Consider the following 104,730-nt stretch of genomic DNA (forward strand, 5'->3'; position numbering starts at 1 on the left):
TTATAATATAGCTTATATTAAAGGGATTTTTAGCTCTATAAAGTATAATTTTTAAGTTAATATTAATATACTAAATCTTAATATCCGTATTAACTTAGCTATTTATAGTATTTATATTATTACCTAGCTAAATTTTATATTATTAAAAAGTGCTTTATTAATTCTTAAATATATTTACGTTAATTATAATAGTTATAATATTAAGCTAACTAAGGGTACCTAGCTTAAGAAAAGTAGACTTATTAATAAGTATTTTTAACTTACTAATTACTAACTATATACTAAGAAATTCCCATTAAAATAATATTTTAACTAGCTAACTTCTTAATTAGTTATCTAACTAGCTATTTAAATAATAATTTATATATTAATAAGTTTATTTAATGAAGTTATTTAATAAATCTATTTAGTTTAAATAAAAAGTAGCTTTAAGTAATATTAAAAGTAATAAGAATAAAAAAAATCTTTATAAACTTTAAAAAATAATAAATATTAGCCTATTTAGTCCTTTTTTTAAAAACCTCTACGTTATTATTAAAGTTTAGAACCTTTATAATTAAAAAAGGCTGCTTTTAACTATTATAGCCGATTATTATAATTAACTATTATAACTAATTTCTATTATTAACCTTTTTAATTAGTATTATTATATAAATATATTACTTAGCTTATTATTAATAAGTAGTTAAAAAGGGTAGCTTACTTATCCTGAATTATATAGTAGTTTTCGTATTAAAATTATTATATTACGTTAAGCGCGTACTTAGGGTATATTACGTATATTATATAGTTAAAAGATATACCGTATTATATAATTTTTTTTAAAGCGTAATCCCGTTAAAATTAATCTTTTATACTTATAAAGTTAGAAAAAAACTACTATATAAGAGTTAATAAATTTAATATTATAAAATAGAATAAATATAAAGCTTAAGGCTAAATTATTTAATATATTTTTTAATATAATTAGTTTAATAAGCCTAGGCTTATATAAAGCGCTAGTATTTAATAATATAAGTTTCGTAAATATAGTTATAAATAATAAATTATTACTAAGGCTTAAGAAAAGAATAAGTAGTTATTATATTATTATTTAAACCCTTAGTATAATTAATATAATTATAGCCCTAGCTTTAAAGCCTCTATATACCCTTTATATTATAAATTTACTAAAATAATTAAAAATATTATTAAAACTATAAGCTAACGAGTTAGGATTTAGGCTCGTAATATACGTATTATTATTTAAAAATAGTTCTTAAAGTCCTTATTTACCTAGCGAAATATTTATAATACTAAGGCTCGTATAAGCTAAAAAAAACTAGCTAAATACTTACTAATTATAATATTAATTAAACTATTTAATAAGCGAGATATTTTATATATAGTAAAATAGGTAAACGACGAGCTAAACCGCCTTATTAACCTTATTTAAACCTTTTTTTACTATCTCTAAATATAAAAACGATTCTCTAAAATAATTAGCTTTAATAATATTTATAATATTAATCGTTTTAAGCTCCCTTTTTTTTAAGTTACTAAGTAGACCTACTTTAAATCTATTTATAACGCTACATTTAGCTTTATTAATAATAAAAAACTAAAGGGTTTCCGGTTTTTTTAGTAAATATTTACTAATTTATAAACTAATACTTAGTTCGTTACCTTATTATTATTATTATAAACTATAATAAATAAATAAAAGCTATACTAAATAAGTAGTTTTTAAACGTTTAGTAATAACTTTATATTTATTATATTAACTTTAATATTATACTTAGGGCTAAATAGAAGTAGGTTAAAGACCGTAGTTATAGTAATAATAATAATAAGTTTAATAATAAAAAATATTAGTTATTAATATAAGTAATAGTTATACTAAGTAATAAGGATAAGGCTTATATTAATATACTTATTAATAAGCCCCCTCTTTATATATATTATAAGGTTTTTATAATATAAAAGCTTATTATTTTTATTAAAACTAAGTATATTTTTAAAAAAGCCTAGACTAAGTTTTATAGAAAGTTTAATAATTAACGCCTAATCCTCTAATATTTTTACGTAATATACTTATTTTTAAGAATATAATAAGCTTATTATTTTATTTAAAAATACTAAAACTTTAATACTTGTATTATTTCTAATACTAAGTTAAGTAATAATAATATTAAAAGTTATTTTTTAAATAGTTTTAGTTATTTATATTAGCTTATTAACGTTATATAAAATATAATTAGTAATTAAGAACTACGCTTTTACTAAGCTTATATAAAGGACGAGGTATTTATAAATTAAGAGTATATAAGTACTCGTTTTAAGTACTTAAATAAACTTTAAACAATAATTTTTTTAAAATATTTTATTTTAATCAAGACGTAAAACCGGCTTATAAAAAAAGTAATACTATTTAATAAGAGGTTATTTTTAAAACCCCTCGGATTTTATAATTTAAATTATATTATTTTAATTAAGCTAAGTATTTTATATTATTATAAGATCTATTTTAAAATATTAAATTTAGCTATTTTTAATAAATCAAAAGTATACTCTTAGTAGTGTTTTTAAAAAACGTCTTTTTTAAATTTATATTATTAAATCCTTAACTTTAAAATTATTATATCCCTTTATAATAAGCTAAAGAATATAGTATAGCTTATTTTATTATAACTAGTTTTATTTAAAAAAAAAAGCCGGTTAGTTAATTAAACCCGTATTATTTATAATAACTAAGGTATTAATAATAAAAAGCGAGGCCGTTTATTTAAAAATAAGAATAAGTTAATATTAACTAAGCTTATAAAAAAAATAAGTTAGTTAAATTAAAACTAAATATTAAGCTTATTTTAATAATAAATAAAGAGCTAATTTAGCGTTTTTAATAAAAAGAGGATAATAAAGAATTATATAAATAAATAACTAATATAGCTTAGTATTTAAAAAAATAGAACTAATAAAAAATAGTTTATAATAATAATAAATTATTATAATTACGTTAAAAGAGGTAGTTAAATAAACGTTATTATAATTTACTTTTTATATTTTTTAAATATATAATAAAAAAAAGCCTTATTTATTTAAAATTTATAAAAGCTTAGATTATTAACTTATTTAAAATTTATAAATCTTAAATAAGTAATATAATAGTTCTAAATAAGTACGTAAGTTATAATAGTATTCTTATTTTTAAAAATTCTAAACTAGAGCTTAGGTTAGAGAGAATAATAAAAATAGTTATATTAATATAATTATTTTTACTACTTTTATAAGGAAGTACTATTTTTTTAAACTAATTAAAAAGTAAAATAATAACGCTTATATAAGAGCGACGCCCGTATATTAATTTATAATACTTATATATTAATTCTTATTATATAAACGGGATTATTTATAATTCTTTTTATATTAAATCCTTTTTTTTAAAATTTAAGGAGCTATTCTTTTATATTAACTAAGAGTTTTTACTTAATATGTTTTTTAAAAAAGTTAAGTATATTTTTTATAATAGGGTCCGTTTTACCCTTTTTTATTATATTTTTATAAATTTAAGAAAGTATAGTAAAGTATTTAATACTATTCTTTTTAAAAATATAAAATTAATAAATAAGTATTTCCTTTTTTTTTTTTTTACTAAGGTTTTAATAAGAAATAAAGTAATATTATACTTAGATTGCTTACTATTTTTAAGTTATTTTAAGTACTATCTTATTTATTCTTTATTATTTCAATAAATGAAATAGTTATTATTATAATAAACTATTTATAAAAGTTATTTATAAAGGACTTTTTTATTTATAATATTAGCTCGTTTTTTTAAAATAAGTTAGTATTAAATACGTTTAGGTTATTAATAATTTCTAATTATATATCTTATTTTATTATAATTATAGTATTTAAAGTCCTTTTTTTAACGAGGTTTTTTATATTTAGTAATATTAAGATTTATAGGTCCTCTATATTATTTATAGGACGTATTTTATTATTATTAATTTCTTAAGTTATTTTAATAATTACTTAGTAATTTATTATAGTTTTAGTATTTTTAATTAAATTAAATTTAAAAGCGCTGTATTTCTCCCTTTTTTTACGTCGTTTATATAATTAAGTATTAATTTTAATAATAAGCTTAATATAATATAAAAAATCCATTAATATTTTTACTTTACTAAGTTCGTCCTTAACTTTATTTTTTAATCCTTAATAAAATAAGAAAATATAGGTTTTTTTAATAAAATCGAATTATATTATAAGTTTTTTAAACTTAGTAATATAGTATAAAATAAACTTAGTTTATTAAAAATTAGCTAGGTCTCTTTTAGTTTATCGTTTTTTATTAAGGTTTTAAAATAAAGATTTAAAAGTATTTTAAAATCTTATTATATTAATAAAAATATTTACGGTTTTTTTTTTATAATATAGTAAATAACCGTTATTATTAAGGATTTTCTTTTTAAAAAAGTTCGAACTACTCTAGGGCTTATTTTTTAAAAACAAGTTATTATGTAAATATTTCGTTTAATTTTATTAAAAAATTAGTAATATAAAACGTTTAATAAGTTTTAATCTAAATTAAAAATCCTTTAAAATGTTTAGTAGTTCTATTAAAGATAATAAGTATATTAAACTTAAGTTTTTTTTATTTATTTATAAGAGTTTTAATAATACTAATAATAGCTTAGAGAGTTCTAATTTTTTATTTTAAATCGTTTACTTTTCTTTTTTTAATTCCTAAGTTAATTATAGCTTCGTTAATTATATTTTAAAAAGTAATAATATATTTATTATTTTTAATTAAAATTACAACTATCTAAGTAGAGTTATTATTAAAAAGCTTTGCGAGTCTTTTATTTTACTTATTATTTTATTTAATAATACGTCGTATTTTTTTATAATTTACTTTTTTGAAAATTATATTATTATTAAAGTTATAAATAACGTTAAGTATTTTATTATCCTCGGCCTTAGTTAGTTTATTAATTAAGTTAATAAGTTTTTTAGAGTTAAATAAAAAAGTACTTAAAGTTTTAAAAAATATCGTCGTTTTTTATTATTATCTAGTAAGTTTTATAAAGTTAACTTATTAAATAAGAGTAATTAAAATATTATAACTAGCTAATTATAATAAGTATATTAATAAAAACTAAGGCTACGAGTACTAAGTAAATAGTATTATAATTATAAATAGCTTCTCTAAAATTATATTTATAAATTATAAAATAAATAAAGCTTTAGTAATTAATTATAACCTTATTAAAAGGGGTTTTTAATAAGAATAACTAAAGATAATCATAAGATTTAATACTAAGTTAATTATTAAAAAAGTTATAAAAAGTCTATTTTTAAACCTAGCTTAAGTTTATATTATATATAAGTCCGCTTATAAATATATTTTTTATTAATAATTACTTTTATTTATTAAGTAATTACTTAATAAATACTAATAAGCGATTACCTAAAGTAATTATAATAATTACTTTATTACGTAATTACTACTTTTTATTTATATATAACTTATTTATAATTCTTTTATTTTATAAAAGTTATTTTATATTCTTATATTTTTATATATATAATATACTATAGCTATTATAAGTTTATAGGGCGGGTCTTAGTTTTAGTTATATATATTAAGTTATAATAATTATCATTAAAATTTAAAAAGAGAATAAGTAGCTATTATATTATTATTTAAACCTTAAGTACAATCAATATAATTATAGCCCTAGTTTTAAAGCTTTTATATACTTTTTATTTATTTTTATATTCTGTTTTTATTAACTACTCGGGCAGTTCTTAATATTAACTATATAATATTAATATATAATATTAGTAAATATTTATACTATTTTAGTAAACTTTATATACTTTTTATATTATAAACTTATTAAAGTAGTTAAGGATATTATTAAAATTATAAGTTAATAAGTTAGGATTTAGGCTCGTAATATACGTATTATTATTTAAAAATAGTTTTAAAATCTTTATTTACTTAGTAAAATATTTATAACGCTAAGGCTTATATAAATTAAGAGAAACTAGCTAAATAATTATTAATTATAATATTAATTAACTATTAATAATAATAATATAATAAGACTATATATATATATATATATATATTATGTATTATAATAATAAATTTATATATTATTATATAATATTAATATTTTAATTATAAATAACTAGTAAATTAAATTAAATATATAATTATATAATAAGCTTATAATTTATTAAAATAAGTTAATAATTTATTATTTTATTATTTATTAATTAATTTATATTTATAAATATTATAGAAATTAGAAAGATAGAAATATTTAAAAAGTATTTAAGACATATTAAGGAAAAATTTAAAACATATTAAAGAAATATTTAGGAAATCTTTTAGAGACTTTTTAGAAATTTTTAAGAAATTTTTAAAAAACTTTTAGGAAATTTTTTAGGAAACTTTTAGGAAATATTTATGAGTAATATATTATTTACTTAGTATTTATAGCCTTAACCTCTATTTATATATTTATTATAAATATTTATTCATAATACTATAGTATTTTTAATTTATATAGTACTATTTTAAAGAAGTAAATAAAATACTTCTATTTTAATAAACTCTTTATTTATAAACTTCCCTAGACTAATTATTCCCTATTATCCCTTAACTTTTAATTATACTTTTTATTTATTTATATCCTTAATAAAAATCTAAGTAAAAATAGCGGGGTTTATTTAAGAATTCGTTTTATTATTATTAGAATTATTAGCGGGAATAGGCTAAACCGGCTTATTTTTAACTACTTTACTATTCTAGCTTATTTATTTAGAGGTTTTAAAATTTTTTAAAAATAATTAATATTAAGTATAACGATATATAAGTATTAATAAAGTAACGTATTAAAAATATTTTCGTTTAGTACGAGTTTAGAATAATAATACTTATAAAATACTAAGTAAATCGGCTCGTATATATCGGGGGGAGGGTAAGTTATAAAATCCGGTTAAAAAGAGTATTAATTAAAAAATAAGTTATATTTATTATAATTAATAACGTCTTATAATTTATAAACTTTATAACTCTCTTCGGGGCCGAGCTTAATATTTATTTTTATTCAAGTAACGTCCTATTAAAAATAATTAGTTTTATAAATTAGAAATATTTTAGAAATATTTCTATTTATAATAGTATCTTTTTTAAAAGAAATAGTAAATAACGCCTTATTATTTATAATAGCCTTAGGCTTTTAAGAGGTATTTAGGGGCGTATTCTAGCCCTTTATAAATAATATTATTTTAGTATAATATTTTATAAAAAACTATTAATAAAGCTAAAAATATTAATATAAAATAAGAAGTAACTTATAAGTAACCTCGAGGTTAATAATAATAAAGAGGGATCCCTTATAAAAAATCGTAAAATTAATATAATAACCCTTTTTAAAGTACTTCTTAAGTATACTAAGAAACGACTAATAATAACTATTAAAATAAAAGCTATTAACCTCTAAATAATAGTAATAAAGTTCTCTTAGTAATAAGATTACTTAACCTTATTATTATAAAAATAAGTAAATAAATTACGTATTTAATTATAATAATAAAGATAAAACTTATATTATTAGTTTTAAATATAAGGAGATTCTTAAGCTAGCCCCTTTTATTATTAATATAAAACTTAAAGCTATTACTATTATAATAATAAAAAGGTATTATAAAATTAATTTAAAAATATTTCTAATTAATTATTAATAAATTTTAAATATAATAATAAGTTTTATAATAAAAATTTCTAATCAAAGTCGTAATAAAGGGTAGAAATTTAAAAAAAAAGGATATAAAAGTTTAAAAAAAAGAACGCGACTTAATTAGAATAAAAAAAAAGTATAAGTCGGAATTATTTTTTATAGAGCGGACTTTAATTAAGTAATAGTACCCTAATTGGCTATAATTTATTTCTAAAATATTTCTAGCCTAAGTACCCTAAAAAAAAAAACGAAGTCTAATTAGTTAAATTTAGCTAGGATTTATTAATATCTAAGTACTTATTATTATATATAGGACTCTTACCTTAACTAGGGGGGGTTATTATTAGTTTATATATAGACTCGACATCAGTGTCATTGCTGCTGGGTGGCAGGGGAGCTCCCGGCTCATGCTGGCACCGAGGGGGCTTGATGTCATTTCATCTTCTCCATGTGCATGGAGAGCACGAACCGCCTTGCTGTCTAACTTATTTCTACCGTCTCTTGCGCACTCTGATGTGCCCCTCAGACTCTGGCACGATTCGTGCGCTTGTGCTCATACCAGAACCAAAGTGTGTCGTCTGCCCTGGCAGACAGGCTGAGGATGAACGTGCAGTGAATGTTGCGAGCCTAGTGAAGTTGGAAACAACGCTCGATGGGTATTCGCACAACTCACAAGTACACTTACTTCGTACCGGTACTCCCAGCCCTCGACCTGGCCTGCTTCTGAGCATTTGCGCAAACAAGATAGTAGCCGGGTTGATCGAGACCCTGGCTTTGGCGTCTTGGGGCTAGCTCCCGGGGGCCCGCGTCCCGGTTCAAAGTGACAGAACTGGGGCAGAGCTGGGAGGAGCTGAGAGATGGCGCGGGGTGGCACCGTGGGAATGAGCCCATGGGCACAGAGCGAGATATGGGCTGTTCCGACTTCTTTTTGTTTCTGTGCCACTTGTTTCGGTGTCCCTGACGACTAGACTGGTCGAGACTTGGAGCGTCCTATGTTGGCACGCAAATCAGGAACCAGCACGAGGTTGGTGTCTCAGAGACGAAGTGTCGTTCAACAACAGATGTTCTATTCCTGGGAACTAGCCTCTAGGTATTGCAGATTTGCGGGCACCGGGGAAAGGTTTCTGCAGGCATGGGGCGCTGCAATCTGCACGCTGCTTGAGCTTCTGTGGTGAACGGATACCTGGTACCATCCTGCAAGTCGTCAATATTTTCTGATCTGCGGAGCCTATGTCTCGACATCTACGGCTTAGCATTGATAATGTCTGCCGTATCAGGTGGCTAGAAATACCCATCTCTCGCCCACCCGTCACGTTCATCAATCAGACCCAAGCCTATTTTAGCCGCCAAGCTTGTCCTGGTTCGTCGCAGCAAGCAGAGTGTAGAGAAGGGGGCCTGCAAGTCCGCAGGTCCGCAGTGATTCCGTGGGATACAAGGATGATTATGCAGCGGGTTTATCCCCCCTCTAACCCCATCTCCAGAGTCCAGGGTTCAAGGACATGCAAACCACTGCAAGCCTGCAAGGACTACAAGCGAGGTATTGCTAACCATTACCCAATGATCTAATGGCCTTGCAAGACGCCTCAAAGATGTCTGGTGTTGCGCTCTGGTCTGAGAGAATCTATTAAAGCAATAAGATGGGCACATGGATGTCGAGCCCTCGTCCATAACAATGACATGCCGCTAACATGGCCACATGCCAGGACAGTTGGAGAGATCACGCTTTCTAAGCTGACAGCTGAGTCGTCATCCTGGACAACTCCACCGGAGGCAATTTGCTTCCCTTGATTGTCCCACGTGGGAGGGGCCAGATACCGCTCCCGACACTATGGCCTCAATCTCCTCTCTCCGTCTCGATCTACACTGCACCTTTCCCATGTGCCTCAAAGGGAGGCAATGATGGCCAGGAATAATTAGCCCCTATCCCGGCAGATGCTGATTTAGCCCCCAAAAGAACGTGCACAATAGACTCCAGGGACGAGAAACCCAAGACACCAAGGTCTAGATCAACAACACCGGAGTGAACGAGATTGTTCATTCTCGACATAATCTCACAGGAACAGGTCTCCAAAGCCAAGCACGTAAGCACATAGACAACCAAACGTGCTGCGTATTGTCTGCAACCGAGTCTGACAACACACCCTACAGTCTCAATAGTCAGTCAAATCAACCATATTATTAGCCTTTCCACCCCGTTAGCCCGCATCTGTTAAACACACTTTACAATCCCTCCCCAGGACGCTAGGCGCCTCCGGGCTAGGGAAAAAATGCGACAAGCAGTCAGTCGAAAGCTTCGTGGTAGCACTTACCGGCTTGCACGGCAAGGTCCTTGGTTCTTCCCAGCTTAAGCCAAGCATCAAGTTTGGGCGAAACGCAAGATGACTCCACGCAATTCCCTCCCCTCCCCTCCCCCCGTCCAACGTTCGCGCGCGGTGATCAAGCCAAAGGAGCCTCACAAACGGTGACAGAAACTTCAGAACCCTTCACAATCGACCTCAATTGGGGCCTAAGCCTTGGCAACCATGGGCTTCGATTAGATGGCATCGGAACGGAATGCCGCTTTCTGGACTTGGCTTGGCTCATGCGCCAGCCGCGCCTTTCCTCTTCAGCCTTTGCTAATGACAGTATCCCCGAGTTGCCCCCTTGCCTTGCGGCTTGGCAACCTTAGACATAGGCATTGCTGCGAGCATTCAGGAAGGGATGCGTCGCACCGTCGCCAAATCTTTCTTCTTGGCAGGCAGACAACGGCATCTCTATCGCCGCTCCGGGCCCTTCTCACTCTAGGACTACTGCGTCAATGAGGCGAGGTATCGCCATCACGAGTGGGCATTTGAGGCTTGGCGCGCGCCCTCAGCCATCAGCCATCGAGATTGCCAAATGTCCCATTTTTTGCCCCTAGAACGTCCCAAGTTTGATTTGGAAAGATGTTCACGCCTCAGGGTTTCACGGGCTCGGGCTGTAACGTGGTTGTTGACTCGCAGAGAAACAGATTAGGAAACATGTGCCTATGCTATACAAAAGAAGCTACTGGAACTTCTTCTTGCGCATCAGACATGCAATGTAAACTTTCGGGCGGAACCCGAGTGTCGCGTAGTTCATCCTTCATAGTCCCATCCGAAGAGAGTCGAATCGCTGGGCAGACTCAAGGTCATCGTCAAGGTTTAGGGCAGAGATATTACCATGGCGAGAAGGTCCAGCCCCATCCTTTCCACATGATCGTACCATAACGACACCTCTCTGCTTCCTTTTTCTCTGATTATCAACAAGCCACAGAGAGGCTCTACGAATCGGTACCGTGGCCTGCCCTACGAGCTGAACCACCACTCCTCCTCCAACCCAACCCCAGATTTTAGGGCTCTCTGTTGGAAACCGTCCCTGCAGGGGGGGGGGGGGGGGGCTTTTCAAAGAGACCGAACCGGATGAGAAGCCATACCCCTCCACGCCCTCTAACCTTTCCCTCCCTGGGTGTTCTAACTATGGTGAGCTCAGTCAAACTTGGCTCTAGCAACTCCCTGCCGCTGGCGGAACGTTTCTGGGAGCATCCCGGGGCCCTTGGCAAGCCCTCGAAACTCAAGCCGCCTCGCTGGCGGGGCCGCATTTCTCGTCCGTCAAAGCTGGTAGCTCACAGACTCAAAGTCCACACTTTTTACTCACAGAAAAATCAAGGTTCAGCCAGACCCCGGGTCTGGCCGCGGATCATCTCCCCTCCTGCTTCTTTGGATATCATGCTCTTGGCTGTGTCGGACAGCTCGGACGCCCGCTGTCGTCTTGGAGCGGGGGACCCTGCCTTCTTTTCTTCCCCTGCCCCTCCACGAATACCTATCTCGTCGTTCTTCAGACTCCATTGTCACTCGGCCCTCGGGGCGGCCCCCGACCATTGATAAATGACAGTAACGTTAACGGCTTCCCTCAACGTGGTCAATTATCCAAACCTCGGAAGAGGCTGCGGACGGTTCGTGATCATAAGCGAAGACAGATTGCAGTCCTAGCCTCATGGATATCCAAGCTACCCTGGCGAATCAGAGATGCTACCGCTGGACAGCCCTGACGACATAGCGTAGCAGTCTGGATAATTCGCATCGTAATATCCCAAGGGGGCTGGGCTGTGATAATGCTCTCGACCTGGCCATGAGATTCAGATCATTGAGATGCGGTGATAATTATTTCCGTACAACTTGTTCAGTATGGACTAATCTGAGTCGTCGCTGGACTAATCTGGCCCGTAACCACAACGTGACCACGGCTCCCAGACTTGGCATGAGGGGACACCTCTCTTTTTGTCCTCTGTCAAACCTCAGTTGACTCGAGTCGACTCAGAGACGTTTCGTTCGTACCTCTTCAAAAAACGAGCTGGCAAATCACAGCCGTTGGTGTCACAAGATTTCCAACACTAGCGAGTCAAGAAGCTCACAAAGGGCCATGCTTTCCCCCAAGAGAAGAGGGATCGATGATCGTGTTTCCGTAGCCCGTGGGTAGGTGGTTGGTCGAACGCCTAGACACCATGCTGGCGCCGGACGACAGGTCGCCCGTCGTATCCTCTCCCACGTTATCCGTAAAGCAAAGGCAGACGTCGTATTCTCTCTCTGTTTCCTCGGCAGGGAAAAGAACACGACCTGTGCTTCCAATGGGGAAGCCTGACTTGGGAAGTTCAGGCTTTGGCGAGTGCTCACAACGATCAACCCAACCTCCTTGTGGAAACCCATACCTCAAGCAGAAAATGCCGTGACCTCCATAAGTCCCGTCCATAACGTCGTACGCCCGTTCCCCATCCCGAATCACCCCGCGAAAGTGAAGCTCGGGCTATCACCCGGCCGGTGATGCTGTGGGAGCCCGGTATCCCTCCGCGTCTACCTTCCCGCAGTTCCCGGTTGTGGATCTTTTTTGGTTCTTCTTCGTCCGCGGCTGTCTCGTCTCTGTCTACGATCCCGCTGCCGAGTGCCCAATCCCGATTCGCAGTGTCCTCTTCTCGATCTTTGCCCCCCTGATTATCGATCAAAGAGGAGAATCCGAGCGTCTACGCAGGAGACAACGTAAGACAGGAGGGGTCCTGGCCATGATCCGTTGCCGAGAAGTTTCCGATCTGTCAAAACCTCTCCCCGTGATGAAGGGTGGGACCCATATGCTCCGCAATGCGGGCGCAGGGCGGACTCGGTAGTTGAGATTAGATCGAACTTGAGGCTCCGTCACCGCGTGTCCGCCGATCTGGGGAACTCGACTGCGTTCCAACGGTCACGGTAATAAAGGAAAAAATCGTCTTTTTTTTTTCCCCTTGCAGAAGTAAACCCACAACCCGGTGTCTTGGGTTCGGCCCGTCTTTGATACTTTTGATGTTGGTATCTTTCGGGCGGTTCTCTGATCTCTCGATAGGCACCAGTTAGTTCAGCGGAACTCTGGAGGTTCCATCTGAAGTTCGAATGATCACTCCTGGCAGCTTCCAGGCATACTATCTTGCCCCTTGCGTTTCTTGGTGGAAACATTGCTGGCAAAATCAGTTCCAGAATGACTACCATTCTAGCCACGCTGTCAACCTCGAGGCCGACGTGATATCAAAGTCTACCGGTGCTGCCGACTGATTCCAGAAATAACATCCTCTCCGGTCTGCAATAGATTCCTATAGTACCACAGGCTGACAGCATCACGCCCTCTCTCCTTGGAATCGTTCTCGCAAAAGTTGCACATCCGGCAGCGTGGACGTCTAATTCCGTAATTCCGTAGTCTATCTCTGGCTTAACTTCCCCAGGATGACCCGGTGACGAAAGCCACCTCCGCATCGCCCGCCCTCCCCGCATCACCACCTCCAGGCTCCCCGTGCTCGCAATGACCAATTCGCGTCGGCAGTTCTTTCATTGGCCGTTTAAGCTTTCCTCGGACGCCAGTTGTGTCGCCGACGTAATTTCGAGTTGCGAGAGAGTGGTGATTTTCCAGCAGTCCTTCCAAGGTTTGGTGATGTCAGGTCTTTGGGTTTCGGAACGGGCTTGTAAGACGGATTTATGTACGAGATGGTTGATCGGGTTTGCGGTTTGCCTGGCGCAAATAACGTACATGGAGTACGAAGACAAGATATTTATGTCGTGCCATCCGTGACGTCCAACCCTGGCGTGAGTCGTTCATCAGAGGCCCAAGTCGTGATCTTGCTGCTCGAATTCGCGGTAAATTTGTAAAAGGTTGATAACGCCTAGGTATCTCGACGGTGCCTATTCTAGCTTTGTCCGTCAAAGCCCCAGCCAACTATGGACTCCCCAATAGACGCGTTAGACCCGAATGACACCAGTCACACTTACACCGAAGTTGCCGGACTCTTCTTCCGAAAGTACTGGCCGATCCTGCTCCCTCTCGCTGTGTTAGTCAACGTCTTCCGCACCCGCTACCTATCTCCGCTCCGTCGATATCCCGGGCCGTTCATCGCCTCAACGACCCGTTTGTGGAAAGTCCTATCTACCGCATCGCGACGTACACACCTCGACCACATAGCTCTCCACAGGAAATATGGCCCGGTCGTGCGTATTGCGCCGAACGAGGTCTCCATCGCCTCGCCCGAGGCAGCGCGACACGTTCTGAGCGCCGGCAAGCGGTTCTACAAGACGGCGTTCTACGGCGTCTTTCCACCACCGGAGAATCCTGACATCTTCACGGAGGTCAACGAGGACGCTCACGCGAGGAAGAAGAAGGTCGCCAACGTTCCGTATAGCATGGCGGCGATGCAGCAGCTAAGCCCCTTCATTGACGATACCGTCGACCTGCTGGTTACTAAACTCGCCGGGTTCACGTCGCGGCCTATGGAGTACAAGGCTGACAAGTATGTTGATCTCGGGGCGTGGTTGCACTACTTTGCATTTGACGTGCTTGGAGAGGTGGCTTTCTCCCGAAGCTTCGGTTTCCTGGCGGAGGGCAAAGACGTGGAGGATGCCATCGCCACTATTGACCGCTCACAGGCGTACAATGGGATTGTTGGTCAGGTTCCGTGGGTTGACTTGCTTTTGCGGCGGAACCCTTTGTGGAAGCTATTCCCAACGTTGAATACGAAGAATGCGCCCATCACTCGAATTGCCTTGAGTGAGATGGAGAGAAGACGGCCTTTTGATAAGGAGAGCGAGGGCAAGCTGAGGAATGATGACGGGAGGCAAGATCTCCTAGCGAGTTTGATCAAGGGACACTTGAAGGACACTGAGAAATTTACCGAAGGTGACGTCTTTGCTGTTGCCCACGGCGCGATGTAAGTTTGATCAACGCATGAGAGTAGCCGATGCCTTGGACTAACGAACTTATTTATAATAGCTTCGCTGGATCAGACTCGACAGCTTCGACCATGCAATCACTCTTCTGGCACATCCTTTCGGCGCCACAAATTCACACAAGAATGGTTGCTGAAATCGAAGATGCCGTCAAATCCGGGTCGATGCCTCCAACTGGCAACATCTCATGGAAAGAAGCCCAGGAGCTGCCGTACTTTCAAGCATGCCTGAAAGAGGCTATGCGCGTGCGGCCAGCAGTAGGACTCAACATCAGCCGCGTGGTTCCACCAGAAGGAGCCGAACTCGACGGCCGATTCTTCCCCGGTGGGACGCAGGTGGCTGTCAACGGCTGGGTCTTGCACCGCGATAAGCGCACTTTCGGCGAAGATGCGGATGATTATCGCCCTGAGCGGTGGCTGGTAGATGTTGAAGAAGCAAAGAAGATGGAGCGATACATGTTCCAAGTGAGTAGACCAAGCTATTCTGGCGCTATTGAAGCTAACGATGATGTCCAGTTCGGTGGTGGAAGCCATGTTTGTATCGGCCGGAACCTAGCTCTGTTAGAAATCAACAAGGTCGTGCCGCGTCTCTTCAGAGACTTCAAGTTCGAGTTGGCGCATCCTGGCCGGCCGTTGAGAGCAAGTGCTACGTTCTTTGTTGTACAAGATGGCCTGGAGGTATTGATTGAGCGACGGGAATTGGCCTAGACACCTGTCCATGGTGCGAACATGCCAGTGTACATGAGCAGATGACTATGCAGTAAGACTTTCATAGCACTGCGACTGAATGAAGTTGATAATGTGTATTAACCCGACTGTGCTATTTAAATACTGAGAGTCTTTGGGAACATTGTCGATACTACTAGGCCGAACCTGACCACCTCACTGGAAGCGTCCGTAGGAGAATGGCTCAGACAAGTGACAACGAAGGCCGTCGTTGAATTCTAATCTCCCCCGACTTCCGCCCCGGGGGAGTGGTCGCCGCCTCGTCTCTGCATACAACGTCGGACAAAGCCCGACGCTTAGCTGCCAAATCGGAGCGAAACATGCCACTCGCGTGTCTTCATTGTGGGCTGGGATGATGCGAGACCAGGCTAAATCACCGGATTGGCTACGGAGAAAATCCTTATTCTGCAAGCTCTTAATCGACAATCCAGTGTGCCAGTCAAACACGACCGACTGCGGAATCGGGGTGTTGCTGCGGGGTGTCAGATGCGGTATCACCATCGCGGCGCGATATGGCGTCACGCCGGGCTCGGCCCCGACCCCACCGAGGCTGTCGTTATCTCCAACCCGGAGCCGTGGGCGGCCAACTATCGGGGAACTTGGGTGTTTTGATAAAAGTGCTTGCATGACCCGGTTTCTGCAGCTCTGATGTGCAGGTGAAGCGTTTTGTAACTTTGAACTCTATTTGAGAACTCGAAACGACGAAATGGGGAGCACAAGCCAGCCACAGCAGCTTCAAGTTGCCATCATCGGCGCAGGTATCGCCGGTTTGACAGCTGCGATCGCGTTGAAAGAACACCCAGGTATCAACGTTCAGATATATGATAAGGCGACAGAGCTTCGAGAAGTCGGTGCTTCTATTGCTCTGGGCCCGAATGGCCTGCGTACGTTGGAGAAGCTGGGTGTTCACAATGCTCTCGACGATTCGATTGCTTTCCGCAACAAGTCGGGTTTTCCAATGATCTACCGGTGAGTGCGTCAATGATACATGGCGTGAGGAACGAACCTGACCATAGAATTAGCCATTACAAGACCGGCGAGATCGTCTCGGTAGATGAGCACCACGGAAGCGTGGAGGCCCGCCATAAGACGGCAAGATTCCACCGTCCGCATCTGCAGCAGGCTTTGCTCAAGCACATCGACCCTGCCCACATTCACCTCAAAAAGGCCTTCAAAAACATCGAGAATGAAGAGTCAACAGGCAGGCTGAGGATCACATTTGTTGATGGCACCGCCGTCACGGCAGACATCCTCCTCGGCGCGGACGGCATCCACTCTGGAGTGCGGAGCTTCTACGTCCCGTCATCTCGGTCAAAGTGGACCGGTTGGACAGCATTCCGTGCGGTGTATCCCGTCTCCCATCTGTCTCACATCACCGATATTCCAGACGAGGCGGAGCACTGGTGGGGGATCGATCGGACGTGGTTCATGTCGAAGCTTGGCAAAGATCTGTTCTGCATCGTCGCGTCTCACCAAAGCGACCCTGACGCCCCGGATGCCCTGTATAAAGATACGGTGTGGAATACTGGCAGCGACATCAACTTGCTCAAGAAGCACTACAGCGAGTGGCACCGTCTGGTGCGCGAAATCATCGAGGCGACGCCTGCGGATTCATTGAAGGTGTATCCCAACGCTTCTGCCCACGGGCTAGAGAGCTGGGTTCTGGGCCAGGATAGAGTGACATTTGCTGGCGATGCGGCGCATGCCCATGGTGGAGCTTTCGCTGCGGGTGGGAGTCTCGCGATTGACGACGCCTGGGCTTTTGCGGCATCGATCCAGCACGTGTTTCCACCTTCAGCCACGGAGCTTCCGTCAGCAGCAGACATTGCGAAAGCGCTGAAGTTGTATGAGAAGACCCGAAAATCACATACGGATAGAGTGCTTGATACAGTCCATTCGACGAATAAGAAGAAGGTCGAAAGGCTGGCTGTGGTGGAGAACGATGATGGCTTGCGGGCGAGGATGAAGAATCGAGTCGAGCCTGTTTGGATCCATGAACATGATGTCGAATCGGTATTCAGGCAGGTTTTGGCGCAGGAAAAAAGCCTTGAAGTTTCAGGAGCGACATCGAATCCGTCAGAAGTACAGATAGAAAGCCGCCTTTAGATGCTGAACATGGTGCCCCGAAGTTGAGAAATCTTGGTGGCTTTCGTGAGAGAATCTCCCAAGAAATCCCCTAGAAGTGGCAGCAATGATGGTGGTGTATCCGCCCTCGGCCATACTATGTGGATGCTTTCGAAATGCTATAGCAACGAGTAGGTCATCTATTTGACAAAGATCTGATCATCTGCCGTGTATCACACTTCGTCAGCACTGCTCGAATCACGCCTGAATACTCATGGGGGATAATTGCAGTTTCCCAAGCCCCGTGCTGATATTACAATCGTAGAAAGCTGCACTGAACGGGAGACAATGGTTTCGAGTAGATGGAGCGGTCCTTTGTAACCCTAGTCAAGATGCTCTTTGGTGTTGTTTGGTGTTGGTTGGTGTTGGTTTGCGAGCAGCGGCAGGGAAGGGAGCTGTAGCCTGTAGGTACGTCCCTGCGCCAGTCCCATTAGATCCCGCTGGTGGTCTGTGCTGACTCACACTTCTCGGCTCCACTCTGATAGCGGTGATTGGCCAATATCGCGGCCGTTTTCTAAGTATTCCGGGCTAAGCGCCGGTCCCTAGTTGTCCCTGCTTCTCGTCCAATTATTGAGCTCGTACAGGTCCACTCTGCGCTCCTTCCCGTCTTGCAGTGTGATGCAAGTACCTTCGTACCTTCGCATCTCTCCCTTCCTCACTGAGACCTGCGAGCTGCGAGCTGCGACATCCCAGCGATCCTCATCCTCAGCCGCTCTTCCTCCTCCTCCCAAGGACGACGCCGGGGGGCTGCATTCCAGTACGAAGCGTTTGCTTCTTTCTCCCCTCTTTCGACCCTTGTTGTGTGGCTGCTGCGCCCGTTCTCTCGCTCGCGACCTTCCTTCCTCACCGACCGTTTACCCCGCCGAGCGGTTGCGACCAACGCGCAGAATGCCTTCTTAGTACTTCAACCTCTTCCCCGACGTGCAAATACCAACATGGCACAACATTGCGTCTACTCAATGCTTCTTTGATAACTGGCAATACGAAGCGATAGGCTATGAGGCCGGATCTATGCCGTCTACTCACTATCCACATTAGCAGGTATGCTCTTGAAGCTTAGACATGGACTTGGATTCTGACCTCCCTCTCCGCTCAAAGCTCCTCGATCCGACCATGGCACCGCACACGAAGACCGCCCAGTCAGCTCCGAGAACCCCGAAGAAACCTACCCAAATCGACCGAGTCAGAGATGTCATTGACAAGCTCAATCGAGAATACAATCTCGCCATCGAGATACCCGATGTGACACTTACACCGTCGTCAACCCGGCAGCGCGCCAAACAAGACACCGCTTTTGCCCGCAGCGAAAAGATTGTCCGTGGCATCCGATTCCATTGCTTCCAAAGCAACTTGCTGGACAGGATTCTCGATTCCTTTCACATGGAAGCTAGAGCTGCCAGTGAGAAGTGGATTCGGTTTGATGATGCCGAACCTGGAGGGGCTCCCAAGGCTGAATCACCCGGCCAATTATTACAGTTGCAGGTACTTCTCGACGACATATTGGATACGGCCTATGCTCAGGTCAAGGCACCCAAATTGACTCGGAATCACACCGGACCAGCAGTCTTCGCCTCGACTGAATCAAGCAAGTCAAAGAGGAGATCCGAAATAGACAGCAAAGCCGAATCACCCAAGAGAGCCAGGGGAAGTCCCCTACGGGGAGAGGAGAGAGAAGGTGTGATTTCCAATGCTCTGGACAAAGTTCCAAGTCGTTCTCGATCAGCAATACCCGAAGCTATGCCGGCTCAGTTCATTAAGGAGGCCCCGAGGATGAACAAATCTTTCGATACATCCCTCTATACTTCGACTTCGATGCGCCAAAGCGTGTACGGGACTGTTTCCCGCACGACATCTGCGATCACTAGTCGGACGTCACTCTTTTCCAAGGCCGACGATCGACTACCGGGCAGCCAAGAGACAGTCCCAGTTCCACTTGAGGAAGAAGAGATGCGCCGCGAGTTTCTGGATCAAGCACCAACTTCCTCACAGTCGCAGGACCTTTTCCCGGCATCTTCCGGTCATCTCGATGCACTGAACATCTCCTTCACAGAACACGAAGTAGAATCCGCAAAGAAGAGGTCTAGAACACCAGCAGATCTCAGTCGCGAACCACTCGGCAGCCCTTCTAAGAAACCAACCGTCTATTCAGAGATGGTTGGTCTTCAAAATCCATCCTTGTGCGAGCCCGTCTCCACTCCCCTCAAACGATCTGAGCCGGTTGATCTCCGATCCCGTCTTGACGCTTCGTGGCGTAAGTTTTTCCACTAATGGACGTTGAGGCCGCCGCATGACTATTGATACGGTTGTGAATAGATGAAGTGCTGACCTTCTTGCCAGCCAGATTTCCTCGGTGGCTCAACCGCGCGCCGTTTGCTGTCGCATGGGAAATGACGCGCATCGCAGTGCACTGTGGAGTCGACCTTGGAGAAGTGATGATGGACTATGACGAATCGTGGATCAACTATAGCCAACTGTGGAAGGCTCTCTTAGCCCACCCCGATTTCGCTGGCAAATCGTTTCCTGAGCGTCCCAGTACCGACGCCTGGGCTGCTGCCATGTCTGGCTTTAACACAGTCCGAGGACAGCACGTAGTCTTTTCGGCTCGTTTTGATCAAGTTCCTCGGGCGAAGAAAAAGGGCCCCATGTTCTCACTGTCAATGCAGCCCATCGCCTTAGATCAGGGCTGTCGTCTGCACCGCCATTTCGGTTCTGATCGGTTTCTCGAAATCTTGATCCCAAATCCCAAAGGGTGGCATGAACCCATCAAAGAGCCTGAAGTGTCACAAGAGGTCGTCCATTGGTTCTCCTCAAAGCGGCATTACCTCGCAGGCAGGCAGTGGCGGGCATTCTTCTCCAGAGATGCCGGATACAAGACGCCACAGAAAAACCTGAACATGGGCCCTGAGCCAAAGCCCGTCTATCAAGACAGAATCAGTCTCTTCGCCGAGAACGGCAACAACTTCCATGTAGCTCTCCCTCTTGGGAAATCTTCTCATGACAACCCTCGGGAGTTTAGGGTCAAGCTCAGCACTGGAGAGATGCTTGCCTGGCTTCTTCAATTTGAGCACAACAAGGAACAGCCATTTCTCAAGTTGTTCTCCCGTATCCAGCTTGGTGAGAGAGGGGACATACAAGTCTGCAGTCTGGAACGTCTACTGATCCGCTTCACAGGATTGAGCAAAACGACGCCAGTGGTCGTTCTCGAGCCCGACCAAATACATCACCGGTCAAAGGACATGCGCTCGCCCACCGACATGGTCATGAACGACGGAATCGGCCTCATGTCTCGCGCACTTGCCCGGAAAGTCAGAGATGTTCTCGGACTAAGTGATGTTCCGTCTGCTGTTCAGGGTCGCTTTGGTTCTGCCAAGGGTATGTGGATGATCGACGTCCTTGGTGACGACGATAGCCTGTGGATAGAGACGTGGCCATCTCAACGGAAGTGGAATTGTGACTATGTTGATCCAGAGCATCGCACGCTCGAAATTAGTGCTCATTCAATGGAGCCACGATCTGCTAGCCTCAACATCCAGTTCCTTCCAGTCCTCGAAGATCGAGCCAGAGACAGAGAAGCGATGAAAATAACCATTAGCAAAATCCTCGAAGACGAACTTTGTCGTGCGCTAGAGGAGCAAAAGCACGCGATGAAATATCCCTTGGAGTTCCGCAAATGGATCGTTGAAAACTCTTCCACGAGAAAGCAGCGCCTGACCTTTGGACGGGTGCCTTTCTTGGCTGGTCTTCCGGAGTCACCAGAAGAACGCATGAGCTTCCTTCTGGATGGTGGATTCGAGCCAATGAAGCAGAAATACCTTCAAGAGATTGCCTGGACGCTAAGGCGAAACAAGTGCGAAAATCTATTGAAGAAGATGAGCATCAAGGTGCCCAACTCAGCGTACTTCCTCATGGTGATGGACATGTGGAACATACTCGAAGAGGACGAAGTGCACGTGTGCTTTTCGTCGAAATTCCAGACCGAGACCTTTTCGGACTCCATGCTCCATGGTTGCGACGTTCTCGTGGCTCGTTCTCCAGTGCACTTTGTGAGCGATGTTCAGAGGGTGAGGGCTGTATTCAAACCGGAGCTACATGCTCTCAAAGATGTCATTGTTTTCTCAGCTAAAGGAAACGTCCCTCTAGCGGACAAACTGTCAGGTGGTGACTATGACGGCGACAAGGCATGGGTCTGCTGGGAGCAAGCAATTGTGTCAAACTTTGAAAATGCAGAGGTATCGCCAAGCCCCGACTTGTCAAGCTACTTGAGGAAAGACAAAACAACTTTTGGGGACCTTGTTGAAGAGCAGGGCGAAAAAGCTATATCGGAAATGATCAACCGCAGCATTGCCTTCAGCATGAAGCCTAGCTTCTTGGGTATTGCAACCGCCTACAAGGAGAGACTTTGCTATCACCTGAACTGCGTGAACAACACTTACGCCCTCTGGTTGAGCGCCCTCCTTGGCAACCTTGTTGACCAGGCCAAACAGGGCTTTGACTTTACGGCGGAAGATTGGCATAGGTTCTGCCGAGAGCGGCTCGACAGTCACCGATTTAACGGGTTGCCAGAGCCCGCTTACAAGTCTGAGAGTTGGTCGCATTCTGGTACACCAGTCCACATAATTGATATTTTAAGGTTCGTGGTGGCGAAGCCAGCCATTGAAAAGGAGCTGGCAAAGTTCCACAAGTCAATGTCCACGAGGTCGAACGAATTTGGGTATGAGCTGCGATCTCTTCGCTCGACCAAAGCTAGCGAAGACGAGCTTATAGCGGAACTGTGGGATCCTGACCTTGCCAAGCTTCACGAAGAATTTGGGAAACTTGCAACGGAGAACTTGGCGTTGAAGAAGATTTTGCGAAATCTCAAGACCGACTTGGAAGGTGCTGAGAAGAGTTGGAGCAAAAAGGTTGGCTCGAGCAAAGACAAGGATAACACGAACCGCGCCATACTCGAAGTATATGAAGAATGGCGCTCGATTCGACCCCGTCCAGATGGTGCGCTTGAGCCACTGACCGACGCTATACTGAGGCAGACGTACGCGAGCGAGGACCACACCACCTGGGCTTTACTGCGTGGCAGTACAACATTCAAGATGTTTTACAACCGCAAAACAACGTTTGCTTGGCGGATGGCGGGCATTCAACTGCAGTTCATCAAGGCAATGGCTACAGCAGGGCCTGACAGAGTCCTTGTCCCTGTGGTCCCGAGCATGTATGCGGCCCTCAAGCCGGACGGCAAGTTCATCACCCAGGCCACCTCAAAATTGAGGGATGAAGGGTCCGAGTATCCAGGTCTCGACTCTGACGGCGAGAATGACTGGGATGGGTCAGAGGGCGAGGAATGACGACCTCCCGTTGCACCTACGATGTCTTTTCACAAGGACAATCCACGGTCCGACCACCTAGATGCTCAACTTTCTGACTACAGTTCTGCTTCTTCCCAAAGCATGACTTGGGATCAGAAAGACTTGGAGCTTGGAACGAAAGAACTCAACGGAGCTATGATATGGAACGAAAGAAATGCGATTTGGAATTGGCTTCGAAGCGGTTCTGCGGATACCCTTTGTACTTACGTTGGAGCTTTTCGTACACTTACCGCATCGCGCCTGAAAGCACGCGAGGACATGTACGGCCGTTGTTTTTCCTGATCGTGGCGAGTCCCTACCTTTGTGTCCTGATGCCTTTCTCGTGACCAACGCCCCGTTGACCCCAACGTGGTGAGTATTGTGGAAGGATGCTTGAAGAGGCCATACATGATACACAGAGCAACTTTAATGAATGGAACCTAAGGTAGACACCAGTGGTAAGCTTTTTTGTCAGTATTCATATTGCCCTTGATATTTCTGCCACACACCGAAGTTTTCTCCTCCTGAAAACTTTGCCCAGAACACAGAATCGAATCCCTCAAGCATATCCTTCTTCACCAAGGCTTTCAGCTCACTCGCAATGTCATTATCACTCCCGTTCAAACGAGAGGGCCAGGACCCGGAGATCAGGCCCCTGAGGTCAGTCACTGCCTCGTCTGATGATCATACGTTACTAACTGGTACATCAAGTAAGAGAAGCATTAACATGGCATCGTCGACGCGCTCTAATCAATCACCCGCGCCACCGGCATTGGTTCGAGCAAATATCGCCCCCGATGCGCCCTTTCCCTCCGGCAAGAGAAGTAGTAATTTGCATCGATCGGCAGCCCGCCACACGCGCAGCTCAGATGCATCGTACTCTGTGCGCGCGGACGATATCATCTGCAAAGATCCCTCGCAGTGTCCCTACGGTCCCGATGCGGGTCTTCATTCTGTCTTCAGACATGATCATCCCCACGGCAAGAAGAAGGCTAAGTGTGCAGACAAGACTTTCGAGCTGTTGCAGGATATGGAGCGAGCTTCGGCTGAGCGGGAGGCCAAGGCCGAGGGTCAGACGCGGCCCGGCTCTACTTCTGACCGGCGTGAGCCGGTCATAGTTTGGATGGATGGGGATACAGGACTGAAGATGGAGCCTCCCAAGGAAGCAGTGAGGGCCCACCAATCGTACTGTAGGATCAAAGTTGACGGGGTGGAGACGGGCTCCCCAATTACTGTTGGTCCTTTCCATCGGTCTGTCCTTGAGACCATGATACAGGACCTTCCCGTTGCGCCAGGACAGGCCCAGAGGGGCACCCCTGGGACTCGGGTAAGCCATGGCCCGCCTCCTCCTCCTCCTCCTCCTCAGCAGGAGAATCAAAGTCCGGAACCTTTCCTCGCGGCTGGCGGCCGGACTCTCCCGCGCAACCCGGTTACCGAGCAGACCGAAGCCGAGAAGCGTAAGGTAATGGGGGAGGTATTGTTCCAGATGACAGATTACTATCGCCAGAAGGAATCTAATTCGAAACAGCCAGTCGTAGATATGCAGCGCGAGGGAGCTGCGTTCGCGTTGAACAGTCAAGAGCATTTCCGACAGGCAGCGGAGACTGCTCGTCAGCGATTACAGCAGCAGAAGCTCCTCGCGAAGAAGGCGCAAGAAGAAGAGGAGTTGAAGAAGGAGGCGCTGAGACGGAAAGAGCTGCAGCGACAAGAGTTTGAGCAGCAGCAACAGCAGCAGCAACAGCAGCAACAGCAGCAACAGCGAGAGTACCAGCTTAAGCTGGAGCACGACGAAGCGCGAGCGCGCAGACGGATTCGAATGGAAGAGCGCATCACCAGGCACCTGGAGCGAGAGGTCCAGATGAAGCAGCAGCAACAGTACGAGCTTGAGCAGAAGCAGAGGCAGGAAGAACTGCAACGGCAAGAGGACTTTGCCAAGCAGAGACAGCTGGAGAAGCATCAGTTCGAGATGAAGCAGCGTCAGGAGTTCCAGGTCAAGCAGGAGCAGCAGCAAGAGCAAGAAGAGCACAAGCTCAAGCTAAAGCAACAGCAGCAAGATTACGTCGAGTTGCTGTTGAAGAACGCGCAAGAATGCAACCACGGGAACGAGAAGTGGCAAGAGGAGGAGAGGCAGAAGCTGCAGCAGAAGCAGGCAGAGCTGCACCGTCAGGAAGAGCAAGCCAAGCAGAGGCAGAGAGAAGAGTACCAGCGCCAGATGAAGCAACTAGAGGAGTATCAACTTCAACAAAAGCAGCAGCAGCAGCAGCAGCAGCAGGAACAAGACCTCGAGCGCAGGAAGAAAGCATCACAAGAACTTCGGCTCAAGCAGCAGCAGCGCCATGAAGCTCTGCTCAAGAGCAAGCAGGAGCTCGAAGCGCTGCAGAGTGGAGTCAGACAGCGTGAGGCCGAGCTCATGCAGAAGCAGCGACAAGAGTACGAGTTCAAGGAGAGACAGAAGCGAGAGGAGCAGAAGCGGGTCCAGCTGAAGCGGCAGGCAGAGTACGAAGCCAAGAAGCAGCAGATTGAGGCTTCTGACGTCTCATCTAAGCCTGTTTACAACCCTGAGCAGGGGTATGCCGATATGATTGAGATGATCAAGAACTGGCAGCTCTCGGCGACGAAGGGCATCCATTCCATCTCGGAGGAGTTGGGTCGTATCTCTGCTACCGCGGCCAGAGCGGAGGAGCAAATCGACCGGGACGCCGTTTCAGTGGAGATTCGTCACGAGCCCGAGACTGTGGCCAAGTCGGATGAGGTGTCAAAGGCACCAGAGGTTGAGGACGATCGTGAGATTCCTCCATTCTCGCTGAGCTCTCCCCTATCTCCTGTGATTGACCCTGTAAGTACAAATCGCATCGGTTCGCCAAGTCATTAATCCCTCGCTAACACCAGATAATCACAGCACAATTGGTCCAGCCCAAGTCAAGGCATAGTGTATAGGCTCAAGAAGGAAGACGATGTCCAGGCCTTTGACTTTGTCAGCCATGAGGATGCGCTAGACCCCACGGAAGAGTTCGTCATCACGGAGCCTATGAACTGCTGCAAGAATGGCAAGAACTGCAAGAATTGCGACTGCCAGAAGCCCCCACAGGCTGGCATTGCTAGGGCGTTGCCTTTGGAGTTTTTTGATGATGATTTCCTCCTCATTTGAGGGGTTTAAATTGTTGAGTGACGGATGAAGATGCGGCGTCTAGGCGTTTCCATGTTTCTTGCCCCGGCCGATGAGAAAGAGAAATGCAGTCCTCAGGGCAGATATACGGGGCACAGTTTTTGAGGTAGTCATTCTATAGTTTCCTTTCCCGTCAATCTACCGGTTGAAGTAATTGTTACTGCTGTGACATAAGTAGATATGTGAGTGAGTTGAGGCTGCCATTGTCATTCTGCCGACAGGTGCTCAAAGTTGCATACTTGGACACAGGGATTTGGCGGGCTGACACTGGGGATCTGGGATCTTTCTTTTGCCATGGATAGTGTTATTGTATTGTTTTTCGGGGGTTTATCAGTTTTCTACGTGTTTTTGCTATCATGAAATGTGATGTTGCTGTTGGGTGACGATGATGCGCTCTACATCATGGACTCGTCGGAGTCATGGGCCATGGCATGGCATTCGAGCTGTTAAAGAAACGCCCCTGAATCTCAAGAAACCTAACGCCGTGCCCTGAAGTCGGGAAGATGAGGAAATGTTCAATCGCTCTGCATGTCTGCAGGCAACCCAGAATCATCAAGCCTCCTTGGCCGGGTCCTGGAAGAAGATGACCTGAACTGTAACATCATCCCTGACGTTCCTAGCCAACGGCGGGTATGCGAGCGTGACGCCGGTGAAGAGGGACCTGCGCGTACCGCCCAGCGCGTTCTTGATCAGATGCACAGCCGCGTTGTCGAGATCTTCGACGACAAAGTGCTCCGGCTTGGCGTACCAGTTCGCCCAGCCCGCAGACATGTCGAACTCGCTCTTGACGCCCGGAGTCACGGCGAGCTTGTCTCGAGGCGTCTTCTCGCCGGCCTTCTTGGCCGTGATCCAGCGCGACACGCATTCCACCGCGTGTTCGGACGAAATGTGGTCCCATAGGCCGTCGGAAGCAAGGATGACAAAGTCGGGGCCCTTGATCTCCGTCACAGTGGTCACGACGGGGGCGGCGGTCATGTACGGCGGCGTGAGGTACTTGGGCCGCACACCGGTGCCGAAAAAGTCGTTCTGGGCTTCCTTGATGGCGTCCGCAGTCCACTTCCAGCGGTGGTCGCCAAATGCACGGGTGATGGCGATGCCGAAGAGGCGGCCGCTCTTGGTGTCGATCATATCCGCCTCCTCGCCCGGGTGCTCCTTGGCGATGCGGTCAAACTCATCCTTGTTGTGGCCCGTCTGGTCCTTGGAGAGGGCGCGCGCCGAGTACGAGGTCGCGCCGGGAGCGATGGAGCCCAGGACGGCGCGGGAGTCGCCGGTACAGGCGACGCGAAGGGTCGAAGTGGCTGGGTCGAAGATGGAGAGGAGGGCACATGAGCCTGCGATGGCGGGGGCGATGGCGGCGATGACCTTGGAGTCGGCGGGCTCGACGGCGCCGGTTTTCAGGCCGGCTATGGCCTTTTGGGCATTGGATGTGATGAGGTCGTCGAGGTTGGTGAAGGCCTTGACGATGGCTGTTTCGACTGCTGCGTCTTCGGTGCCACGGCTGAGTTGGGCGATGGAGGAAGACACGGCGGGGATGAGGGCGCTCTTGAGCAGTGACGAGGTTGCCCATCCACTGTTTCGGTTAGTACTAGAAGAATCTGAGAGGCGAAGATGACATTGAGACTCACGCATGACCATCATAGACGCCGTTGTACAATGTCTCTGATTTTCCAATACCCGGTCCAAGGGAGAATGTCATGACGTCCTCGACAGGGTGGTTGCTCGCGACTCTCGCGGCGTGGACATGAGTGTGCTTGCCCTCAGCAGTGAAAGATCCCACAAAGACATCCTCACGAAGCTTCGCATCCGCAGTCTCGAAGCTGCCGCCATCAACCGGTGTCTTGGCTAGGGCATCCAAGTCAACGGGTCCGGACCCCAGGCTGGGAAGAGTGCCAGGCTTCAGGCTCGAAGGGATGCTGGTGGGCTTGCCGTTGCCATTTCCGCGATCTCGCACCACATCGGCGATGAACCAGCCGGCGGCGACGCTAGCAGCTCCGAGTGCGTACTTTGGTAAGTTGGAGGAGGAACTTGGTGACGGGCCGGTGCTACTCGAGTTTGGACGCGTCCAACGCGGAGCCGAAGAGCGGATGGTACGCGCGGGGGCGTGGAACCGTAGGTAGGCCCCGGCATTGGGGCGGTATGCACGCTGCAGCATCATGGACCTTTTGAATGCTTGGTTGGTGTGGGTGGTTTAGCTTGGCGATCCCTCAATCATCTGGGTGCGGTTGCGGCTCTCCTTTTGTAGGTGGATGGAAGAATGATGTTGATGAATCAGGGAAACAGGAGCCGCTCTAGTTGTTTTGAGACGAGCTTTTGAGTAATGAAGTGAACAAGAGTGTGAGAGTGAAAGTGAACGTGAAAGTGAGAGTGAGAATGAGATTGAGAGATGAGTGAGACTTTGATGAGGTGAGACGGAGTAAGCTGCGGTGAATCGCCGTTGCTGTGGCAGGTGGTCGCGTGCGTACTTTCTTCCATCCCCTGGCTCTTTCCCATTCTCGATTCGCCCATTTTCCCTCTGCGGCACGGACCACACGGCACCAACAGCACCAACAACGAGCAAATTGCACCTGAGACTCAGCCTCACTGCCTCATTGAACAAAACCAGGAACTCGGGAGGGGGGAAACGGAGTGACGGGTCGAAGGATTCATACATCTTACACAGCTTCTTATTTCCGCTTAGTCTGGCCATCTGTGTGACTCACAAACGGAGTGAACCCGATCCATGGTTGGTTGGTGTGATGTAGGCTGTGAAGCATCACGAGAGCAACCTCCCAGGATGCTGATAGGCAGCCAACCGCCCCATGTAATTTTACTCAATAGTAATCACTTCTTTGAGCCTCTAATATCATTTTGAGACTTGTTTTCATGCAATTTTCTCCTGCTGTTGGCTCGGAATATAATATCTGAACGTGGTCCCTTGATGTGTATTGTCCTCCTCTAATACCGATGCACATAATTGAACTTTCCCCCATTCCCACAACGTCAGCAACCATATTTGATACGATGGCAATACCCAGAAACTCGAATGTGTCCGGATCGGAATTTACCGACCTGAAACTCTCTGGCAACTCCAAGCCGTGTAGGATCCAATCTTCATCTTTTCCACTCGGGGATTTGACTCCAATACAGATTCGGCGGGTCCGCGCGGCCACGTAAGTCCGTAAACGAATTTAGTCGAGCAACAAAATTCAGCGCAAATATTGCTCTAATCGACCTCTGTAGGTTGTGCGAAGTCTTAGGGTGGTTTCTTTGTAGGTCGACCAATTCAGATCTGGTGCTAGCCTCCCCAGCCGTTACCATGAGGTCTTGGATGGAGTCCACCATATGACCGATATAGAAAGCCTCTTGACGCTGCTCTCTACTCGCAAATTTGTCCTGTACGTTATGGTATCTTGGTCGTGAGTTTGTCGCATCAGGAAGAAACAGTCGACTCGCAGGTTATCGTTTCGAGAACCTGGTCGATAAGCTCATGTATTGCTTGAGATTGGAATCAGATGCGCTTTGTCTGGCATCTTGTGCTACTGGGCAATCGTGTATCAGACGGAATCTGAAGCTCAGTATATGTTGAAGAAGAGCCCTGCAATTGAGAATACATGTAAAAGGTATCTCTACACGTTGTTCTACTGATGAACTCAGCTCGTCTTCTTCCTCTTCTCTTGAACAACATAGAGTCAGGAAGTCGATAAATAATTATATGGTCTTTTTACCAAAAAGAAAAAAAAAGGAATGGAAAGGAAAGGAAAAGAAAAGCCCAGTCACGATAAAGATTCACTGACCCTTGTGACTTCTGCTCTACACCCATCTTAAATTCCGTACATGAAGTTGAGGAGTTCAAATATGTATCTTCTGAAGTCCTAATCTGTATCAATGTTCTCTTCCATCATGACATATCCAGCGGTGCTAATCTGGTTGATGTGATCGTACTGCATTCTCTTGGCGACGAGTATGTTATCGGTCTGGATCTCATGTTCGGGCGCCACAGACTCCACAGGTGTGAAAACTTGTGGCTTTTCGTTCTCACAAAGATATTCTGCTTCTCCCCAGCCCTATGACGGAGTGATAGTACGGGTGCGATGAAATCGGGTAGTCGTGGAGCGAAATTTAGACGCCCTTGTTTAAATCGTCTGCCGCTTGGCGAGATGACGATGATACACTTTCGATCTACACAAGTCAGATCGAGCTTTGTGGCAGAGCTGAATAATTGAAATACCCTTCGGATTGCGGAATGTTTAGCGACATTTTGACGTGCCTGACGTTGAGCTTGAAGAGGTCATGGAAACCGAAGTACTGTTAGCTACCTAGGTAAGCATGGAGAGGTTTGCGGAGAAGTTATGATAGTCTTGCGCTGTCACAAGTTGGGGTGAAAGGGGTAGTGTTCTGTCTAAGATGCACCCTTAAAAGTTGTCTATGGCTTGAGGGCATCGACCGGTAAGCTCTGTGCCTCGATATTTCTGTGGGTGCCCAAGTTTTTAGTGACGAAGTGCTCAGATATTCAGTATACTCCTGTTTCTGTTGGTGACCTACAGGCAACCATTTTCAAGTCGCCTCGCCAAGCTCGGTTTCTTTCCCTCCCTGTCGGCGCATTTGCTGATGCTCTACACCTGGCGGTGAGGCGTACCGTCTGAAAGATCCAACTCCAGAGTCCAGCGTGATTCGCATAGGCAGAAGCGCCAAGCGCCAGCCAGCATGAGTCTGGTTCGTAATTATTGGCCGAATCTGCAAGCTGAACATGCTCAGTCTGCTTAGTCCTGGCTATCAACCTGCTAAGCAACACAGCCACCCGGCTTGACAAGCCAGAGTGTAGAAAAGTAGACCGCAAGAAAATCAGATTATCATGTACAACTCGCACAGCACGCACAAAACATGTTTGAACAAGGCTGAATCTAAAAAGTTGTTTTTACACTTGATATTAAATAAAATTAGACGTCCTTCACCGTAGTAAGGGAAAATTATGCCTGACAAGTGCCAAGTAAATCGCTCGCTATGTCGCCGAAGGCTGTCGAAATGCGGTTGGGATTCGTGTCGGGTCATTTGTGATTCTCGAACCTCCTATTCTCCGAGCCTATGGGTTTTCCGCCGGAAATTGGTCCAAGATCGGATAGTACGCCCGATCTGCTCGTTGTAGCCATACGTGACAGCGTGTACTAAGCCAATATACTGTGAAGACGCTAGCAGACCAATGAGCCAATTTGGCGAAGTGCCGCCCTGTATCTCAATCAATCGATTCACAATCCCAGGTGTCCAGAGAATGAGATAGCCGATCGGGTAACCGTTCAATAACAGCATACGCCGCAGGTTTGGTGGTGGTGGGAGCTTTGGCGGGTCGGTACACACGTCCGGTTCTCCCAAGCCTGCGGTATGATCTCCTCCAATAGCTGCGTTGTGTGATGATGCAAAGTTCAGGTCGTCGGTCTGATCGTTTCGGTCGTTGATCGGTGCTGTTGACGATGAATCGCTAGCCAAGCCTCGATTGTCCTCCTGGTCGTGTGAAACGGTGAACGACGTCGTTTTCATGATATACTGCTCCGTGGGAGGCTTCTGATCTTCGTTGGACGGTACAGTTTGTGTGCGGCGGCTCCTGCCTGTGGTGATAGCTTCGATAGAATTTTCCGAAAAACGGAAGCGGCCGAATAATCGTTTCAGTTTGATGTAAATGGCTGTATAGATGCCGACTGTCAAGAAGAATATCAAGAGGCGCCACCCAAAGGACAATGCCCAACGGTAAACGGGATACTTCTTCTGAATCCAGCACCAATTCCCACCCACTGGGCCATATATATGCAATCCAAGGGCAGTGAAGCCTAGTTCGAGCGTCAAAATGCGCAATTTTCTGAACATGGAGCAGTGAATGACCTACTAGTGATAATGCCCGGTATCCATGCACAGAGACATACAACAAGGATTCGTCGTAGTGAAGAATCTTGCAGCAGATGATTCTTGTTTACAGTGAGTAGGACCGTTATCGAGATGAACAAGATATTGAAATCCGTCGTTTGAACTGTAAGCTGGCCCACCCACGCATTCATGGTACATCCTCCGGCAGGAAGTGCTTGGTCAAGAGGGCCATCCCTCAGTAATATGATACCAGTTACAGTATTGTTCACCATGTCGACAAAGTCTAATGACATACTGTTAGACACAACTTGATCCATTGCTTCTTGTTGTTCAACATACCGGATAGTAGAAGATTAACAATGAGCGCATGGCGGACATGCCGGCGTCTCGGAGGAGAAATAAAATGCAAAATTAGGACGGCAAACGTAAAAAGGGCGGACAAGACAGATCCGATGAAGGTAGGTATTGCGACTGCCAAGTCCACCTTTGCTGAAGCCATGTCGCAGCAAAATCAACTGGACAATGGGATTCGGGAACGTTCGGTAGTTTTAGGTAATGATACCAGGCCCGAAAGCCGTTGGCGACTTGGAGGATTCCAGTCCTGATTAGTTGAAAATAAATGTTAAACAAAAATCTACAAATATGAGCGAAAAGAGCAACTAACGCTTGTGCAAGAATTCGAGATTTGTGACATGGCTTTGCTAAGACTGTCTCATTCTGCACGAGTACACGTCTCCAGATCTTGGTGCGTGCCTCGATCTGCGAGTATTATTCGACAGAAGGAAGACTTCTGGCTTATAATACTGGCGAAATAATAGCTGCCGATTCGTTAGCATTGATCAGGCACAACGTTGGATGAGCGCAATCAATCTTTACCTAATCTCGGTCACTGCATCACCATACCGTTTCACCGTTCACATTAGATTCGATGTGGGAGGTATGCGCATTTTGGGCGTTCTCGTATCGTGGCTTAGTGCCCGTTGCTCATGGGGCGACAGTCCGTTAAAAGATAACGCGCCCACCGGGTAAGGGATAGAAAGAAGAAAAGATAGCGCGTGAGTAGAACCAGTGAGGAATTGATATGGCAGCGTCAGATGGCCGTCAGATGAAAGGAAAACGCCACTAGTTCATCTCCCCTGTATGTGTCCATTGGCTATCTCCCAGACAATGTCCCCCTCAGTCAATCAAAATGCACAATGCTATCAGTATGTCGCAATGCCCAATGCTCTTTCGTGGCCTCGGGGATTTAGCGTCTAATAAGCTTCGGGATCCCCTGCCATTTTCTGTAGATCCGAGGCCTGATTGCGAGGCAAGATGGAAGTCCCCTGCGTGGCGTTGCAATGCTTGATGGATGCTGCGCTGCTGATGCAAAGCCACTCCTTCCGGTGGACTGGTGTCTGAGACGCCCGAAACAGGGGCGCACTCTATTGACCGTTTGTCTACCCCAGATCCATGCCGGTACTCACAGGTCATGTCTGCCAGCCTCTGTGTACTACCGTACCGTGCGTACTACGTTGGTGTGGGTGGCTAATCGCGCTTCAAGGGGGTTCACGGCAATACGGAACCCGCGAGTCAGTCATGATGGAACGAATCCTTGATTCCTTCCCACCTAGGCTCGCTCTCGTATGATAACGCTGGCGAGTACTGAGAACACGGCGCCCATGCGTCCACGGTTAGTGTCGTTTCTAATCCTTAGCCGTATCAGCTCTTCGCAAAAGAGCTGCCTTTAACGAACCATACGTTGATTGCACGTTGCTCAAGGATCCGGCCGCGGGGGACGGCCCGGACCCGAAATTCAGTGTTGTGTTGTCGACGGGTCCGTGGAAGCTGAAGCGCGGTGCCATGATTAGAACACAGTCATCGCTATTCCATATAAGAGATGCTTTTCAGAGATTCTGAAGGCGGTGCCGGTCAGTTTGCCATCTGGCATGTGTGGCTGGGGTTCTGCTATGATGGCTTCCAAGCATGCAACACTTCGACATAAATCATTGCCAATTCAAATAATACTATAACCAATAGTGAACGACGGATGATACGGTTTTTGGATAGTTGAGGTTACCACGATAGGAACTTTCTTTTGCCATAAGAATGATAATCAATTGTCAAGAAATTAGGAATATCTCCGTGCTTTAGATATTCTGTAGTCTGACGCCGAAATATGGGGCTACGGCCAGCCCATGTTCCACATCCAGCACGTGGATGGAAGTTTAAGAGCATCTGCACAACCTCAACAGTCCCCGCAAAGTTGTAGTCAGCGACTCGGAAGCTCTGGCTGGCTAAGTGGCAGTGGACTATCCGTACTTCAGTTTTGGTCTGAAGTCAGATGAAAGAACATGAGAAGTTAGGTAAGCAATTGGTATGGCCGCCAGCCTTGTTTGATTGCTGCAATTTTCTCTCTGAACACAGGGTCCCGATTCTCATCGCACATGCTTCTAGTTAATAGCTTATGTGAGTAGTCGCGCCGCTTGCTGTTGCGCCTCGAGGATGTCCGCTGGCTTTACGCCTTTGTTCGACAGCAATCTGACGGGACTGGGTCAGAAGGGCGCGGGTGCTCACTGGCCAGGTCAAAGCCCGCCCCCACAATCCCCAGAGTGCCTGGTTGATTATATAAGGTTAGTATGAGGGAATACTGGGCTTGACAACGATGCCAATGACGCATACTTTTATACCCGATAGACGATCTTTAATAGCATTCGACAAGTGAGTTAGGGTGACTTAGACTACTTTACTTATGTCATACTTCACCACATTGATACTAATTCTCAGTCAAAGGAACTGACCAATATCGCAACGCAACATGACTGCGATATCCGCTCCCCCACCTGTTCACTCAGCCCTAGATGCCATCGGCAACACACCATGCGTACGACTGCGTAGTGTTGTTCCGGAAGGTAGCGCCGACGTGTATCTGAAGCTTGAGTCTCTCAACCCCACGGGCTCCTACAAAGATCGCCTGGCCAGAGCCATAGTTGAAGAGGCAGAGCGCCGAGGAGACTTGAAGCCAGGCTCGACTATAGTCGAAGCCACCGGCGGTAGCACGGGGTCTTCTCTGGCCTTTGTATGCACCTTGAAGGGGTACGGGTTCCATGCCGTCTGCTCGGATGTCTTCGCCAAAGAGAAATTGCGCACGATGGCTGCTTTCGGGGCTTTTGTCGATATCGTCCACAGTCCCACCGGAAAGATTACGCCAGATTTGTTTCCGTCTATGGTCAAGAACAAGGACTGTATGGCGGGTTACAAGACTCTTGGAGACGAGTTGGCCCCGCAGTTTCCGCAAGGAATTGATGCCTTCTGCGGTGCCATTGGCGGCGCTGGCATGGTGATGGGAGTTGCAAAGGTGCTTAAAGGTGTGCGTGCCGATACAAAGATTATCACGCTTGAGCCTGCATCATCGCCCGTTGTTGCCAAGGGACACGGAGGTGTCCATGGAATTGAAGGTATCAGCCCCGGATTTGTTCCCCCATTGCTTGACGACACCTTATACGACGAAGCACGAGCGTATCCGGAGGATGAGGCGCGGGCCATGTGCCGTAGACTCGCAAAGGAAGAGGGACTTTTGACGGGAACTTCAACAGGACTTAATGTTGTTGGAGCTCTATCCTTGGCTAAGGAACTTGGCCCTGGCAAAGTGGTTGTCACGGTGGCTTGTGATACGGGTCTTAAGTACACGAGCGGCACTCTGTATGAATAGTTCCACCGCAGAGTTGAAAGACGCAACTCAATGAGATGGAAAGTCAACTCTACAGTATCCTTGCTTGAGGCATTCTGGTTGGTGTTCAAAGTGCATGTTATGTTGTCAATTAGTTTGAACGGCACTATCAATCAGCTGGCTATTGCAATGTCTAATTCCTTAAAGGAAACGGCTCTAAGCGCATTGTTGAAATTGAAATATCATGTGTTGTTGAGATTACAAGTCCTCAATCTTTCATGATATTCCCCACGCGCACGTCATGGGTTGACTCATCATCTTTCAGCTTTGCATGTGATCGACAGTCAAACCATACCTGAGAAACATACTTAGAAGTGTGCTCTGTTCATTGGAAGATCATCGGGCTTGCTTTCCCCCGCCCAAAAATGCCAGCTCGACCGACGCGCTTTTGAAGTAAAAACGTTCAAGGTGGAAGGTAGGAGGAGGCTCCTATTTTAAATGCAACCATTGCTCAGATCCCAAGCCCAATCCTGGCCTCAGAACTGTCACAAGAAACACCTCAATGGTCACTCGTTGATGAGCAGATTTCTAAGATTGGCGCGAAACCCCCGCTTTTAGCGTGCCGTAGCTTGATCCCTGAATGCCAATAATGCCCGCAATGTTTCGATGGGTCTTGGTTCGTCACTGCGGGAGTCGTTCCCACAACCATCTTGAAGCCAGCAAATGTATTCAACGGTCAGCTTGTGGGAACAGCATCACTGCCTTCTAATGACCATTGTAGGTTGAGCTTACGGCTCAGTGAACGTTGCAGAAGATGGAGATTCTCCAGCAGCTTCCAAGCTTACAGTGGGAGTACAACATTTTGCCAAGGGGCTCGGGAATATACTCGCGCGTTCCGCGGAGAGTTTTGTTGGGGATGCTGAGAAGCAGACTGGAGGTCAACGCTTCGCGCGTAACGCTCCACTCGCTGTAGCTACACCCGGCGGGGGATAACGCGCCCTATCGTATCGTTTCTTTTCGAGATGACCTCTTCCCTGTGCCCCCTTCGCTCCCCTAAGTCCCCTCTCAACCTCTCCACCCAGGCTTTCCACCAATCCAAGAATCCTGGGGTCGCATCCGGTTAGCCGAGAGCTGCGGGAAGCTTTGCCAATGCAGCAGTGTTAACCCACCGGCTCTTGGCCCTGAAGTTGACTCAGATATGCGCACATAGGCGTGTCTAACCGCCGGTTATGGCTTATGGCGCTGCTGAAGCAGCTTCAGGCCGGACCGTGTTGGACAGGGGAGCTATTATTGCTCGACCGATTCCCGAGGTGGTGACGCGGGAACCCTGAAGCTTCAAAACCCCTCACCCCTCATTCTTTCGTGTGCTGAAGCTGTCTGACAGCTTGCCTTGCCGTTCTTCAAGATCTGTTGTTCGTTCAACCTAGGGACTGACGAATACCTGCTGTCCGCTGGCAACTGGATCCTAAGCTTACATTCGAGGCGTTGAGAAAGTCAATTGGTGATTCCAGCCTGCAGACTAACATCTCTTGCCGAGCGCCAAAATCCGCCTTCATCACCAAGGTACCTTCGGACCAGACATCTCAAATCAACAAATATGAAAGCCAACGCAATGGCTGTTGCCAGGACCGCTGCCTTGCGAGGCCTTGGACGAACGTCTCTCTCTTCACACTTCACCCATAAGCAGCTCCCGGTTGTATCCCGAGCATGCATGTCCTCCGTCGCGGAAGCTGTCGGCGTGGCACCCGCTCCCCCGCCTCCTACACCGGTCAACGATGCCGAGCTGAAGGCCGCACAGCGTGCCATTGAGGCCAAGAAGATTCTGCAAAAGGCCGCCAGCGCAACCACTGTTAGACATGACTGGACAAGAGAGGAGATCTCTGCCATCTACTACCAACCCCTGATGGAGTTGGCTTTCCAAGCTGTACGTTTCTCGAGACCATCATCGTCATCTCGTGAATTGCTAACGAAATATCATTCACCAGGGCTCCATCCATCGCCGCTTCCACAACCCTTCCGAAGTCCAGCTCTGCACGCTCATGAACATCAAGACCGGTGGCTGCACCGAGGACTGCTCCTACTGCGCCCAGTCAACCCGATACCAAGATGGCACCGGCCTCAAGGCTAAGAAGGTCGAGAGCGTCGAGTCTGTACTCGCCGCGGCCCGCACCGCAAAGGAGAACGGTAGCACGCGCTTTTGCATGGGCGCCGCATGGCGCGATATGCGCGGCCGCAAGAACAGCTTAAAGAACATCAAGGCCATGGTCACGGGCGTGCGGGCAATGGATATGGAGGTCTGCGTCACCCTCGGCATGATTGACTCGGAACAGGCCAAGGAGCTCAAGGAGGCCGGGCTGACTGCCTACAACCACAACGTCGACACCAGCCGCGAGTTCTACCCGTCCGTCATCTCGACCCGCAGCTACGACGAGCGCCTCAAGACCCTGAGCCACGTCCGCGACGCCGGTATCAACGTGTGTTCGGGTGGCATTCTCGGACTCGGAGAGTCATCCGACGACCGCGTTGGTCTGCTGCACACCGTCTCCACGCTCCCTTCCCACCCCGAGAGTTTCCCCGTCAACGCTCTTGTGCCGATCAAGGGTACGCCGCTGGGTGACCGCACGCCCATCCAGTTCTCGAGCATGCTGCGGACCATTGCGACCGCCCGCCTTCTTATGCCGGCGACCATTATCCGTATTGCTGCCGGAAGGAAGACCATGTCGGAGGAGAAGCAGGCCATGTGCTTCATGGCTGGAGCCAACGCGATCTTCACAGGCGAAAAGATGTTGACGACGGACTGCAACAGCTGGGATGAGGATAATGCCATGTTTGGCCGCTGGGGTCTTACACCGATGAAGAGCCACCACAAGTCGCCGGCTCCGATGGCCGAGATTGAGATCTGACGATAAAAGCAACAAGAATAAAGAATTTACACCATCATGGACTTGATGTGGGGGATTTTGAAACCCGTTCCTCAGGACTCCAGGACCTTTGACGAGATGTCCATACTCTCTAGCTAATTGCTCCATGACTTATTACCCCCTTTCCGTCGTTCGACTCAAAAGCTTCCGTATGCGCGTTCTTCCCACCTAGAACTCTGTCTTGAAGAGTTTCATTTGCCTGATGACCTGACCATATCTGTAGAATACTAAAGGGATTGGAATCATGACGAAAGCAATGAAGCCGAGGAGTGAGTTTCCCCATCCGAGCCCAAGACTCTGATACAACCGGTCACCAGCCAGGGGCAAGAATGCGCCCAACAATGACCTGGTGACTGTGCTGGCTGCCATGGCTGATGCAGCGTATGTCGTAAATGCGTCAACCAGATAAGTCGAGATCGACATCTTCAAGATACACACGTCAATACCGATGACACAGTTGCATAGGTAGGTGCGGGCTCTTACCAGGACTATAACAATCCCGCATCCTAGGATGGCTGTTCCTATGATAGGTAGCATCCATTGAAGCTGTTTATCTGCAGTCCAACCATACCAAAACAGTCCTATGGGGACTAGGATAGCACCCATAAGCATGGGCGGCAGTCGGTATTCCGGCTGAAAATGCCCGCCATTTGTGAGTGACAACTTCAGCACAAGCCTGTCTGACACTAGACCAGAAAATAGAAGTCCGATCACTGAGCCTACACCGATGCCGATGTACGCCAACCCCGCTGACCCTTGAGAGAATCCGTACTGCTGCTTGAAAACCTGGGGGAAGGTTGTGAAAAGCAGGTAGAGGTAGCCGTAGAGGATGGCCATATAAACTGAAAGGCAGAAGACAATGGGCGAGAGAAACATCATCTTCGCCGGTCGAAGAATGGAGAACATGAAGAGGTCTTTTGGCTTACGGTGGGTTGCTAGAACAGATTCAAGGTGTGGGTTTCTGGTCTGCAGGCGAAGTCGTCGTGCCTTTCGTTCCAGAAGGGTCAGGGCGTATGATTCGGGCATGCAGAATGCTGTGCCGAGGGCAGCTACTCCAGCCTTCAAAGTCATGTTAGCTGCGATTAAAGAACACAAAGCGGCTATGCCCAAAGTATCAACCCACAGCAACAGACACCACTCGAAAAGACCATCGCCAGCCTATCGTTTCTGGTAAATAGCCTCCTGCAATGGGCCCAATGGTTGGGCCCACCATCGGCCCAAGAGTCCAGACCATCATGGCAAGTCCTCTCTTTTCTCTCGGAACTGTGTCTGCCAGCGACGCAGCCCCAAGAGTCAACGGGGCAGATCCGCCTATGCCAGCAAAGATGCGAAACGCAATCATGCTACCCGAGTTGGGTGCCACGGAGCATGCAACGTTGAAAATGAGAAATAGGAGACTACCAGCGTTGTATAGAACATAACGACCGTACATCTCTGAAAGCGGTGCGATGAATAACGGGCCACAGCAGTAGCCGATCAGAAATCCTGATATCATGAACGCCCCAACGTGTGTGTCTGTGACGTTGAAATCTGACTTGATGGAAGCAATTCCCGGTGCCGCGATCGATGATGCTAGGGGGCTGCAATAACAATTTGTGTCAGTATTGATGCAGTCTTGTTGTGTGATTCTGCCTTCTTAGGTTGAAAAATGAGCCATACCTGAGTGTTGAGATGTACCCAAGCGTCGTGATGAATAGAGCCTTCTTGCACTTTGACCAGTTCATCGGATTTTCTGGATCGTCTGGTCCATCCCAGTCAACCAAGTAAGAATTCACCATTGCAGTATCGCTGTCGTCTATGGCGTCACTGTGAACCATGATGGTGCCCTGTCCGGGCGGAATCATATGTTCGCCCATAGTTGCTTTCTTAGACTCATGTGTATCAGACTCACGAACGAATGGGGGAACCTATCCGATTTTCGAAAGAACCGAGATACGACCTGATCTCCCTAGCTGACTTGGCATAACGTTACGAATTTGGCTGACGGCGTTCTCGGCTCGTCCTTGAGGCCTGGTTGTGCCGAAGCACATCGTCGGAGTCTCGGACCTTTTAAAGATTTCCGGAGTGACGCCGGCTCTGGAGTGAAGAGCTCGGTTGTGGTGATGTCCGTTCGCCGAATCCCACCCTTTAAGCATATTCGCTTCTTTGATTGCGGGGATAATTCAAATGCCGTATTCCCCATACTAAGACTCCAATCGGATGATGGATGTTGGAAACTGGTGACTAGTTGTCCGGGCCGTTGCCGCTGTGGATACTAGCGGAACATATACCAAGTATAAAATGACTGTCTTGAAAGTCGAGCAGAAGATGCTGGCCATCTCTGATATCAGGCACATTGTTGTTCATTATTCAAACCTAAATCACCTTATCCCAACTTTAAAGGAGTCACCATGTCGATCAAACTTGAGAAGGTCCCTCCCCACCGTTTGTCGGAGCTATGCGATCCTACATCTTTGAAACTTAAGAAGCTGCTGAATCGAAATCACAATGAGCACGCCATTCTTCGCGACCCTCGACTGATCCTACACAACCATATGCCGCATGTGAGTATTCCTCGTGCGTGATGCTCGGCCACTATTCACTCATGTCTCGGTAATTACTTAATCATTAGGACGGAGGCTGATATAACCACGTCACATATAGCAGGCTCTTAGATCGTCTTATCTTCTAGGCATAACAGACTCCCAGTATTAGTATCCCTATTACAGGGTAGTTAGTTCGAACCGTAGTTAATAAAGAGATTAATTAAACTATATAAATATCTACGTAATAAGTATAAAAAAGAGGTTCTAACTATAAGTTAGGCTAGTTATAATAATTATAAATAAGGCCCTTAATTAGCCCCTATATAGTCGGCTATATATTATAATTAAATTAGATTTTTAATCTAATATTAATTTTCTCTTTTTTTTTATTAATTTACTTATTATTTATTTTGATATTCTGCCTTTGCTAGCTGCTCGGGCGATTCTCAATATCGATTACACGGTATTAATACACGGTATTAGTGGATACTCACACTGTCTCGCTAGACTATTTTTTTTAGATTTTCTAACTTTTTAACTTTCCCTCTTGCAAAGTTCACAACCACGGATCATTGACAATTTACTTATTATAATTAGAAATATAATTCGACCTTAGGTCCGTTTATTAAGTTATTTTTTTTTACCCCTTTTCTCTATTTTTTTTATATAACCTATTCTTTTATTTATATATTAACTTTTTTACTATTTATTAATTATTTTAACCTCTTATTAAATACTATTTTTATAAAAGCGTTAGCGAGGTTATTATTATTATTAATCTAACGGATCTTAAGTATTTTGCACTTTTTATATAATTATCTAAGGGCTATAATATCGATTATAAACCTCTTTTTTTTTTTTATCCTTAATTTAATAAAATATTTATATAGCGAATAAAAATTAGTATAAATAACCGTTAAAATTAGTAAAAAGCTAAGTTAATTAGTAATCCTCCTTAGCGTTATTAAAATTATATAAATAAAGTTAATACCGTTAATTATATTATAAACTTCTAATATAAGTATATTTCTTATTACTTATTTATTTTTAGTTAACGAATAGTAAATTATATTATTATATATAATAAATTCGCTTTTATTTATACTCTTATTAGTTACGATTATAATATACCCTAATTATAAAATAAAATTATTATTATTTATAAATAACTTATTAATAAAAACATAGAGCTTATTAATTATAAAGTTAATTAAGTAATAAACGAGGCCTTTATTAAGATTCGTTTATTATTACTTAAGTTACTTATTAAATACTTTAACGTTTTATTTAGTTAGATCTATAGCCTATACTACTTTAATATAATTAAAAGTCGCTTTAGGCTAATATATACTCGTAATATATACCCCTTACGTAAGCTTAGCTTTATACTACTTCTTAACGTTAATTATATTTAAATTAACGAGGTTAATCTTTTTATTTTACCCCTTTTATTAAAAAATAACGGTTTCCTTTTTAATTATAAGAATTTCGTTATTAAATACTAGGGGGGTATTTATTATAAGGACCTCTTTTAGTTTTATTATAAAGCCCGCTTTTTAAAGCTTTTTATCCTCCCTCTTTATAAAATTAATATTAAATAGGCTTAATATATTATTAGTTTATATTCTAACGATCCTAAATTAATTACTTTTATATTTAAAAACTATTAAATACGGGTTATATATAAATATAACTATTAATAATTAATTAATATAAAAATCGTAGTATATAGCTTATTAATAAGTACCTAATTCTACGAGCTTATATAATAACTTAAGTACTTTAATAATCGTACTTTTTAAGTACTTACTAACTATTTCTCTTAGTAAATAGGCTAGGATTTTCTTTATAAGCCCTATAGCTAATTAAGTATAGGCCTAGGTAATATTATAACTCTAAATCTTATATCCCTTTTTCTATAATAATACTATTAATACTATTATTAACTATTAACTATAATACTATATAATAAGTAATTATATAAGTAGCGTTACTTTTTTAATATTACTATACCCCTAAATTATATATTTAAACTTCTTATATAGCTAGGGTATTCCTTTTTTTTTAATTTTTATAAACTATTTATAATTTAAATATATAAAAGTTTAAATACTTCTCTAAGTTATAAAAAATAAATTAATAAACCCCTCGATTATAAAAAGTATTTATTTTAATAAGATCTAATCCCTTATACGGCTTTTTAATAATTATAATTACGCTTTTTTTACGTAGTTTAATTGCTAGCTTAAAATTAGTTTTCTTTTTTATTATATAAAAAGTATTAATTACCTCGTTACTAATAATAAATTACTATATTAGGGCTTATTATTATAATCTTTTACGACGTCTTATTAGTAATATTAATACCCTTTTAGTAATTTCCTCTTCTTTATTATTTATTAATATTATTATAATAATTTCATTAAAAATAATTTCTTATACTTTTGTTATAAGTTATATAGTTTCCCCTAGCTCTTTTTCTTTTTATAAATTAAAAATTACCTCGTTAAGATTTATATAATACGGTTTAACTATTATAATTAATATTTTAAGTAATTAGTTACGATCTCTCGTAATTATATAAGAGCACTTATTAATAAAAATTAACTTATATAACCTAGCTTATTATTAAATAATTTCGTATTATATTTATATATCTAAATTTAGTAATATATCTAAATTAACCCCTATATTAGGCCTATTATATATAATAATTACCTCGTTAACTTACTTTTTTATACTTACTTTACGTAATACTTATATTACTTTTTTAATTACTTAGGCTCGTTAACTTATATTTAGTAATAATAACGAAGCTAAGGTCGTTTTTAAATATACTCTAAATATTAATAGCGTTAGTATAAGCCCGTTAAGCCCTATTATATCGTTATAGTATTTAAGTACTATTTAGAAGTATTTATTATTAATAAAATCCGGATTTTCTTTTTTAATAATTCTAAATACCCTTTTTAATTATTAATATACCCTTTTTACCTTTTTAATACTATAATACGCTTTAATAAGTACGACTTTTAGCTATATATTATAAGCCGTTATATTTTCTTTAAATTTTATTAATTTAAAACTAATACTAACGTTAGTTCTAATACTATTTAGCGGTCCTTAATATATATTAATCTATCTCTTTTATAAAACTACCTATACTATTTTTTTTTATAAATCCTAAAAAAGTTACTTTATTTAAAAAGATATAGCTATATTAATTATATATAAAACTAGCCGACTATTTAAATAAAAAATATTAATAACGATTTCCTAATTAAAATTAAGCTTATTACGTAATTTAAATTTAAATTTACGTAAGCTCTATATATTTATTTAATATTAATAATATACTTTTATTAACTACTCTAGCGCCCCTATTTCGATATTATTATTATTTAAATACTTTAAGAAGTTATATAACCTCGTAATTAACGAGTACCTAAATCTCTAATATAATTATCTAAGCTTACTTTCCATTAAGTAATTAATTAACTTCGTATTATTAATAAGCTTTATAAACGTATATCCCTATCGTTATTTAATGATTTTAAAATACTTATTACTAGAGATTCTATTTTTTATATTATTAAATATAATACTTAATTAATCTATATTTTTTAAATATAAAAGAAATAGGGTATTAATAAGTAAAATATAAAAAGTTATCGTTTTAAAATACGTCTCTATTTTTATTATACTTAGGGTAATAATTTCCTTACCTAGGCCGAAACTAATTTTTATAATACTTATTATTAATACATTAAGCGTTATTAGTACGATTTTTTATAGTACTTAGAATTACCCTTTTTCTCTTATTAATTATTATAATACCCTAATATTTAAAATAATTTTATAAAAATTATTTAAGCCGTACTTTTCGCTTATATAAAATACCTATACGAGCTTAGTATTTAAATAATCTAAGTAATATAAAAAGGACCCCTCTAGCTATTCCTAGATTTCTTTAATATTATATTTTTTTTTTAAATATTAAAAAAAGTAGTATTTTCTCTTTAAGTATTAATAAAATAGGCTTTAGCCTTATTAAATTCGCCCTTTTAGCTACCTCTATATTTATTATCTAAGGGACTTTCTCTTATTATTTATAAATAAAGCCTACTTATTCAGAGCTTTTACTACTTTTTATTTATTTAGCTTTATATATTTTTTAAAAGTTAATAGGGTAAAAAAAGAGTAATTAACCTCGTTAATTTTATTATAATCTAATTTATTAGTATAAGGAGTAAAATCTTTTTTATTTTTTAAATCTTTTATAGGGGCGGATACTTTAAGCTATTACTTTAACTATTTTTATTAAGTTCCGTACCCCCAGATCTACCCTTATATATAATAAAGAATTAGCTAAACTAACAAGGGCTTATTTTACTATTTACTACCCTTAACTTTTTATACTATTTATATAATTTAATACGCTCTTTTTTAAAATAGTTACTTAATTAATATTTATCTTTTTTATAAATATAATATTACTTTTTTTATTACCCTATTCTTAAGTTAAATCTTTATTTATTTAATAAATCTAGGCCTTTTTACTAACGATTACCGTATCTAGTCTTTTTTTTTTATACGTTTAATTAACTTAATATTATTAATAAGGGCCGTTATATACTTAAAAATAGGTTTAATATAATATTCTTATTTTAATATTAAAACTAAATCTTAGCTTCGAATAAAGCGTCTCGTAATTTTTAAGTACTTAGTATAAAGTTATTTTTATTTTTAATATATACTAAATTATAATATAAAAATATCTAATTTTTTGCTTATTAGTTTCCTTATTTAGCTAGGTTTTTATTAACTTATTAATTCGATTAATAAGCTTTTTAAAAATCTTTACTTATAATTTACCCTCTATTATCTTAGTTATAAATATAAAAGAAATCGCTTATAACTTAAATAAGAGCTCTAAGTTCTTATTATAAGTTTTAAAATAGTTTTAAATTACGTTAATAATACTAAAAAAGTCGTTTTAATCGAGATTACGTACTACTTCGTAATAATAATTAGAGGCTTTATTTATAAATATAATATTAATTACCGAATAATATTAATATTCCCTAATCTTAACCTTTTTATAATAATTATAAAATATCGTTAAGGTTTTTTATAAGACCTTATACTTCCCCCTAGAGTATAATTTCTCTTTTAAAAAGATTTTTTTAAAGTTTATAAATTACCTCGTATTTATTACTATATTTTCGGTATTTATATATAATCCCTACGTTACTACGTATTATTAATAACTTCGGGTCGTTTACCTCTTTTTTTATTAACTAATCGTTACTAAATTTCGTATTAATAATAATAATAAACTATAAATTAAAATAAATAAAATCGTTAATTATCGTACTTTTAATACTATATTTTACTTCTATATATCTTTCTATAATAATAGATTATTATTAATAATTATAAAAAAAAGGTTTACGTCGTTTACCTTTTTTTTTAAATTTATTAAAGTAATTATACGCCTTATTAACTTATACTTAGTTTTACAATACGAATTCCTCTTTTATAATCGTTATTATTAAAATTTCGTATAGTTTTCGTAACTATAATTACGTTAATAATACCCCTTACTTATAAAAAAGCTTATTAATTATTTTTATAATTCCTAAGCTTATACTTACGAACTATTTATTTAGTTAGTAACTAAAGTTATTTATAATTTTATAAAATAGGGGTTATTTTTATAGCCCCTTTTTTTATAAACCTTAGTTAAATAGATTAATACCGCGTTAATTCACTTATTATTAAGCTAATTCGTAATTTTATATATTTATATCCCCTAATAATCCGGGTTAATATTTATTTATTTATAAAAGATTAGGATTTTATTTAAAATTAGGTTTTATCTTTTTTTATTTTATTTTAATTTACTAAGGGTCGTACTCTAGTTTATACTTATATTAGTAATTATTAATATATTTAATTTTAATAAGGATATATTTAATCCGTATACTAGCCGTAGTAAATTTATACTTTTAGTACTTAACGAATTTATTAAAGTTTAAGAGATTCTTACTTCTTTTTATTATCTCGTTACTACTCTCGTTTTTATTATTTTTAGTAATTATTATTACCTTTTTAAATTATTAATTATTATACTTATTAAGATCCTCCTTTTTAATTAGTATAAAAAAATAAGTTTTAATAATTCCTTTTTTTAATAATAGCGGTAGACGTTTATATTACTATAAGAAAATATAATAATTAGTCTTAAGATCTTTATTAATTACTAATTTCTATTATTTTATATATTTTTAGCTTCTTAAGCCTCGTACTTTACGTAATCTCTAAATAACTTCCTTTTTTAACCTATCCCTTTTAAAATAGTATTTTATAAAAATAATTAAAAATAAACGCTAAGTAGCTCGTTAAAAAAGCTATATAAGTTATTAAATATAGTTAATAAAATTAAGCCCTCTTTTTTATAAGCTTATAAACGTTAAGGACTTATTAAAAATACTTACTTATTACTTATACTTAGTAAGGCTAGATACTTTAAAAATCTTTTTTTTATAGCTTCTTAATACCCTATTTTATATTTTTTAAATAGTCTTTTTTATAACTTAATTATAATTAAGTAATTATCGTTTATTAGTAATCCCTTATATTACTTAGTTAATTTTTTAAAATTAGTAATCTCGTATTAAGAGCTAGTATAAAAAGGAGCTTTTTAATAACTTTTTAGAGAATTCTTTTTTTTTTTTAATCCTTATTTCTTTAACCTTTTTTTAAATTAATAATAACTTTAATAAGAGGTTATAAAACTATTTTAAAATAGCCGCTTTTTTTTTAAGTTAATCTCTAAGATCCGTAATATTTTTAACTTAATATTATTAAAACCTCTAAATCCCCTCCTCTTTTATTAAACCGTCCCTTATATTATATTTTTAAATAATACTTAGGGAGTAGTTAAGAGGGCTACGAAAAAATTATTTAGATTATAAGCTTAAAATCGTATTTATAAAATCCTCGTAATAATAGACTTTTTAATATATTATAAATCTCTTAGCTTAATAACTCTTATAAAGTTATTTTTATTACTAAATAAAAATATTTATATTTAAAAATCCCTTTTTTTAATTACGTAATACTCTTTTATACTATATTATTAAGCTCGTTTATTATACTAATTAATTAAATAAGTAGTTATTATATAAGTATATTTTTTTACTAATTTAACTAATTAATTTCTAAGTATAAGCCGATTACGAAAAGGTTATTTAATAAAAAAAGCTACTTAGGATAATAATAAAAGACTAATTACTTAAATAGTTCTATTAATTAATATAATTTAATATAATAAACGTTAACTTCTTATAAATAATAAGGGATTATAATTACTTAATTCCGTATAATATTTAAAAATCGCCTCTTTTTTCGTCTACTTTTATAAAGTTAATTAGTATAAATCTCTTATCCTATATAATATTAAAAAGTCGTCTCTTCTATATAGTAAAATACTTTACTAATTTATAATAATAAAACTTAATTGCTAATTAGTATTAGTATTCTTATTATAAAGTAGTTAGTTCGAACTATAGTTAATAAAGAGATTAATTAAATTATATAAATATTTACGTAATAAGTATAAAAAAGAGGTTCTAACCGTAGGTTAGGCTAGCTATGATAATCGTAAATAGGGCCCCCAATTAGCCCCTGCGCAGTCGGCCGTATACCACGGTCGAATTAGACTTCCAATCTAACACCCAGTTATAGCATATTTTCGACGTCGAATCCCCTCATCTAGTCGAATCTGACGACAAACGAATCACGCATGAAGAGGTCACCACATTTAACTGGAGGAAGTTTCTTAGGCAGAAGCCATACACTGCGGCCTATGCCATATTCTTTGACGGTGAAGTTGCGAAATACGGCGGCGACTGGAAAAAGGTTGTAGAAGACTATGTCTGGGCTGGACATGAACCGATTATCAATGGGTTCTCTGGAGGGCGTAAGTCTTCCGTTCTCTAGGCTTTGTCTCATCACGCCCGGTGATACATCTGGTTTTAACTAACTTTTCATCATCGCAGTCGGTCACCCTTTCATTCATCTTGCATACGCATACGAGTTTGATGACGAAAAGGTCGCCACGGAAGCCTTGAGTATGGGTTGCACGGAGTACGATCCGACTCACGAGATTCTGGATAACCCTCCACCAGACACGTCAACTTACAAGACCAAAAGCATCAAGGAAGTTTTGGGTCGTATCCGTGCCGACAAGAGATTCGATGGCTACGTCAATTCCCCGGGGTTCGTGAACCTCTTCACACTTCTCGGCAGATTCAAATTTGAAGTAATCGAACACTGGCACGCGTGGGTCGTCGAGGATCCAGACTCACAGCTCGGGGACTGCGCCAAGATGGCAGCGGGGCTGTTCATGGAAACGCGCAATAATGAGGAGGGCATGTTCGATTTCTTCGTGGCTCACATTTTGACTTTTGCACATGCTTTGCGTATTCTTCTGCCGCTCTGGTCGCATGAGCAGAAGGTTTCGGTGATGAGACAATACGGCCTCTATGCGATGATGGTTTACATCGCACAGCTTCGACCGGGCCTCGACTGGGATGAAGAAGGTCTGTCAAAGGGTGGCGAGACACCTGCATGGGACACAATTTTCAACAACTCATTGAACAGCAAGTGGATGACTGACGTGCACTTCCCGAAGGTCGTCAGAGGTATGAAGGTGGTCGAAGAGACTTGGGGGGCTTCAGGCGGACTGTATCAACGAGCTGCCGACGTGTTTGTGAATGAGTTTAACGGATGGGGAGGATATGGGGTCGGTGTCGAGGCTGCCTTTGGGCTTACTGGTGTTGCTTAGCTGTGTTTCCCCCCCAGGCTCTGCGTCCTTTGGTCGGCAGTTGAGCAAGCAAGTCGTAGCTAGTGGTCAAATAACAATAGGAGCGTGAACAGTATTGCGGTGATAAGACTGAGTGTTTCAAGTGAGAGGTGAGTGAGTTAAGTGAAGTGAAGTGAGAGAAGTGAGATGAACGATTGAGGAAGAGTGAGATGAGGTAAGCTCAATCAACATGAGGAGGTGCGCCCGTTGAAGTTTAATTTCAAGTGAGCAAGCCCGACTGCCGGACCTTGTCCCTCTCTGTCTCTTAGCATTGCACCGCCCGTCTCGAATAGCGCGAAACAAGGCACATCAATCAACAATGTACGTACTTGGTTTAGGGGACCAGGTATGTCAAGCGCGCAGTCGAGTGCCGTCATCTGACGCTGTCGCTGTCGCTGTCGCTCTCGACGTCCTCTTGGCACATCAACAACGATCACGACCATCCTGTTCCTAATGCATCCTGTGTACATCGACATATTTCCATCGACAACCTCTCCAAGTCTCTAGAAATCCTCGCATGAGTTCCAGCAGCTCCCTCGAGCGGTGGCTTGCGCGCTTCTCGGGTCGCTTGCGTCGCTATTTACCACCTCTAAACTTCATCACCATTCATTATGCCTACTTCATCCTCGTCTGTCTCATCACGTCCGTCATCTTCTGGGGCTCATCCGATCCTGCGTTCTCGGTCAGCTACACCGATAGCCTCTTCCTCGTTGTGTCTGCCATGACCGAGGCGGGCCTCAATACCGTCAACCTCAGCCAACTGACGGCCTGGCAACAAACACTCCCGTTTTTCCTACTGCTCTTGGGCAGTACCATTTGGGTCTCCATCTGGACCGTCTTGGCCCGCAAACATGTATTTGAGAAGCGCTTCGATGAAATAGTCCGAGCAGAGCGCGCGCGTAAACTCAGTCGTCAGGGCAGTACCATATCGCTAGGTTTGCCGCGACTACCTCTCGACTTGCCCAGGCTGCAGATGGCATTCTCCTTTGGTAAATCGCAGTCAGCACCGCCTCCTCCAGGCCAGTCTCTCAGAGCTACAAAGACTGCCGAGTCGGAGAAGGGCGAAACTCGGGCAGACAACAAACGAGCGGACGATGCAGAAGCCTCGCCCAAAGACCGCCACCGGCCTACACTCGAGGATGCACCTGAGGATGTGCCCGGAAGCACCCAGGAGGTGACGGACTCGCAGGCACCGGGCCACATTACCTTTGACGATGCACCGCACCCCAATGTCGCCGACAACCAAGCCACCTCGACGGGAGTCTCTCTTCCTGGCAACCCGAATGGACCGGCGCGTCCACTGAGAAGGCCCTACAATGCTTCAGTAGATCTGACTACTGCCGACGCGGACGCTCGCAACTTCTTGAAACATCGTACAGCTAGTCGCCACGGTCAGTTCCATGACCTAAGCAGCGATGAACGCGATCATCTCGGCGGCTGCGAATACCGTGCCCTCAAGGTCCTAGCCATGTTGGTGCCAACCTACTTCTTCCTGTGGCAGGTTCTGGCATCCCTTGCCCTTGGAGCCTGGATGAACAACTACATGCCCGATACGGCAAGGGCTAACGGTATCAATCCGTGGTGGCTCGGTATCTTCAACGCCGTTTCTGCCTTCAATAATTCGGGCATGTCGCTCCTGGACGCCAACATGATTCCTTTCCAACAGGCGCCGTACGTTCTCATCACAATGGGTCTCCTAATACTGGCAGGCAATACCGCGTACCCTCTCTTCCTTCGTCTCATCATTTGGTCCTCTCTCCGCATCCTGAACCTGACCACGCGAGAAGACGCTTTCATCGACCTAAAAGCTACCCTAGCGTTTATTTTGAAATACCCTCGCCGAGTTTACACCAATCTCTTCCCTTCTCGACCCTCTTGGTGGCTTTTGTTTATGTTGATCTCACTCAACTCTGTGGACTGGGTGGCCTTTGAGGTTCTCAACATTGGAAATTCTGTCATCGAGAAGATACCCACAGGCTACCGGGTGCTCAATGGTCTCTTTCAAGCACTTGGTAAGCCTTCAAATTGTTCTTCTTTTGGATCATCACCATTTCAAGCAGGAGGAGGCTAATATACCGGCTAGCTGTGCGGTCCGGAGGTTTCTACGTCGTCCCTATCTCAGGCCTCTTCATCGGCTTACAGCTACTCTACGTTATAATGATGTACATCTCGGTCTACCCCGTCGTCATCACCATGCGCCATTCCAACATTTACGAGGAGCGATCACTCGGCATATACAGCGACGACATAGACACCGCATCCGAGATCGACCCTGAGGTGGCCGATCCCTTGCTCCCTACAGGCAGTCGACCTCCGACACTGACACGCACTACTAGCATTGGCGCGGCTTCCGCCCGACCTTCTGTCTTGGCACGTCGACTGAGCCGTTCGGGCCCGGTCATCGAAGCTCGTCGCGTGTTCAAGAGCACCTTCATGAGCTTTCACGGTGTTGGTGTTGTGCCACCGAAAGGACCGGGACTTAGGCAGAGCGCCGCCGAGCAGGGCGAGAGTCGCGTCAGTTTCATCAGCCACCAGATTCGTGGACAGCTTGCCCATGATCTGTGGTGGTTGGTTCTCGCTGTTTTGATCATCACCATCATCGAGACGTCAAAATTCATCCAAGATCCCGTGACGTTTTCGGTCTTTAACATCATATTCGAGGTCGTCTCAGCATACGGTACGGTCGGAATATCAGTCGGCATACCAACTGATGCGTACAGCTTCTGCGGCGCCTGGCACGTCGGAAGCAAGCTCGTTCTGTGCCTGGTGATGTTACGTGGCAGGCATCGAGGGCTGCCAGTTGCGCTGGACCACGCGGTGCGACTTCCAGGACGGCAGCTCCATCGGTATGAAGAGGAGGACCATCAGATACGGAGGAGCAGGACAATCGAGCTGGAACGGTAGAATTACATGTAGATTGCCTCAAGGCACGTTTATTAGACATTTTGAAAAGAATCATTCCATTGCCAATAGCTCAAAGATTGATGCTGTCTACACGTAAAAGTGCTCTGAATGGGATCTATAATGTTAACGCTACCAGGTGAAGATGCAGTATAAAATGATAGACTGATCAGGAACACGAGAACTCGCTTCAAGTAATGCAACCAACGAAGAGCATACGATGCGATGATTCAAACATAGACCGAATGCGCCAACCACTCTAACGCACTGGGTGAGATGCGATGTAATGCAATGCGATAATAGGGAACAAGAGACGTGAACACCGAATAAATAGAAAAAGCAAAGTGGCAGAGATTGAGAGGAAAGATATTTTAACGTCATCTCGAAGTTGCCACGGTGATTTGAAGTTTGGCCTATTCTATCATGCGGGCAAAGAAACGCTGCGGCGAAAGAATCGGTCGTACGTCGATTTTCCGAGCTTGGCGATGGGCACGCTTATACCGTGAATCACCTACACAACGTCAGTATATGGACTCCAAAAAGATATTCAGCTGTCGAGAACTCTCGAAAAGTAGTATCACTCACAATGCTGCAGATGATCAAGAACCAGATGGTGACAAGCATGGTTTCGCCCAGCTGCTTCGCGTCCGCTCGCTGGCCGTCGTCATCCGTCAGAGTCTCCAGGAACTCGAGGCCGACGTAAAGATAAAAGATGGCAGAAACACCAATGGGACCAAAGTACCCAACAAAAAGCGCCTGTCGTGAACCCCGGATCTGGCGGATGTACCGGTGCAAGCCGAGTATGACGGGAAGACGTCTCAGCAGCAAGACAAGAATACCGAGTGCGACCAAACGACCGGGACTAATCAGCTCAGAGTTCCAGAAGCTCTCCCACGGACACACAGCTCCCAGCCACATGAAGATGGCCATGTTGAGCATCATGTCGACGGCGGGCTGCACGGGATCCTCGACCGTCTCCAGACGGAACCAGTCGTTCCAGGTGAAGACGTTGCCTGCGATGAAGCACGCTAGTACGTCGTCGCTGCCAACCATACCGCACGTGCCGAGGATGAAGATGGCCATGCCGATGGGGAAGAGGAGGAAGCATTCCCGCTCCACGTACTTGCGTCGCTCGGCCCAGTGGAGCAATCTCTGCGCGAGCAGGCCGACGACCCATCCATAGAAGACGCTCATGAGCACGACGTAGACGCACGTCTGGCCGAAGAAGAGGCTCAGCGCGGCACCGAAACCGCCCTCGCTCGAGGCTGGGTTACCGTCGCTTTCGGTGTACTTGATGAGGTAGAGCGCGAGGAAGAGAAAGGGGTAGCCAAGGCCATCATTCGCTCCCGACTCGGCAACGATGATCTGCTGCAGGTCCTCGGGGACGTTCTCCTCGGCAAACCGGCCCTTGACAATCGTGGTGGAGAGAACCGGATCGGTCGGGGTGATGCAGGCCGCGATGGCGAGAGCGTGGACGAGGGGCAGGTCCGGGACGAGGAGCCAGACGACGGCACTGGTGCAGGTCCACATGCCGATCATGCCGGGGCCGAGGAGGAGGCAGAGGGACTTCCACTCTGTGCGAAGGTAGCGGCTCGGCAGCTGGACGCCGGCGAGGACGAGCTGGACGCCGAGGACCAGGCGGCTGAAGTCGAGGGTCACGGAGGCGACGGCATCTTCGGAGACGGCGTATTCGCCGGGCTTGAGGAGCTTGGCGACGTGGGTGAAGGTTACGCCTCCGAGGAGGGAGACGACTTTTAGCAGTAGGGTTGGTTGGCCAGTGCGATTTGCCTTGTTGCAGCTGTGCCTAAACAGAGGCAGAAGAAGCAGAAGAAGAAAGAACCACAGGTAAGGGGAAGCTATGGTTCACTTACGGGCTTCAGAGAGATACAGGTTCTCTTTGATGAGATACGAAAAGGTGCCGAATAAGACGAGCCATCCGCCGAGCACGCTAATCACCACGTTGAAATTCGTGATTGAAAGGTCCATGATGCCGCTCAATGTGCTGCAAGCAAGCAGCCCCGACTGGGTGCCTCGCCTTTGGGTCTCGACGCCTTGGGGTGAAGAAGGGGTTGAGTATGCTTCGGCTGCGACATGAAATGGAAAGGCCTCACGTTACGGGACCTGGCGGGATGCCGCTGCGATTACCAACTCGAGCTCGACCACGGAAATGCGCCCTGAACCAACTACACCAATACTCACAAAAGTAAGAAGGAGAGCATACGACAAGGGCAAATTGACTTGGATGTATGAAGAATCAAAATTGGAAATGTAGACCCGTTTGAATGGACATTCACGGCTATCGGATCGGATATCAATACTCGTTCATCACGTTAGATCGGGCAGCCGTTGTTTTCTCCCGCGAGCGCCCGCAAGACAGGACGAAGGAGGCCACCGATGGGAGCCCGCTCATCTATTTCGTTACTAGTCCCGATCTTCTGCTCTCATTTTACCACCTTACCTGTCACAGACTCACCCATCAGGTAGGATGAGGCATTTCAAGGCCACGGAGGCTTAGCCTTTAGCCCATGTCGGTAGCGCCCGCTAAAGCCAAGTTATCCTGACCCCCTTCTCGCAAACATGTGCCCCCTTGCCACTGGCCATCCATGATCAGGCCTGTTCGTGGTCCCCTACATTTTCAAGGGCTCATGCAGGGTTCTCTCGACTTTCAGAGCTACCGCGAAGAGCGCCTGACCGTCTTTTCTGACAATCCCATCTCGAATCTGCTTGAGACGGCCGCGGCTATTTGAGACTGCGGGGCAGAGTCATGCGCTCCATGTGCCGCCAGTATCTTGTTTTCCAGGATCTATCGATGCCTTTGGGACCTTGTTCTCGTCCACTCAAGCGCTGTAAGCCAGTGCCGTCATTGCCGTTGAAGAACTCCAGCAGCGAACTACCCCAGCTTCTCTCTCCGCATTCCCCGCTGCAAGATTCAATCCGAACCACTGGTGAACGTCTTAAGCAGTAGACGGATACCTTGGTTCAGCAAGACATAGTATCATGTCTCGAAATTCCGAGAGCTCATCGACTCACAACGGAACTGGTAGAACAAACGATGTTCTGCAGGCTTGTAGTGTTGAACACTGCCGGCATAGTGCTTACCCACGAATGAGCTCAGTAAGCTCATCTGAGAAGCCTTTAACTAGTCGCAACGAGGAAATCAACAATTCACTCCGCGAGAAACAATTTTGCCTCGCAACCTCATCGGATGATCCAAGTTATAAACATTAGTCATGGAGGGCCGCCCGCCTCTGAACGCCAACCAACGCTGTGCAAGACTTTAGACTGTCGCATTCTTATTTTATACAGCTCTCATCGCGCTTCATTTATGTATGCGTCCCGATTCGGCCTTGTTGCGTCTTGCCCTCTAGGCAGACCTAGCCGTATTAGTCGCGATAATGACCCAAAGGCAGTGAGATGAGATATTGGCCGTGTCTCCCATAGTATGTATGCACGAGGAGGGGTCGACTTCTTATTCAGTTTCATTGAACCATATATTCCATTGTGGCAAACGACGACCACATGATAACAGTTGGTAGCAGGATCTCGTCAAACTTCGCCGATTAAAAGAATTTCTTCAAACGTCATTGCTTTCGAAACCGAGCCTACATGACAGTAGTCTAACATGTCTACTCACTTTAGTATGTAGTTTCAGTCGGCTTGCATTCATTGAACATTACCAATATTCAGAAGTGAAGTTTCTCTCTCGAAAACAGCCTTCAACATCTTGGCAGAGCAGATGCAGGTGCTGCTGAAACCCAGATCTTACACCCTGTGACCCTTCATATTGCAGTATGAAGAAGACAACACCAAGGACGACACATTTTCCAGAGACCATGACTAACAATATTGCAGGCCGACCATCGGAGGATGTTTGATAAGTACGCCGAAGATGAGATGCATCGGCGGCGAAACGTCTCTCACATACCACTCCACCACAGATCTTGATGAGACGAGGTCTGACGCCCACTGGCAGCGGCTCGAATTTGACGACAGAGCGCACTGGTAGGATTGCGGGGACTTACAACGGCCCGAAGATCAACAGCACGATTGATTTCACACTCGAAAGATATCGTTGGGAAATGTGAGCTTTGGTATAAGATTTGGGCGGAGACCCTGAAAAGACGCGCTCTTCGCACGAGCCTTTCATCTTTTCTCATTGGTTTATTGTTTGTTGATAACTCATATCACGAATCTCATTCTAACTCAAGCGCTATCAGATAGCTACCACAGCCATCAATCATGGGTTCGATGGGAGAATATTCTGTGCCACAGGAGGCGGAGGCGGTGTTCCAACACGGCATTCTGAACAATCCCTTGATGAAGGACCTTCCCGGTGACCTCAAATCTCTCAGTCAACATGTCAAGTTTGAGGGTTCAAGCAAGCCAAGCGTTCCGATCAATTGGCGATTTGCCGAAAGCATCTCGGCTTTGAAAGCATTGGAGGCAACCATGCTTAACCGGCTAATTCTCAAGAAGTACAACAAGGAGCCGACGGATGTCACCATTAACACGTAAGCCATTTCATTTTAGTGACCTAAGTCTGCCCTGATCCCGTAGAAGGCCCTTGCAGAGGGAACTCACACAGTCTCTAGTGACCATGCAAGCTTGTTCTACTTTTCGCCTCTCATTGCCCAGCTCATCGGTAAGGATGGCAAGTTTACGCCCATGGCGCTTATGAACTTTGTGCCCGAGGCCATGAAGATGTTCCCAGAAACGGACAAGCACAGGACCGCCGCCAGCTTGCATCGAGCTTTGGTGACAAACATCCATAAGACAAAGGATGGACGGTATTACCAGCTTCACGGTGAGATACTCCTTCGCTGAACGAACTCAACCATAGGTCCTTTGGGCTCTCGCATCTGACGGAATTTTGTAGGCGGCATAAACCCCGACCCCATCCTCAAAGCTCTGGGCTTGCCTGAAAATGGCCCAGCGGATGACACTTACGAATCGGTCTTCGAGAGAACCCAAAATGTCATCGCCGAGATGGACTCCAAAGACCTGGACGCTTTACTCAACGACAAAGCGCAACAGTCTGGCACAATCGCTTGGTCGTCTGACGAATACTTTGCAAGCGAGCACGGCAAAGCAAACAGCAACGTCGGACTCTACGAGATCGCAAAAGTCCAAGGCTCCACACAGCCCGCATCTTGGTGGTCCGAAAACTCGAGCCTACCCTCGTCGGCCAAGAGACCCCTCGCCGGCCTCAAAATCGTGGATCTGACCCGAATTATCGCTGCCCCGGTCATTTCGCGCGATCTGGCGGAGATGGGCGCGAGCGTCATGCGCGTCACCTCAGATAAGATCACGGACATGTCTTCTCTGCACCAGGATCTCAACTGGGGCAAGTGGAATTGCCACTTGGATCTCACTAAGGACGAAGACAAGGAGAAGCTGAGGGCGTTGATCAGGGATGCTGATGTCGTTGTTGATGGGTACCGCCCTGGCGCCATGGAGAAGCACGGTTTCGGTCGCAAGGAGATTCTGGAGCTGGTGAAGGATCGCCAGCGAGGAATCATTCACGTCCGTGAGAATTGTTACGGATGGCATGGACCCTGGCAGGGGCGTGGTGGATGGCAGCAAATCAGTGACGCCGTGAGTGACATACTGCACAGGATCACTTTTGGAGACTTTACTGACAAGTAATCAAGTGCTGTGGTGTCTCGTTAGAGTATGGAAAGGCAATGGGTCTCGATGAGGCGGTTACTCCGGTGTTCCCGAACTCAGACTACTGGTATGTTAAGCACAGAAGAACTAATCCACTGATCTGGGATTATTAGAAATATACTAAAATGCGAGATAGTGCTGGAGTCTGCGGAAGCACTGCTGTTCTTGATGCTCTCATGAAGCGCGCCGAAGACGGAGGAAGCTATGGCGTCGACGTGAGTCTCGATCTACCGATGAAAATAATTCAACTTCAAGATGCTTTCCAGCTAACCCCATGTACACAAACAGGTCGCCCTCAACTACTATTCCCAATGGCTCGTCCGTTCATGCGGGACATATCCTGAACCTATCTGGAGAGAAGTCTGGGAGCGTCATGGATCACCCGTGTTCCGGCATTTCCACACAATGGCCCACAATGTCCCGGTCATGTCCAATCTGCTTCAGGAGTACGACGCGCAGGTTCTCTTCAACCCTCAGTTCTTCGAGATGCGAGTGTCAAAAGCGGTTGATGGAACTTTCTGGGTTGTCAAGCCTGTTCTGCAGTATGGCAACAACGCGGTTGAAATGAGGTACAATGTAGGCACGAGAGGTAATGGTGTTGACCAGCCTGTCTGGCCCGAAGATTTGTCTACGGAAGTGGTTGGAAAGTAAGTTTCTGATAGAACTGACCTACGCATTGGGCATTATGAATACAGCAACTATCGAACCAACAAAACCAACGTTTCTTGCTACAGGTATTAAATCATTGTAGGCACCTTGAAACATGTTCAACAACCGTCTAAGTATCTTCATAACCAAAATCGTTAGCTCTCAGTCTAATGCCTCTCGTAATCTAGCTTGGTTCACAGCTTCGGCAAGCTCTGCGGGCATCACTCCAGCCGGATCTCGTAATTGTGTAAATGAATCCCCATCCTTTGGCCCAAGAACTCCGGCATCCTTCACAAAGCCACGGTGTGAATCAAAGAAGAAGATAGTCGCATGTAAAGCATCTGGTGCAACTTCTGAGACGTGGAACTCGGCGGCCGGAACTGTGTACGTTGACCCCCTAGCATGAGTCTCTGAATGAATCTTTCTAGCTCGGAAGAGCTTCCCCGTGTTCTGCACAGTAGAAGATGCCTGATGTGTCTTGTACACAGTATCCGCCCCCTTGCCGTCGTTCCACGCAAGTGCATACCCTGCGTGCGTGGCTTCTTCTGGCTCCTCGACAGGATCAACTTGATAGGAGTGATCCACGCCCTGCCCTGCCAAGACCCAGCTCTGCGCAAACGGCTGGTGAGAGTGTAAGTGAAAATCGGGGTTCCCGCGCTTGCCGTCCGGCATCCAGACGTGCAGGCGAATGAGCTCGTCGATGCTGCCGTCCTTGACCAAGCTGCACAATGGGACTGAGAGAAAGCCTTGTGCGCTGCGAGAAGCGGTGAACAGTGTTCGGGAAGATGTTGATGTGAGGGCGTCGCGGATGATGGCCCAGCATTGGCTGATGTCGTCTGCTGTTGCGGGCTGGTTTTGGCGTGCTGTTTCGCGGAGCAATGACACTGCTACTGCGACGAGTGCAATATGGACGGCTGCCCCGGCCATTCCTGTGACATTTTGCTGGATGATGACTTGCCAGTCCTGAAAAGAAAGACTGGCCGATTTCGTTTTGGTCTCACTGCCTTCGTTGCCTGGAGACAGCAGCTGTTTGATTGTGTCAATTTCATCAGAAGCAGCCTTAGTAGCCTGTGCGACCCCTGTCAACGATCTGAAGACTGTCTCATATGAAATATCCATTTTGTCTCGTTGATGAATGGCCCTGCTGATGCAACTCTTGGTTCCTACTAATATCTGAATGATGCTGAACGAGGGAAATACAGCGATGCGTGATTGAAGCCATTTAACTCTTATTAGTTGGAAACATCAAGCTCTATATAGGAGTCAATTTGATAGATGAAGTACGGCTATCCGCAAGGCACATTGCATGCTGAATATTGATCCTTTTGACGAATCACAAGCGACCGGTGGTGACACACCGTCAGCACAGCCCCGACGCATCCAGGCAACACCGGGCTGCGAAGTGGAAAATGTGGAATAATGTGCGAAAAGAAAAGTCATGTTCATATTATATGGATATCTCTAATACTACAATTCGAAAAACCTTCAGTGCCTCGCACCCTCGCCGTTGACAACCTTGTCAACATTACGATGAGTGCCTCTAATGGGCGCACCGTTGTTCTCCGTCAGACTCTGGCAGGTCGTGACGTCAATGCCGTTGGCGTACTTGTTCTTCTTCTCCCTTGCAAAGCCGTTGTGTGTACCATTGAAAGTCAGGTTAGCAATGCCATCGTATCCCTTGATACCGGTGCTCTTCTCCAGGCGCTCAGCAATCTCAGGATCGACCTCCCTGAAGATGGCAATCTGCTTCTTCAAAGGCTCCGGGTTCTTGCACAGCTCCATCTTGCCCGTGACGTTGTTGATGAAGCGCTCACGTGCGTCCTCGTCCCAGACCTTCTGCCACAGGGCGCGCGGCGCAACAAAGTCCTCTGGTCTGATCTCGGAGAGGAAGGTGATGGCCTGGCCGGTAAAGTGACCATGCGTCTTGTCCAGGTCCACGGTACGGGCCTTGAACTGAACGGGATCGATGGAGCTGAGGTAGTTGGGGCGCGCACCCTGGTTGAAAAACGCCATGGCACCATCACGCTGGAAGTTGGCCATCTTGTGGGCGGTCTTTGGTGCGTTAACGGGAAGTTGCTGGTAGTTTACGCCGATACGGTGACGATGGGTATCAGGGTAGGAGAACAGACGGGACTGAAGGACCGGGTCGGCGGAGGGCTCGATGCCGGGGGGCATGTGCGAGGGGTTGAAAGCAACCTGCTCGACCTCGGCGAAGTAGTTCTGAGGGTTCTCGTTCAGGGTGAACTCGCCCACCTTGCGGAGGGGGTATTTGCCCTGAGGCCACACGTGCGTAAGGTCAAAGACGTTGATCATGTCGTTTTCCCATGCATCCTCTGCCTCCTTGGGTGTCATGGTCTGAATCTCAACTGACCACTTGGGGTAGTCGCCGTTCTGGATGGCCTCGAAGAGATCCTTGCCGGAGTAGTCGGCTGACTTGGTGAGAGAGTCCTCTTGTGTGATGAATTTGGTGCCCTGCTGGGACTTCATGTGAATCTGAGCGTAAACCCATGATCCGTCCTTGTTGACGAGCTTCATCGTGTGACCAGCGTAGCCGTGCATGAAGCGGTAGCCATCAGGAATGCCACGGTCACCCATCAAGATCATGACTTGGTGAATTGACTCGGGGTTCTCGCTCAAGTAGTTCCAGAACTATGGAAGCATTTTAGCAGGGTTCACATGTGTACGATCATAAGGATTGAACATACCATGAACGAGTCATCCATGTGGTTGAGATGCGTCTGAGGATCACGCTTCTGTGTGTGAATGAACATGGGGAACTTGGCAGGGTCTCGCAAGAAGAAAACGGGCGTGTTGTTCGCCACCATGTCCCAGTTGCCATCCTCTGTTCTGAATTTGACGGAGAATCCTCTAGGGTCGCGAGCAAGATCCGGCGAACCAGACTCGCCGCCAACAGTCGAGAAGCGCACGGTGATAGGGCACTTCTTGCCCTTGGTACCGAAGATATCGGCCTGCGTAAGCTCGGGGATCGGATCCGTACACTCGAAGAAGCCATGAGCACCGCTGCCCTTGGCATGCACGACACGCTCCGGAATGCGCTCGCGGTCGAAGTGAGAAAGGAGGTTGATCAGGTGGAAATCCTGCAGCAACAACGGACCGTTCTCACCGCATCGCTGTGTCTCGTAGGGGTGAGGCATCGGGACGCCATTGCTGGTGCTGTAGATAGCCTCCTTGGAAGTCATCTGTCTATCCTTCTCGTATGTGCTGAACTGGCCTGCCACATGGGCTGCGAATGATGTGTCGGTGGAACCCATATTGAATGTCTTTTGGGCAGTTTCAATGGGATGCTTGATGATTCTTTGAACAGTCTCCATGAGATTAAGAAGGTGTTGAGAGAGGTCTTATACCAGAGAGAGATATGGTGAGCTGTGCCGCCACCCGCCGGTGCTTGGGCACTTTATGTGGAGGGGCTCGAACGGGCATGCACACAGAAAAGTTGCCATCAAAACTCAATGCCATGACGCAGCTTTGTAGGAACAATACCGTCACTCATGTTGGACGAATCACAAACTGCAGATTACTACATCGAAGCAGTCTGAAGACGGGGAGTAGTGTTTGTCACTCCATGTCTGGTTGTAGCGGCATGGGGAACGACGGAACTAGGCCATACCCGCATTAGCACCCGCTCTCTAATGAGCGGGTCACAGGAATCGATGACGCTTGGTACGGAGCCTCCTTGGCCTCTCGACTTTTCGATTTTTCATCGTTTCGCCTTTTTCGACTCTGGGCTACGGTCCTAATTCGGGGATAACTCCGTGATAACGAAGACCAGGCAGTCGATGGATATCACGTCCAATGCTCCGATATCCTGGCGCTGAAGCCGATTGGCTTTTGGGAAATTTCAAACGGGTATGGGAGTAATTCGAAGGAGCCACGGAATTCAGATCAAAAGACAAGATGTGACGAAGACCAGAACTGCGGGGGCCAAAGGGCGCGGTAGACTAAGACGATTTAGACCATCAAGCAAATACCGGCACTTGTTTGAAGCAATCCAAGATGCAGCCGCTACCAAGACTCCGGAGATCTAGCTCCGGAGGAGGCTAGACGCCACTGCCAGATTCCCATCTTTCATTAATCGAAATCGTTCAAATCCGATATTTGGTAGTTAGCTCACAGGTGCCAGGTAGCAGTGTGCTAGGGGAATCCCAGATTCGGGGCCAAACCACCGATCCGCATGAACCCAATCGATGATGTATGCGAACAGCCCGCTGATGTCATGAAGCAGAAGGCCGAGCCAAGACCGATGACAGGCGCTCCACCCCCGCCGTGACCTTGGCTGGCGAACGCAGAGCTAGGGCACTTTTTTGAAGGCTTTGGTGATGAAGCAAAAGGTCTAGAACGTGGTGAAGTCGGCGATGCGGCACGCGATGAATCTGAAGGTACCTTTTGTAGAAAAACCGTTGAATAATCACTTTCAATCCTTTTGTCCGTTTTATGTACACCTGTCCCAGCGATACCCGAGTTTGAAATCCGCAATACCCACGCAATTAGACTCACCAACGATGATCTTCTACGGCGCATTCTTTGAAGTGCACCAACCATTCTAAATGCTAAATGACGCCGCATATGAGTTCAAATGAAGAAGACTTTTGCGGGAGGAAACCCTTGATCCTAACTTTTCATCGGCCTTGGCGTGGAGTCGTAGACAAATCGAGCGAATGAGTTTCATTCTCACTCATCCTTCATGACGACCGAGGAGTGATTTCTGCGAATTTTGGGCACTCAATCATGTCTCAATTTGATTCACTGATCCCTTCACTCGCCTCATCCTCGACCCGCGTACTGTTAACCGGGGGGTAATGAGCCAGTAGAAGAATGCCCACGGCGACAACGGCGAGAGCCTGTAACGCGATTAGAGAACAAGCATCAGAGATGTAAAGACTCATTTGTAAGCACTCACGGCGTTCACGAAGAAGGTGAGATTCGGCTTGCCCATCTCAGACAGCGTGGCAAATATGAAGCCGAAGATACCCTGCGTCGTGAGAGTCGCTGCACTCTCAACTAGGGTAATGGCACTCAGGGCGTCTTGTCGCATATGCGGCGGGCACATTTCCGTGATGACGCCCTTTGCGGCAGGGGCCGATCCGGATGCGAATGGTAGCAGGAAAGCGGCTACGAATGAACGAAATTAGCATCTTGCTCTAGCCTCTGGAGTTCGGGGTAAAGTGGGCAGCAAAATTGAGATACTCACCGGCATAGACATGCCAGCCCTCCGTTGCCCAAGCCGCGAGGGACGTGACAATGCCATCCACCACCAAGCTCCACCTCAGGAAGAACAGGTCAAAAGTGCTATCCTCGTCCTCCTCTTCAGGCGGCGCCTTTGTTGGCTCGGAAGCGTTCATCAAGCCGGGTGCCGGGTCCATGTCCTCGGGGTGAGTGGGGATGACACTCCGTTCCTCCTGGGTGAGCGTCTTTTGAAGAGCTCCGGCATGGGATGACGAGGCAAACCATCTGCGTCCGCTGTCGATTATTTCCGGAAAGATGAACATCAAGAAGATGCCGCGGATCCACGAGTTGCCGGACATGAGGATACCGTTCTCCGTTGTGCCAAAGTTGAAGCGGGAGGTGGCGTACATCTGGATGAGGATGGGCGCATAACCCGTGGCGAACTGGGGCACAGTTAGCAATGTGTTCATGGATGGTTGCCGCCGATTTCAATGACAGAGGTAGTAGACTAACCACGCCGAAGAAGATGCCCAGGGCCAGAAAGACGAGACCATGGTTTTTCACAATCTTGCTAGATTCAAGACGGTACTTGGACGGCATGAGCACCTTGATAGGAGCCAGGAAGCCAGAAGCGCCGGGCGTTGTCTTGCCGTCCGTCTGCTCCGTCTCTTCTGGGGGTGCCGGCCAGAAGATGGCCCCGTAGGTCGTTGCAAAGGCAAAGCAGCCGATGGCAACGATGAAAGGACTGGTGATGCCGAACACATCACCCAAAACACCGCCGACTGATCACTCATTAGCAGGCGAGGGTAGGAAAGGTAGAATGTCGACCTACGCAAGTACCCTATGGCGGTGCCGATCATGACTGCACCCTGCAGCCGACCAAACACGCCCGTATGCTTTCTTCTTTCGACAACCTCCGCAATTGCCGTGTTCAAAACCAGCCTTTAGTTACAATTGCATTAGCGCCGCGGTCCCAGCGCATCTCACTGTCCTTGCTGTACCTAGGTAGGTAGGTAGGTAGGTGAAGTACTTACATGTATCCCCTCGGCCCACCAAAGATGCCAATAAGCTGCGTGTACTGCATCATGTCGATTCCCTTTTGCGCGCCCTGCGACACGGCGAGGACCTGGCACGAGACGCGGATGCCGAGCAGGCCGGTCTGGCTGATAAGGGCCCAGCGGGTACCCCAGCGCTTGATGAGGTCGCCGCAGATGAAGAGGTTAAGAATGCCGCACACGGAGGTGGTCATGCCGAGGATGGAGACCTGGGTGGCCGTGTTTGCGTCAATCTCACGGCGGTGACACATTTCCGAGGCGGGGCCGTCGTAGGGCACGTGAGACTTGTAAAAGGTTTCGCATGCCATTACACGGAAGACGTAGATAATGCTGTAGACTACATGTCAGTTTCCGTTACTGTGGTACACATCCTCGCAACCATGCCATAGTACAGCATGGGTGAGAGGAGAGGGGTGAACTTGTGCGCACGGAACTTGAGTGAGGCCTAGTGTCAGGGAGACGAGGAAGCCGGCGAACAGGATACGGTTTGCGGGTGACCAGAGGCCGCGACCGACCCGCTTCACGGCCCCGGCGCCGGATTTGATTTTGAGGAGGGGCGTCCGTTCATCTGCATCGGCGGCCATCGGGACGGGTGGTTGGGTGTGTGGATGGGATAAGGTACGGTCACAGAGAGGGTGGAAGAGAGCTCTTAGGTTTCGCAGAATCACGCCTTTCGTCCAATAAAGTATTTGTTTATGAGGCTCAACTCTAAAGATCTGGTAGAACTAGGAAGGTCGGTTGAACGTTTCGCAGGGTCGGAAGGGGGGAGGATAGGACAGGATGGGAGAGGAGAGGGGTTCGAAAGGGAAACAAATGGTGACAAAGCCGGACTGGGCTGAATGGGGGGCATAAAGCGATTAAAGGTCACTGGGTGACTGGGGGGGTATAAGGTGTGGTAAGAAAAAATCGAGTGAGATTTGTATGGGTTTTCCTGCGAGTTCCCCGGATTGCTGGGATGTCTGTTGCTGCTGGACCGTTTTACCGAAAAGACGTGCGGAATCCCCGCTATTTCGTCAGGAAAACGATGGGCCTCCTACCTTTGGGTTCTTCTCAAGAGGAACTTTGGTGGAGCACCACAGAGTCCTGACCGGTCACCGGTGTTGGTCAACGGATTGAGTGGTGCCGGAAGTGTGAGTGAAGGAGAAAGTGTGGGTGTGGCGGAAGAGAATAGCACTCGGTAAAGCCAACAGATAGCCGCCTGAATGACTCTTACAGAATGGTTAGAGTATGCAAAGACCTATGGTTTCTGTTGGCTGTACATAGTAAGTGTGGTATTTTGGTGTGTGTGAGAACTGCAAAAGAGCCGATGAGATGAGGGGGAGGGGCGGCCGCCGATGCAGGAGCCGAGCGCGGCCTTGTGTTGCCGACCCGGAGTGGAGATGGTGGGGTGCCGGATAGCTTCACGGGTGCTGATAGGTCCGAGATAAACTCACCGGAGTCTGGACCCGTTGGACCGGCGCAGGACCGGAGCTTGTCCGGGAATGCGCTGCTTATCGTCGGCCCTGAGCTGCCGAGGGGGCCGGCTGGCTCCGGCCTTACATCTACAGCCTCATTACCTTCATAGTATACATCATGAGTCTCTTGGGTCTCTTGAGTGTAGATGGAATTGCTTTTGTTCAAATCAGCAAAAGGCTCGGAGTAGACAGCCATATGTGGTACAAGATAATCCTCGTGAAATGATACCCCGTGCTCATGCTCCTCATCATCCTCTGACTCCCCCATATCTTAAAGCAAAGGATGCTCCAGTACAAGCTTACCAAACTTGCCCTGGTCAGCAACCTTCTTCACCTCCTCCAGCGCATCCTCCGCCGTTCCCTTGAAAACATCCACCACAGGAATCGAGAACTCGGTGCCGTAATTCTCAACAGACCACATCAACGCCTTCCACATCCTGCCCCAATCCTCCAGCCGTGGAGGGATCGTGATAAGGGGACCACCGCCCAGCTGTAGTGTGATTTCCGTATTCGCCGATGCCAGCGGCATCTTGATTCTCCCACCCGGCTTCGCCACGACAGACAGAATAATAGCATTCTCATCAACACAAGCCTCCGTCTGTGATGCCGAGGTGACCTCACCCCTTGAACCCGCACAATCGGCCGCGTAGCGAATTGGCCCCGCGCCAGCCTCCTCCGCCGCCTTCTTGATCTGAGAAATCACGTCTGGGGCGTTATAATCGAAGCAGCGCGTCGCCCCCATCTTAGTGAGCATCTCATGCCGCCCAGGCGACGCGGTGACGAAAATGGGGCTCGCACCGCTCTCCCGCGCTAATTGCAGCATGCAAAGTCCAACGCTGGCGGAGGCGCCCCAAATAAGTAGCGGACCAGCCTTGAACCCTTCCTTCGCCTTCTCCCCAGGGAGAGGGTATCCAAAGATATTGTACAGCCCGTCGGCGGCTGTGGTCAGCACCACCGTGAGACTCGCGGCGTGCGTCTGGGGCAGGTTATCCGGAACCTTGAAGAGCATGTCTTCCGGACAGCTCAGGTACTCCTGGTGCGCGCCGTGTCTCATTGGTTTGCCCATGCCGGTGGGTACGTAGCCGGCCACCAGGTCGTCCGGCTTGAAGGCGGACGACGCATTTTCGCCAGCAGCCCGGACGACTCGGCCGCAAAAGTCGTAGCCGAGGGTCACTGAGCGGACGCCGATGTATGGTGCGTGTTTGACGTCGGCGGGATTTACGCCAGAGTAGAGAACCTTGACGAGGACCTCGCCATCTACGGGGTCGGGGATGGGAAGATTGCGGATGACGGAGAAGTTGCAGTCTTCGTCGACATAGAGCGCCGGCGCCGTTGATGTTGTTTTGCTGCCCATTGTGAGGTTTCTGTTTTATACTGTTCTAATGGGGGTTGACTTTGGCTGCCCGCCATAATTATCACACGGCAGACCAGACGCATCTTATGCAGTAACTTGTGGCCATGGACAGAACACTTCAAAACGTGGAATTGACACATTTGTTTGCCCCCTTTCGCTAGCGTCCACTTCTCCGGGTCGCGACCCTCTCATAAAATCGGGCATCCGGTGGGAGGTGGGCGGCTGAATAAAGATGAACGGAGCTCTCAGAAGAATCACGGACGAATACGGCCGTCTCGGACAAGTTGCCCGATTTATTCATCGGCCAACGGAGGGTTCCTAACACCCGAGGTCGCCGGGGCCCATCTCTAGACTCTGCCGGGCGGGGGTGGTAGCGTACAGTTGACGCGCCTCGGGTGATCAGCAGGGCCAAATGGCGGGGAAGAACTCAAACATATGCGACATGGACATGTCCAGGCCCTTTCCGACGTATCGCATGGCATAGGCAGACTGTAGGGCTACATATGAACTGGTCCCAGGTTGAGTCCAATAAGTACGAGGCCCTCGGACCTCCCCCAGGCGAATATTACCCCAAGAGGGCGAAAATGGCAACGCCATTGGCTGGTACACAAGTGGGAATCTGCCGTGGAGCCATGCCGGTGAAGGGGGGCCGTGTTTCTGAGCGTCCTCGACGATCCGTCATCAGGAATTGGGTCAAATCCGAGGATTTACAGAGTCCCCTGAGAGGTGTAGACAGGCCGGGGAGCTCGGATTTATGATGGTCTCGTATAATAACCATATAACAAACATGCGATGCTGCCGCCATCAAAGAGGCTAATAGTCTTGTTCTAGACAAACATTGTACCTGCATCAACGGGTATTTATCACTGCGAGTTTGTTAGATTAAGCAACAATGGCGCCACTTATCGTCAACAACATTGAAGTCATCCAGACCCCCACTATCCCTCCAGCATGGCCAACTCCCAAAGAGCCTTCCCGCGTGGAGCTCTCAAGCGGAAGTCAAAAGACCCCAGAGCATCGTCCGCTCCCGTGCGACATCATCCTTGAGCGGGACCAGCCGTTGACGCTGCGCGACGGGACCCGCATCCGGGTTGACATCTTTCGGCCGAAGACGGACGAGAAGGTCCCCGCCATTCTGATGTGGTCGCCCTACGGGAAGACTGACACGGGTACGGCCCAATATGATGCCGATGGTGTTGTTGCGTACCAACTACTAACAGTATTTTCCAGGCACCCTGAATCTCCACGCAGTTCCTTTACGATGTGGCGTTCCCCTGAGCAAACTATCGGGTTACGAGTCGTTCGAGGGGTGGGATCTCCCTTACATGCGCCCTTACTATCAGACTTGAAAGACTGACTTGCCTCCAAGACTAGACCCCGCTGAATGGGTGCCGCAAGGCTATGCCATCATCAACGCAGACGCCAGAGGATGCGGTGACTCTGAAGGCGACATGAGATCGTGGGGTACCCCAGAGGGCCAAGACGGCTACGACGCCATTGAGGGTATCGCGAAGCTGCCCTGGTGCACAGGCAAGGTCGCCATGGCTGGAAACTCATGGCTTGCGCTGTGTCAGTGGTACATAGCCGCCGAGAGGCCGCCTCACTTGGCGTGCATTGCCCCTCTGGAGGGTGCGAGCGATCATATGCGCGAGAGTCTGTGCCGTGGCGGGATTCCTTCGATTGGGTTCGGGTCGATGATTAACAATGTGGTTCGTGGTAAGTTGCACGCCTATCCATCTATAGGCTTTAACTATTCGACTCAACTGACTGTGAATCAGGTCGTGGTCAGCAAGAAAACAGCGTCGAGATGCTGCTTAAGCACGGGCAGGGTCTCAGAGCGTACTGGGATGACAAGAGGGCCCGCATGGACAGGATTGAGGTCCCGGCCTACATCTTGGGCAGCTATTCGACGATGCTTCACACCATTGGGAGCTTCAGAGGTTTTGAAGAGATCCCTCACCAAAACAAATGGTTCGTTCAATGCATGCACCCTGGCTCAGGTCACAGTTAGTTGACTTCTTCCTAGGATGGTGACTCATGCTACGCAAGAGTGGTTTGACCTATACAGCCAAGAACGTACCGATGACTTGCAAAAGTTCTTCGACCGCTACGTGAAAGGCATCGACAACGGGTGGGAGAAGACTTCGCCGGTAAGGCTGGCCGTGCTCGGCTACAACAAGCCACCCGTGATCGATCTCCCTTTTGACTCTCTTCCTTGGCTATCACCGAGTGCCACGAACACGGAACTCCAGCGTCTTTACTTGGGAGCCGACAAGACGCTGCAGCATTCCAACAACACCGATACCGCAACCCTTGGCTATGAGGGCACGGAAACCATGGTCTTCACGCACACCTTTTCCAAGTCTACGCAGCTGCTGGGCCCCACCAAGCTCGTGGTCCATGTATCCTGCCCCTCGGCTACAGACTTTGACGTCTACGCTCAGATTCGCAAACGTGATGCAAGCGGCAAAGACCTCGAGCATATTAACATTCCCCTCGAGGCACTCCCCGTGTCTGATCTCAAGGAAATCCCCAGCGTCAACCCGCTCAAGTACCTAGGACCCAACGGCAAGCTCCGCGCCTCCAAGCGCAAGGTCGCGCCGGAGCTGTCGCCCAACTACTGGCAGACGCTAGCCCACGACGAAGACATTGAGGTCAAGGCGGGCGAGACCGTCAAGATGGAGGTCTGGATATGGCCCACTGCCATACAGTTTGATGCCGGGGAGCAGTTGGCGCTCAAGATCACCGGCTCTGATAGTCTGGTGTTGCCAGAGTTTGAGTTTCTGGCCGAGAAGCCGAAGAATGCTGCTGGTCAGGTTGTCCACTTCGGCGGAGAGTACGAGAATTACTTGGAGGGGCATTGGCATGATTGAAGGGCTGAGATTCACGAAGCCCGGTTGGCTTTGGTTATTGTACACAGCAGTCATCAGAGTCGTAATTGTGAGATCAAGTGTATCAAGTTTCTACGATTACAAAGCCTCACTCCAACGCCTGAAGGAACTTGGACAAGTCCAACGTCCCAAGGCCAGTCGCCGGATCCCATCCAGCAGTCGCAGACCACCCGCTCTCAACCTTCGTCCCGTAAGAGCAGCTTCCGCTAGATCCGCTCGTGACATCACTGATCGCGGAACGGACCTTGTCAGAGTACAGCAGCGGGTTAAGGAATCCCAAAGCAGGCTTTCCCTCCCTCATGCGCTTGTCGTTGGCGAGAGCGATCATCGCAGCGACGACGGGCGTGCTGGCGCTCGTCCCCTTCTGCGTCCACCCAGGCTGCATCAGGAACCGGGACCCAATGGCCGAGATGTCCGGGCTGCCGCGGCCGTTCGGTGCGTACCAGCCTGCGTGTGATCCGTTGATGCCGGCAATGTACGCCTTGGCCGCGGACTCCTGCCACGACGGACGCTCAAAGTACTCACTGAATCCACCGGAGCTGTACCACGCAGGCTCCGTCGGCGCATAGTTGCCCGTCGCGCCGACACCCGTGACCCAGGGACAGTCGACGGGGAACGTCGGGATAAACTTTGTCGTGTTCTTGCCGTCGTTTGAGATGCAGTCTCCTGAACCGATGCCCGCTGCGCCACCGTCGCCGGTAGCTACCAGAACAGAAACGCCACGGGCGGCGACTTGCATGAAGAGGTCGCAGACACGACGGGCGTACGGCTGCGGGATGAGCTGCTCATCGTCGGTATAGGAGATGGAGATGACGTCTGGGATGGTCTCGCGGGCGAGCAGGGCCTCGAGGAACTCGATCCAGGGCTCGTGGGCGCTGTCCTTGGGATCCTTTTCTTTGCCGTCGGGCCCGATTTCGGGACCGCGGCCGCCAGTGGAGAAGTAGGTTGCGTTCATCGGCTGGATGAAGGGCATGCTATACTGGATGTCCAGCAAAGCCTCGACGCCGTTGCCTTCGGTGGTGTCGCTGCCGCCGTTGATGGACTCCACCGTGAGGTTGTACTTTGGCGAGAAGGTGGTGGTGTTTCGGCGGGGGCTGTAGGACGCCAGGAAGGCTTGGAGAGTAGGAACATTGGGATATTGCTCTAGGAAGCCGGCGATGCCAAAGTCTGTGGGTGATGGTCCATTTGGCGGGCTGTAGTTGATGTTGTAGAGATCCACGATGCAGTCGGGGGTTGTGTAGTCCCAGCAGCTTCGAGGCACTGTGATGCGTCAGTGATGTGGTGACTTAGAAACTTGGCTATTGGGATCCGCCATGAACTTACTCGTGCTCTGTCGCTTTACTTTGCCAGACTCCCTCGCCTTGATCTGTCGTCTAGGCGGCTTGCTCATGAACTGAGTAACCGGGAAGACAAAGTCGACAACCTCTGAGACCTGGCTCGGAAGAGTGTACTCCTTGGCCCGCAACACAGCCTTCTCGCTCTTGTACTGATACTTGAAGAACTTGCAACCCAACAAGCGATTCGCTTTGACGACGGTGGTGTTTATGCGAACCCAAGGGCCGTCCTGAACAAAGCTCCGAATATCGTGAGCAGAAAGCCAAGTCGCAACGACAGCGTAGGCATCAGCGTTCGGCTCCTGGAACATCTTCAACAGATCGTGAGATACGTGTGCGCCATACTCGGCATGATTTGGGTCGCTGGTCACCTCGAGACGTGCCTTTAGCTCCGACAAGCCGGGCTGCTTCAACGCGACGGAAAGCTGGATCGTGTTGAGGTCATCAGCCGCAGCGATATGCCGCCAGCCCTGCGGGAGCTGCTTCACGACCTCGTGAACTGCATGGCCGCTAGTAGTCGGTTGACTGAGAGCGAAGCTGCTCAGAAGCAGAGTTGAAACTAACGATAGCCTCATATTCTCTGTCTTGTGGGCGTACAAGCTTGTGGGAGCGTGGTGAGTCTCACTCTCTGCTACGGTCTGCTTGAGCTTGCAGCGTCACTTCATCTAATACCAGCAGCCAGCCTTCAGGGGCCGGGACAAGCTTTTCGGCAACTCGCCCGTATCACTCGACCCGCTGCTTGGCGATGAAGAACATCTTGGGTAGGATTTGACATCATCGTGGACTCTTTCCCCCTCCAGGGGTACCCATGCAACAATGCTTTTTAAAAGGTGAAATCTCCGCCAAAAAGCTCGTATCCAAAAGATCGGACGACTGCCGAATCCCGGTAGGACAAGTCAAAAAGAATACAACCTTCACAACGGGGCCAACCGTCGGCCCTACCGCCCTGGGCTTAACCCAAAATACTAGACGAAGCTTGATGGTGGTTCGGTGCATTGAGCCAATCTCGCTTTGGCTCGACAATAGGAAAGCCGTTGATATCCACCAACTACCGTGCACTACGACCCCATATCAGCACTTTATTCGATGCCTGTCGCAATCTTAACACGAAAAATACTCTTCTCACGGCTCCCACCGGCGTTGGCGGCAGCGACTCTCCATGGGTTGTTTCGGGGCGATCATGGCCAAGCCGGGACTCGAGGCTGCGTGAACCTGCTTTCTCCGGAAAGTCGCCCGAATATTCCTCGGTCTCGCAGGTCATAGGTCATATGAGATTCTTAAAAGTTAGTATCCGAAAATAGCATTAGCATGACCCCGGTCGTGATCTTCCCCGCCATGAACTTTCACGGACCAGGAGCCTGTGGCCATATCACCACGAGATGATAAGAGAACGTGAACCCTCACACCGGAGTTGAGCCTCTCTTCCACCACGCACCTCAGTCACTCGCTCAAATTCGCTCCTACCGACAAGATGCTTGCCCAGTCCCTTGTCATGACGGCCCTGGCCAACGGCGCCCTCGCGGCCATCCCCACCGTCAGCGTCCCTCTGCACTACTACTACGGCGGCGGCCACAAGATCGCCACGAACCTGGTGAACTCGGCCGCAAACACCTCGGTCGAGGTCGTTTTCGACCAGGGCTCCGAGAACTTCTGGGTCTTTGGCCCGAACGCCATCAACAACTGGGGCTGCACCGGCTTCTTCTGCCAGGGCCAGTGCAACGCCACGGCGGAGCCCTTCTACGACTACCCTCACAGCGCGACGGCCAAGAAACCCGAGACGTTCGTGACGCAGTATGCCTACGGTGGGTACACCAAGATTGTCCAAGGCAAGGAGAGCGTCAACGACACATTCCTCTTTGCCGGCGACGCCGGTCTCACGTCAAAGGTGGACGCCCGCGTGGCTATTGCCAACTACATGCAGCAGCGCCTGTTGGACGGCGGCCAGTGCAAGCCGGCCCCGTATGACCTCGGCATCCTCGGCGTGGCGCCCTTCTACCGTACCGCAGAGTGGAACACCACCGGCCCTCATGTCCGTCAGGATCTCCTCGAGAAGGGAGCCATCAGCGCCCCCGTCCAGAGCATTTGGTTCGACGAGGCTCCCGCCGACTGGAAGGGCACCTTCACCGGCAACGCCGTCTTCGGCGCCATTGACCTGTCCAAGTTCACGGGTGACCTCGTCCGGGTGCCTCTCGTCGAGAACGATGGTCTCGGTGCCACTGTCGGATACTTTGTCTCTCCTCCCACCGTCAAGGTCAAGAACGTCACCCTCGACAAGTCGGAAGTGACCACAAAGTCCTGCATGATCGACTCTGGCACCCAGATCAACGACCTGCCCATCGGTGATGCTGGCCTTGCAGCCTTCTTCGCTGCCGCCGGCCTCACCCGTGATTCCATCGGTCACGTCTCCTACAACGGCAGCTGCGATTCCGTTCCCAAGGACCTCACCATCGATCTCGAGTTTGCCGGTGCCGACGGTAAGAGCGTGACCATCAAGACTCCTATCCGTAACTACATCCGCAACAACGCGGATGCCGAAGCTGGGCTCTGCGCACTCAACATTGACACCGGCGCTTGCATGCTTGGTGCTCCCTTCGCCACCTCTGCGTTCTTCGCTGCCGATGATGCCAAAGGCGAGATTGCGCTGGCACAGGGTGGTATCTCGAAGAGAGGTAGCAAAGCGGATGACGCCTCTCTGTCACTCACTATTCCTTGAACAGGGATTCGGTCGCGTGGATAGTAAATCAATAATCGTTAATCGTTAAATCTCAAGAAAGTGCAAGTAGCCATATCTGCGTGGAGAAACATCAAATCCAATCTGTCATTGATCTGATATACCGCTCATGAATCCGCTCGGTGGTGGCAATCTGGTACAACACAATACAAACCAGCTTAAAGTAAAGGCGCCTTGCTGTCCACCCGCGTCTTGACTCTGACGTGGAAGTCCACCGGTCTCAAGTTGAACCACCCGTCCTGTTTCAACTCATACGAAGGATCCGCCATAGTGAAATCCACCTCCTTGATCAACTTGGCCACCACAACCATGTTCCACAACCACGCATAGTGCTTACCAATGCACTCTCGCTTTCCATTACCATAGGACCTTCTTACACTCAAAGGCAGCTGCTCGTACTTGTCACCCATCATACGCTCAGGCTTGAAAGCCAATGGGTCTTCAAAGACCGAAGGATCCCGGTTCACACCCGCGAGAACGACGATCATGGGCTGGTTGTAGGCGATCTGATACTGGCCTCCTGCGAGGAACACGGGGCTCTTGTCGCCGTCCTTAGGGATGGGCTCAATGTTGAACCCTGGGGCGGCGAATGAAAGCCGCAGAGACTCGCGGACGATGCCCTCGATATATTTGAGCTGCGAGAGGTGCGCAAAGGTCAACTCACCATCACCGACAACACGATTGAGCTCATTGCGCGCGGTAGTGATGACATTAGGGTTCTTCAGCAGGAAGTAGATGGCAGTGCTGACCATGCCTGGCGCCGTGCTGCTGCCGATGGGCATGGAGACTATTTCGTCAATGACTTGGGTGTGAGTCAAAGCCTTCTCCGACTCGGAGTCCACTGTGCTGAGAAGGGCAGCCAAAAGATCCTTCCTGTCCGATGGATTGGATTTCCGGTATTGGACCAGATCTTCGGCGTATGCCCGCATCACTTGCTTTCCCTTCTTGAACTTGCTTCCATAAAAGAGCCAGTTGAAGAGACCAGGTCGATTAGGTCGCTGCATTGCCTCGGATGTCGAGTCCTCCATGCCTCGAAGCATCGGGTGTTCTGGTCCAGTAAGACAGTTGAGCTTCTTGCCGAAGAGTGCCAGCGTCGTAGCCTCGAGGTTCAATCTGTTGAGCTCGCCAATGGCAGACACCTCAGCGTTGACGCCGAGGCCCTTCCACTTCTCGAGAAGCTCGTTTGTCGTGCTGAGCATGTCCGTAAAACGCTCCGCCACGGACGCTGCCGTCAATTTGGGGGCGATGATGCGGTGGGCGATGCCCCAGTTTTCCTCGTGGTCGTAGGCTGTGAACAGAGCATCGTGGACTGCGTATCGGATCTCGACGATGGGACCGCCGACGTACTTGCGGAACCGTTTCTCGTCGCAAAGTTCCTCTACAAGCGCGGCACCAGCAACGAAGACGATTGTTTTGTTGAGGACTTTGATTTGGAAGATCTCGCCGTACGTCTCGGACAGCTTCTTGAGAGACGCCCAGGTGTTCTTGGTGTCGATGTTCTTGATGTTGCCCAGAATAGGCACCCCTGGTGGTCGTGGAATCGGGGTCGCCATCGTGTGAAATATGAGGACAGTGGTCTGGATGGAAGACTAGGATGGAATTTGGAGAAAGCGGTAGCTAGCGGAGACAGCAAACCGGTCCAAAAGAAAAAAAAAGCTGCCCGACCTCGAGCCTTAAAACGAAATGCCCAGCATCACCCAAGTTCCCAGGTCTGAGATGTGGAATCCTCTTTGTTACCCCTTCGCGTCACTGGCCCAAAGCTATCTCTCGACTGTCTCACCGGGTCACGGCATCTCCCAGGCGCGACGGCCCGTATTTTGCTAACGCAACTGCTGTCATTGGGTCGACTGGCGTCGGTGTCACGGTGTTTGGCTGTTTTCGTCCAGTTCGGAGAATCATGTCTCACAAGGTCAGACACTACGCTGAACGAATGCTGATTGCGCCTCGCCGTTACACCTCTGCGGGGAGTCTGCATTGTGTCATGCTCGTCATCACATGAATATCGCCAAAATCTAGGTTTGACGGTGGATGTAGACAGAACATCGTCGTGCAAGTAGGCAGGTAGTCGGAACTCTTCTGCAGGTCGCGTGGGTGCGGTCCGGTTAAGTGTTGTTGTGAAAACGCCCAGCAAACTCCGGGCCCGCATCGTTGTCTCTGATCTTTTGAACTTGAAACTATGCGAAATATCACCAGATGGGGAAGCAATTCCGGAGATCTACAAAATGATTCTCCCTAGCTGATAATCGAGCAAGACATGTATTAGTTGGCCAGACATTAAGCTTATTATCATTGGTTCGATATCGCTATGCATGTGTACCGCGTTGTCTGTGTACCATCGTAATTTCTCTAACCTGATAAAATACTTCCTACTTTCGACGACACCGACCATGCATGCCTTGTGTAGAACATGACATTTTGAGGGCAAAGTCACCCTATTGCCGATCTTGCTGGTAGTATTCATGAACGTCAACTCGATGCTTGCTCACAATGCAATGGACAGCTACTTACTCCACATGATGATACCCATATTCATTTTACCTCGATGGTCGACTATAACGTTCGCCGATGGCTGGCTTACCTTAGTTAGATAGACACCTCGTCAGATGTTGAAGGTGAGTCAATATGGTATCAAAACCTGACTGAAAACTACATGAAATGGTACACATCCACTACACTCCTTCGTAATGGCCAAAAATGAAAATGCGACCAGTGTGGATTGAACACACGACCTTCAGATTGATTGAATGAAGTTTTCAATGGGTCTTGTTGACCCATACTTCAGTCTGACGCTCTCCCAACTGAGCTATGTTCGCCGCTCATCTTCGAGCCCACCTACCGTTCGATGGATTCATGTTCGCCATCGGCAACTGTTCGACAATACGCAACGGAATTCTTAATATCACGTTCATCACGGATCAATTCGGTATTGTCACCTGGATTTGGGCGCAATGTATTCTTCACTCACGTCTTTGATAGTGGCCTCAGCCCGGGTCCTTGATAGCTTCGATCTCAAGATAATTGAGTCCGGAGCGCGGCTTCTAAGAGACAATTAGAAACGAACACACTGTGAAGTATAGTTGAAAGTTCTTAGCAGTTGAAAGGAGCATTGATGGAACGACAAGTTCGATTTTTGGAAACCCTGTTCAAAGTACATACATAGTACGTGAAGGCGTGCTCCTTCTTTCCTGACTTTCTGGCACAGAACCAAGCCTCAAATTATACTGATCAAGTCCGAGCCATGAATCCAACGCACCCAATTTGCTGGTAGCTCTTGGACCGCCATTGTGTCCTGAGCACATAAGAAAGAGTCGTCAACTTCGGCAAAACCCTCTGGATATTGCCAGTGTGGAGCATGGCCAGCATCCGGAAACTCATAAACACTGACAGCAGCATTATACATTCGTCTCGCCATAGCTTGGCATGTTTGTCTTTCGAAGACATAGTCATGAGATCCTGGTTTTTCCATAGGCAATCAGTACTCACTTCTCTAAGATTTCAACTCTGCTTACTGTCAGTCAAGATCCATGATGTGCACTAACCTCTGATTATCAGAACCGGGATTCTCAGTTCGTCGAATCGCCCAAAAGAGCCTTCTGATGAGTGTTGTGGATTCATAAACTTAGCAAACGCCTGTACTTGACGTCGGGTGCTATTGGCATCAATCAAATCGGACCAATCATCTCTGGCCGCAAGCATTCTCCGAAACGTCGCTCTCCCCGCTGCTTGACTGGCATCTGAAGAGTGAAAACAAGATTCCAGCAGCACAGGTTCCTGAGACTCATGATCATGTGCCATACGGATACCCTGAAAGGGTGCGGGCGGCCGGAGTATGATTCCTGGTCCAATACTTGGAAGGGATCCAATGAGGATCAGACGGCGAACCAAACCTGGATAATTCAAAGCTAGCATCTGAGCCGCGCATCCGCCCATTGAAAAGGCCAAGACATCCACTTGATTAAATCCGAGTCGTACGATGAGTTCTGCGCAATAATCCGCCCAGCCTGCGTATGGTGTAGGCACTTGTCCTTCGGATCTGCCGACACCAGCGTTGTCAAAGAGAATGACTGGCCGCTTCTCGGCTATCTTATTCATAGAGACCGGGTCTATCTGGCTCATTGTAGCCCTGGTTGGTGTGAGACTATGCTCTTCACCTAGATACTGGCTGGTGTGGACTGACCTGAATGATACGAGATGAATCACCGGAATCCCATCGTTCGGTCCCAACCAACGATACGCCATCTTCAAGCCCTTGACCAAGATTGACTGATTAGGAGCATTTCCGTACTGTGCCATATTCAAGCCGATAAATCCTGATACTACGATCTTCAGAAGAAATAGTACATGTAGTTTAGCTAGACTCAACGTACTTGCCAGATTCTCGCCTGGCTTTACAACTTCACTTCTTGGTTCACTTCACGCAAGCACATGGGCTCGGTAACCCCAAATGTTGATCTCAATGGCAAGCACCACATCGCAGGGGAAAAGATCACCCAACAGAAGCTGCAAGGCAATATTTGCCGGCACCAGAAGAGAACATTTCCTGCATTCCAAGAAAACCGACGGCTTGCCGCTACTCGAACCTTATCCCTCAGTATGTTCCCTCGCACGTCCAGAAATGCGCTGCACATGGCTTCAATGATTGGGGTGGACGGACGTACGACTACTGCAGTCAACAGGTGACTTTGCAGATGTGCGATAACCATGAGTAGATCAATGGAAAGCCAGTCAACTTTCCTCCCCATCAGTAGCCAATAACAAGACAAGTTAAAGACATTAGTACACTTAAGGAGCAAGTGCAGCTAACGAAGCGATACCTGCATAAAGAAGAATGGGAATGGCGTTCCTGTAGCAAGTTCACCAGTGCCGCCCGTCCCACCCCACGAGAGAAGTCTCTAGCACGTTCACCGGCCGAGAGCCGTGAAGGTCCGCAACTATCTGCACTCATACTTTCACCGGCGCCGAAGCCAATCCATGCTTTCAACGCGGCAATTCTTTACGAACGGTCGGGATACAACCTCGCTCCGAACACACAGAAGCGAGTCATTGAATAACCTGATGCAGCAAAGTCATCACTCGCAGAACCATGTGGACACCTTCGGTGAATGATGGGATGGCGGCTCCTGCCAAGGCGCAAGCCAGGCCCTGAATGCCACGACCTGGTCGCCGAACTTGCCGTAGAGGCTTAGCTCGACCACTAACGTCCACTAGCATACACGTTAAGCCTATCTGTTCAGGAAAGCCCAGTCACGCGTTTATCCGAGAACGGAAATCCATAGTCGTGCTTTCTCCCAGCTTCGTCAGCAGGTGGTTTCACGCTCGAGAGGCGGGAAGAAGCTCGCCGGTTGCGGTTATGGAACATGGAAGAACACTGCCTTTTGAGACATCGGAGGCTCGGAAGGTCGGAGATCAAGGAATCATGAATTACGAGAACCCCGAGCAACACGAAGTGTTTGATTATCTTGACGAGTGCGACTGGATATACTCCAGATGGGAAGTGACGTCGAAAAATGGACCGCTAAGAATCCAACCACACCTACCCCAATGATCTTCAATAGGCATTTCAGAGCTGTAATCAGATTATCGTCATGTGGCTGGAATAACCCCTAGGAACATTGCATCGTGAGTCGTGACATACGACTTCGTTCCTTTGCTTCTCTTCCATGTCGTACTTGGGCACCTACCGATGCGTTTCGCTTCCTGCATCCTACATCCTACATCACACTGCAGAGAGGTACATGTAAGCAATGTTATAGAACTTAGTCGAGCACGCGATTTCAGCTCAAGCGGAAGTTACATGGGACATATTCGTAGTTGATTTTCGATCCAAATTGACTGCCCACTTGATTTCGACGCGTTTATTGACGCATAATCTGCCCATTGCTTGCTTTGAGTCATTCTTGGATTTCATTCAGCAACCACCAGACTAAGAACGGCAAGATCTATTGTTGAAGCTATTAATCGACTTGAACAGAGTTTATTAGCCCCCGAAGCATCTGCGTGGAGACGATTCTGTAAAGTTCAGCTACATTCCCAAAGGCAAAATCGATTCGTCTGACTTCGGTCGTACGGAAGTAGAAGTAACGATGTACAATTGCTACGTGACTTGTTGCAGTTCGGATATCATAGCCACTTCCACAAGATCTTGTAACCGACAAATCAAGACAGGGCAGAATTACCCTGAAATGGAAAGTTGGTCAGGAAGCACTCTTTCCATAAAGACGGTATGGTTGCAATGAATTGAAGCTCCTCTAACCGCAGAGGACATCGGATAACATGGGTTTCGTTCGTTCTACATTATTTCGCGCTCAAACACTTTCAATATGAAACCAACAGACTATCCCGAAATACAGGATCTTCGAAAAGCTATACCACCGGGCTGTTCTCTTCCCTGTCTGCAGACCTCTCTCTACTACATCTCCAGAGACATCGTGGCGTCAGTAGTGCTAGTTTACTTCGCCTTCAACTACATCAGAGAAGATCAACTCGGACAGACTCTGTCCTTCATAGCTTGGGGAGCATACTCATTCCTCCAAGGACTTATCTGTACTGGGATCTGGGTACTGGCTCACGAGTGCGGTCATGGGTCACTCTTTGTCTCGACAAAGCTGAACGACGGAAATGGATTTGTACTTCATTCCTTTCTGATGGTACCGTACTTTTCCTGGAAGTCCACTCACCGGCGCCATCATCGGTTTACCGGGCACGCAACTAGGGATGTCGCCTTCGTGCCAGCAATGAAACCAGTCGATTCTGATAGAGACATATTCTCTCCTTCGGGGTTCATGGAAGATTCCGATGTTCCAGTCGTTCAAGCAACCTCGTTGCTAGGACAGCAGCTATTCGGTTGGCCTCTAATGCTTTCTTCAATCTGTCTGCTGGTAAAGACAGTCTCCTGCGAGATGTTTCTGTAACCGAGCGTTGGCTGAGAGTCAGTCTCTTTGATCCTTGGAGCTCTGTTTTTAGGGATAAGAAAGCATGGAGCGTGTTGGCCTCTGACTGCGGTCTTGGCATCATGGGTTGCTTTTTGGGCTGGTGTGGCCAGGAATTTGGGTCAGAAACCATGGTTCTTCTATACCTTCTGCCCTATCTATGGGTTAACAATTGGTTGGGTGTGAGAACCTCTCAAATTCTCCAACAGGTGGAGGCTTTTGGGGCGATTTCAGTTAATATCAAAGCAGTTGCCATCACCTATCTCCAACATAACCATCCCCAAGTGCCTCACTATACCGATGAGGGGTGGAACTTCACCAAAGGGGCTCTATCAGCAATCGACAGAGACTTCGGCTTTGTCGGGAGGCACTTCTTTCATCTAATCATAGACAGACATGTGGTCCATCACCTATTTCCGTAAGTTGCTCCTCGGAAACTAACTTCATGGAGAACTATTCAATCAAAGCGTATGTGCTAACCTCATCGAACTATAGAAGACTACAAGACTGATGCAGCCACAACTGCTATCAAGCCACTATTGGGGGGCTTAAACCATTACGAAGGCAGGAGTTTTCTGGGTCAGCTATGGTATCAGTCTTGCACACTGAAGTATATAGAAAACGACCCCAATCGTCCCGGCTATACCCGATGGACGTTGGAAGTGGAAAATTTGGCGTTGGCATTTGGTGATGTGGGATTTGCATTTTGATAGAGGCAGTCGCATCAGTCTAGATTTGAGAAATAGCATTGAGCATTGAACAATTGCATGCAAGCTTCCTGGAACGCCTGTCACCCGTGCCGAAACTATTTGCATGATATCTAAGACATTTTATCCCCGACACCTTCCAAGTTCCGACTTCGCTAAGCCCCAGTTCTTATCTTACTTGGGCAGGTCTGAAGTTGAGCTCGCCTGAGATGGCTTGTGTTTGGGCTGCCACATCTCAGAATCTCCGATCTTGTCGACAGTGATACCAGCTCGTCCGGCAGGGTTCAAGCCAGCCTCCAACTGCCTCTTATAGGAAACGTTCCGCAGCCTCTCGGCTTCAGCTGGGGTGAGCTTCAACTGCATACAGGTTCAGTCAGTGACTGTTGCGGATCTGAACATATCGAATTGGGCTAGAACTTACGTATATCTCGATACCAATTGCATGCAAGGCAAGTGCTAGCCAGAGTGCCATACCGAACGGCATGCCCGCCGCTGCACCGGCTTCAGCAGCCGATGTAGGGCTAATGATGTTCGCGTGGACGATTGTTTGCTGAGCAGGGTTCTCTCCAGAGAAATAGGTTGCACAAGCGGGATAGAGCTCAAGAGTTCGGTTCATGTTGTCAACCATAAAAGCCACTTGATCGCAAGGACGCGCCGTGTAGTATGTTCCAATGCTGCTGATTACAGCCGCGGCCGAGAACTGGATAAGGCGAAGAGTAATGATGGAGCCAGCCTAGTTGCGGTGTCAAATTAGGATTTTGTCTTCAATTAGACGCAGACATGTGTTAGGGTAAGCTTACGTAGAACCAAGCTCGTAGCATCCAAGCCCGGTGCTGCTCGATCTGAAGTCGCTTGATGTTGACGAATGCCAGCGTGAGCGCAGTGACGAACGCAATCGCCATAACACCAACACCAACTTGGGTGTCCAACGTGCCTCCAAAGGCATTCCTCGCAATCATCAAGGCGCCAGCAATCCCAACAAGTCCGAGAAGAATAACGACATAGCCGTTGATACGATGGAAGAGAAGGACTTTGTGACGAAGTACAGGCACGAATTGGAAACATGCCAAAAAGCTGGCGGGCAAGATTCCAGCTAGGTGGATGATGAGACCGGCTTTTTCATGGCCTTTCTGGTAGTTGAAACATTCTCCTGGCGCCGCTCCACTGCAGAAGGTGTCGAAGTTGAGGTACTGAAATCGCGCGAGGGTAAACCCCATGAGTGCACCGAAGAAGATGAAGAAAAGGACGAAGTTATAGCCCTTGGAGAATCCTAGAGGGTTATAGACCTTTCGCGCGGCGGCGACGAAGCCATTGGCTGGCGGGCGAGTTGGCTGAACCATGGTCACTTGAATAATGTGATCTCGGACGTTGATATGGCTGGTGTCGAGAAGATGTTGCGAAGTCGCACGATCTTTCAATTGGGTTGAGTTATGAACAGGTGTCTGGTATTTGAAAGTTGTGTTAATGAGTATTCTTATCCTCTCCCATTCTCGTTCACTGCCAGCAGAGGTTTCCATCTCTTATAACTTGTAATTTGCACATTCCGTTGTCCTCTCATCGCGATCTCATTCTGATGGAGACAACTGCTAACGCACTCTTGGAGTCGACATGACCAGGATCGACACGCACTTCTCTGCAAGGTCTGAGAGGCGCATGGACGATTTGGGAAAGAGAATGCGCGACTGCTTAGCACACGGGGGCTGCCGTGTCTCGTTAATTCAAAGTTTGAAGTTGAATTTAACCGCCAAAACGCCATCTTGGCGTCGAAAGTTGAGCCTAGCTCTGACCGCCAGGGACATCTCTCGATCTCGCCCAACATCCTACAGACTCATAGTCTACAGCGCGCACAATGGTTCCTAAACGGGGTTAGTTCCGTTCTGCTTTCACAGCCGTTTGAGTGGATTCACGTAAGCATGCGGGCGTTGAATACGACTGGGCTTAGCCCAATCCTTCGCCCCAAATGTTTAAGCAGCGGCGCATCCTTCCCCCATGTCTTGGAAGAGAATGTAGTCGTCATTGAGACTGGAGGTGAATGCTGGTTTGATTATTCTGCGAGCTTCGTTATTCGCTCTAGCCTCTCACTACCTAATCTCTCAGTTGCTCAGCCATGGGAAGTCTGACGCATCCCATACCCAAGACCTTGGCGTCTGTCCGCGCGCACCGTAGGGCGAAGGCTATATACAATCTTACCGATTGCTCGCGCCGCGCACTCGGTACTTTTTCGATTGAACTGCTGGCCCAAGAAGGACCTTAAAATTCCTCCGTAATCAAAACGGGCCACATCCCGCGCCGTCACCATGCCTTTTTGAGAAGCATCTCGCACCGCGAACCCACATCACCCTCCCCGACACCGTTGATACTTTCCTCGACATGGTCGGAGTTCCCGGACGCTCCAAAGGTTGCAACACGTGTAGGAAGCGTAAGAAAGGCGTAAGTCTGCCAAGATGGGATGATCAATTCGTCTGTTATAACACGACGCGTCCCGCTGCTGACAGAACTGCTGCCAGTGCGACCTACAACGACCTTCATGCGGGCAGTGCATAAAGGCAGGCTTAGAATGTGCAGGCTACGAAAGGAAACGCATCTTCGTCAATGTGACCAAGCCGCCGACGGGCAAAGACTTCAAGGTGACGGCTTTGGTGCCAGTCACACCCGCCCTTGTTCAGACGCGCTCATTATCCCAGTCTGCCTTTGAGGAGCGGATCCTCGAGCTCTTCTGGGATGGCTATATGCCTGATGCTCCGATATGCAGTCCTAGGAGTCCCATCATGAGGTATTCCAACGCAGACTGGGCGACAACCGTGCGAGATCTCTACCGCACCGACGCCGCCTTGCGTCTGAGCTTACTGGCACTCAGCTTGGGTACCATAGGTCGTCGCGACAAGCAGCAGTGGATGATAGACGATGGTCTCAAGTTTTATTGCAATGCCTTGACTGAGATGAATGTTGCCTTACGGCATCCCAAAAGATGGAAGTCAGATGCCTTGATGGTGACTTCAAGAATCCTGGGCTTCTATGAGGTGAGCAAGTAGTCTTCGCCCGAGAACACCATTGAAGCTCACTAACTCACCCCCAAAAGTTGCTCTATGGGGCAGACGACCGAGAGCGACATGGTATCTCTCAAGCTGAAAGTTGGGAGGGGCATTCTTTAGGCGAACTAGCCCTCATCATGCAGCGGACTCCAGAGGCACATATCGACGGCCATGGCCACGACCTGTACGCTTCTGGTCGACTTCATCTGGTCAGTTGAAACCTGCCCTTCCACATGAATCAAGTCCTCTCTACTTAAGTCATGCTGATAATAAAATGCAGGTCATATCTCATGTCAAGCGCAGACGACGGTTTCCGTTAAGCCACCCGGCCTGGAAGACGGTTCCGTGGCAGAATGTCCCTAAGACCCCAAAGGATATCTTGATCGACGTATTTGTTGACATCCCTGGACTTCTGGAAGACCTGGACCACATGAACAGCTGCAAAGACCTAGAGGAGAAAGAATTATGGCGCCTTGCTCTGATCAAAGAGTGTTGGCGAGTGGACGAAGAGCTCAATTGGTGGCTCGATAATTTGAGCCCCCAAAAAGAACTTGAAGAACTCGCGACTCGTGGGTCAAATAGTCCGACAGCCTGCGACGTCGCTGTTGCATCGATCATTACGTTATACTGGACTATTTGTATTCTCACCTACAGCACTCTTCGCCTTGCAATCGGCACAAAGTCACCGGAGTTGCCCGAACGAACGGACCCCCGCCTCTATTGCACCAAGATAGCCAACATTGTCGACGTCTTCTTCCATCCATCTGCGGGAACCTTTGGAATACAATCAGCGCCGTTGCCAATCGGCATGGCTCTGGTATACCTTAACTCGTACGAAGAAGGGTTCAACTCAGAAACCAAGTTCAAGCTTGTAAGCTTTTTTGGACGGACCGCAAACAACGGCATCAGTATTGGGAAGTTCTTGATGAGCACCCAGAGAGATGGGCTCAAGCCCAAGACCAGCGTCGAACTGTCACCCGAAGGTATCAAGGCAAAAGCAAAAAGCTGGTTGGGTGTTGTACCCCGAGAAGGCCCAGTCTGCCAGCCATTGCGATCTGCTTCAAGCCAGGCACTAGCCTGTCAGTGAAGCTCCCTGTGGTTTCGAGGCAGATCTAGCGATGCAAGAGAAACACAAATCTTCCTCTGCGGGGATAGTTATGACAGTAATGAATATTTTTACGCAATCCTTGACTAGCTCACCGAGACGACGGCTTCGTGACTCCACACATCAACCTCCTGGCTCCATAATGCGCAAAATTCTCCCCGACACCCATCGAATTGGCACAACATCGCCATCAACCTCATCAGCCCTGGTGGTCTAGCGGTATGATTCTTCCTTAGGGTTATTGAGCGATCAAACACCATCTTGGAAGAGGCCCCAGGTTCGAATCCTGGCCAGGGCCGCGATACCTTTTGTCTCCTCCAGGAGGATATCCTTGTCTATATAGTGAATGTCCCAACTTCGCTTTTTTTGTGTTGTTTCTGGCCACCTCGTTCTTCCACTGATGTACCTCAACTTCTTTCTCTGAGGCGCACGCAGCCGAGGGGCTCTGGATAGTATAGCTACATGTAGTTGCTCGAAGTGAGGAAGCTGGATGTTATGGATGGAAGAGTATGGAAACACGCAATCACCAGCATGATGGACTATGCCCATTTCTTCTTTTTCAGCAGTTAAAAAGCCTTAGTTATATATTCGAAGGCTTGGTGAGAGTAGGTCATTTAATGGCTCTTAAACCACGACTTTTGTATTACGCCTTGCTGATCTAGGGCTCAGTCCCTCGTCCGGACTCCGGTGGGCAACCCAGTGAATCCTAGGTTCCATATCAGGCCACGTGAAAGTGATTGTTCATTCTCTCATGGGCTGCTACTGCCACTCAAGAAGCCCGGCTAGGTACCCAATTGAGCCGGTTTCCGATTTCACCTTACCCAAAACTCGCCAGTAAGGCACAAACAACCAGTCACGCCTATGCCATATTGGTCGGCTTGCATTATCTATCGAAGTCGGGCAATTATGGAAGCTCCCGTGCATTATTTCTCCTATTGGCTATAATAGAACTTGGAAGCATGACGAACACGACTTTAAGTTGTGCTGGGGGAGGCAATCCCTTAGGTGAGGCACAGCCGTTGGACTGGCCCGATCCGGTTCCGGATCCGACGCTGTCCTGCAGGTGAACGACGAACTAGACTGCATTGAGGTATCGTAACCCCACCATAGCTGTGGTTGCCAAGATGATGGGCAAAGCCGGGCTAAACTGAACCTCCGCAAATATACAGTCACTCAACATCGTCAGGTTTCGCTTCTTTATAGGCTCCTAGCGATTGGTGTGCTCGGGTTCGGGCAAAGGCTGTGCAGAGCTCGGCGGTATAGTTCGTAAAGATGAATCCTCAACACAACATTGCTTAGATTGAACTCTCGATGAGTTAGGTTTTGTTAGTATCCCTATTATAGAGTAGTTAGTTCGAACCGTAGTTAACGAAGAGATTAATTAAACTATATAAATATCTACGTAATAAGTATAAAAAGGAGGTTCTAACTATAGGTTAGGCTAGCTATAATAATTATAAATAGGGCCCCTAATTAGCCCCTATATAGTCGGCTATATACCGTAGTTAAATTAAATTTCTAATTTAATACTAACTTTCTCTTTTTTTTATTAATTTAATTACTATAATTAGAGGTATAATTCGACCTCGGGCCCGTTTACTAAGTCGTCTCCTTTTCCCCCTTTTTTCTACTCTTTTTATATAACTTATCCCTCTATTTATATAATAACTTTTCTATTACTTATAAATTACTCTAATCCCTTATTTAATACTATTTTTATAAAAGCGTTTGCGAGGTTATTTTTATTATTAATCTAACGGATTTTGAGTATTTTATACCTTTTATATGATTACCTAAGGGCTATAATATTGATTATAAGCCTCTTTTCCTTCGTCGTTCTTAATTTAATAAGGTATTTATATAGCGAGTAGGAATCGGTATAAATAACCGTTAGAATAGGTAAAAACCTAATTTAATTAGTAATCTTCCTTAGTATTATTAAAATTATATAAGAGAGGTTAACGCTATTAACTATACTATAGACCTCTAACGCTAATATACTTCTTATTATTTACTTATTTTTAATTAATAAGTAATAGATTATATTACCGTATATAGTAAATTTGCTCTCGCTTATACTCTTATTAACTAAGATAATAATATACCCTAATTATAAAATAAGGTCATTATTATTTATAAATAACCTATTAACGAAAATATAGAGCTTATTAATTATAAAATCGATTAGGTAATAAATAAGACCTCGATTGAGATTTATTTATTACTACTTAAGCCGCTTATTAAGTACCTTAACGTCTCGTTTAGTTAAATCTATAGCTTATATTACCCTAACATAGTTAAAAGTTACCTCGGGCTAATAAATACTTATAATATATACCCCTTACGTAAACTTAGCTTTATATTACTTCTTAATATTAGTTATATTTAAATTAATAAAGTTAATCTTCTTGCCCTACCCCTTTTATTAAAAAATAACGGTTTCCCTTTCGATTATAAAAATCCCGCTATTAAATACTAGGGGGGTATTTATTATAAGGACCTTTTTTAGCTTCGTTACGAAGCCCGCTTTTTAGAGCTCCTTATCCTCTTTTTTTATAAAGTTAATATTAAATAGGCTTAATATATTATTAGTTTATATTCTAACGATCTTAAATTAATTACCTTTATACTCCGTAATTAATAAGTACGGGTCGTACGTAAAAATAACTATTAATAGTTAATTAATATAAAAATCGTAGTAAATAGCTTATTAATAAGTACTTAATTCTACGAGCCTATATAGTAGCTTAGGTACTTTAATAATCGTACTTTCTAAGTACTTATTAACTATTTCTTTTAGTAAATAGGCTAGGATTTTCCTTATAAGCCCTGTAGCTAATTAGGTATAGGCCTAGGTAATATTACGGCTTTAAATCTTATATCCCTTCTTCTATAATAATGCTATTAGTACTATTATTAATCGTTAACTATAGCGCTATATAATAAGTAATTATATAAATAGCGTTACTTTTTTAACGTTATTATACCCCTAAATTACGTATCTAAACTTCTTATATAGTTAAGGTATTCTTTTTCTTTTAATCTTACGAACTATTCGTAATTTAAATATATAGAGGTTTATATATTTTTCTAAGTCGTATAAGATAAATTAATAGACCCCTCGATTATAAAGAGTATCTACTTCGATAAGATCTAATCCCTTATATAGCTTTTTAGTAATTATAATTACGCTTTTTTTACGTAGTTTAACTACTAGCTCGAAATCGGCTTTCTCTTTTATTATATAAAAAGTATTAATTACCTCGTTACTAATAATAAATTGCCGCGTTAGGGCTTACCGTCGTAATTTTTTATAACGTCTCGCTAGTAATATTAGTATCTTTTTAATAATTTCCTCTTCCTCGTTATTTATTAATACTACTACGACGATTTTATTAAGGATAATTTCTTATACCTCTACTACGGGTTATATAGTTTCCCCTAGCTCTTCTTCTTTTTATAAATTAAAAATTACCTCGTTAAGATCTATATAATACGGTCTAACTACCGTAATTAATATTTCGAGTAGCTAATTACGATCTCTTATAATTATATAAAAGCGCTTATTAATAAAAATTAACTTATATAGCCCAGCCTACTATTAAATAATTTCGCGCCGTACTTATATATCTAAATTTAGTAATATATTTAAATTACCCCTTATATTAGGCTTATTATATGTAATAATTACCTCGTTAACTTACCTTTTTACGCTTACCTCGCGTAGTATTTATATTACTTTTTTAATTACTTAGGCTCGTTAGCTTATACTTAGTAATAGTAGCAAGGCTAAGGTCGTTCTTAAATATACTCTAAATACTAATAGCGTTAATATAAGTCCGTTAGGCCCTATAGTATCGTTATAATATTTAAGTACTATCTAGAGGTATTCGTTATTAATAGAATCCGGATTTTCCTTTTTAATAATTCTAAACGCCCTTTTTAATTACTAATATACCCTTTTTACCTTTTTAATACTATAATACGCTTTAATAAGTATAACTTTTAGCTATATACTATAGGCCGTCGTATTATTTTTAAATTTTACTAACTTAAAACTAATACTAGCGTCGGTTCTAATACCGTTTAGCGGTCCTTAATATATATCGATTTAGCTTTTTCGCAGGGCTACTTATACTATCTTTATTTATAAATCCTAAAAGAATTATCTTACTTAAAAAAATATAGTTACGTTAATTATATATAATACTAGCTAATTATTTAAATAGAGAATATTAATAACGATTTCCTAATTAAAATTAAGCTTATTACGCAATTTAAACTTAAATTTACGTAAGCTCTACGTATTTATTTAGTATTAGTAATATACTTTCGTTAACTACTCTAGCGCCCCTATTTCGATATTATTATTACTTAATTACTTTAAGAGGTTATATAGCTTCGTAATTAATAAGTACCCGAATCTCTAGTATAATCTTTTAAGCTCACTTTCCGTTAAGTAATTAATTAACTTCGTATTATTAATAAGCTTTATAAACGCATACCTCTATCGTCGTTTAACTATTTTAAAATACTTATTACTAAAGGTTTTATTCCTCGTATTATCGAATATAATACCTAGTCGATCTATATTTTTTAAATATAAGAAAAATAGGGTATTAATAAGTAAAATATAAAAAGTTATTATTCCGAAGTACGTCTCTATTTTTATTATACTTAGGGCGACGATTTCCTTACCTAGGCCGAAACTAATCCTTATAATACTTACCGTTAATAAATTAAGTATTACTAACGCAATCTTTTATAGTACTTAGAATTACCCTTTTCCTCTAGTTAACTATTATAATACCTTAATATTTAAAATAATCGTATAAAAATTATCTAGGCCGTACTTTTCGCTCGTATAGAATATTTATATAAGCTTAATATTTAAAAGGTCTAAATAATATAAAAAGGACCCCTCTAGCTACTCCTAGATTTACTTAGTACTATATTCTTTTTTTTTAAATATCGAAAGAAATAGCGTCTTCTTTTTAATTATTAAGAAAATAGGCTTTAGCCTTATTAAATTCGCCCTTTTAGCCACCTCTATATCCGTTATTTAAGGGACCTTCCTTTACTATTTATAAATAAAAGCTTACTTATTAAAAGCTTTTATTACCCTCTATTCGTTTAGTTTTATATATCCTCTAGAGGCTAATAGGGTAAAAAAAGAGTAGTTAATATTATTAATTTTATTATAATTTAATTTATTAGTATAGGGGGTAAGATCTTTTTTATTTTCTAAATCTTTTATAAGGAGTATATATTTTAGGCCGCTATTTTAATTATTATTACTAAGTTCCGTACCCCTAGATCTACCCTTATATATAATAAGGAATTAGTTAAACTAACGAGGGCTAGTTTTATTATTTATTACTCTCGATTTTTTATATTATTTATATAATTTAGTACGCTCTTCCTTAGAGTAGTTACTTAACTAATATCTATCCTTTTTATAAATATAATATTACCTCTTTTATTACCCTACTTATAAGTTAAATCTCTACTTATTTAATAAATCTAAGCCTCCTTACTAATAATTATTATATCTAGCCTCTTTTCTTTTCTTATTATATATTTAATTGACTTAATATTATTAATAAGGGCCGTTATATACCTAGAAGTAAGTTTAGCATAGTATTCTTATTTTAATATTAAAACTAAATCTTAGCTTTGAATAAAGCGTTTTGTAATTTTTAAGTACTTAATATAGGGTTATTTTTACTTTTAGTATACGCTAGACTACGGTATAAAAATATCCGACTTTCCGCTTATTTATTTCTTTATTTAGCTAGGTTTTCGCTAGCTTATTAATTTAATTAATAAGCTCTTTAAGGATCTTTACTCGCAATTTACTTTCTATTATCCTAGTTATAAATATAAAAGAAATCGCTTATAACTTAAATAAGAGCTTTAGGTTTTTATCGTAAGTCTTAAAGCGGCTTTAGATTACGTTAATTATACTAAGAAAGTCGTTTCGATCGAGATTATATACTACTTAGTAATAGTAATTAAAGGCTTTGCTTATAAATATAATATTAATTACTAAATAGTACTAATATTCCCTAATTCTAACTTTTTTATAATAATTATAAAATATTATTAGGGTTTTTTATAAGACCTTATACTTCCCCCTAGAGTATAATTTCTTTTTTAAGAAGATCTTTTTAAGGTCTATAAATTACTTTATATTTACTACTAGATTTTTAGTATTTATATATAATCCCTACGTCGCTACGTATTATTAATAACTTCGGGTCGTTTACTTCTTTTCTTATTAGCTAATTAGTACCGAATTTTATATTAGTAGCGGTAATAAGTTATAAATCGAAATAAGTAGAATTATTAATTATTATACTTTTAGTATTATATTTTGCCCCGGTATATCCTTTTATAATAATAGATTTCCGTTAGTAATTATAGGGAGGAAATCTAGGTCGTTTACCCTTTTTTTAAATTTATTAAAACGATTATACGCTTTATTAACCTATACCTAGTTCTATAATACGAATTCCTCTTCTATAATTATTACTATTAGTATTTTATATAGCTCTTATAATTATAATTATATTAGTAATACCCCTCGCCTATAAAGGAATTTATTAACTATTTTTATAATTCTTAGGCTTATACTTACGAACTATTCGTTTAGTTAGTAACTAAGGTCGTTTACGATTTTATAAAATAGGAGTTACCCCTATAGCCCCTTTTTCTTATAAACCTTAATTAAATAGATTAATACCGCGTTAATTTACTTATTATTAGGCTAATCTATAATTTTATATATTTACGTCCCTTAATAATCCGGGTTAATATTTACTTATTTATAAGGGATTAGGATTCTATTTAAAATTAGGTTTTATTTTCTTTTTCTTTACCCTAACTTATTAAGGGTCGTGCTCTAGCTTATGCCCGTATTAGTAATTACTAGCGTATTTAATTTTAATAGGGATATATTTAATCTACGCGCTACTTATAATAAATCCGTACTTTTACTACTTAACGAATTTATTAAGGTTTAAGAGATTCTTACTTTTTTTTTTTTTTTTACTACTACTCTCGTTTTTATTATTTTTAGCAATTATTACTACCTTTTTAAATCGCTAGCTATTATACTTATTAAGATCTTCCTTTTTATTTAGTATAAAAAGGTAGGTTTTAATAATTCCTTTTTATAATAATAGCAGTAGACGTTTATATTATTATAAAAAGATATAATAATTAGTTTTAGGATCTTTATTAATTACTAATTTCTACTATCCTATATATTTCTAGCCTCCTAAGCCTCGTACTCTCTATAATCTCTAAATAGCTTCTTTCTTCAACCTACTTCCTTTAGGGTAGTATTTTATAAAAATAGTTAAAAATAGACGCTAAGTAGCTCGTAAAAGAGCTATATAAGCTATTAAAAACCGTATAAGCCGTTAAGTATAGTAAATAAAGTTAAGCCCTCTTTTTTATAAAATTATAGATTTTAAGGACTTATTAAAAATGCTTACTTATTACTTATACGTAGTAGGGTTAGATATTTTAGAGATCTTATTTTTTACGGCCTCTTAGTACCTTATTTTATATTTTTTAAATAGTCTTTTTTATAACTTAATTATAATTACGTAATTATCGCGTACTAGCGATCCTTTTTATTACTTAGTTAATTTTTTAAAATTAGTAATCTTATACTAGGAGCTAATATAAAAAAAAGCCCTTTAGTAGCCCTTTAGAAAATTCTTTTCTTTTCCCCTTAGATCCTCGTTTTTTTAGCCTTTTTTTAGGTTAATAATAATTTTAATAAGAGGTTATAAAACTACTTTAGAATAGCTACCTTTTTCTTAAGTTAATCTCCGAGATTTATAATACTCTTAATTTAATATTATTAAGACTTCTAAATCCCTTCCTCTTTTATTAAACCGTCCCCTATATTATATTCTTAAGTAATACCCGGGGGGTAGTTAAGGGAGCTATGAGGAGGTCGTTTAGATTACGGGCTTAAGGTTATACTTATAAAATCCTTATAATAATAAACTTTTCTATATACTATAGATCTCTTAGCTTAATAATTCTTATAAAGTTACTTTCGCTACTAAATAACAATATTTATATTTAGAAATCCCCTTTTTTAATTACGTAATACTCTTTTATATTATATTATTAAGCTCGTTTATTACGCTAATTAATTAAGTAAATAGTTGTTACGTAAGTATTTTCTTTTACTAATTTAACTAATTAATTTCTAATCGCGGGCCAGCTATAAAAAAGTCGTTTAATAAAAAAGCTACTCGGGGTAACGGTAAAAGGCTAATTACTTAAATATTTCTATTAATTAATATAGTTTAATATAATAAATATTAACCTCTCGTAAATAATAAAGGGCTATAATTACTTAATTCTATATAATATTTAAGAATCGTCTCTTTTTTTATTTACTTTTATAAAGTTAATTAATACGAATCTCTTATCTTATATAGTATTAAGAGGTCGTCTTTTTTATATAGTAAAATACCTTACCGATTTACGATAGTAGAATTTAACTACTAATTAGTATTAGTATCCCTATTATAAAGTAGTTAGTTCGAACCGTAGTTAACGAAGAGATTAATTAAACTATATAAATATTTACGTAGTAGGTATAAAAAGGAGGTTTTAATTATAAGTTAGGCTGGCTATGATAATTATAAATAGGGCCCCTAATTAGCCCCTGCGCAGTCGGCTGTATGCCGCGGTCGAATTAGACTTCTAATCCGACAGGTTTCCTTCGATTCACCGACATCGTCAGGACGTTATGACTTTCTAAACGAGAGACTGGATACAGAAGACATTACAACTATACAGAGACCTGTGCGGCGCAGACTCAAGTCAAATCGTGATATAAGACCAGATGCTACGAACTGCTGGGCTAGAATGAATGTAAATCAACACCCACAACACATTGACTGAACACCATCGCATCACGAGCTTCAACCTTGAACTATCACGCTTCCCAGTATCCACTGCTTCTTCACATTTGCGAATAACTTCACCATGCGCCTTTCAATCCTTTCCGCTTTCCTCATGGCTGGTGTCTCAATGGCCCAGGGAGACATCGCTGCGCTCCTCGCCTCTCAGCCCGATCTCAGCACGCTGCTGGAACTCGTCAGTCTCGTACCCGGACTTGCAGATACTCTCGCCTCATCCTCCAACATCACAATCGTGGCTCCCACGAACCAAGCGTTTGCCAACGTGCCCCGCGATGTCCCTGAAGGCGAAGCCATCGAGTACCGCAACAACACCATTGCCATCGGGGCGCTTCTTGCAAACCACGTATTCAAAGGGGTGTATCCGTCGAACGTGATCACCGATGTTCCAACCTTCGCCCAGACCTTGCTCGATATCTCATACATCGACTACAGACAGCCTTTCTCCAACTTCGCTGGCGGTGCGTACAACGGACTTGTGAAGAATGGAGAGGATGTTTGTATCTTGTCTGGAGAGCAGACCATTTCTACTGTCACTCAGGCTGTTCGTACTCATTTGATGCCAAAGTTCGAGTGACCAGTGTACTAACATACAAGACAGGATATCAAACTTGGAGAGGGTATCACGATCCACAAAATCGACACTGTCCTCTCATTCGGCGCTCCCTTCCAGCTCTTCACCTTCCGAGCGGGCTACCTCGCCATGAACGCGGCGTTGGAAGCCGCGCACCTGAACTTCGCATTCGGTGAGACTGGAGCCGACGAGCAGGGCCTGAACATCTCTGACTACACCATCGTTGTGCCTACCGACGAGGCCTTCAAGTCAATTGGCTCGGTGCTTGAGACCGCTAGCCTTGAGACGCTTCAGGAGGTTCTTCGCTACCACATCATTCCCAACAATGTCATCTTCTCCCCGTCCCTGGGCAATGTCACCGTTCCATCTCTTCAAGGAACCAACCTCACTTTCACGGTTTTGCCCGATGGTTCAGCCTGGGTCAACAACGCAAGAATCACCTTCCCCAACACAATTCTGTTCAACGGTGTCGCCCACGTGATTGATAGGTCAGTCAAATACCATCAGCATAGCAATTGAATATAAAGCTAACTTCCGGCTAGTGTTTTGAGCCCTGGAAACTTCGACAGGTCTTCCCTGAAGCCGGCATCCCCGGCATCTGAGCGAGTTGCCTTCTCCGGCGCATCCTCAGTTTCAAGCCTGCCCTTCACAAGTGTCTCCTTCGCGACGGACATGATGGCCTTCACAGCGACACCCAGTCTGCTTAAGACAGTTGCTGCCGTCGCTACTGCTACCGCTACGGGTGCGGCCAATGCCACCGCCACCGCCACGACTTCTGGCAGGCCCACTACGGTGCCAACCAACGGCGGTAGCAACTTGTTCCCCGGCATGATCTTGGCCTTTTCTGTCGCTATCGGATTTGCCGCATTCCTTATTTAAACCTCTCTAGATCTATTAGGCCTCGCCGGTTAGGCCTCGTTAGTTAAAAGATAGCTCAGGGGGTATAAAGAGGGGGACTAAGTAATAAAAGAGCAGCTTAGGTATATATAGAGCACTAGTAATATACCTTAAAAAAAGAGTAAATTTTAGTAATTTATTTTTTAAACCTTAATAATAATTAGCCTCTATAAGCTTCTTTTCTATATTATATACTTATTAATAGTTTAAAATTTTTATTTATAAAGGGAACTAAGCTAGAAGCTTAAAATATTAATAAGAACGAAACGTAGTAAAAGAGCGTAATTAGTGCTATAGTAATAGTAAAAAAATAACTCTTTTTTATTAAACCCCCTAGAATTACCTCCTCTTTAATAAATAATATAAAAACGAAGCGTAATAAAACGAATAACATAATACTAATATAAAAAAACCGTATTATTAAAAATATTAACGAATTTTAAATAAAATAGTAAACCTCTTACCCTTATTTATTAATACCTAAACTAAATAATAAGTAATAGGCTAATAAAACTATAAAAATAAAAACGATAATTAGAAAAAAATATCTTTATTATAATATATAAAGAGTACTTATATAAAAAATAAATAAATTTAGAACGCTTATAGAGCTTTTTAAATAGCCCGGCCCTTATACTAAGGGCTACGGTTTTAATTATAATAGCCTCGGATATTAGTTTTAATATAAATAAGAACCTAAACCCCTAGACTAAGGATAGTTTAATAAATAAAGCCGTATTTAAAATACTATTTAAATAATAATAAAGTAACGAGTTCGTACTACTTAAGCCCCTATTTATTAGCTCTTTTTTAACTTAAATAAGTATTATAAATAGAACGTTTATATTTAGACCACTATCCCCCCTTAACTTATTATGTATTAATAAGTCGGTATAAGATTTATAGAGCTTCCTCTTTAACTATTATTATTATTTCGATTTATAAACTTAATAAATAAGAATAAACCGTAATAAAATAGTATATATAGTTAGCTACTTAAGTAATAGTATAAAGACCTCTTAAATATATTATATTTTTAATTACTAAAAGACCCCCGGGTTTATAATAAACTAAGTTATATAAGAGGAACTAAAAACCTTTTTATAAAATAACCTATCTAATCCCGCTAGTTAAAGAATAGTAATAAGTATATAATTAAATAGTACTTTATAAAGCTAAAAAAAGAAAGTTAACGAGTTTATTAATTATATTAATAAGCTCGAAATAGAACTAAAATATATCTTAATAAAAAAATAGAAGATTTTTACGCTAATAAATAAGCTACGGCCCGAACTATACTTCGTAATAATATTATAAATAAAACTTTTATAAACTTATTTATAGTTAGTATTATTAATAAAACGTATTAAATAATCCTTATTATTAATAAGGAGCCTACGAACGTCCCTTAAGTAATATTCTAACTTAAACTTAAATAAGTTAATAAAAAGATACCGGGGCGCTAATAAGTTAAATATATAAAGAATATACCGTAACTTGCTTAATAAGAATATTACGTATTATAATTATAAAAAGACTAGTTATATTATAAGAGATTACTTATAACCGTAAGAGTAATATTAGTAATATTATAATTATAATAAAACTAAGTACTTTACTAATAACTACCTAAGCGTTATATATTATAAATATAATTAAAAAGGGCATAAAGTTACTAATTATTAATTAGACCTTACTTTAGCTAAGTAGTACGGATTAGTAACGAGCTTAAATACTATTTTAATAAAAAGAGTAGTTAGCGATTAATAAGGGCAGCGCTTAGATATCCTAACTTATATATACTTAAACTATATATAAGAGTAATTAAGCGCCCTTATTAATTTAGGAGTAAAAGGGAACGTAGTTAGTATCGGGCTATTTAATAGTTTTAATACTAACTTACGAATTTACTTATTATTATAATTAGTAAATATAAAAAGTAAATAAATAAAATACTAAGAAGCTAGTACTTATAACTTCGAATTACTAATAATAACTATATAATAGAGATATAGTTATATTGCTTCGTAATAATTAATATTACGGTACTTATACTTATTTTTGATTTCTTTTAGTTAGAGGATATTAACTTATTGATTAGTTAAAAATAAAAAAAAGTAATAATATTTAATTTATAAACGACATATTTACTTAGATACCCTAAAAAAGGGGCTATTAAATAACTTAGTTTTAATAATACTCGCGTATATTATAATTAATCTAGTTATAAATAGTAACGTAGTATTAATAAATATAGCCGAGGATTAAAAGCTACGTTATTAAGATTTTAATAACTTATTTTAAAAAAAAAAAAAGGCTATTTCGTTACTAAATAGAGTATTATATAACTACTATATTAAACTAAATAATACGGCGCTTATTTTTTAAAAACTTATTTACTTATTATTAAATTATAAGCTTAAGATCTTACGTAACTATTTAATAAAAATAGAGGCTAGGGGCTAAATACGCCCCTCTATAAGCTTAGTAAGAGTACTTATTCTTTTTATATTTAAAAAAGAAGGAGAGCTACGACTTTACGTTAATTATAGAGCGATTAATAAAATTATATAAAAAAATAAAACGCCGCTATTACTACTTAAAAAGATACTAAATAAACTATTTAATACCTCTATTTTTATAAAGCTAGACTTTAAAAACGTATATTATTATATATATATAGCTAAGGGCGATAAGTAAAAAACGGCTTTTTATATTAAATACGGGTAGTTTAAGTACTTAGTTATACTTTTTAAGCTAACTAACGTGCCTATAACTTTTTAAGCGTATATTAATAACGTTTTAAGCGGCCTAGTTAATACTGTTTATATTATATATTTAAATAATATCTTAATATATAGTAACGATTACGTAATATATAAAGAGTATATACGTAGCGTATTATAAAAACTATAATAATAAAACTTATATTTAAATAGTAATAAATACGAGTTTTATATATTATATATAGGATTTTTAGGGTATATTATATTTAATAAAAATATAAACATAGAACCCGCGCGTATTAAAGTTATAATAAATTAGCTATTTTTAAAGAGTATTAAAAATATATAAACGTTTTTTAAATTTATAGGGTTTTATTATAAATTTATTAATAATTATATTAAGATAACGGTATTTTTAATAAACTTATTAAAGAAAGTAAAACTAAGATAGTTAGAGCTATTAATACTCGTTATAAAGTTATTTAAAAAGTTATTAATAGTATTTATTAATATATTAATACTACGATATTTTAACTTTACCCTGCCTGTATAGTTATAAATAGACGCTTTAGCTCGAATTATTAGCTTAGTAATTACGTAATTATTTAAAAATAATTAATACTTAATTACTTATAAGTTAAGGAAATTAACGGATATAGAGAGCTATTATAGTATAAAAAATACGGAGCTATTAATTATTATAGACGTATTAAAGAACTAATAATACTACCTCGCTTATAACTAAGATTAAGTCGTAGTATTTATAAATTATTTTAATTTATATTTCTTAAATATAAAAAAGAAATTAAATAAGAAATAGCTACGCTAACTAAATAAACTCGTAACGTTTAATATTAAAATTAGGTTTAAGCTAAGTATAAAAAGCTTAATAGATAAACTATTATAAAAACCTAATTATAATAAAAATAGTAATAATAGTAGAGTAAAAGAGTTATTATTAAAAATAAAAAAAGACCTTTATAATATTAAAAATATATAAGAGCCCCTTAAAATTATAATAATAAAATATATAAGGACGAGCTATAAAAGCGGCTCCTAAGTAAAAGAGATAATAAGTATTTTAAAAACGGAATTAATAATAATATAAAAAAATAAGTAAAAGAAGTTAAGAGCTCTAGTTTAAGGGAACTCCGAGGAGTACTTTAAGAAGTATAACGGGGCTATAAGCCTAGGGTATTAAAGTTATAATATAATATTTAAAAAGCTACTTAAGCTTATTATTAAAATTATAAATCATAAGCTACTCGTTTTATAAAACTTTAATATAATAAGAATATTTAAAATAGTAGTTAGTAAGGAGGGGTTATTAATAATAAGTTAACTATAGGCCGCTTAATAAAAAAACGCTTTTATAAAAAATAAATAGTAAATTAAAAAGAACTAACGGCTTTATTTAGTTAAAAAGAAATAATAATAAAACTAAGTATACGACTTAAGAGGGTTATTATATTATAATAGCCGTACTTATATATTATTATATAAGGGGCTAAAGAGGGAAGTTATTAAAATATATTATAATATACTTATAATAGGATATTATAATATAAAGTAGATAATAGCGCTACTAAAACGCTACTATTATTAAAATAAAATAAGTAAGGATATAAAAAGTTATATTAATACTTATATAATATATTAATAAATAAAGCCTTGTTATTATAAGCTATATAGCTTACTATGCCCCCTACTTACCTTAGTTAAGTTATAATAAAAAATATTACTAAATTTTATTACGGGCTTATTTATATTAACTATACTAATTAAAAAGCGCTCTTACGACATAATACTTATTATAATAAACTAATTTATAAAATATAGCGTTTATATTATTATAAGAACGACCCTTATAGCCTAGGGATTCGTAAACCTCTTATTTATAAAATCTTTTATTAAGTTTAGAATACTTAAAGGGATCGTTTTTAATAAGGAGTTATTATTTATAAATAAGTTTTAAACTTATTTTTATTACTTCTTAGTAATAAAGAGGTATCTTAGTACTACGTTTTATTTATAAATAGATAGTTAAATAGAATAATAAAACTAATACTTAGAGTAGTATTTTTATTACTTCTATATTTAAAACTAATCGGATTAGGTATAGCGTTTTTATTTAGCTAAGTTTATATATAATAATACTTAGTACTTAGTAATTTATAAAGCGCTTATTAAAGCCCTATTTAGGTTCTTATTTACGTACTCTATATTAATTTTAATAAGGGCTCGAGATAGTATATAGAATATCTTAGTTAAAGAGCGTATAACTTAACTATAAATTAATTAAAAAGCTCTATAACTCCTTATATAAAAAGCACGCAAGATATATAAATAATAAGCTAATAAAGCTAAAATAAATATATTATATAAAGTAAGTAACTAAGTATTATTATTAAAAAAAATATTAATAAGTAGCGTCCTAGTTAGAAGTTAGTTAATAAATATCTAGGCCTATTTAAAATTAAATTAATAATTAGAACGGTAGGGGTTACTTACTAATTAAATATATTAATATAGTATAAAATATATAATATATTTTATATATCTTTACTTAAGCTATATTAATATTATAAAAAGGCCCCTTAGAAGCCCTTATTTATTAAGAATATAAACGGGGAGCTATTTTATAAAATAAAAAATATTATATAATATAAAGGGCTAAAGAAAAGGTAATAATACTTAATTTAGTAAAAGGGATATAGTAATAATAAAAATACGTAAGAGCTAGCTAAGTATATTAAAAATGTAGCGTTAATTAATATATATAAAAAACGAGTTTTAATTAAGTAGCGCGCCTTAGTTTTTAATAAGCTTAATAATATAACGAACTAGTTATTAATAATAAAAAAAGGGGGCTATATAATTATAACTAAGTAATATAAATATACTAACTATAAACCGTTTTTTTAATCCTTATAACGCGTAAAAAGACCGCCCTTATTTATAAAAAAACTACCCTTATACGTAAAAGGGCTGCCCTAGCTATTATCCTAAGGGTCGTTATAAAAAAAATAATCTCCTTATTATTAACGAATTTATAAATAATTAGTTATAAATATAAAGCGTAAGTAGAGTAATTATATATTAATTAAAATATTATTTAAGCGGCGTACTTTATTATAAATAGTACGAAGTAATACGATTATAGTATTATTATAAAATAAAGACGTAGCGCGGGAGGAGCTTATAATTACTTTATTATTATTATTATTATTATTAATAAGAGTTAAGTAGGCCTTTTTATTAATATACTTAAGCGCCCTCTATGTATTATTAGTAGTAATTTAGTAAGTTTATTAAAGCTATAAAATAATATTAGCGACTTAAATAATAATAATAATAAAGTAATAACGGAATAATAACCTTTTAAATCGTAAACGTTATTATTTAAAATAAGAGCGGTACTTTATAAAGTTCGGATTATGAATTCTATAAACTTAAGAACTTAAAATATTATTAATATAATATATAAGAGAAATAATAAAGTAGTAACCGCGCTAAGTACTTATTATATTCTTATAAAAATAGTTATATATAATATATTTAATATAACGTACGCTAAATTTTAAAAAAGTATTAAATAAAGGAGCGAACTAGGGGCTATAAATTATTAACTTAGCTAATTATAATATTTAGTTTTTAAATTAAGCGCTTTATACGTAATATAAGTAAAATAAAGGAGCGGGTATATTTAGCTAACCCTAATTTTCTTAATATTCGCTTTCTTTTTCTTTTTAATAAAAGTTTATAATAATTAATATAAGTAGTATATAAGTAGTAATATATATATAAAATTAGGGTAAATAAAGGGGATATTAAGCTTTTTAAGTAGACTACTATTATTACTATTACTAAGCGTACTTATAATACTAATAACCGTTTTATTATTAATAATAATAACTCCGTAATTAAAAGTTATATTTATATTAAAACGAGTTAATAATAAATATAGAACGACTTTATAAAAGACTTACTTAAGTATAAGAAGTATACGAGAATAGGGATTTAAAAAATATTCGTTAGTTATAATATTTACGTAACGAGGGAGTAGCGTAAACGCTAATAAAAATAAGAAACTATATATAAAAAAAAGAATTATAAAAAAAAAAAAAGAATTTAGAATCGTAATAACTTAAAAAGGGGTTAATATTAGTAAATAAAAATAGGGTAACGACTACCTAAGTATTAATAGTTATAAGGACGGCTTATAAATAGGAGCGACCTAAGTATAAAATTATAAAGCTATTATTTAAAATAAGGGGTTTATACTTAAGTTAACGGGCGCTATTTATACCTATTTTTATATTATATATTTAAGGACCTTTTAAATAAGAGATTAATATAATATATATAAATTATAAATAAGCTTTAAAATAAAGCTTAAGAAAAGGAGTACCTTATTAAGCCTCGCTAATTAGGCCTTGTTAGTTAAAGGATAGCTTAGGGAG

General features: G+C 43.4%; 29 protein-coding genes and 2 non-coding genes across 31 annotated transcripts; 15 read left to right on the forward strand and 16 right to left on the reverse strand.

Moving 5' to 3' along the window:
• Positions 1–9,597: 9,597 nt before the first annotated feature.
• Positions 9,598–10,100, reverse strand: CLUP02_17037 (uncharacterized protein; the record flags this gene model as incomplete). Its single annotated transcript, XM_049295952.1, has 2 exons — positions 9,598–9,881; positions 10,049–10,100. Coding segments are annotated over 2 exons (336 nt in total), but the record flags the coding sequence as incomplete, so codon positions are not given.
• A 563-nt stretch (positions 10,101–10,663) lies between these two features.
• Positions 10,664–11,620, forward strand: CLUP02_17038 (uncharacterized protein; the record flags this gene model as incomplete). Its single annotated transcript, XM_049295953.1, has 3 exons — positions 10,664–10,957; positions 11,013–11,100; positions 11,229–11,620. The coding sequence occupies 3 exons, from the start codon at positions 10,664–10,666 to the stop codon at positions 11,618–11,620; spliced, it is 774 nt and encodes a 257-aa protein (XP_049153100.1).
• Positions 11,621–13,969: 2,349 nt separating this feature from the next.
• On the forward strand, positions 13,970–15,678 carry CLUP02_17039 (benzoate 4-monooxygenase cytochrome P450; the record flags this gene model as incomplete). Its single annotated transcript, XM_049295954.1, has 3 exons — positions 13,970–14,952; positions 15,015–15,435; positions 15,487–15,678. The coding sequence occupies 3 exons, from the start codon at positions 13,970–13,972 to the stop codon at positions 15,676–15,678; spliced, it is 1,596 nt and encodes a 531-aa protein (XP_049153101.1).
• Positions 15,679–16,402: 724 nt separating this feature from the next.
• CLUP02_17040 (uncharacterized protein) lies at positions 16,403–17,802 on the forward strand (the record flags this gene model as incomplete). The annotated part of the gene is made up of 2 exons (XM_049295955.1): positions 16,403–16,665; positions 16,719–17,802. 2 exons carry the CDS (start codon positions 16,403–16,405, stop codon positions 17,800–17,802), a joined length of 1,347 nt encoding a protein of 448 aa, XP_049153102.1.
• A 1,080-nt stretch (positions 17,803–18,882) lies between these two features.
• Positions 18,883–26,685, forward strand: CLUP02_17041 (RNA-directed RNA polymerase; the record flags this gene model as incomplete). Its single annotated transcript, XM_049295956.1, has 8 exons — positions 18,883–20,071; positions 20,158–23,140; positions 23,243–23,361; positions 23,436–23,485; positions 23,674–23,819; positions 23,871–25,995; positions 26,059–26,264; positions 26,547–26,685. The coding sequence occupies 8 exons, from the start codon at positions 18,883–18,885 to the stop codon at positions 26,683–26,685; spliced, it is 6,957 nt and encodes a 2,318-aa protein (XP_049153103.1).
• A 192-nt stretch (positions 26,686–26,877) lies between these two features.
• CLUP02_17042 (protein phosphatase 2C) lies at positions 26,878–28,480 on the reverse strand (the record flags this gene model as incomplete). The annotated part of the gene is made up of 2 exons (XM_049295957.1): positions 26,878–27,895; positions 27,951–28,480. The coding sequence occupies 2 exons, from the start codon at positions 28,478–28,480 to the stop codon at positions 26,878–26,880; spliced, it is 1,548 nt and encodes a 515-aa protein (XP_049153104.1).
• A 33-nt stretch (positions 28,481–28,513) lies between these two features.
• Positions 28,514–30,124, reverse strand: CLUP02_17043 (uncharacterized protein; the record flags this gene model as incomplete). The annotated part of the gene is made up of 5 exons (XM_049295958.1): positions 28,514–29,003; positions 29,275–29,373; positions 29,429–29,713; positions 29,777–29,977; positions 30,099–30,124. 5 exons carry the CDS (start codon positions 30,122–30,124, stop codon positions 28,514–28,516), a joined length of 1,101 nt encoding a protein of 366 aa, XP_049153105.1.
• Positions 30,125–30,176: 52 nt separating this feature from the next.
• On the reverse strand, positions 30,177–31,187 carry CLUP02_17044 (uncharacterized protein; the record flags this gene model as incomplete). The annotated part of the gene is made up of 6 exons (XM_049295959.1): positions 30,177–30,368; positions 30,430–30,483; positions 30,560–30,582; positions 30,675–30,842; positions 30,922–31,106; positions 31,177–31,187. The coding sequence occupies 6 exons, from the start codon at positions 31,185–31,187 to the stop codon at positions 30,177–30,179; spliced, it is 633 nt and encodes a 210-aa protein (XP_049153106.1).
• A 184-nt stretch (positions 31,188–31,371) lies between these two features.
• CLUP02_17045 (uncharacterized protein) lies at positions 31,372–32,656 on the reverse strand (the record flags this gene model as incomplete). Its single annotated transcript, XM_049295960.1, has 4 exons — positions 31,372–32,152; positions 32,217–32,258; positions 32,341–32,440; positions 32,497–32,656. The coding sequence occupies 4 exons, from the start codon at positions 32,654–32,656 to the stop codon at positions 31,372–31,374; spliced, it is 1,083 nt and encodes a 360-aa protein (XP_049153107.1).
• Positions 32,657–34,954: 2,298 nt separating this feature from the next.
• On the forward strand, positions 34,955–35,848 carry CLUP02_17046 (uncharacterized protein; the record flags this gene model as incomplete). Its single annotated transcript, XM_049295961.1, has 1 exon — positions 34,955–35,848. The coding sequence occupies one exon, from the start codon at positions 34,955–34,957 to the stop codon at positions 35,846–35,848; it is 894 nt and encodes a 297-aa protein (XP_049153108.1).
• Positions 35,849–37,403: 1,555 nt separating this feature from the next.
• Positions 37,404–38,709, forward strand: CLUP02_17047 (biotin synthase; the record flags this gene model as incomplete). The annotated part of the gene is made up of 2 exons (XM_049295962.1): positions 37,404–37,730; positions 37,792–38,709. 2 exons carry the CDS (start codon positions 37,404–37,406, stop codon positions 38,707–38,709), a joined length of 1,245 nt encoding a protein of 414 aa, XP_049153109.1.
• A 186-nt stretch (positions 38,710–38,895) lies between these two features.
• On the reverse strand, positions 38,896–40,862 carry CLUP02_17048 (fluconazole resistance protein; the record flags this gene model as incomplete). Its single annotated transcript, XM_049295963.1, has 4 exons — positions 38,896–39,786; positions 39,851–40,307; positions 40,387–40,634; positions 40,713–40,862. The coding sequence occupies 4 exons, from the start codon at positions 40,860–40,862 to the stop codon at positions 38,896–38,898; spliced, it is 1,746 nt and encodes a 581-aa protein (XP_049153110.1).
• An 8,142-nt stretch (positions 40,863–49,004) lies between these two features.
• Positions 49,005–50,106, forward strand: CLUP02_17049 (MGS207 protein; the record flags this gene model as incomplete). The annotated part of the gene is made up of 2 exons (XM_049295964.1): positions 49,005–49,239; positions 49,319–50,106. Coding segments are annotated over 2 exons (1,023 nt in total), but the record flags the coding sequence as incomplete, so codon positions are not given.
• A 337-nt stretch (positions 50,107–50,443) lies between these two features.
• On the forward strand, positions 50,444–53,125 carry CLUP02_17050 (cation transporter; the record flags this gene model as incomplete). Its single annotated transcript, XM_049295965.1, has 4 exons — positions 50,444–50,570; positions 50,625–52,136; positions 52,208–52,890; positions 52,955–53,125. The coding sequence occupies 4 exons, from the start codon at positions 50,444–50,446 to the stop codon at positions 53,123–53,125; spliced, it is 2,493 nt and encodes an 830-aa protein (XP_049153112.1).
• A 321-nt stretch (positions 53,126–53,446) lies between these two features.
• CLUP02_17051 (sodium/hydrogen exchanger family protein) lies at positions 53,447–55,315 on the reverse strand (the record flags this gene model as incomplete). The annotated part of the gene is made up of 4 exons (XM_049295966.1): positions 53,447–53,536; positions 53,611–54,776; positions 54,897–55,109; positions 55,300–55,315. The coding sequence occupies 4 exons, from the start codon at positions 55,313–55,315 to the stop codon at positions 53,447–53,449; spliced, it is 1,485 nt and encodes a 494-aa protein (XP_049153113.1).
• A 1,949-nt stretch (positions 55,316–57,264) lies between these two features.
• CLUP02_17052 (uncharacterized protein) lies at positions 57,265–59,343 on the forward strand (the record flags this gene model as incomplete). The annotated part of the gene is made up of 6 exons (XM_049295967.1): positions 57,265–57,536; positions 57,618–57,829; positions 57,902–58,620; positions 58,677–58,759; positions 58,829–58,907; positions 58,981–59,343. 6 exons carry the CDS (start codon positions 57,265–57,267, stop codon positions 59,341–59,343), a joined length of 1,728 nt encoding a protein of 575 aa, XP_049153114.1.
• A 159-nt stretch (positions 59,344–59,502) lies between these two features.
• Positions 59,503–60,459, reverse strand: CLUP02_17053 (uncharacterized protein; the record flags this gene model as incomplete). The annotated part of the gene is made up of 1 exon (XM_049295968.1): positions 59,503–60,459. The coding sequence occupies one exon, from the start codon at positions 60,457–60,459 to the stop codon at positions 59,503–59,505; it is 957 nt and encodes a 318-aa protein (XP_049153115.1).
• A 366-nt stretch (positions 60,460–60,825) lies between these two features.
• Positions 60,826–62,672, reverse strand: CLUP02_17054 (catalase; the record flags this gene model as incomplete). Its single annotated transcript, XM_049295969.1, has 2 exons — positions 60,826–61,989; positions 62,046–62,672. 2 exons carry the CDS (start codon positions 62,670–62,672, stop codon positions 60,826–60,828), a joined length of 1,791 nt encoding a protein of 596 aa, XP_049153116.1.
• Positions 62,673–64,091: 1,419 nt separating this feature from the next.
• On the reverse strand, positions 64,092–68,387 carry CLUP02_17055 (major facilitator superfamily transporter; the record flags this gene model as incomplete). The annotated part of the gene is made up of 9 exons (XM_049295970.1): positions 64,092–64,199; positions 64,259–64,470; positions 64,550–64,967; positions 65,038–65,306; positions 65,357–65,466; positions 65,559–65,909; positions 66,009–66,249; positions 67,013–67,135; positions 67,337–68,387. The coding sequence occupies 9 exons, from the start codon at positions 68,385–68,387 to the stop codon at positions 64,092–64,094; spliced, it is 2,883 nt and encodes a 960-aa protein (XP_049153117.1).
• Positions 68,388–69,279: 892 nt separating this feature from the next.
• Positions 69,280–71,260, forward strand: CLUP02_17056 (uncharacterized protein; the record flags this gene model as incomplete). Its single annotated transcript, XM_049295971.1, has 5 exons — positions 69,280–69,556; positions 69,618–69,687; positions 69,757–70,103; positions 70,166–70,358; positions 70,456–71,260. The coding sequence occupies 5 exons, from the start codon at positions 69,280–69,282 to the stop codon at positions 71,258–71,260; spliced, it is 1,692 nt and encodes a 563-aa protein (XP_049153118.1).
• Positions 71,261–71,366: 106 nt separating this feature from the next.
• On the reverse strand, positions 71,367–73,187 carry CLUP02_17057 (tripeptidyl-peptidase sed4; the record flags this gene model as incomplete). Its single annotated transcript, XM_049295972.1, has 2 exons — positions 71,367–72,538; positions 72,602–73,187. The coding sequence occupies 2 exons, from the start codon at positions 73,185–73,187 to the stop codon at positions 71,367–71,369; spliced, it is 1,758 nt and encodes a 585-aa protein (XP_049153119.1).
• Positions 73,188–74,083: 896 nt separating this feature from the next.
• On the forward strand, positions 74,084–75,325 carry CLUP02_17058 (uncharacterized protein; the record flags this gene model as incomplete). Its single annotated transcript, XM_049295973.1, has 1 exon — positions 74,084–75,325. The coding sequence occupies one exon, from the start codon at positions 74,084–74,086 to the stop codon at positions 75,323–75,325; it is 1,242 nt and encodes a 413-aa protein (XP_049153120.1).
• Positions 75,326–75,501: 176 nt separating this feature from the next.
• On the reverse strand, positions 75,502–76,896 carry CLUP02_17059 (cytochrome P450; the record flags this gene model as incomplete). Its single annotated transcript, XM_049295974.1, has 1 exon — positions 75,502–76,896. The coding sequence occupies one exon, from the start codon at positions 76,894–76,896 to the stop codon at positions 75,502–75,504; it is 1,395 nt and encodes a 464-aa protein (XP_049153121.1).
• A 1,148-nt stretch (positions 76,897–78,044) lies between these two features.
• CLUP02_tRNA308 lies at positions 78,045–78,156 on the reverse strand. Its single transcript has one exon. It is a non-coding gene; the product is annotated as a tRNA-Phe (tRNA).
• A 398-nt stretch (positions 78,157–78,554) lies between these two features.
• On the reverse strand, positions 78,555–79,636 carry CLUP02_17060 (uncharacterized protein; the record flags this gene model as incomplete). Its single annotated transcript, XM_049295975.1, has 2 exons — positions 78,555–78,796; positions 78,883–79,636. 2 exons carry the CDS (start codon positions 79,634–79,636, stop codon positions 78,555–78,557), a joined length of 996 nt encoding a protein of 331 aa, XP_049153122.1.
• Positions 79,637–79,731: 95 nt separating this feature from the next.
• CLUP02_17061 (uncharacterized protein) lies at positions 79,732–80,085 on the reverse strand (the record flags this gene model as incomplete). Its single annotated transcript, XM_049295976.1, has 1 exon — positions 79,732–80,085. The coding sequence occupies one exon, from the start codon at positions 80,083–80,085 to the stop codon at positions 79,732–79,734; it is 354 nt and encodes a 117-aa protein (XP_049153123.1).
• Positions 80,086–81,663: 1,578 nt separating this feature from the next.
• On the forward strand, positions 81,664–82,963 carry CLUP02_17062 (fatty acid desaturase; the record flags this gene model as incomplete). Its single annotated transcript, XM_049295977.1, has 3 exons — positions 81,664–82,121; positions 82,172–82,690; positions 82,789–82,963. The coding sequence occupies 3 exons, from the start codon at positions 81,664–81,666 to the stop codon at positions 82,961–82,963; spliced, it is 1,152 nt and encodes a 383-aa protein (XP_049153124.1).
• A 190-nt stretch (positions 82,964–83,153) lies between these two features.
• CLUP02_17063 (uncharacterized protein) lies at positions 83,154–84,634 on the reverse strand (the record flags this gene model as incomplete). Its single annotated transcript, XM_049295978.1, has 4 exons — positions 83,154–83,336; positions 83,401–83,712; positions 83,780–84,421; positions 84,575–84,634. 4 exons carry the CDS (start codon positions 84,632–84,634, stop codon positions 83,154–83,156), a joined length of 1,197 nt encoding a protein of 398 aa, XP_049153125.1.
• A 715-nt stretch (positions 84,635–85,349) lies between these two features.
• Positions 85,350–87,259, forward strand: CLUP02_17064 (uncharacterized protein; the record flags this gene model as incomplete). Its single annotated transcript, XM_049295979.1, has 5 exons — positions 85,350–85,409; positions 85,487–85,999; positions 86,059–86,220; positions 86,292–87,090; positions 87,207–87,259. 5 exons carry the CDS (start codon positions 85,350–85,352, stop codon positions 87,257–87,259), a joined length of 1,587 nt encoding a protein of 528 aa, XP_049153126.1.
• A 59-nt stretch (positions 87,260–87,318) lies between these two features.
• Positions 87,319–87,414, forward strand: CLUP02_tRNA302. The gene has a single exon. It is a non-coding gene; the product is annotated as a tRNA-Pro (tRNA).
• Positions 87,415–96,137: 8,723 nt separating this feature from the next.
• CLUP02_17065 (uncharacterized protein) lies at positions 96,138–97,523 on the forward strand (the record flags this gene model as incomplete). Its single annotated transcript, XM_049295980.1, has 3 exons — positions 96,138–96,614; positions 96,672–97,132; positions 97,187–97,523. 3 exons carry the CDS (start codon positions 96,138–96,140, stop codon positions 97,521–97,523), a joined length of 1,275 nt encoding a protein of 424 aa, XP_049153127.1.
• Positions 97,524–104,730: the final 7,207 nt, after the last annotated feature.

This window comes from Colletotrichum lupini, chromosome 9 (assembly GCF_023278565.1).
Source record: "Colletotrichum lupini chromosome 9, complete sequence".
Classification (NCBI taxonomy): domain Eukaryota; kingdom Fungi; phylum Ascomycota; class Sordariomycetes; order Glomerellales; family Glomerellaceae; genus Colletotrichum; species Colletotrichum lupini.